We start from the raw sequence: 144,179 nt of genomic DNA on the forward strand, positions 1-144,179 counted from the left end.
TTTGTCCATCGTTTTGCTAAAGATCAGGTTGCATTCCCCCCTCCCCTGCTCAGTTTGAACTTTATATACAATTTTGCCAGTACAATTTTTTAAATAAGCTTTCCTGTACCCTAGATGGCAGGAAACAGTTGGGGAAGAATCAATAAGCTTTGAGAGAGAGGGAATGCTTTTTGCTTCTGCCAGCGCCTAGTGGCAATATAGAGCCTCTCTAGGAAGTAACATACTTTCCTGTCCTTTTAGCTTTAGAGCCGCTGCAGTGTGTGTGTTGTGACTCTCTCTCTCTATGCAGCATTGCACGATTTAACACTCCTACAAAAGGAAAAGGCATACGCACAAGAAAACCAGGGACACTATCTGGTAAGCAATCTTCCATTATTTTATAACATATTTAAGTTGTGGTATGGAAAGCTGAAGGAATACTCAGCCACGCTTGGTATCTATTCTGCTGCATGCTTTTTATGTAAGGGTTGCAGACTTGGATGATGATCTGATGGTCTGACTGCAAGAGACACCTCCCCTTTCCCTGCCCTCAGAGTGCTTTTGTACAGTAAATTAACATAAACTTTCATGCAAGAAGGGAAGTAATTAGGATTGCATTTTCTCTCTTTAATGACAGAAATATGCAACCTCTTCCTTCCATATTGAAGATCCAACTACAGCAAATATCAGATGACATATTGCTATAATGGAGCTGGCAAAATCCTCATATCCTCAAGCACTACAAGACTACTTTTGAATCTAAAAGCGTATCATGGTGATGAAATAATCCCGGAGAGTAAGGAGAGCCATGGATAGTTGAAATCTGCAGTCTTGGATCTTGCAAGCATTATTAAGGCTTTTTTTTTTTTAAGAGCCATATTGGTTGATAGAAGAACCTTCCAGTTAGGTAAAAATACTTATTATGTGAAGGAATGGGGGGGGGGGGGAGGAAGGGAATACTGAACATATGTAGTAGGAGGTGTGGGTGTGTCTGGCTGAGTGAGGTGAGTGGGAGCTTGAGAGAGAAATGGAAAGCATGTTAAGTGTGTGCACACTAGAAGGGCTGGAAATCAGAGCTAAAATATGTGTCTGTAAAAAGGGCTGTCATGGATTTAATTTTGAGGAGAGAAAATCTGTTATTCCAAGCATATTGAATTGCAATTATAACCCACTGAAATCACTGGATTTTTCTCTTGAGTAAACCTGAGAAGGATTGGGCTGTGAACAGCAAGGAGATCTCTTTTAAGGCAGCACTCTTTCCCATGCTTACTTTAAAGTAAGCCGTATTGAACACAGTGGGACTTTTGAGCAAACATGCATAGGGTCGGGTTGTCATGGAGGAAACAGGTGTCTGCAGCCATGGGAGAGAGTCTGAAATGAAGGAAGGTACGAGTTTGAAAGGAGTGGCCAATCTATTTCAGAAACACAGGAGACGATAATATATACAGAAGCGGATTGATTCTCAAACCCCATACCAAAGCAGTCCTATTGAAGTCAGTTTGTAGCAGCTAGTTAGGGATTGCAGCCTATCTGGTTCTGGAATGTGAATTTAAAGGAATGCGGGAAGCAAGGCTAAAGTTACACGTTGTCTTTGCAGCAACATAATCGGGGAGATAAACTGGAATTTGTAATGCAATGTAGAGAATGGAAGAGTTGTGTGGAGAACGTGAAGGGAATATGGAGCAGCAGAACTCAACTGAGATGAGAGGTGACTGCAAAACGAAAGGGGAAAAGGAATCGAGCAAGTCCCGAGGGGCTGCAGGGACCTGTAAAAAAAAGGGTTTAGAAATGATCTCGCTTATTCTCAAATTATTTCGTCCTGCCCTGTAACTTTGCACTGAACTGCGCAGTTGGGGGGCTTCTTTACCCCCAGGCGTGGTATTTGCAGACGTGCTAACAGACACACACGCGAAGGCGCGCGCCGCAGCCTGGATAGGATAGGGAGCACAACGCAGAGGGAAACATCCAAAGCTGCTTGCGAAAGCCCGCCGTTGTTGTTTTTTTAGGTTTGACAAAATATATAGTAAAAATACAAAAACAAATCAAGGGACTTGGGCTGCGTGCGCCACGTGTGGACGGTGTTCCTAATCCAGGCAATCGTCAATGTGAGCGTGCAGATCCTGGTCTTCGAAGGTAGACACGCGACAAGAAAAAAACCCTGTCACGTGTGGAAACCGACCAACAGCCCCCGCTCTTCTCCCTCTTGGGTGCATATGGGGGGCGGGAAGCAGATCCAATATTTCTGCGTGGAGAAAGAGGGCAGGGAGTGGGGCTTCACGGTCTGGAGACGAAGGCGACCTACCCGGGCGTGCGAGAGGAGAGGTGGTGGTGGCAGCGGCGGCGGCAACGATGACGGGCGGTTGGCCGGGCCCTCGCTCGCCAACAGGCCCGCCCCTCGGGCCCGGCCACTGTGGAGCCTCCGCCCCTCAGGCGTCGCCCGCAGCCGCTGCGAGGTAACAACAAACCGCCCCCTTTGGCCGGTTCCCCTCCGGCTGCGGAGCGACGAAGTTACCCCCCCCCCTCCCTCCTCGCGCCTGCCTGCCGCATAGCAACCCTGAAGCTCCGGCGGCAGCGGCGGCCCACCTGACCTCCTCCCCCTCCTCCCCGCTATTCCGAGGGGCGTCGAGGGGGGAGGTGGGGGCGGGGAGGATTCAAACTTGGACGAACGTTGGCGGCGCCCCTCGGCTTAGGGGAGGGCAGGCGCGGGAGAATCAATGAGGGCAGGAGAGGGGCGCTGCCAGATAGTGCGCCGTTCACTCCGGCCGCGGGGGGGAGGAGCCCGCGCGACCCTTCCTGCCAGATAGTGAGGCGACTACGCCCCGCCCCTCCTCTTTCGTCACTCCGGCCAGGGCCGCCCCGCCTTCCTCCGCGGTAGGAGGTGCTGCTGCTCCTGCGAGCCAGCCAGAGCAGCCGAGGCGGCAAGAGGGAAACACAAAGGCGCGGGCGCTGCTGAGGTAAGCTGGCTCCTCGCACCCTTCTCCTCCGTGGGGTGCACTGGGTGGTATCCTGAGCGCTGGGAGTCCGGGAAGGGCGGCTGGTTGTTCATTTACTTTAGCCCTCATACGTTTCTCGCTCAGGGGTGGGAGATTCAAAGTGTCCCTGTTGCTCTTGAGGGGATTTCTCTCTCCTTCCTCCCTCGCGCACACTTTCTTTTTGGAGGGAAGGTGTTCTGGGGGGGGGGATTTTTTACGTCTCCCGCCGCCAGTTCCGCCCACATCCTGAGCCATGTTTAATTCAAAGAGAGTCCAGCCTCACCCCCATCCCCCCACCCCGATTCATGATGCGAGATATCACTCCGTTTATTGTTTTGGGGCACCGTGTGGGGGGTGGGGCATCACCAATGAACCTTCCGTGGAAGGAGGGCCTTTTGCTCATCCTAACTTCGGAGTTACTTATACCTGCATCTGATCACTAACACCGCCTCACAATGTGAATTTGTGAATACTCGGGTTCACCTTGTTTTTGGCTGCGGGGAGGGGGGAGTTGATTGTCATCTAGATCTGAGAGCTCATTCAGACCGGGGGAGGGGTTGAAACTTCAAAAGTTCTTTTAAGCCATTTAGATTTGGGAGCCATGCTGACACTTTTTGTTTCATTAGGGTGAACAACACTGAATGGGCTAATGAGGCTTGGGCTCACCTTTATGCACCCTTTGTGAGTTGTAGCCAAATGGTTTGCAGCATCCAGAATGGCTGCCCTGCTTGCTTGCAGCTTGTGCAAACTAGTCAGTTTCCTAAGTGTTCTGTCCTCCAGCTAATTGCCATTGCATCGTTCACTTTGTGTGAGGTCCAGTTCCACTGGTACTCTGCCAGTTGATCATCTGTGTTTTCTGTGGCTCCCCACTGAGGTGTGTTTTCCATCATCTCCCAAAGACTGTCTTGGGTATCTTACATTGACACATACTAGGTGTTCATACTGCTGTTGCTTGTAAACATGGAGCAGATTGCTTGTGCTGTTTGTCTTTTAGAAGTGTACACTGCTATTAATGTTGTGTTCTGAGTTATATTTTTGGAGAGCACCCTTTCATGGATATTGGCAGTGCAGATAGGATATTCCTCAACTGTCTGTGCCTATATCTGCCACAAATTATTCTATTTACTTTGTACTGTATTTGGTGGCTTGTTTCTTTGGATGAAATTTCATAAGAGGACTTGTAGATAGAGGGAAAAATAGCTTTCTATGACCATTCAGAATTATCTGGCTTTCCTTTTATTGGTAGTGTAGCTCTGTTCCAAATACATCATAGTTAGCCGAATTGGTAACCTCCAGGTATGCCAACCTTGGTGACATGGGCTTCATTGTTATTATGATTTGATGAGTGAAGTGATATTAGATAAAAGTGAGTGAAACTTTTTGATTTCTTTCCTTTGTGGTCCTTTATTAATAAAAATCCAAAACTTAAGTCTATAGGCCTGCACAGTCTATAACTCACAAGTCAAACACAGTTTATTAGCCATGCATTGTGATCTGCCATATACTTGAAAACCCAACCATTTTAAAAAGAATCCTAGGCATACAGCAAAAAAAAAAAAAAAGGTTATAAAATTTCAGAGGGTTGTCATACATAGGAGATCAGCATTTGGCTTGGTAGGTCATTCATTGCAGGTGCTTGCTCTACACTACAGTAATTGAGCTGCTTTTGATAAGGCACATGGAAAGAACTGTTATAGGGTTGCCATACGTCCTGTTTTTTATCATAGCGATCCATAGTTAAAAATAGAAGTCGGCAAGTGTGTCCTCTTTTTTGCTCTTCAAAATACGGTAACCCTAATAGTGTATTTTCTTGTGTGTGTGTGTACTCCTGCAAATTTTCTGCTCGAGTGTGTGAATATGGGCATGCACTATGGCTATTGTGTTTTAGGAAGCTGCATGTTAATTTAGGACCTATCATTATAAGTCATTGTTGACTTATAAATATTACTACAGTGAAAGTAATTTGTATGCAGAAATATACGGATATTTTTTCCATTATGCTTAAAGCTGTGGGGGAGATCATTTTGCATAGAAGGGTAGAACATTAAAGTGCTTCAATGATAAATGTCTGCTTTTCGTTTTCCCTTTCTAGTTTCATGACAGGTTGAAGTGCAGTTATCTGTATCAGAGTTCCACAGAGCTAAAAGACACACACATTCCCTTCTCCTTGCAGTTATTCAGTGCTTCTTTGCTTGGTGGTCATCCTCTTGTTGGCATAGTTGGTGGATCTGTTTCTGCTCTCTTTGCTAGGCCTTAAAGTACAGTGGTACCTTGGTTTAAGATCAGTTCAGTCTATGAACAACTTGGATCAAGAATGCTGCAAACCCGGAAGTAGGTGTTTTGGTTTGTGAACTTTGCTTTGGAAGCAGAACATGTTTTGCTTCCTGTTGAGTTTGTTCCATTTGTAAATTGAGTCCCCCGCTGCTAACCAGAGGCTTCCTGTTGTGTCTGTTGGCTGTTGAGTCCCGAGCACCCACGCAACACAGAGGTGATATATGGAGCTTTTGTTTTTGCTATATATTTTTTGCGTTTGGGTTTTTTTTTTTTACTGTGATTTGCTCTTCGTTTTATGGGATTGACTTGTGACTGTGGCTTGTGATTTCGTGACTTGTTTTTGTGTCTGTGTAGAACCCAGTTCAGCTACTGGTTGATTGTGTGACTGCAGAAATGGATAAAAGCCCCCCATCCAAACAATGACTATCAGTGCATGTAAGGAAAAAATAATTTTAATTTTTATCATCTATAATACGGTCTTATTTATTTTATAGTACAGTACATTGATTATTGTCTTCATTTATTATTGTCTTTCCGCAGGGCCTGTAAGACAGAGTTGTTCCGCCTGGCCTTTGGCTTGGAGCCAATTTGATTCCCTCCCTCCCTCTCTTTCTTTTTTCCTTTCCTTCTCCTCATGCGATGAGGCTACATTTTAATATTTTAATGTTGTATTTTAATTTTGTTTTTAAGTTGTAATCATTCAACTTGTTTTTATTATTGCTTGTAAGCCGCTGTGAGCCCGCCCTTGGCTGGGGAGGGCGGGGTATAAATAAAAAGTATTATTATTATTATTATTTTATGGATCAATGATCTCGTTAGATAGTAAAATTCCTGTTAAATTGCTGTTTTAGGGGTTGTTTTTCATCGTCTGGAACGGATTAATCCATTTTCCATTACTTTCTATGGGAAAACACGCATTGGTTTAATAATGCTTTGGTTTAAGAACGGACTTCCAGAACGGATTAAGTTCGTAAACCAAGGTACCACTGTACTGGGAGTGGGAGAAAGTACAGGGCAACATAATTTTGTCGCTACCCAATTGATGCTGCTGCAAATCTGTTGCATCCAGGATTCAAAGGCAGAAATGTAAGTGATGCTTTTGTATTTGACTGGATTACAAAACAAGCAGTGCACTTAGGGCTTGATGTTAGAAAGGTACTTTCAAATGTTGCAGGGTTCAGAACACCTTCAGGTATTTGGCCAAGAAATACATTGTGGGATTTTCACAAGCGTATGCCTCATGCAACAGAGTGGCAAGGCCTTTGCACAACACAGCCTCCAGCTTTTGTTATTTGTTGCCTACTTCAGATTCCTTTGCCTTCTGCATCATGTTTAAGAAGTTGGTCTATATTTGGAAATTCTCACAACACCAGTGAGAGCAACTGACATGTGAAAGGGTAGAAGCTTGATTCAATCTGGACAAACTTCAATTTTTTGAAGTCTGTGATAAATATAGTGACAGATATGAAGAAACAAAATCTGAATTTTTCTTATCTCTTTTTATGGAAATGAGTGTTTTATGTCTGCTTGACACTGCAGAGAAAACACAATAATTTTCAGAATAAAGAACAATTTGTTTTACTATAATGTTTTTGCTTTTTGTTGTTATTATTTGTTGCCTGGTCCTTATAAACTGGCACAACTAGTTTCCTTACAATTCAGTAGTTTTTAGCTCCATGTTTAACAAAATCTTTAAAGAATATATTCAATTTGTAATTATTGTCTGAAGAAACTGTACTTTTTATGAACTAGACATGATGTTCCTTTAGTAGACAGAGTTATAAATAATGCATTAAGATTCCTAAAGTAATGACATGAATTTTGATACCAGTTCTTTCCTGAGAAAAAGGCAAGAGGGAAATGTTTACAGTGGACCCTCTGGATACAAATTAAATTCATTCCAGGGGTCCATCCGCAACCCGAAAATTCCGAAGGCAGAGGTACCGCTTCTGCACACACACGTGGCGTGATTGAGTGTTTCTGCGCATGCACGAGTGGCGAAACCCGGAAGTATACATTTCTGGGTTTGCCATGTTTGGAACCCGAAAGTTACGTATCCAGAGCAATACGTAACATCTCTAGCTTGAACTAAATGAGAATGTTTGTTTTTAAAATGGTGGGATCGTATCAATAATGTCTAGTAATGGAACTTGGGTAGGTAGAGATGAATCAGTCTATTTCTGGCCCATGTTGACATCACATATATTCATTTATAAGCTGTTCTGTTTCATCATTAATGGCTTCCCAACTATTTAAATAACTATTAATAGCTATAATTATTTAAATCACAAAAATTGAATTTAAATATTTTTCTTTATCTCTGTATACATATTTCTAAATGTATTTTACCCTCAATTGTGTTTTTAAAATGCTATTTGGTGTGTTTGAATCAAGAGCTGAATTGCAAAATTTGGAGAAGTACGAAATCCAAAGGACAACCAGGTTCCAATCTATGTATTAGTCTAGGCTGTACAAAAGACATCAAACTAAAAATGGAGACCAAGCTAAATTTTCCTCTGTCCCTAATCCAGAATTTGGAAGCATTTGCTTATATCTTAGAGACATTGGTTTTAATAAAGGGAATGATTCTGTTTAATTAACAATTTATGTAACCATACTCTTCTTGGTATAAGAGGGAAAGAGTACTAGTATTATAGTTCATAGTGGACCTATGGTGAGATAATTATTGGCAAATAATATTCCACCCCCCTGGATAATCTACTACTAATATGTTTTGTGATGTTGCTGGATATTTAAAAATCTAAGATAAATTTCAAAATTTAAATCAAATCAATTGCCAGAAATTCAGTAATTTGGTATTCTGTAAACAAATTTATGGTTTTTGAAATAATGTTATACTTTTTGTGTCCCGTTGTAAATATTGAGGAAAGTTGGGACAATTGAAAGAAATTGGTATTATAGAGCAACACAGTAAATTACAGGGAAACAACTCTGTCCCATTTCTTTCACTCATATCAGTGTTATATTCCTCTCTCTCTCTCCTTTGATTGCTGGAAATGCTAAATATTCCTTTCCTACATGGTTAGTACCTAAGTCCTTGAAAGAACAATATCCAGAAATGCTGTGTGTGTATTGGGGTACAGATGAGGTGGTGTAAGGGTTCTGAAGGAAGGATTAATTTGGATTTCCCCATATGCCCCTTTTGGATCCTGGCCAGTGTTAACACATCTTCAAGTTCTCTGCAACAATGAAAAGGAGAAACCTGCTCTTCAAAAGAATGTGTTATAGTTCTAAGCCTCCAGTATTCTGTACTTCTTTGTTATTTGCATTGCAATCACAGCCATGCAGATGTTCAGACACCATGCCAGTGGCTGTTGGCCAAGATATGGCATTCATCCTTACTCTGCAGGTGTCCATGAGCCTCTGATTGATGGAAGCTGGGATTGAATGGCAAAGGATGAATCACTCTGTTATTGTTCTGTTTTCCTGCCAGGTTTCTTGGTACTATTTGGTACTTTGCTGTAAGCTAAAAGAAAATAAATGGATAGTTAAGCAGCAGTGCAAGCTTCAAAGTGAGGTTGTGTAATGCCATTCGTTGGATTTATGAAGGTGAATTAAAATACATTATGTCGGGTGTTAGATCAGTGGAGGGCACACTTTAGACTTGTGAGATGTGTCTTGTGTTTTACCAGAACGATGAGATCTACCAAATGGAGCAAAGTACCTAAATATATTGTTTTTTTCTTAATATATATATATTAATAATATAATATATATAAATAAAAATGCTGGGGTTTTTTTCAGAATCAGAACCCAGCTGAGCTCACCACCCTTCTACACAATTATCAATTCCTGGTTACCTCAAGCTTTCTTCTTTTCAGCAGTCTTTCCTTTTTGGGGGGGGGGATGGGTGTCATTTTATTATTGGTTATGTTGACATTATTGAGAGGCAGAAATCCTTGCAAATCACTCAGATGAGGATCTGCTGGTAGATTTCTGTCTACTGCACACCACTGATTTAGATATTTTGGTCTTGTTTGAAAGTTTGCAGTACTGTATAATGTACTGAGGTATATTTCAGTTTGGGTTTTTTAGGACACATCTCAAAATAATAATATAATAATATAAAATATGTCACAAAATATTCAGCTTTTTAAAATATGCACTATTCCTGCATAAAAGGTCTCCAACTGCTATAATTCATTTCTAAGTGTTCAAGAATCTTTGAAATCAAAACATGACTTAGAAGTTGGTTACCGATAGCTTGCAATCTAAAGGAAGTTTAGAGCCTGAAATAATATCTGCCACCCGTTTGTTTTTATTTTTTAAGATACACGGAAAATGTTTGACTGCCTTGTGTTGCAGTTTCTTTTTAAAGCTGTAAATATTCCTCACAGCACCACTGGTGCTCTTTGACACAGTAAACCTAAAGCAAGGATCATAGTTGGAGACTCTTCCGAATGTTTCAGGATTAAAAGATGCACCCAGTGAGTGTCTTTTCTTTCTATTTACCTTTGGCTTCTGTATAAAGCTGTTACTAGCTATAGTTAGAGATGATCCTACTATTGTAGGTATACAAACTAGAAGCAGCACTTTGGGTTTTTGTTATAAGCTGATAATGTGGTAGTAATTATGAAAAGCTTGATTAAGTTGGTTAGGAATTTTTCCACATTTAAAATCCAAATAAACAAATACTAAGCAGCAACAATACATGGTAGTAGAGTCTCCAAAATTTCACCTGTAGTTTGGGTTTTTTTTTATTACGCATCAATGTAATCATTCAAATAATCTATTTTAATCTTCAAACAATATTCTGTGCTTTCTGCATTTAAACAATGGGCACACCTACTGTCCTAATGACTCAAACAGCAAGAACACAACCATTATTCATAAATAATAAGTGGGACCTATTTTGTATTGTTGTCTTGCACTGCTGTAGATCCCCAAGAGAGGCACTTTTGAATACATACCTGACTAGTAAAGTTTCACCACATCTATTTGCTTAACCGTTATGATGCTGCTTGGATTTAATATATTAAGTGATCTTTTAGTTCTATGCGAACAAACCCTGGCGTGGCTGCAAGGAAGAGATTGGAAGCATCCAATTTCACCTTGGATTCAAGTTGCCCTTCAAAACTTCCATGCACTATGTCTTTTATAAAGTCATTCAAAAATCTCTGGATCATCTGATAATAGCCAGTGTCGTGTCTACAAAGATTGCCATGCAGAACTTTGATCTCAATCTTTCAAAATTGTCTATAATTTTAAGATAGTGATCTATTAGTTACCTCACATGATGTAACATTTCTAGTACCTTGGGTTATTTTCAAGCATCACAAGATTACTTACTTTCAGACTATTTCTACCTCATGCTCTATGGCACTTTGTATACTGTGTTAATCTCAGAAATGTGTGAGCTTCTTGAAGTTGCCTAGAGCGACTTTATCACCCATTCTCACCCCAATCTAATAAGGGAGGATCAAGTAGCCACTCGGTGTTACTCCAGACAAGGTGAGGTTAGGAACCTGGGATCACTCTGCAATAGGGCTGAACGATATATATAGTCCAAAACTTGTTTGAAGTACATATCATGATATCGGATTTTGACTTGGCAGTACATTGCGAATCATGATGTATGTTAGAGCTGGGTGATAAATAACCCCAAACAGGTTTCAAGTCCATATGATACTGGTTTCCTAATTTTTTACCTGGCAAAAATCACAATGTGGAGAAAACCATGAAGATGGCCAATGCCTCTATGTAGCTCCATCCTTTTTCCAGACTTGGTGATATAGCTGGATATCTCCCAGCCCTACTCTGCAACAACTCAACCCAAACCAACAGCCTCTCTACCAATGTTTGCCACAGTTTATTAGTATAATGTATGTACATCATCACAGTGTGTTTGGGCAGTACCTGAAATACTGAGCCAGTAAGATAGTTGAACTATATCAAACTTTATTTTCCCTTCTCTCCACATCTAACTCTGTAGATCCCATGTTTATTAGTTTGTAAGTGAAATGGAAACACTTCAGAATAAGGTTTCTGCATGCACATTCTGCCTGCATTCACAGAGGTATTTGTAAATTTAAAAAGAAAATAAGATTTGTTAACAACACATAGCAAACAAGCAGCCCAACAAGGATCTTAGTAAATGCTTCTGCAGTTGAAACTTTAGCTTGGCTTAAAACTTGCATAGTATTATTTGCAATGTCTTATTTTAATAAAATACATTTTAATCCTGCAGAAAATATTTTTCTCTTCCCTCTATCTTCTTCTACTGTGGGGGAGGGACACATGAAATATTCTGTTTTCCATGTGATGGAAGTGACTTAAATTAGAATCCTTATGGATTTCTAATGGTGAAAGATTGATCTCACTCTTTTTCTTTGTGCAGCTTGGCATTCAAAATAGGTATGACTCATGTATGGCATATAACAGATTGAAAGGATGATCATAAAATTCTTTTAAGAACCATTTGCATAGGCTTTTAGAAAAAAATAAAATCATGTTGTTCCAGTTGAGTACAGGCACAGTGCCCATTTGTGAGCTCAGTGAAACCCTGTGTTTCCCCCCTGGCAATAGGACCTCAGAGGCAGAGAAGAGGAATGTTGCAGGTGATGGGAGGTCCATGTGCCCTCCCATAGTCCTTCATCCTGCCATTGTGCTAAGGCAGAGTCTAGATACGTGGTTCCCAATTAGCTAATTACTGAGGACCCCCTATTTTTCAAAAGCCAAGCCACGGACCCCATACTTTTGAAAATTTTGATGACTCCATGGTAATTACCTCTGCCAAGCAATTTTTTGATCAGAATGTGGGGTAGTCCTTAATAAGCAAAGGACTTTAGGTATATTAAAAACAACAACAACAGACTAGGGCAGAGCAATACCTGGTTTTCAACATTGTGATACGTCAGTGGCTATACAATGTGATATTCTGATATATCAGAATGTCTGAAATTGGAGATCAGATGTGGTGGTGAGGGAAGGAGCAGTCGCAGAGGTCGGGCGGGTGGAGGAGGAGAGGAAGCGGAATCACCTTCACTGCATGTTTTGAGTGGGAGGGGATGGGGTTGGGGGGTGGATCAAGCTGCTGTCAGCAGGGCAGACAGTGGTGGCAGCCATTGAAGATGGACATCTGCTGTGACTGTTGCTGCTTTCCTGCGGATTTACGTGAGGAGCGAAATATTGCTGGGTTATTATTGCAGAGTGATTTCAAAACCGATTTTGGCCAATATATTGAAAAATTGCACAGCACTAAAACAGACCATAAAATTTGACATCTTCCCACATGCTTTTGGTTTGAGCTCAAAACCTTCAGGGTTGTAGTTGAGCAAAAGTTAGATGCCTCTAATTCAGACATGACACACTTCCTTTTTAGTGTAATTTATGGCAACTGGTATGTTTTTTCTCCATACCTATTTGATTAAGTCAAAGCAGATTTGACAATTATCTTTATCCTCAAAACATGAATAGAAGGATAGTGAGGAGAGAATAACCAACCTGGTGTGCATACCATTTCTCCTTTTTCAGGGGTTTGCAACATATCTATTGAATTTCCCGAATCAAACTTCAGCAAAACATTTATCTTCAGTTTTGCCCTTGGTCTTAGCTTAAGGCTGTACATTAATATTAATATTTAAACCATTAATTAAAGCACTTAACATAGCATTCAGACAAAGGATAGCTGAATTGTGTAATGTCTGGTTTAATTCATAAAGGTGAAATAATAGCCTGAAGCTTTACTTTTGAGAGAGGCCTCCATCCAGTATTCAACCTTAAAACAACCTTACTTCATCAGGTAATCTCATCTTCCACCTTTGTAATATAAATTGTATGCTGCTTCCATTGCCTAGGGTTATTTAAAATACTCTTTTGAGTTCCTTATACTCGAACAAAGGTTTTGTTAGAGTGCTTAGAAAAACAATGAGGCTCTCTTTTATACAAGGTGACCTTTGATATATTTTGGCTTCAGGTTTCACAAGGACCTGTTGTAAAAGATTTTGGTTACAACCCTCACCTGACTATAATATGTTGGTGGTTAATTGTCAAAACATGTTTGAAGTTGAAAAGCAAAGCATGGTTGCCTCATCGAGTAAAGTGGAGATGATTGAATCTTTTACCTTGTGATACTTGCACAATTCTTTATAATCTATTGATTAGTAGAGCAAAAGCTGTCTGATATTTACATTTTACTAAATACAGAGTTGTCAAAGTTAGCTCCTTTTACTGCACAATAAAAATAAATCCAAGAGTGCTTTACTTATTGATTAACTTGGAGGAATGTGTACCTTGCATATGTTTCTAAATTGAGAAGGACTGTCAAGGACAGGGGTGAGCAATGTGGCCAAGGACCACATTAGAGCCAGAGGGTAGGCTGATTTGCATACACAATTGGCATACCATAGTGAGCATTCCTTTGCCTAGTACCTTGATGCTTTTGTACCTTGGAGACCTTTATAGATCAAGTATTGCTAACCCACATTTTTAGACTCCTAAGGTAGCCTGTTAGAAATCATGAGGTTTGATATATAGGAGTGGAATTCTCTGTTACTGGAGTGGGGAAACTTTGACCATCCAGATGTTGTTTGATTGAAGCTCCCCTGATCATGGAGTTCTGTTGCTGGGCTGATGGAATCTAACAACATCTGGAGGACCACAGGTTTCCCAACCATGCTATACATACATTCGAGTAAACTTAGGACTTTTACTTGTAATTAATTAACCCTTTTCAGATTATGTGCTCTCTTGGTTTCATATATCTTTCTATAAGCTCAGAAAGCAACACACCCCCGTGTGTTTTTAGCAGGAACCTTTAGGCCTTCCAAAACCTGGAGGGTGGATTATTGTATGTCAAAGGTGACTTTATTTTCTCCAACGTGCTTCTAAATGCCATTACTCTGCCCTCAACAGAGCTTAATGTAAGGCATATATTGTTCATTAACCTGCTACATTAAGGACAAAGATTAATGAACATATGATAAGCAGTGCTTTAATTTAGTTTGCATTTCAATAGCGTTGAATGACAAATGGAGATATGTGGGGGGACTTGGATTAGTAAAATTTCTTGGACTAATAGTGTTTACAGATATTTGCAAAGCTGACTAGTCTGATCAGTTTTAAATTAAACTTTAATATTACAGTATTGAATACTGTATTAAGAGAAACAATTGTATTTTTTCAGAGAGATGCCTGTTTTGTGCCCTGCGTGGTCTGTTGTCAGGAGCTGGAGTCATGCATAGGTCAGCAATAAAACAATAGAGCACCCAATGTCAGTGAAGTTAACTCTCTATGCAAAGAAACAAAACAGCTTAGTCCTACTGGTCATAGTAACCCTTCCCAGTAGGTCTTGCCCCAATTAAGTAGTTGCGAGGACTGAAGGTCTCTGCTTTCCCACCGTTCTCTAAGGTGCTTCCCTCGGTTCCTTCCCCAGCAGCCTAAGGCTCCATTGCCTTGCCTCTTGTTGCTCCACACTCTTCATTTCTCTGTGTATTCTGGAAGACCAGGGGGAAAGGGAGCTGGTCGCAACAGGAGGGAGAGACTCCCTGGACTCTTCAGCAGCCAGCCTCATCTCTGTCTCCTGGCCTTCCTCCTCTCCAGTCTATGAATCAGAACTGCCCCAGCTTCTTCCTGCTCACTAAACCCTGTTGTCTTTTCATCTTCCAACAGCTCCTTTTCCCAGTCTGCTCCGTCTTCTCCCTCACTACTCATCATCATCCCCAGCTGGGGAACCTCCAATCCCCTGACTCTGAGCCTTCTTCCCGGGGGGGGGGGTTCCCTTGGTGGTTTCCCAGCTAGTGCCTCCCACCACTCTTCTGAATCCAGCCAGTCCATAAATAACATCTGTATACTTCTCAGTCAGCTGATCTATCCTTCAGGATTTAGTTAAACCAAATATTTCTATAATATTGTAATTATATCTATAAACCGGTATTCAGTAAATTTATATTTGCTTTATCTGTCTTAATTTGATGGAGTATAATCTACAAAGGTCAGAATAAACTGGCAAAAAGGTTGTATGTGACTTACTCATACCTGAAAGTAGATCAATCAAGTTAATCATGACTAAATTAAATCCATTGATTTCAGTGGATCTGCTGTTCAATATGCCTTAGTCATATACTATATGAAATATGTATTATGTTACAGTTTTCAAGCATGTGAAAGTCTTGTACGAATAGAACAAAAAACTGTATTTTAATCTTGTATTTTGATTACAGTCTTCCTCAGTTTTCCTTCCAAATTTATGACATTTATTACTTCTAGAAGTATTTTCTGAACACTTGCATTTGGGTGAGGGGGTTATTGGGTTGTTTTTGTTTTGATTATGTATTTTGTGGTTTTGTATTCTGCTTTTATCCTTTGAACAACCCTGAGACCTGTGGGTATAGGGCAGAATACAAATTAATATAATATGATATGATATGATATGATATGATATGATATGTAGTGGGCTGAATAGATTAATGGCAAACTAGTTATTCCGTAAAAATGTCAACCTATATAGACCTATATTTATTTTCATATATTCTGCATCATTTTAAATATACTTTTGCAGCCTTTCATTATCTGGCAACAGTTTTCCAAACTGACATTTTGTGTGTGAGTAAAACAACCATACTTGTGACATGCAAGATGACCCAGATTTTTTCTATTTTTTTCTAAGCTTCAGTTAAATACACCTCCCAAAAAGATAATAGGCTAATGATATTTTATTTCAGGGGTCACCAGCCCTTGTAGACTAGTGGACAACTTTTCAAATTTCGAGGGTGTGTTGGGCATGCCTGTCACAAAATGGCTACCGGGGGGGCAATGCAAACACAAAATGGCTGTGGTAGGAAGTGTTAAAGCACGTTGTTAAGAAGGCAAGTTTAATGTAGCACTGCTAAGGAGGTATGCCCAATATCCAATTAGGTTTGTGTGCCCTACGCAACCTAGACGCCATAGGCAGAAGTAGTATTAATCAACCAAACTTCTGCTTATATTTTACATTACCATACAGTAATGTATATTGTGTGGTATGGGGAAGAGGACAAGATATGAGTATGTGTATATGCTAGTATTCATCTTTGGCTGTCAAGATTTCACATCCACTTCTATGCATGTTTTAAATGCAGAATTAAATCCCACAGTGTTCAATAGGACTTTGAACACTACTACATTCTTAGGGAGTTGAATATGAAAGGGTCCTCCGGGAACATTAAATATGACCTATTTTCATTTCTACTTCAGTTCTGCGTTGTCTGCATGATGATGTAATCATAGTTCCTCATCTTACATTCAAAACAAGAAATAAAGAGCAGGTACCGTTGATATTATACATTTTGGCCTCTTCTGAAAATAGGATTATGTTATATAAACATTACTCGCAAATCCCACTGCTGGTTACATAAACTTTAACAGCATCATGATAAATGCAAGAGGCTAACCTCGGCTCCTTCAAAGTCCCCAACATGTGCAAAGAGAATTGAAGATGGGGGTTGAGCAATCATCTTTGCTCAAGGGACCACAGTTGTGCTCACTCCTGGTGAATGCATCTGTCATCCTTGTGACTTTCCTCAGGATCGGTCAGATCTCATGCTGAGGCTCATCAGAAATCAAAGAGATATCCTTCACCACCACCTGCCTTTTTCGGGCTGTGGAAATTAGAGGAATGACTCCATCTTTTGCTAAGCTGCCAATAGGCTTCCAAGCACTAAGACATCTCCTTTCATGGCTCACAATGTTTGCAGTGAAGCTGGAGTGACCCCAGAACTCAGTGTGATGTTACAAGTAAGACTTGTTCCTTTCCCCCTTAGAGAAAGGGCAGAGTTGGTGGCTGCCACAAATTTTGGCAGTCTATGAAGTCTACCCTAGGTCTTCTTTCCAGAATTCTCTGTATATTCCAAAGGGCTCAGGTGTGGGGTTTGTGATCACTACACATTAAGTATTGTTTGGACACTCGGTAATATAGTAAAATTCAGTATGAAAACCTAATCACACAGATGCTATTGAATTATTATTTTTTCCACAGATGTCAGTGGCATGCAGGGTCATTTAAATTATGACACTTGGCTAAGAAAATATTAGCAATTTCTTCCCTTAGTTCTGTTACATCTGCGAAAGGTTATTTGCCTTTTTGGCTTAAAGTGTCAAAGTGTGAGCAAAGTTACCACTATACTAGATAGTATTCCCTTGGCTGGAAAACACAGTTCACCACTATAGTGGTAGAGGGCAGGCTGGAATGAGCAGCAGAGCTGAAAACTACTGAGGTGGGAGGAAGAGACTTTATGTGCTAGTCAAGGCTAAGAAAATGTAACTACTGTTGGAAACACAAAAAGCTGCTTTCTTTTGAAACATAATTGTATATATTGTTAGAGGTATCATTATCCTAACTGATGTATCCATGTTCTTCATCTTCTCAGCAGTTCATGTTTAAAGCCTAAATGTAAAGCTGTGAACTAGTTCACTCAAAGCTTGAGATAGTTATGAACTTAAAAGATTTGTGACACTCTGGATGTGTTTGAGTTGGGAGAATTTTATCTGAGAACTAGTATATTGAAGCATACAGACTGCAACTCTTTTATAAAATGAAAAGAGCAGGTGACAGGGAATCCCTATTCTCCAAAGCCCAGAAAACCTGCTGACTACCATTTAGTTCTCTAACAGCTATTAAATTGTCCTCATTGGATAAAAAAACAGTTTCTCCAATCACATGCTGCTTAATAGGTGACTGCAGTATATGTGCTGTGGCTTTCTTGACATAATAATCAAGTACAATGATGAGCAACACATGTGCCATTGGATCCATTTTCTTGCAGCCTGGAACCATTTTAACAAAACATGTCTCCTTTTTTGCCACCCCCTCAGTTATCTGGGATTCATACCTGCCACAAAATTAAGGTTACTCTTTCCCTTGAAACTTGTCCTGCATTTTTTTAGAAGTATGTTTTTGAGAGGTTTCTGGTGCCCACCACTAAATCTGGTGAGTAGGCAAGGAGGTGAATAGGTTAGTATTTTCTTCTCATTTTGTTCAAAGTCAGAATGCATGCTAAACTCTGTATGTAATGGCCATGGTATGATTTCAATATGTTGTACAATCCATTAAACTTCTATTACTCATCCCAGTCTGTCAGGAGTGGTCATACTAGAAATTCAAACTGAAACAGATAGCAATTGCTCAATTTCAAATGTGAATCTATGACAAGATTTTAAATGTGGGAATGAAAATTTGGGAAGTTACAAAAATTATTATGTAGCAAGGGAAAATAAATAATTGAGAAAAAAGTATAAAAGTAGTATAGCTTGCTACTTTTAATGTTTGATTATTTAAAATTTATTATCTAATTTTGCCATAAAACAAAACAATGACAGTGTCTTTCCAGACATGTAAACAAAATTCACCATGACTGAATAAGTGAGAGTCATAAGAGGATTATAGGGAGAGTCAAATGAGGGCAAAACCATGACATGATTACAATGTAGCTTGACTCTGGTTATTTCTGTGTGCTTAAGTTACTTTTCTGATCTGCATGCCCTTCTCAAGGCTAACTAGCAGGCATGCTTTTTTACTTCCATGTAGAAATAAGAACTGCAGTAAGAATGCTGCTCTGTGCAAATGAGCAAGGAAACTTAATTTCAGTTACTGAGAGATCTGTCACCTTCTCAAGGTCAGATGCCATTCCAGTAAATTCCAGTATTGTACTGTAACATCTGGTCTTGTACAGCAGTTTCTGACCTGGAGGTTGATTACTTGGAAAGATCCACAACATGTCTTGTGTTACTCAGGTTCTGGAGCTGGCTTCTTCCACTTAAGAAACAAAATACAGTCGTACCTTGGAAGTCGAACAGAATCCATTCCAGAAGTCTGTTCGACTTCAAAACGTTCAACTTCCAAAGTGTGGCTTCTGATTGGCTGCAGGAAGCCAAGGCAACTTGAGTTGGATGAAGAGATGAATAAATGCCAGACAAGTTTTGAGTCTAGACAAATTATGATTGTATGTGTGGGGTTGGAGATAGAATTTTTTGTGGGAGATTGTGCTTATTTCTGTTATTCCCTGCCCCATTTGAATTCCTACATCTATGTCTCACTTTCTATGCTCACTTTAAAAATCATCAGTTATGATTAATGTACACATACATTTTACTTCAAGGCCTGCAGTTTTGCTTTTGTTGAGTTTGCTGTTTAGTTTATCATTCAAGAAAACAAAATGTCACATAATCTTGGGGTCCATTCACTTGTTTGAAGAGTGTCTCATAGGTAACAGTTATTATAATGCACCCATATTATTTAAAATGCATAGATTTAGATTGCAGTACAAATTGTTTTAAGATCAGGTTTGATTTCTTGGCTTCATCAAACATCTGCAGTAGGGGAAAATATTTTGTATAGACTTGATGCTTGACAAAAAAAATGTGTTTACCTACAGTAGCATCTAAAGGAAAGGGGAAAAAAACACTTTCAGAAGTTGGTCATTTCCATAACTTGATTAATAATGAATTTCAAATGTGAATTTATCAAGTGATTACAAACCTATGTGGCATACTTCATCTTGTGGCATACTGTATGTTTCTATCTCTGGTAAGTGTTGTCAAAAGGAAGTAAAATAAAAACTATCAATGTCTTCTTAAAAATACCCTTTATAATGCAGTTTTCTCTGTTTTTCTTTATTATAGTATTTTTAGATCCTTCCTTGATTTCTATACATGTAAGATAATAGTTGCTGGAAAGTGTTTTAGAGGGATTACTTGGACTTTTATTTCTACTAGGTTGTTTTGTTTTGTACTGAAATTGAACTCTTAAAAGAAGTCTGGACACTTTACTAAGATATTAAGACTTTGCTATGGTTACTTGATTGAATGCAGCCATGGGAATGTTGACAAAGCCAAGTTCAGGGGCGGATGTTTCATTTGCAGTGGAAGGTCACAGAATTATACAGAAGAGCTTTCACCAATGGGGTGTGGAGCTGACATATCTTTGTATCACACCAAACTGTCCTGGCAAAATGTTTCTCAGCAGCCAAGGAACAGTTGATAATGGGAATATAGTGTTTCAAGTTATGATTATAAGCCTTACTCATTAACATTGCAATACAGGCAGTTGAATAAATCTTACAGAATGCCGGATATTTATTCCTTATAGTCTATTCATAAAAATAAGTCTGAAAGATTTGATAATAAATTGTTAAGCTGGGATAATTCTGGATATTAGGGTTCTACACTAAGATTCTTACTTGATGAATCATCTGGCTTTTAAGCTTCTGTGCAATTGCTTTAACTAATTGGGATATTATGAGTTTCTCAGTATATTTCCTTTTTTGAGAATACTTCAGGATATGTTGCAATTTGATACTCTTTCTAGAAGGGAAGGTTGTTTTTATTTATTTTTCTCCTTTAATCATAATAGGGAAACAAGCAAGTGTGCCCTTAAACAGTCCCACTGATTTAATCTTCCGGTTAAAGATTGAAGCACTGCTTTACACCGGCCTCCTGTTAAGCCTGGAGTTGGGGGAGGGGGTTGAAAATTCTCCTGGCAGATCTGCTACACTTCCAAGGCACTCACATAGCAATTGCTGGGAAAATCCTCTTCTTCCTTCCTCCAGGCTTAGATGGAGGGCTGGAACTTGTCTATTTCACTCTGTGCTTTGGAGGTATTCAGAATTCTTCTGAAGTAAAGCATGACGTGGACAGGCTGCAACTGTTCTCCTGCATTCAGAAAAGGAGATTGTTCTTAACCTTGCAGTGTATTTTAGAGGTACTCTGAGCACATCTAAAGCTCAGTTTGTTGTCAGATAAGACCACTACTTCTTCACCATTTAGGTAAGAACAGGAGCCTGACAATCACACATTTTGACTATAGCTGCTAAGGCCAGTAAAGCTTGTGAATTTCACTATGTATGTATAAAATGTATTATTGTTCTCAGTGCAGGGCAGTAATGGTGTACTTAAATGAGATTTTCATAACTAAATTATTCCAATAGTACATTTTTATACATGGATTATAACTGATACTTGTTTATATATGAAATGTTGAATTTAATACTACTTCTGCAGGAGCTGTAATGCATTAGGAAAATTAATTGGTCATATAAAACAATTTTTTTTTTAAAGTGAGCTTTAGTTTTGTTTGAATGCACTTGCAAATTAGAAAATGAGTGGGTTGTGTGTTTTTTTTTATAATGCCTGAATAGTCACTTCAGAAATAACCTCTTTCTCCTTTAAAACACCTTTATGCCTACTCTAAACTGCAGAGTACTTTTCCTAGTGGTCCTAAATTCCATTGCTGGGAAGCAGGTGGCAGGACATTTTTGGGAGTTAATACAGATCCTACAAAGTCTATGCATTAGATGTTCATGTGTTTTGTTTCTGTCTTAGAAATGTGACTGAACTGTAGAGGTTTTATTCCTTAATGCTTTATTTTCAAGTAGCATCTGTGGTCCCTTTCCATTTATAGAAGAATCCTTTTCCGCTTATGTGTGGTTTTATAGAGCCTGGAAACTTTCTCTTCTTCCCCACCCCCTTCTTGTTGCAAATTGAATGCTTGGCATTAATTTATTAAGATTCCTTCAGCCAAATCTGTACTTACTGGCTTCAACCACACACAATCCATTGTACCCTGTTAAGGTACTTCCCCTGAATTTATGGCTCTTTGGGGAGTTTCTAGTATCAAGGAATCTTCAGTCAGCTGGAAACAATTGTATAATTAAGAGGCATTGAATAGATAGAATGGTTCTACATAATTGAAGCAAGCAATGGCATGTTTGGCTATAGATGGTGTTTTCAGCAATTTATTTGTAGGGTTTACTTTTTCTTTTCCCTTAAGTGTCATTTCAAACTGAATCAGCATGGGTGCTTCCAGTAAGTTTATCCAATAGCAACCAGTTCCAGCCTTGCTCTCCAACTCCAACTGGAAGCATTGTATTCATCTCTTGGTAGGACTGAAGGTAGGCATAATAGTGGAAGCATTTTAAGAGAATCTGTTTCTGTTACATTGGTCATGAGAAAGACCACTTTTTGCAGTAATACTGTAAAATAGCAATCTTCTTTTAAAGCAAATATGGCAAAAAAAAATCTGGCTGTACATCTTTGTATCAGTTTGTTTGTTTTTTAACCTCAAAAACAGCAAACTCTAACACACATCTTTATTTATCTGGAATTGTTTATACTGCCAACTCTCTACACACAGGTAATATATACATATTACCCACCCTGTTTAAGTTATTCAGGGCTGTATCATCTTTGAACTTAGAACTATCTGTTCTTATTTTCACAAGGAAAACTTTAACCATACAATTAACACATGCCTATTTCATAATTAATTTTGACTCTTGAATATTAGCTTAAGAAATATAGCCAAAGTCTCCTCTCTTTCAAACAATTAAAATAGTAATTATTTTTCAAAAAATGTTTTGAGCATTGCAGAAGTTTTTAGTTTTAGAATTTAAAAAATTGAAAGCAAGAGAATTCTATGGATGCTTATTTTACAATTCAGTCAATTAAGTGCCAGATTAAATAGTTTACTGTTTTCCATCTGATAGATAAAATATGAACAGTATCATTATTCAAAATGACTCATAAGTTGCTTAGATAGCCAAATACTAGCTTTTATTGGGAGTGACTCTTTAAAAGCCATTTGCAATTTCACCCAACTGGCATGTCAGTATTACAAAACAGGCATGACCGGTGTCAGGACAATAGATTGTTACAGCTTGTATTAGTAATGCCTTAAATACATAATCTTTTAATCAAAACATGAGACATGCATGTAGAGTATGTTGCCTATGTTTGGAATGAGTCGTTATTTTGTAGGAGTGGCTACCTTTGACCTGGGCTTGGAATCTTTCTTAGCTTCATAATCAGTTAATGGCATTGGGGATGTCCAGACATTAATTTAATTCAGTATACAGTGGAACCTCTACTCAGGTATGGAATCCATTCTGGAGGTCTGTTCATGAGTTGATCCGGGTCACTGGTAGAAGCGCTGTTCTGCTCGTGTGCATTTGGCCACGGCGCCATTCTGCGCTTGTGCAGACGGCGGCAGCCACTTCTGCGTGTGCACGAACCGCGGCAAACCCGGTATTTACTTCCGGGTTTGCTGCGGTCGCGAGTTGAATTGTTCGCAAGTAGGGACGGTGGTAAGTTGAGGTTCTACTGTACTGACTTAACAAGGATGAGCTGTGCAGGGACTGCCAACAAACCTGAGTACAGCTTTGACCAACCTATTTAGGTGAGACTTTGTATTTTAATATTCATTTATAAGCAACTTGGTCCAACCCTTGGGCCACATGCCACCTAGCCCTAGAGAGGGATCTTATTTTTTTAACATACAGGCATAATTTGCCACTGAATCCAAATTCAGTTAAAAAGGCTGACCATACTGACTGACTGTCACAGGACCAAAAGACCTGGTGTAGCATTTCTGGTCATGTCCTCCAGCCCTGCAATTGACAGGTTTGTGTGCAGGCTACTAACTTTTTGGGCTTCTTTACAAGGCCATGTTAACTGATGTGCATGTGCACAAGAATTCAATTTGCAGAAGAATTAGTTGTTTAAAAATATTTTTCAAATGAAACTGAGTTAATTGGAAATATTTCATTAAACCCACAACAGAGGCTCATTTCTTTCCTACTAAAGACACGTGTACTTTTAGAAGTGTTGACAATGTGTCAAGCCATTTGTCTGTAACACTTCCTTGTATATAAACACCATTTGCTGGGGTGGATTTAATCTCCAATAGTATAGGGTGTGAGCACCTCTGTAATAAAATTCAGAGAAGACAATTATTGAAAGACAGATTGAAACCAGATGGGCAGGAATGGAAAGTGTGCATTCTGTATGCATTCTGTCTCCAAAAATGTCAGATTAGTGTGACTGTCTCAGAAGACAGGAAAAAGAGCTACAGTAGTAGTTGATATATTATGAGCACCTATCTTTGAATATCTGGTTTGAGACTACCCAGTTATTTTTTGCAATACTTATATCAAGAATTGGTTTTTCCAATGTAATGAATTCCTGTTTATTGGAAATGAGAAGCTTTTCTTGGAAAGAAGTGTCACTGCATGCACATTAATAATTATTATTTAACAACATTTTATGCAACAGTTTGAAATATTAACACTTGTAATTGTCAATTGCTGTTTTAGATTTATGAAGATTAAGTGTTTTGACTAGTGTGATATATGGCAGTGTTCATAACCGCACATACATAGATCAACACAGGAAGGCCAACCTGGAACCATTTTGATTCCTAAACTGACCAAATGTTTTCTCTTCAAGGTCAAACTGGAAAAGTCTCCCCATTGTCTCTTTCCTCACAAATCCTGTCTTAAGGACACATTTAAGATATGAATAAGGTGTGAGCCTGTTACCTGGCCCAGGAAATAAGTATTTTACCACTACAAAAGAATGGCCAGGCTCCCCAGGAAATCCAGTCAAGTAACCTGCCAAACAGGAGATAAACAAGGACAAGAGAAAAACAACATTTAAATTTCTGTGATGTAGGTGGGATGTATCTGAAGGGTGGTCTTAGGTTACACCTCTTCTGTGATGTATGCATAATGTTTCTGGGGGTGGTCTTGATGTAGAAGATGGGAATTTCAAAAGTCTTTATAAGCCCTTGCACAGCAATTTTGGGGGTCCTCCTCCTCTCCTGCGTGTGAGGGGAGTACCCTGTTGCAACAGATCAATAAAGATCAAGCTTACTAGCTGCTTTGCTTCTCAATATTCTCTGGTTGGCCTCTGTTATTTTCTCCTACCAATAGGGAAGCTACGTAAGGACTCTATATGGGCTCTTGGATACCCCTAAGGGAAACGGGCATATTTTTATTTACAACACTAGCATATGCTAGGAAGAGGCTCCACAGCTCTCTGCCCCTGGTGTCCCTTCTCTCTTAACTCTGTGTTGGAATTCTCACCATTTGATGTTTTAGAAAGAGCTGTGGAATTGCCTAAAGGAGTTTTGGATGAGCTGCTGGGCAGAAAGGGGGCGGGCAGGGAGAGAGAGACCAGACATTCTGTAACCCTGCATTAGAGTTTTCATCCTGGTCAAAAATTGTGCTTTAACTATAAATGAATATAGCGTTGTTATTTTTTTGTAGTATGTGAACGCTTGAATAGAAAAATACAGAATAATGTGTGGGAACGGTACAACACGCTTTGTAGTGGAAGAATTGTATGTTGAATGAGTGTTGTAATTTATATGTGAGTTGTGACCGAAGTAGAGTCTACCAGTGGATGGATGGCATGGTTGCTGAGGAGCAACCATATGTGAGAGCCCAGGAGTATTGAATGATTGTTTCCTGTGCTGGGAAAGCCTTCCCACAGTAGTTCATGCGCTGGTTACTTCAAGACTGGTTTACTGCAGTGCACTCTATATGAGGCTTCCTTTGCACTTGATGTGGAAACTGCAGTTAGTGTCAAATACTTCAGCACGATTGCTGACAGGAGTGAGGCTGTGGTAGCAAATAGCACCAGTGCTCAAGTATCCGCACTGGTTGCCGATTCACTACCATCCCAGATTCAATGTGTTACTATTAGCATATAAAGCCGGTAACAATTTGGGACCGGTTTAAGTACAAGATTGCCATACCCCACATCCATCTGTTTGACTGCTTTGGTCTGCAGAATTGACACTACAAAACCCGTTCCGCATTTGTAATACAGTGGTACCTCGGGTTACATACCCTTCAGGTTACAGACTCTGCTTACCCAGAAATATTACCTCGGGTTAAGAACTTTGCTTCAGGATGAGAACAGAAATCGTGCAGCAGCAGTGCAGTGGCAGCGGGAGGCCCCATTAGCTAATGTGGTGCTTCAGGTTAAGAACAGTTTCAGGTTAAGAATGGACCTCCGGAACAAATTAAGTACGTAACCAGAGGTACCACTGTAACTTGATCATTTAGTGTGGCAGCACCTGCCCTTTGGAACTCTGCATATTGAGATCAAGCAGGCACCTTCTCTAAAACTTTATTATTTAGACAAGCCTACCTAGATGTTTGGGACGCAGGTGGCGCTGTGGGTTAAAGCCTCAGCGCCTAGGGCTTGCCGATCGAAAGGTCGGCAGTTCGAATCCCTGCGGTGGGGTGCGCTCCCGCAGCTCGGTCCTAGCGCCTGCCAACCTAGCAGTTCGAAAGCACCTCCGGGTGCAAGTAGATAAATAGGGACCGCTTACTAGCGGGAAGGTAAACGGCGTTTCCGTGTGCGGCTCTGGCTCGCCAGAGCAGCGATGTCACGCTGGCCACGTGACCCGGAAGTGTCTCCGGACAGCGCTGGCCCCTGGCCTCTTAAGTGAGATGGGCGCACAACCCCAGAGTCTGTCAAGACTGGCCTGTACGGGCAGGGGTACCTTTACCCTTTACCTTTTTACCTAGATGTTTAGAAAGTAGAGACAATTTTAATCTGTTTTAGTATTTTAACTTTTGTATGTTTTAAGGTAAGGTTTTAATTTTTTCTTGATTTTCTTGTTTTATCTTTTTGTAAAGTGCTTTGAAGGTTTCTTTAACAGTGAAACAATAAATTTTATGAAAATAAATAAACTGTGTGTACACACACACACACACACACACAAATTACTTCTATAATACATGCATGTAATGAAGTTATACTAGTATTCATCCTCATTATTAATGAGAAGCTATAATAATAAAACCTGTCTTGCCTTTCTTCTGTATTGCACTGAGAGAGAGAGAAAATCTGTGTACATATTATAGCAATGTAAACAGGTGTTCAGACAACTGAAAGTAGTAAAATTTCTATAGTTAGTACTTTGTACACTAGCATGCTCCCTTTCACCATCAGCTAATTTAAGCGGAGCTCACCTTTCCCTGAAAGGAGAAGCTGTAATAATTTTTGCCAGCCCAGTTTTTCCTTTCTTACTCTGGGAACAGACAGCCCTTACCAGGGAGAGCAGCCACACCCATAATGAATGCCTCCTTCTCTTGTGGTGTACACACTTAGAACTGCTTTTAGTTGATCTCGGGCAAGGCAAAAGTAAATAAACCAGACTTGGAAGTCTCCTACCCTTTCCTCTTGTACTGGTTGCTAGTGGAAGGGTGAAAAAAGTTTCTCTACTTTTGGAATGAGTCCTCTAGTCAAGCTAGAAAGAAAGACATTTCAATCTCTATTTGAATTATCATGAACATGTATTGCTCATCTAACAAAAGAGTCCTCAACTTTGAAATTGCTCAAAAACTGTTGGATCCATAGGAATCAAGGAAAACTAAACTTGCTAATCAAAACTAAAAAATTAAGATTATCAGGATATACTGTTACCGTGAGAGCAGAGATGTCTGTCAAACCCTCAACCCCTGGAGTATTCATTCAGAGATAAAGTAGAAATAGGGATGGAGTGTTGCTTAGACATAATGTTTTACTTTCATATTATGTGCTTGCTGATGGAAAATATTCTCTTTTTAAAAAGCCTTTTTCATGTTCTTAGTGGTTTGGTTCAATCTTCTGCTTAACATCAAAGACTCATGTCAGACACATAGGCCATTTATTTCTAGCAATAACATCTAAAAGGCAAAGTGCAGTTCAAACATTAGACGTGGGTGCTGATGAATCAATCATCTTTTACTCCTGGCTCAGTCTGTCTCTCTCCTAACTAGATGGCTAAAATGGATTGATACTTTCAACTTTTGCCTTTGTTCATTTAAAAAGAGGTTTCCCTCCCCATTCTCATGAAAGTGCTGCATTGGCATATTTGAAGTTGTAGCTGTTTTCATAGTTAGACCTGTTGGGCTGCATACTTTGTCTTGCCCACTGGTGTGTATTATACTGGTCAAGAAGAATCCTTTTTCAGTTAACAAATCTGTTTTTAGTTTCTAGACTGTAAGACAGTGCACAAGTGATGGGGTGCAGGTGTCTGAGGTGTCATGGGCAAAGAAAATTGAAACATATTACAGTGGTACCTCAGGTTAAGTACTTAATTCGTTCTGGAGGTCCGTACTTAACCTGAAACTGTTCTTAACCTGAAGCACCACTTTAGCTAATGGGGCCTCCTGCTGCCTCTGCGCCGCCGCTGCACGATTTCTGTTCTCATCCTGAAGCAAAGTTCTTAACCCGAGGTACTATTTCTGGGTTAGTGGAGTCTGTAACCTGAAGCGTATGTAACCTGAAGCGTATGTAACCTGAAGCGTATGTAACCCGAGGTACCACTGTACTTTAAATCCTCCCAATTTGCTATGTGAATCACATCAAGTCCTGTTGTCTCTGAAATGATGCAAGGGGATATTGAGCCCATGCCTTCGGGTCATGCTTTCATTGTTGTTGTTGTTTAGAAGGTGGGAAAGAGTTGGAATCCAAGGACACCTGGAAAGACCACAGGTTCTCCACCTCTTTCTTGCAGGGTCATTGTAAACTCCGTAATAAGATAGTGAACATGAATCTTTTCATATATTTAAAATTGTAATATATATGTTGCACACTTGAGCATAAGCAGAGATAATAATATACAAATTGCTGTCCTGTTTGAACAGATTTTTATAATTTGCATTCAGATTAAGACCAGGATCTATATTATTTGGCATTTTGGGCAAATTGTACTGTATCAAGAGACAATTTGTGCTGTTATGCTAATCTGCTTAGTTGTTGGAAATCAAGTGGACATTTAATATCTAAAAATAGATTATTGGAGGTCATCAGCTTGAATGTGCATTCACATTCTCAAACTATCCCGCTATGTAAATGGAATAGTATCCTGAGAAAAGCCCTGGCAAATAGCTGCACACGTGGCTTAGTCTTGAACTGTTGATCTGTTCTCTCAGCCACTCTTCTGGAAATAGAATGTTATCACAAACATTGTCAGGTTCCTTAGGAATGTGTGAATGAATAGGATTCATCCCACCCACACAATGTTAGCACTGAGGTTAGTGTGCAAATACAAAAACTTGAAATTAGGTTTGGAACGCAATTCATCTGGAGTGGAAATAGCCATGCATTTTATTTTGTTTAGAAAGGCTTTATTTAAACCATTGTAAAACACTTCAGACCGCATTTCCATTACTACTTCCACTGAAACGAACTGAGATTATTATTTCACCATTCAGTTCTGCTAAGTTCCCTATCATGACTCCGGCACTTTCCCTTTTGCCCTCTTTGTGCTGGGTTCTGCTTTTGAGCACCGAGTATATGTCTGACCCATATATACAGAGTATATACATGTAGACGCTGCTATACTTCTGGCAGATCTGCTGGTTGTTGCGGGAGCCCCAGCATTCCTGCCTTCTTGAGAGGCCTATCCCAGAAACTGAAAAAGTAGAATTTAGTGGTCATGTAGCAGACCATCTTACCGTCTCTTAAAATAAAAGAACCTCAAATATTGAGAAGAAGTGATTTTCTATGATGTGTTGTGCTGTGTTACAGTATAGTAAAGATGCCTGTTTATTCCTCCTTTGGACAGTCTTATGGGTTGCTTTAAGACAGGGATGGTTAATTTTTTTCTATCTGAGAGCCACATTGCCCCATGTTGAACCCTCAGTGGTGGGTGGCATGAAATGTAAAAATGAGTATGGCAAAAATAAACACACAAATTTGGGGAGCTTGGAGAAACCATAAAAAACTTTGGACACCACAGCAGGGCATGCATAGGAACAATTTTTCTTGGTGTGTGTGGGGGGGAACCCTCAGATTCCAAAAACTTTTTTAAAAGAACAAAAATATGATAGGTACAAATCTATTGAGGAGCCTTTGTTAGCTACCCCAGTTTAATACCTTGAAAATTGAGAAATTACATATCATACTTAGGACAGAAGCATGTTTTGGTGGTGAATTAGCATAAGCAGTTGCACCAATCTTTGTAGGACAAAAATTCTGTTTTCTGATGTGATACACACACACACACAGTGCTTTTTTTTCTTTAAAAAATGTTTAGGAGTACTCTCATTTTGACTCAAGAAAATCACCATTTTATAGTTCAAATCAGGAAAAATAAATACAGTAAATGGACAAAAGTACAAAGATTCACAAAATGTTTAAGGGTATGCATCGCCCTGCATCCCCCCAGAAAAAAGCACTGTATATATGGGTCAGATATAAAAACATTTTTGATCTTCTACCTCTAAAAAACAACAGGAGGAATAGCAGTATCAGCCCCATCTTCTATAATGTTTTTATCCAATCCTTGTTTGAAATAGTAACACTGTAGAAACATTTTGGTTGTCCGTCCCCGTGTCCCCCCTCCCCGTCCCCCACCATATAGGAACTTTCACACTTTCCCCCTTTCTACCTCTTGCTAATGATGTTCAAAGGCTCTTGTAATGGGAATTATACTTTTTTCCCTTTGGTTTTCCTGAGAGTGATCTTGTATCAGTTACAGATGCTCATTTTTGTTTTGGATTGGGAAGCTGTGCATTAATTTAACTAAAGGAAAGGCTGTTTTCTCTACAAATTTATGTAGTTTAATACAATTTCTGGAAGAGTTAAATGAATCTCATCTAAGTCATATATTTAGTTGAGCTGACGAACTGTAAGAATTGTCATTGTTTGGCGAGAAGTCCAGTGACTTTAACAACTTACAGAATGTCTCAGGAGAATGCTTGTGGTTGCAAGAATGGAATATTCAGTTACATAATCAAGTTATTGTTCATGCCGGCTCAGCTAACTTAAAATGATGAAGAGGTCTGTTTTGCATTCAAGGAAAGGTGAACAGCTTGCAGTTATCTCACTGAACAAACTTGCGTGTAACTTCTATAACCATGCTATTTTGAAGTTAATGGAGTTCCTGGGAAGGATAATTTCTGAACTTTTGGCTCTACTTGTGAATAATGACCAATGATAGATTAAAGGAGCAAAAGTTGCTGCAAGCTGATAAGGATGTCTCTTCTGCTACAGAAAATTTATAGTGGGAAAAAGTCTCATTAACCAAGTGTAGCCTGAAGATGAGAGTCTGGATTGAAAAATGGATCCCACCCCCCCTCCACCCACCCCCACCCACCCCCGTCTGAAACACAATTGTTACACAGGTTAATTAGTATTTGAGCATCTCATGATTCTTTTCTTGCTTTTATTTTACATTCTCTCCTTATCTTGAATTTGTGTAGAATTTGTTCTTTTCTTCTTGCATTCTTTTGATGTATATATTGTGTTAAAATTGAAAAATTCTGTGTTTTTTTTAATTGTGAAAGATAATAAAACTGGATAGCTTTGTAAATTTGTGTTGCTTTTGACCAGGAGTTCCCTCCTCTCCTGCCATATCTATCACAACTTTTCCAATGTCCTGAAACCCTTACTATATGCATTCCTCCATTGTCCTTAATTGGCTACTGCAGGCAGGAACAGGTAAACACATTAGTTGAGTCTGCCATTTTTTTGAGGCAACTAGTGCTATGTGCTCTTAGCATTGATAAATTATTTAGCTGTGTAGCACAATTCAGCTTTCATCTTGCATAGGGCAGATCTGTACTAGAAATAGTTTGTATGTGCAAACCCAAGGGACCTTGCCAGAAATGCAAACAGTTTAGGACAAGAGGCTGAAACTGATGATAAATTAGCCACAGGCAACGTATCATTTAAAAAATTCATTTATAAGATGATAGATGATAGATGATAGATAGATGATAGATAGATAGATAGATAGATAGATAGATGATAGATAGATAGATTCTGTATAAGGCTACTACTTTCTTCCTTCAGCCCCATCTATTTTAAAATGGGTAGTTTTTCCAAAAAGGAAAGAATTCCCAGAAATAGATGAAATGTCAACAGAAAAGTTTGAACAATTATTTAGTTTAAAATATCAGTAAAAATACTGGTAGTAGTCACATCTAAGTTAATGTAAATGAGCAAATTATCTGGCAATGGATTGCTTGACAAAAATAATTTTCTAAATCAGTATTCCTTGTTGGTTCTGAATCTCTTTCATCTCTAGATGGTAGTACCCTTCAGCTAGTATGAGAGCAGAGAAACAATTGCAGTTTGAATCTGAGGAGAGAACAGAGTGCTAGCTGGAGTTGGCTAAAACAGAAACATCACCTGCATTTGCTCTGCCCTTGGTAATAGTGAGCGTTTGGATGCCTCTCCTTCCTTCACCTCCTCATGCAGTGAATCTCACATGGCAGCAATGCCCATCTGGTGCACACCTTTATTTGAGCTTCATATCTACTGGTCAATCTGCTGTCAATGCAGTCTACCGAGTTCACAGGATGTTGACAATCTAGTGCAGATATAGTATATAGAGAAAAAGAGATTCGACAATATAGTACTACCGCAAAAAAATGAAACATATATCAAAGCAATTAGTAGAACAGCATAATGCAATGTATAGCACCCACCTTTTAACACTATGTAGGTGGGCTGCTGATTACCAAACACTACTTGTGATTATTTGATACATTTATTGTCATGACTAATGAGCAGACTTATTTGCTTTTGTAGCCATAGCAATACCATAAAAACCTGTAGATTGTTAATTATTTTAAGGAATCTAATTTGAAAAATATATGTGCAATGGTAAATGAATCGTTGGCCTTGAAAATTTGGTATGGATGTATTTCTCTATCCCCTTCCCAGTCATTGAGTGGCAAAACTTGGGATTTTCCATCTTTAAAATGAGAGCAATTATACTCCCTTTTAAAAGGTGGTAGCAAATGAAGATAAAGTACCTTGCCATATAAGTCATTTATACAAATGAAATTATTATTCATACAAATGTAATTACCAGTAAGACTTTCACCTCATGTTCTGCACCAAGCAAGCCACTTTTGAAATTAAGAACACAGAGATCTGTCTCTCAAAGAAAAAGTAATAGGTCTTTTGGTTCCTGGTAGATATGTTTGACAAAGAACAAGTGTGCCTTTTGAAACCAAAGGATTTTTTTTACAGTTAGAAGCACTTTGAATCAGCTTCCCTTTTTGACTAAACACTTGGAAAGAACTTGACAGCTGTTAAGGCAAGTAGAGTTAACTCTGAGTATTAGGTCTGAAATGAAATAACTCTGCAGTTTGTTATAATAACGTATAGTTGATTCCAAAAGTTTAGAGTAAGCAGCTAAAGAATTATCTTAAACTAATCTTAAAATCTGTTATAAAATCCTCCCATAATCTCAAACATTTGTCTGTCCAGCTGCCAAAATCTTAGCCCTTAATTAGGCAAACTTCTAAGAAAGGAATGGAAACTTTGCCTGATGGTGAACTCTTGTTATTATTATTTATAAAATTTCTATATTGCCCTTCATCCAAAGATCACAGGGGAGTTTACAATATAAAAACACAAAAATACATAAAATAATAACAAACAAAACAATACCCATTCCTCAATTTAAAAGGACATAGATTATTTAATTAGCCAAAGGTGAGGGAGAAGAGTAATGTTTTTACCCAACGCCTAAAGATATGCAAGCCTCGCCAAATGGATACCATGGTTGATGGTATTGAAAGCTGCTGAGAGGTTGAGGAGAATTTACAGCAGCCACAGATCTGAGGTCCTGGCTGATGGGATAATAACCACAATTTCCCAGGAGGAGGAGGGACTGGCACATGGCAGTCACTCACTGTCTGTGCCTTGTGCTCTTTACCCTGCCTGCCCCACCATACTCCCACCATACTGCGTTCTGTAATCCCCCCCCCCCTCCAGCTCCTCTCCTCCCAGACACATCTCCCTCCCTCAATAAAAGCAAACAACAGTTAGAAAAGTTTGTAGCAGTGGCCCTGTCTCTGCTTTGTAGCTGGTGCTGCAGCCTGAAGATGTAAATTGGCTATAGGTGTGGAAGTCACAGGACTACTGCTGTCACCTTCTGGTACCAGATTGCTGGATGGTGAGAGGCTCAGCAGGTGCAAGCTGTAGGATTATGCTTTCTTTTCTGTTCACAATAGCAAGAAAAATGTAACTGGGTGTGTTGAGTCAGTCAGATTTATGATGGTGAGCTTACTTATCCTGAAAGTAAGCATCAGTGAACTTTGTTCTCAGTAGACATGCATAGGATTGCCCTACACAGTTTATGGCACATAGTAGAATGAATATTTAATACTGACATGGACTGTGGAAAACAAAACACAAAGCATTCATTTTATTACTATTAAATATAAATATAAAAAATGCAGATGTTGTGCCTTTTTTTGTTTTGTTTGTAGGTGTGATAAAGTAGAAATACGTTAAACCTGATTGTTGATTCCTACCACACACACTATGTTTTCACGTTTTAGTATACCTTTATTCTGACTGGAGGTGATTTTAAGTTTCCCACTTCTACCCTCTGCCAGAAAACAGATGCAGTTTAAAAAAAAAACACCACCTCGTAGAATTGTAGAGTTGGAAGGGACCCCAAGGATCATCTAGTCCAACCCCCTGTGGTGCAGGATTCTCAACTGAACCATCCAGGACAGATGGCCATCCAACCTCTGCTTTAAAACCCTTAAGGAATGAGAGCCCACCACCTTCCAAGGGAGCCCATTCCACTGTTGAACAGCTCTTACTGTCAGAAAGTTCTTCCTGCTCTTGCCTCTTAAAAAACTTTCTATATGTGAAATGGTTTTCAAAAATTAAAACTTGGACAGGTTTTTAAATGTTTGAAACAATTCAAATTAACTGGAATGTGGTAATGATTTGGTGGAGTCTTTTTAAATGTTATATCCTCATATTCTGATTCCAAATTAAAATTATGCATTTGGTTTAGTTCCTAAATATACATCAATAGTGTGCTTAAGTTTCATGTTGGGGCTTTTTGCCATTGGAATATTTTATCCAGCTGAAATTTAAGGTGTTTGCATGTTTGAATATGTAGACCCCCTTATGAGAAGGCAAACTGGGTGAATGATGACTGGATGGAATATATTACTTTGAAATAGTCTTTCTTTCGCCAGACCTTTATTAGGCATTACAGATATAATACAGAATAGTATTAAACTAGTAATTACTGGAGATTTGAAGATAGGACTGCCCCAAAACTATATGGTAATATATTCATTTCTAGCACCTTGGTGATCTGGAACAAAAGCAGCAATGCCTTTTAAAGCTGTATCATAGATCAGTTAATCAATAGAAAGGGTCTTAAGTAGTTCAGGACACATACTGCAGCTGTCCAACAATTTTCTTCTTTTTTCCTGACCTGATACTATAAAGGAGTAATTGCATGGTTACTTGATTTCTAGAACATTTACACTAACCAGGTGCTCTACACATGTCAAAGTGTCCTAGACTCTGCGTAGACTAACAGTCTAAAAAACAAGACACACAAGGGGAGGGGAGGGTCAATGGCAGAGCAAGGAAAGTATGGTGTTAACAAGCATTAATATCTAGTTGGTGCCAGGCTTGATCTGTCTTTGCTAGTGTTTTTGCTTGCATGGCTATAGAGCAAGCACTCAAAAGCTAGAGCAAGTCCTAGAGCAAGCCACTTGCTCTACTAAACAGGAATATTCTGTTGACTTCAGTTGAGTTGATTGCATATTCTCTTCAACTATTTATTTCGGAAAGTGGGCTGTCTGCCTGTTTGTTTTCTAAATATTTGAACGCCTATCAAGATATTGTTGTGAAACTTGGCATAATGGTTCCCAAGTAGGGTGGCAGACTTTGTTGCCATTTGGTGCCATTTTCAGGCACAGTGGTTTCTAAGGTTGGGATGGGGGTCAATGTTTGGACACCATATGCCATTTTGAATAAAGATGGCGAACTGAAACATGACTTTGGTATGACTTCATGCAATTTTTGGTGTGTTGGGTCCAAACTCACAAAACTATCCATTAAAAAGCCCCACAATTATTATTTTTTTACTAAAAAGTAAGCACTGGACGCTCCCCACTATTATCCTGTATGTGAGCTAAGATTGAATTGTTTGGACCGAAGCAAGGAAATGTAGCTGTGGCCCATGTAACTGATAAATTACTACAAGAAAAGCTTTGTTTTTAAAGTAAAAATGTATCATAAGAATTATCATGCAAGTCTTTCCTGTGTTAATTTTTCATTTCCATCAAGATGCTTGAGACTCATCTGGCTGTTGAATTTTTGTAAAATTATTTTATACTTCTTGCATTCTATGTGCTTAAGGCTTTGGCAATATTTAGGGATGGAAGAATTGTTGCGTTATTGTCAGTTGTTTCCAATGAGGAAATCACTGCTTGGTAAAGCTGTTTGCATTCCTGTGGCCTGTGGTATAAGGAAATATCATGCTATAAAAATTCCCAATTATTTCCCTAAGGATCTCTTCTAAATCCTTTGATGCCTTGGGGGGTGGGAGTTGGAAGTGAAGTAGAAAACACAGAAATCTAGTTTCTAAGCCATTAGTATGCAACCTCAAGCTTTGTTAACATATTCTAGTTTTATCTTTATTTTTATAACCCAAGGTCACGAATTGTACCAGAGTGGCTTCCCTTAATTTCACCAAACATTATAAGCTAATAACTGTGAGAGAATATTTTTTACTTCAGAAAAAAGCATGCCATGCAACTTTGAATGTACTGTACTGTGACTCCTTTGATACATGGTTACTTTTGTACGTTAGAAACAGTGAGAACACTCTGTCCAGTTCGGGGCACCACAATTTAAGAAGCATATTGAAAGCTTGTGGTGTGCAGAGGAGGGTGACCAAGATGATAAAGGGTCTGGAAACCAAGTCTTATGGGGAACTGTTGAGGGAATTGAGTATGCTTAGCTTGGTAAAGAGGAGACTGAGAGAAGATATGAAAGCAATCTTCAAATTCTAAATGGTTGTCGCTTATGGAGCAAGCTTGCTTTCTCCTGCTCCATGGCTAGGACCCAAACCATTTTTGCTGTTCTTTGCCTGATAATGGTGTTAAGAAAAAATGAATCAAAAATAGTGCCCAGATTTCGCGTACCATTCTCTGGCGGCAAATTTGGGTATTTCTGGATATTTGTAAGGCACCTAAGTCTTCAAAAATTGGTGCATGCATTCTGTTTTGTAGTGAAAGAAATTCAACATTACACTATGTCAAGTGTTCCATCAGAGCAAGCATTTCAGTTAGACTACTGACAGCTTGATCCACCCTCCTCTTGTATACTGTTCTGGGGAATCTCCTGAACCCACCCACCCCCGCCAATTTCAGGGGCATGCAGGGGAAAGTCCTTTTGCACAAGTCCTTGTGTGGGCATCCACTGACATGACTCATTAGTTGAATCCCACCCAATGTCATATTTATTTTTAAAGCTTAAATCAGTACGGGTGGCAGCAGAGATGTTACTTTGGGTTGCTTCATGGTAATTGCTATTTCCCTCTACGCTGTATCGTTCTGTGACGGGAGCGGGGAGGACTGTGAGTGGGGCTGGACACAATTTTCCACAGAATGTGTCAGAATGAATGCTATGGCCAGGATATTTTGTGGGGGTAAATGGCGGCCACCAGGACGAAGCCTGCAAAAGTACCGTTCTCTGCATGTGCTATAAAATGGATGGGAGGGGTTGGACTTTGCTTCTCTTTGGACAGGCCATTTGCAGAAACCGTACAAACCTGTTGTGCTGCTTCTGCCTTCTGCAAAGTCAGAATGGTGAGAGATTCGACTGTTTCCTCCTCGGGGTTCTTTGCAGTTTATGAAAAACTTCAGGAGGAGAGGAGATTACTGTCTTGGTGTCCTGCTAATTTGATTTGAGAAGTATTGGCAATTAGAACTCAGTAGCAAACTGATTTTACGGTGCTTTTTGAATGTCCATTTAGGCATAACCTAAATAACCTTACTTTCTAAGAGCAATTTTGATTTGTAATCAAAGAGGCGTAAAAAACAAGCTTCATATAAACATTGGCTAGAATCCATTATATTGTTAAACGTGCTGAAGTCCTTTTGATTTCAGTTGTCCATCCCTGCTGCAGCCAGTTTTGAGGAACCAGAGAAGTTGAGTTCACTTTTCTGAACACCTGGTTGATTGTTTTTTTTAAAAAAAAAAAAAATAAGTCAACGAATACAGTGTTTTTGAGTGGCTGTATTTGCTCATGTAAAGTTATACTGAAATTTACAATCTGTGCAAGTTCTGTCTGGAGCTGACATGCTTTGCTTTATTTTTGTTTGCAGGTCAGAAGGGAAAGAGAACTGTGAAAATAACATCCAGGTAACAAATGTGATTTTGTGGAAATTAATAGCAAGAAAATGAGTGTTTGTTTTTTTAATGGATGATTAAGAATAAGATTATAACATTAACAAAGATTGTTAGTACTTCTGAAACTTATTGGTGAATTTAACGCCAACTCTATATGGATATTGGTGGGGGGGGGTTCCTTAATTTATTAAGTTTTCAATTTTACATTTCAAATTTTTTGGGGGGGAAACTTTAAAAGGTCCAATTACTTCCATTCTTCTCCTTCCACGGTTCATTCTTCATATCATACATTCCTGCATATTTTACTATAACCATTCAAATCAGTTTTCCACTTTTACATCAATCAAATATTATTTACAGTGTTTAATTTATCTTAATGCTGCCAGCGTACAGTTATTTTCCATATATACAATAAACGTTTTCCACTCTTCTTTAAATATATGTTCTTCTTGCTCTCACACTATTGCTCTTCTCCAAAGCTTTTAATTTTTCTAATGCTTTGGGAACACTCTCCAAAGGTTGTTCTAATGTCAACAACACATCTTCAGCAAATGCCCTTAATTTATAGATTCTACGCCCCACCTCAATACCTTTAATTTCCCTATTTCACTTTATATTCTGAAGCAATATTTCAAACTCATAATAAACAGTGGAGAAGGGGACAGCCTTGTCTCATTCCTTTTTCTACTTGGCATTGGTCTGAAAGAATGTTGTTTACTAATATATTTGCAGATTAATCAGTATAGATTGCTTTAACTCCTGCTAGGAAAGACGTACCTGTTTCCATTTTCTCTAAAACCTTAATCATAAATCATAGAATCATAGAGTTGGAAGAGACCACAAGGGCCATCGAGTCCAACCCCCTGCCAAGCAGGAAACACCATCAGAGCACTCCTGACATATGGTTGTCAAGCCTCTGCTTAAAGACCTCCAAAGAAGGAGACTCCACCACACTCCTTGGCAGCAAATTCCACTGTCGAACAGCTCTTACTGTCAGGAAGTTCTTCCTAATATTTAGGTGGAATCTTCTTTCTTGTAGTTTGGATCCATTGCTCCGTGGAGCAGCAAAAAACAACCTTTCTCCCTCCTCTATGTGACATCCTTTTATATATTTGAACATGGCTATCATATCACCCCTTAACCTCCTCTTCTCCAGGCTAAACATGCCCAGCTCCCTTAGCCGTTCCTCATAAGGCATCGTTTCCAGGCCTTTGACCATTTTGGTTGCCCTCCTCTGGACACGTTCCAGTTTGTCAGTGTCCTTCTTGAACTGTGGTGCCCAGAACTGGACACAGTACTCCAGGTGAGGTCTGACCAGAGCAGAATACAGTGGCACTATTACTTCCCTTGATCTAGATGCTATACTCCTATTGATGCAGCCCAGAATTGCATTGGCTTTTTTAGCTGCCGCGTCACACTGTTGGCTCATGTCAAGTTTGTGGTCAGTCTTGGTTGATCTTGAATTATCATGAACTATTGTCAAAAGCTTTCTCTGCTTCTAGAAAGATTTAACACAGCCTGTTTCTTACTTCTAGGTACTTTATTAAATTGATTACATTTATTACATTGTCTTTCATTTGTCAGCCTGGTAAAAACCTGGCCTGGAATCTGTGGACTGACTTAGTCACATGTCGTTTTCAGTCTAATAGCCAGGATTGTAGCAAATAGTTTATAGTCACAGTTCAATAATGAAATAGGTCTGTAATTTTTAGTTTATGTTAAATCACTGTATTGTTTGGGGATCAGAGTAATGAATGCGTCTTTCCTTGAAGCTGGTACTCCCATCACCAGAATTCTGTTAATGGTGTCCTTAAGTGGTTCTATAAGTGCATCCTGAAACTTTTTATAATAAATTGCAGTAAGTCCATCTGGCTCCAGTGCTTTTCCCATCCCATATGGATATTGTTAACATAATTGACATTGCTGCTATTTTTTATTTTTGCTATACCTTATTTATCTCTGTCTATTTACCCAAGCACAGTAACTCAGTAGAACAGATAACTAACTGTTGATAGTGCTGCCTCTTCTCTTCTCTGCACCCCTTTCTACTAACCATCTGTCACTAGACGTTGTGTGTCTACAAATTTTAAAACTTCTGAGCAGTTATTAAAACAGTTCATAATGCATAAGCAGCTGAACCAATGGCTGGGGTAGTGGTGTATGAATTTCAGTCAACTGCATAGGTTGTTTTTTGTTGTCAAATTTTAGCTGATGATTTGCCAGAAAAGCAAATCAGGTATACCCTACCTGATTATTGGGGGTGGGTGGGAATTATTATTCTCTTTCTTACATAAATTATCTCATTTGGTTCTGTATGACCTTGGCTTTGCCCTAGTCAAAGGGTGAGCAACCTACTTTCTCTTTAGGATTACTTTCTCTCGGGGTAATCTGTCAGAGGCTGTGTAGACTGAATTCAGTCCAATTTACTATTTGTAGAACTCTCCAGTTCACCTGGGTAAAATCTGTTCATGCATATGACTTGTCCCAGCTATGCAGCAGTTTGTCAGTTGTCCATGACACTTTCTCTCCAGCTGTCATGGCTCATTCCCTAAAAAGATTTCAAAGGCGAATTTCCCATATCCCAAAGGAAGAGGAATTTGATGGGAATTGTCACCCTGGAACTGAAACTGATAAGTAACACACAACTGTCTCCAAACAGCAAATGGTTATTTGCTTCCGCCCGTCAGTTTATCTGAACCTAGCAAGCCAGTGTGGAAGGAGGCAATTTGAGAATTATCCCCCCACCTGTATGACTGCAGAAGTCTTCATATACATGGCAATTATCCAGGGAGATTTGTTTGAATTAATGTTCCTTGAATGTTGAGTCAGGGCTTGTCATTTGGTTTCCACAACCTTGGTTGAGCTTGTTAGCCAAAAAATCACAGCAGATATTAAGGGCAGTAAAACCCAAATATCTAGTAAGCTTTCACTTTAGATCAGAAGTTGGAACACTTAGCTTCTGAACAAAAATAAAATTCTGTAGCTGAGCACAACACATTTTCAACACAATTGTCTGTGTAGGAAACAGCATATATCCTGTGTGAACATCCTTATGTGTCACTGGTGCATTTGTGTATGTGTCTTTTACAGTATGAACACAGGCTCTGCATAGTTTGTGCACATGGAAAACTGCATGCCATTATGTGCTTGAACCTGAGGTCTGTTTTAGAAATGTGTAATATGTGAAGTGGCAACTAGGAAAATGATTTGGAGCCCCTGGTCTGTGTGCTGTCCATAGTTTAGATATTACTTGTCTCCATTTATGCCTATCCAATAAGACCACCATCTTAAATCCTTCTCTGATGCCACAACAGGTGAGATGTAGCAAAAGATTATCACAGAGGACCTTTTCAGTGGTGCCCCCTGCATCTTTAAAACCATGTCCCCAGAGTAGCTTGAACTTCATATCATTTTTGGCACAAGACAGAAATCATTTTATTTCTCTCATGCTTTTAAATCTGTTAAGGTCCAATCTAGTTTTTAAATCTCTGCCAAATGATTGTATGCTCCTAATTCATGTTAATATTGGTTCTGTTTGATGTATGTCTTTTAAATTGTCTGGTATTTTGATTTGCAAGCTGCCCTGTGAATTTTTGCTAGCGTGGGAATATAAACACTTAGAATGAATAAATAAACACAGGGCCAGCACTTCCACGAGCCAAGCTGAGACAATTGTCTCTGGAAGCGTGGACAGTGAATTGGTGTCCTCTGGGCTCTCTGCTTGCTGGCTTGCTTGCGGGCCACCCACCCAGTGAGGCTCCAGTGAGCTCTTCCACCTTCTCCTTTCTCTTGCCTAGCTCTGTTTTTAAACTTGTAACTAACTAGATTTACACAGAATGTCCAGCGCCTGCAGCAAAGTGGTGGCAGCACAGGGGTTCCTGGCCAACGTATTCAGAAGACTGGGCTCTGAGGGACAATCCACTTGGCATTTCCTCTGAGCAAGGTAGAGAGGGGAAAGAGAGAGACCACCAGTGCTGCCACCAATAATGCATTGTTAAAACAAAACAAAAAGGAAATGAGAAAAGTGGAAGGGGATTAGCATGGGCAAGAGGAGTGTGAGGAAGAGGAGGAGCAGGAACTAGGCCTAAATAAACCAGCAATTCAGATACACAGGGATGTTAATGATACTTTTTGGAACATCCAGGAAGGAATAGAATGGAATCAGGTTGAAGTACTGTATTAATGCTATCTTAAAGCTAGAATTACTGGTCCTCTTATGCAAAGGATGAGGATTTTGGCTCTCCAGATATTGTTGGACCAGCTGTCATTATCCCTGACCATTGACTATCTTGGCTAGGGCTAATAGAAGTCGCAATCTAACATTTTGTTCTTCATCCTGATCTTAGGCAAATTTTATCAGAACTGCAAAGGACATTGCTGAACATGTAGACAAAAAGTTGGAAAACAGTACTGTGTGTTAATGTGCTCAAAATTGTGATGTGCTATCTTAAAGAGGTCTGGGAATCAGAATCTGTTGTATGTTGAACTCAGTTTATGATTAAGAGGTAGAACTTAAGTACCTTCAAGTGAAGTGAAAGAATCTTCAAATAAGTTCTGTTTTCCATTGGATGCTTTTTTTCCTAATTGTGTGTCTGGGTTGCTTTCTTTTGAGTCTTCTAAATCTTTCACCAAATCCCAGTCAGAAATCTTATGGCCCTCTCTTGACAGATATACATTAGAGATTTTTAGAACTGATTCTGTGATGTGTGGGATCTTGAATTATTACTTGTGAATAGCGATGGTATTTTTTCTCTCCTATATTGTTGGTTTGCTTTGATATCCTACCCTGCCACCAGCAGTCTCAAAACAACACACATCGTTCTCTGTGCTCTGTCTGTTTGTTCTCATAACAATCCTATGATATAATGACAGGTCCAAGATCACCCAGGGAACATCATGACAGAATAGGGAACAGAACCCAAATCTCCCCAGTACTAGTCCAACACTCTTAAGTATCATACTGTCCCAAGGTGTGCTTGCTGTATATTTGCTACAGTTATGTATGATTCCTATGATTTGCTTTACTTTACTTCAGATATCACAGTAAAAACAGGATGTGCTAATGGTGTTATCTACTCTGGAAAGGAAAGAAGTACTGTTTTCACTGTAGCTTCTTTTTTCCTGTAACTTCTTTTTCCTGTTGATCACAGGAAACTCTTTAGTAAGATAGTCCCTCTTTTGCCTGAGTGTTCACAACTGTGCACTGTAACATGCAAGGAAATGGCTTTGTGTCTCTTCTCTCTCTTTCCCAGCCACTCTTCATATATCAAACTATAGTTTTTACTAAAATGATGACATTTTGGAATGCTGCCCAGATGCTAGTGCAAACAATATGTGAATATTATCTTCAAGCAACGTGGTAGTTCCCAGTTAAAAATTAACTTAAGAAGGAGTGTGAATTCATGACATTTGTAGATTAAAATAGTGTTTACTTGCATCCTGTACAGTAGTAACCTTAACACTCCATCTGAACAAATTAAATTAAAGTTTTGGAAATGATGAAAGCCAGCAGTGCTTTATCAGTGCTCACATACCATTGTTGTTCTTGCTGCTGCCGCAGACCAGAAGGTAGAGGGGGAATGTTAGTGCAGTGCAGCCCCTCTACCTCCTCTTAAGCAGTAACAGACGGGTGACTGGGAGTGGCCGCCGAGACCATATAACACCGGTCTTGAAAGACCTACATTGGCTCCCAGTACATTTCTGAGCACAATTCAAAGTATTGGTGCTGTCATTTAAAGCCCTAAACGGCCTCGGTCCAGTATACCTGAAGGAGCGTCTCCACCCCCATCGTTCTACCCGGACACTGAGGTCCAGCACCGAGGGCCTTCTGGCGGTTCCCTCACTGCGAGAAGCCAAGTTACAGGGAACCAGGCAGAGGGCCTTCTCGGTAGTGGCGCCCTCCCTGTGGAATGCCCTCCCACCAGATGTCAAAGAGAACAACAATTGCCAGACTTTTAGAAGACATCTGAAGGCAGCCCTGTTTAGGGAAGCTTTTAATGTTTGATGTACTTGTTTCCATTCTTCAAAATAATAGGTAGGCACTTATAACAGAAAATAGAGTGAGAAATATTCACAGCAGAATCCCTTAGTGTATCAAACTTCAGTTCTGTTGTCTGTTTTTAATCCATTTTGTTGGAGAAGGTATTTGTTTTCAAATCTGTCCTGAGCTTTTATAATGGGGCAGGCTAAAAATCCATATAAATCCTAATACCAGTAAAATGAGGATTTGCCATTTTCAGTTAGCATAGAAAAGCTAAGTCAGCTGAACAAGAACATTGGCAGAGTAACACTATTAGGACCCTTCTATAAAGATAGGTTTGTTTTTGTCTCAACGTATATACCAACTCTGTTGTGTTACGTTCATTATTCCAAAAATCTTTTGTATTCCATTTTTGACGAACATAGCTTAAACCTATGTTTTAAAGGAAGACATATAGGATTACATACTGCAAGGTGGGACTAAAATAAAGAAATACATAGCTACTGCCCTCAACTGTGTTTGCATAACTTTAGTGTCACATTTTGGTTTTCCTGCACCAGAATATGAACTTTTTGACACAGATTCAAATTGTCAACATCCTTGTCCATGAGGCTTACTACGAGCCAGCCTGCAAAATTTAATTAGGTTAATCTACATTTGTTTGATGACAAATATACCAAATTCACTCTTAACTCTTAACTGACTCTTAACTCCACACGACTTTGTACAATCTTATTACCTCACAAGTATCTAAATAGGGAGTTTCCTAAAGATACTTTCTGGGCAGATTAATGAATTTGCCTAGAAAGTATCTTAAGGAATACCTTTTGAAAACAAATCTTGTGTTTTAAAATATATCAAGTAGTTGTTATTCTACTTACAGCGTCTGCAGAGTGTTAAAATGCTCTTCCTTATCTGCCCAACCGTCCCTCCTCTTTCCAGTACCATACGCAAGCATGAAGGCCGTTTTCTGGCAGCAGATAAATTTCCATATCGCTTTCCCTGTCAGATTCCTGGGCTGTGAGATAAAGTGGTTTCATACAACACAAAAAGGAGAAGGTTAATGTAAAGTTCTTGATTGCACTTATGGGTAAGAAAAACTTGGCTATGGCTTTTAAAAGAAATTATGCAGAGTGAGTTCTGGTGGGAGTTGAAATGTTGCTGTTTTTCTCCTCTCTCCCCCAACATGGATGGTGTTTTCCAGTTCAGTTCTAGGGGCCTCATTTAAGGTAAGCATCACAATCTGTTCTTTCCCTTGCACGTTCAGTTGTAGGGTGGTTCAGGTTTAAGAGAATTGCATGTTTAGTTTCTGAGACATGTTTTTTCCCTGAACCTTTTCATGAAAACTTTCTTTAGTTTTGCAAGTGACCAGGGTGGGGTGGGGAGTTATATTTTGCTGTCATACAAGAATTCTCAAATTAGGTTCGAAATAAACCAGAATAAAGGGTTGTAAGAAAATATTCACCCTAATGTTGCAGCACTTAATTCTAAGCTCTTGCCTCCTGCTTTGCTATCTTAAAAGTAACCAACTCAGACAAACTTTAAACAATAGGTTCTCTCTTGTTTTTATAAACTTGTTGGAACGATGAAATGAAAAGTAACTTTTGGGAAACAAACTTTTATCCCACAAGCCTTCACTTTTTAACCAGCAGAGTTGTAAATCATCAATAGATGTCATTTTTGTCCTTCGCAATATTTTGATATACTTTTATTGCAAACATATCTATTGCAAACATATTCCAAAAAGAGACTGTATAAATACATTCTCAAGCAATTTTATCAACCTCATTGTGCAGTTTTAATAACATGAGGATTTGAAATATCCATGTGTCAAAAACTGGCTTTAAAAAAATGATATGTTATTAAGAACTTTATTATTTGTGCTAGTGAAGTATATTGGCATGCCAGCTGAAACTGATGTCATTTTTGTAAGCTTTATTCTTTGGATTTAGTCACCGCTGGATGCCTCACAGCCTCACAGTGGTTGAGGTTTTTCCTCTGAAAAGTTGCAATTTTGTTCATCCCATTTTCTTTCTGTTCTGGTTTTATGCTGTCTGTATCAGAGTTTGGAAATAAATTAAGCTGAATTGATAGTGAAACCTTGGGTGCACCACTAAGTGTTCTACCGTATTTTTCGCTCTATAAGATGCACCAGACCATAAGATGCACCTAGTTTTTGGAGTAGGAAAACAAGAAAAAAAAAATTCTGAATCCCAGAAGCCAGAACAGCAAGAGGGATCGCTACGCAGCGAAAGCAGCAATCCCTCTTGCTGTTCTGGCTTCTGGGATAGCTGCGTAGTCTGCATTCGCTCCATAAGACGCACACATATTTCCCCTTCCTTATAGGAGGGAAAAAGTGAGTCTTATAGAGCAAAAAATACGGTGTATATGGAATTATTTTTATTGCTTTTGCACATGTAATTGTTTTAATTGTTGACATTTTTATTGTGAAATCTCTGAGATATTTTATTGAAAGTGATTCATAAATTGAATCAAATAAATAAACAACCATTTTCGGGCACAGTGCTTCTGATGCAGTATAGGTCAGTTTATTGACTAACTGGTCAGGCAAGACCTGTCCACCTATTTTTTATTTCCTTTTTTCCAAAATTGTGTACCCTTGCCCATTACCATTTTTAAAAGGAGAGCAAACATTCCATCTGCATTTGCAGCTTATGTGTAGGTATGTGCACATTTCTTGTAATACCCTTGTGGTCACTGAAAAAAGGGTCAAAATGTTAGATGAACTAGTTTCATGTTGTAAAATAATGACTATGTATTTTGAGTGTTTTTATGGCAATAAACTTAGGCTTAACTAAAGATCTCAGTGATTCCAGGTTAGTGTAATGAGTGGGTAACTGTTTAGGAATAATAGCCCTGTACTACTTTTGACGCTGGTGGTGCTGTGGGTTAAACCACAGAGCCTAGGACTTGCCGATCAGAAGGTTGGCAGTTCAAATCCCTGCAACGGGGTGAGCTCCCGTTGCTCGGTTCCTGCTCCTGCCAACCTAGCAGTTCGAAAGCATGTCAAAGTGCAAGTAGATAAATAGGTACCGCTCCGGCGGGAAGGTAAATGGCATTTCTGTGAGCTGCTCTGGTTCGCCAGAAGCGGCTTAGTCTTGCTGGCCACATGACCCGGAAGCTGTACGCCAGCTCCCTCGGCCATGAGCGCCGCAGCCCCAGAGTCGGCCACGACTGGACCTAATGGTCAGTGGTCCCTTTACCTTTACCTTTACTTTTGAATAGCTCAGCTATGCTTATGTTTGTCTTCAATATGATCCCAATCCCTTACTCATGGCCTCCCATTCTAGAATAACTCATAATGACTCCAGAGCTAGTTTTATCCTGACACTCTTAACCATATCAACATATCTTATTTCTTTTCCTATCGCTCATCCTTCCCACCTCTCTCCTCTCTAAAGTTTGTGTAAAGTGTGTCTTGTCAAGTTTAGTAAACTCTTAGTAAGCCCATAGAAAATTTGTGTGTTAGGATTCTTGGTCAGTGGACTATTATTGCAGACTATTACTTGAACCTATGACGTTTATGCTATGTAGTCCTACAGAGCTCAGTGTTATACCCCATGTTGTTCAACATCTTTACTGTGTGATGATGCTGGGAGCTGTCACTTAGTGATTTAGTTTGCAGGGATATTAGAACCAACATCAACTGTGATTTCAGCACAGGGTCTCTCTCTTTACAGCAGTAATGGGAATGAGCAAAGTGGCTTTGAGCTTCATATAAGATTATGGATTTAAACCATTTTGCATATACATACAAAAACAAAACTATGTAGACAAAATATGAAACAACTTGTCTGTTCCATTAGCTCAGATACATCAAACACAAATTATATAATGTGCACTAAGTAAAGTGGAAGATATCCTGAGTAGGAACCAGCTGCATACCCTGCTATAATTCAACAAGAGACTCCACACCAATAGCTCCAATGGCCCATATCAAACTAATAGCATGGCTCTCCAGTGTGGAATAAATTGAAGCTAGAAGACTCAATTCACACCACTGAATTAATTTCACTGCCTTAATTTGCTAAAATGTCAAGACCCCATCTCTCTCTCCATCCTCTTGGGGAGTATGTTAATGGATAACTGCCAGACCTTCATTGTTTTGTCAACATGAATCCATACCTAAGGAAGTTCACTACTGCTTGCATGTACAGCCAAAACTTGTGTATATTTAGGTTCCCAGAGTCCAGTATGAATTAGCAGGCTGCAGATAGGAATTTCTTAAGGAAAACAAGATAACAGTCTAGGAAATTGATCTGAGTAAGCCTTCTGCTGCTGAGTCAGCAGTAGTTAGTGTTAAGAAATGGATCAGCTATAAAATGTGCATCTCTCATATCTTCCTTAAAAGTCAGAAAGCATTTGCAGTCGTTTCTGTTTTAAAGCCCACCTGTTCCCACATGAAAATGCCCAGAAGTTGAGGTCTTCATCTGAGACCTTTAGAATTAAGATGGGTAGTGACCAGAGCCTTTTCAATTGTGCCACCCTGTCTTTGCAATACATTTCCCACGGAGGTTCATCTGGCACCGATTTAAAGTCTTTTTTGGCAACAGGTGGATATCTTTTTCTTTTCACAGGCTTTTTGATCCTAGTGTTTCAGCTTGGTTTTTTAAACTGAGTTTGATACTGGTTTTGGCTTGGTTTATAAGTATGCAGTTACACTGTTTTAATAGTTAATTTATTGTGTTTCTATTTTGTATCTTTTCGATTGTTAGTTACCCTTGAGGCCTTTCAGGCTGAAGAGGATTCCGAGCAAATAAATATTAATAGCAGGGATTCGGAGGTGCAGGAGGGGAGGAATCTCAATCCTACAGAAAGTACTTAGAAGTTACAAGCTGTGCGCACATGCAGTGATGAGCCATGCTGCCTAATTGCTCCTGCTTTGCTCTCCCTCCAGCACTAAGCAGGAAGCCTTGGCGTTCCATTTCATCCAAACCCAGGGGTCGTGGTTTGTTGCTTCCCAACAAGCCAAAGATCAGCATGCCAACAAACCATTGATTAAGGCTGGCTAGTGATTGTGTCTTATTAGTTTAGTGGTAATGGGAAGCCACTCACACCAGGGGAGGAGTGAAGTGCAGGCAATTGGGTACGGGGATGTTGCTCATTCAAAATAAACTACAATAGAGCCCTAAAGTCCAGCTTATTGTTATGTGCAAATATGGCTAATGTTTCTTCTGAAATATTAGAAACTTTTAACACCTAAAGTAGGGTGATGAATGCAGCTTCCTGCTTTGATGCACACTTCAGAAAGGCAATTAGCAGCCGCAAGAGGAATACTGAAATCCATTATCTGTTCTAGAGAAGAGATACCATTAATCAGAACAATCAGTTTGCACAGCTATTTAAAGGTTTGTGTTCGTACTGACAAGGGACACATGTATTAAACAGCTAGCTGTTCTGTTACTAAGGTAAAACATATATGTATCTCTGCATATTCATCAACACAGGACTTTCCTTCAGATATCTGGGATTTTAAATCAGGTGCACCTGATCGTGTGAAGTGGCCACTATTATTATTTCTTATATATTGCACCTTTCTCAAAAGGATTAAACATATCAATACTAAAACAATTCACTGAAAGCTTTTAAAAACAGTTTAAAACTCCTTGAGTGCTAACCAAATACCTTCCTTAGAACACTAACCACAAACACCTCTTGATTGTGAGTTGATCCCATATTTCTTCCTCACTTAAGTACTACGTAACATTGGCATCGACAGACACCTGTACTATTTAAATATACAAAGCATGTGTATTGCTCTGTGATTCATTTTGGCATAGGTCTGGCATGTGCTGTAGTATTTGTTTGTGCTAATTTGAGCTGGCAAGATACCAGAAGCATTTTTTCACTTAAGAGAGTGTGCAGAAGGCAGCACCTCATCTTCAGAGTTTGTATAACCAAAATCAGATATGGTGTTGTTTAATCTGAGTATATTCAGGGCATGATTGATTGACTATGAATAACTGAAGTTCAGGAGCATATGAATTGGACAGTACACTGCCTTTGAACAACTGTATGCATGGGTTTATTTTAATCATTAACTGAAGGTTAGTACATGAGCTACGTGGGATAGCAATCTAAGCTTGGGCATGTTAAATGCATGTTCTTGTAAGATGCAATGCATGTGAGAAATTGTGGGCTGAATGGCTGCCTGCAGCTACTGGGGGGTGGTGTGCTATTTGGTAAAATGCACATGCTTTGCTTTACCTGTTTTTCTGGATAAGCTTCTGCTTTTATGTCACAATGTAGGGATACAGAATGTGGAAAGCTCCTGTAGTTAGTTATATGTTCAGCATACCACTGAGAACTAAAATTTACCTTGTGTTTTTCCTGACCAGATATGTTGCACTGTTCGAAGTAGTTTCATGAAACCAGCTAGCACAAGTAATAGTGTGTGCCATTGATTCTGTTTGTTTGGCAAGCACCTCCCAAAATACATAATGCCTTGGCTGACTTTAACATGCCACAAAAGATAGAGCCCTAAGAATGTTTCACCTTTCTTTTGCCAGTAAAGCACAACTGCGTCCACTCTGGGTACTTAATCTGACTGAGCTGGCAGTTGTCCATTGTTATCAAGAGAGTGGGGGAAGGGAGGGGATAGAATAACTTGATCCTCTTAGTCGAGATATGCAACACACGCTGCAGACAGCCCGATCTGGATTTTATTTCTTCATCTCTATGTGATCCAGTATGCATTCCTAACATGTTACAAACAGTTTGTGTCTCTGAAAGCACAAGATCAGTTTTCAGTGGCAACAGCCCCTAAAGGAAACAGACTGATTCCTCCTTGAGCAAACATCTGGCCAATTGTGGATGGAATTAATTGCTGATCTCTGCTGCCTGTGTTTTTCTTCTCTTGTCATTTCCTTTGCAGCTGTGAAAGGCAAGTTTTTAGACCTGAAAGCAGCATGGACATTTCCAGCAGTAGTAGTCTAAAGTTACAAATATTATAGATTTGGATTTAAATACCTCCTGCAAACATACTAATTTTGAAAGCTCAATATGAGATAGGCAATTATTTTGGGAAAAATTAAGACTCCGTCTATGTTTCCAACACTTTGGAAATTAAGAACCTCTAGTGCGTGAAGCTTATTCCCCTGCAATTAAGAAAAATAATCACCTACAAAGCTGACTGTTGTTTTTATTGCTTTTAACCATTGGTAATATTGAGATAAATCCCAAAAGGTTGATTTAGACAGAAAAGTACATATTTTTATAATGATCAGAATTGCTGTTTTGTCAAAATCATGTCAAATCTTGCTCTTTCGTCATATCACAAATCACCAACTGCATTCAAGAACAATTTCTAACATTTGAAAGGTGTGACAGTTAACCTACTGGTTTACTGTTAATGTCCAGAGGCAAACTGCAGTGTTAACAGTACTTTGTCTCCACCCACATATTTCTTAGTTTATTGGAAGAAATACCTTGGTTACAGTGGTGGAAATTAAAGAGGCCACTTTGTAGCAGACTCCACACACTAGAAGAGTGGCCTCAGTGCTACTCACCCAAGACTCAGCCTGCTGGTTTCCTATTTCATTGGTATTTCTTTATGGCAAGGTACCTGTAGCTTCCTGCCTGTGTCTAAATCATGTGGCTTTATATCACTGTTGAAGTCATCTAGTACCTGGAATGTAGCAAGAGTGCCTGCAAATATGGACTGATTGTCTGATTCTGCACTCTGGGTTGCCTGTTGTCCATCCCTGCCAAGCTCTGCAATCGCATGGCTATCAGCAGACAAATTTAGATGCTAAGTGTTTTGAACCACAGTTCAGTTTCATGACGATAGTTTCATTCAGTCCATTCTTAGCCACTGTATCGACCAAACTCCACTGTCCACCAAGGAGCTACAAGTGAAAAACACTAAAACTCTTAGTGTTTTTCACTCCTAGAGGAGCTTGCTGTGCCGTCACTCCCCATCCCTATTTATCCTCACCTTCTTTGTTCTCCCCAGCTTATATACTTCAGTGGAAAAGTACAGGAGAAAGGTAGAAAGCAAGAATTATCACAGTGGCATGACTGAAAAATAATAGAGGATGGATTTTTAAAAACACTGAAGTTAATGTTTCAGTGAGAAAGAAAACTGTAGGGAATTGTGGTGGTGATGGGGAAGTACCAGCAAGAATAGGGTGGTCTATATTGAGCTTTCTGTTGCAACTCAATGCATGCTTACTTGGGTGTAAGCCAATTGAGTTCAGTGTGACCTTCAAATACGCAACACATAGAACAGGACTGTCAAAATTCTAAGTACCATATTTTTCACCCTATAGGACGCACTTTTTCCCTTCTAAAAATGAAGGGGGAATGTGTGTGCATCCTATGGGGCGAATGCAGGCTTTCGCTGAAGCCTGGAGAGCGGGAAGCGTCGGTGTGCACCGACCCCTCTCGCTCTCCAGGCTTCAGGAAGCTATCTGCAAGCCTTGCGGGCCTGGCGGGAGTTGCCGCCGGGCTCGCAAGGCTTGCGGGCAGCAGCCTGTTCTGGGGGCTGGGGTCGGGGGAAGCTCAGGCGTCCCCCGCCCCAGCCCCGCAGCTGGGGGGGGGAATATTTTTTTTTTATTCATTTCCCCCCCAAAACCGAGGTGCGTCCTATGGGCCAGTGGGCCCTATAGGGCGAAAAATATGGTAAATATTGCCTTAGAAGAATCAGCTGTACTTGGGATGTGTATAAATAAACAGGAGTTTTACCTCTTTGAAATCTGGAAGCAATGTTGTCCTAGATTGGCTAAACTGATGATTTTGTATGTGTTTAGTCTTTTATTTTGAGCATAGTTTTACTTTCTTGAGCATTTTATTTTAATATTACACTTGCCATAACCTGACTACTTTCAGAGTCTATAATTTTGTAGGCTAGTTTAATAGGAATATTGACTCTAGAGGATGCTGTCTCAGTGTGACGAGTCTAAGATAATCCACAACTCCATTTCAGCCCCACACTACTTTACCGTCCTGCCAAAGCATCGTGACCACCAGCATTTGACATTCTGAATATGAGTCCAGGGATGAGCATCTTAAATGATGCTCCACATTTTTGTGTGTCTATTTTTCTTTTTCAAACTAAGATTAACTGAAGCAGAAGTTTGAAGCTGCTCGTGTTCTTTCATTCATTACACAATTACGTGCACGTATTTGTGTGTCCTCCCTCAGCTATCTCATATTAAGTGGTTTTTGGCAGACAATGAGAGTTATGGAAACAATTAAAATTCCTATGAAACATTGTCTCACTTGTTTATTTGGAAGAGTGGGTGGTGGTTGGGAAATAAAGGGCCGAGCCTTGCTTTAAAACAAAAGTAATTTGCTTTGGAGAGGACTTTTTCAAGGAAAAAATGTCAGTGTCTTGTATAAGTTTTCAGCATTCTGTCGAACTGAGCATTGACAATACTAGGTCAAACACATTCAAAATATTCTGACAGGCAGTGATACAGTACTGATATGTAATTGGATTATGGTTTAGTGTAGAAATGAAGTTTAAATGCTCATTAATTTCCTACGGATAAAAATACAGAATAAAGCAATGGTTTGATCTAATCATACTTGGAGTGTGCAGTGTTTATTCAGAAGAATCCCCACAAGCAGGAGACCTCTGGTCTCTCCCCCCCCCCCTTGGTATACATGGGTACCATAGAAATAGGAAACTGTGGAGCATGGAAATGGGAGGCAGGAGGGCAGGTGTCTTATTTTTGCCCTAAAGCAGGGGTGAGGAACCTGTGGCTCTCCATGTATTATTGAACTCCAACTCCCATCAGCACCAGCCAACATAGCCAGTGGTCAGTGATAATAGGAATTGTAGTCCATCAGCACTTGGAAGGCCAGAGACTTTCCATCCCTACCCTATAGGGATCTAATACAGGTGCTACACCCATCATAGGACTGGATTAAGCTTTAAATGTACATATCAAATATCCACTTTAGTTAATATAAGCACTCTTGTTTTTCTTTTGGTTTTACTGGTTTGATAAAAAGGGTTCTGCTACAGTTCATTCAGCTACAGTTGATGGACTACTGCCTGGATGACTTTTTGTTTCTTATTACTATTAGCTATATAATAGAACCTGCCCATAACTGATATCATGATGGAAGTATTTGCTCTGATTAAGGCAACATATTCTGGGACTGATATGAAAATTTGGACAAAAATACATATGACGTTACTCAATTTTGGCAAGTTTTGAGGATTGAGGAGTTACCTTTTTAAGTATTAACAAATTTGTTTTAAGTTTATAAAAATACTTTTACAAATAGTAATTAACAACAAACCATACTGGCTGATACTATCTCATGTATCTCAGGCCCCTTACACATCCTAATGAATGTTCTTGTCAAATCTAATCTGATTAAAATAAATAACATATACCATTGTATGAGATTTAAAATAATAAATAAATAATAGAAAAAAATTCATGGGTAAGAATGTGAAATCAGCAGGTATGTTACTGCTATCTTTGCTAATGATCAAGAAATGTACGCAATATTCTTTTTTAAAAAAAACCTTTATTTTATGCACTTTTCCCTAAACTATTTTCTCATGCTTTGGCAAGTCTTCAGCCAAAGTTGTAATGATGATGAAATAACACTGGGACATATATAAGCCAACACTATAACCCTGTTCTCATTTTCTGTGTAGGCCAGGGGGCCCCAAACTTTTTTAAAAGAGGGCCAAATTTGATGAAGTGAGCATGCATAAGGGCCAACCAAAGTTGTTGAGCTTTTCTTAGGCCCCTGCGAAACGGACAGTGCACTTACAAAAGCATTATTAATACACTCTACTAAATGTATGGAGGGTAGGTCCTGCAGGTGCATGCATTCATTGACCAAGTATGTTGAAGGTGTCAACAGCACTTTCTGTTGTTAGTACTTGACTTCATGCACTGAGGAGCATACTCAAGAGAAGTGAATTCTACAGTGACTGCAGTAACAATTCGAACCAAAACACATTGGCATCATGGGTCTGCTAATTGCCTTTCCTTTAAGCTGGGTTGTCAGGAAAATTTAGAGTTAAACTAGAAATTGGATTCTGGATAAAGCATTCATTCAGTCTGAGTTAGATGAGTCTCCAATGGTTTCGGCAGCTATAAATGAACAGGTGCAGCTGTGAGGAGACTGATGGCTAGAATGATTGGAGGGAGGCAAGATCACCTTCACTTAAGTGAAATATTTTGGGACAAATGAGAATGCAAGGAAAAGGTATCATTCCATTTGCCTCTACACACCATGAGGAATGTGGTCTTCACTTTTCATCTGGCTATACTATTCCTGTGGGTCACGGGTGGCGCTGTGGCCTAAACCACAGAGTCTAGGGCTTGCTGATCAGAAGGTCGGTGGTTCAAATCCCCACGATGGGGTGAGCTCCCATTGTTTGGTCCCTGCTCCTGCCCACCTAGCAGTTCGAAAGCACGTCAAAGTGCAAGTAGATAAATAGGTACCGCTCCAGCGAGAAGGTAAACAGCATTTCCGTGCACTGCTTTGGTTCGCCAGATGACCTGGCCACATGACCTGGCCACATGACTTGGAAGCTGTTTGTGGACAAACACCGGCTCCCTCGACCTATAGAGTGAAATGAGCGCCGCAACCCCAGAGTCGTCCGCGACTGGACCTAACAGTCAGTGGTACCTTTGCCTTTATACTATTTCTGTAGTGAAGTAATGAAACATTTTCTGCCTCATTTCGTAGCACACCTCATTGTGGGAGACAAGGTTGTGCATGTAAAGACAACTTTAGAAAGGGAAAATCCAGTGAAGTTGGAAGGGAAGGGAAAAGAACTAGGAACTTCATTCCTCCCCTTATGTAATCTAAGAATTCCATGAGGAAAGGGAAAATTATAAAGTCCTGTCCCATCTCTTTTGCTACATTCCTGTAGAAATTGAGCAGTCTGTTTCCACTTCATATAAGTGAGAGAGTAATGGTATTTACAAAGTAGGTTAGAGAGTGAAGCAGAACACATATGAGTGAATATGAATAATGAAGCTAAGTATTTTGTATGTGATAAAAATTACTTTGTAAGTTCCACCCAGCCCTGGATTTCCACCATATGGCTTTTTTCAAGTGTTGAAATTTTGAATACTGTACAGAGTATTCAAGGCAGGAGAGCACAAAATGAATAATCACTCTTGTCTAGACCACCCCATTTTTTGCTATTGGGAGGGGGGCTGTCATAAAGAATCAGCCAATACTAAACCCTTTTAAGGTTTTGAACTTCAGATATTTGAAAGAGAAAAAGCACACTGCATATAGGTGCTCAGCAAGAGCCAATTACTGCTTACCCGAGGTGAGTGAACAAGTGGCAAATTATAAGGATATCAAGGTTTGGCATCTCAGAACAACTTGTTGATACCATTAGACAGTTTCATCTCTTCTATGTGTCATTCTGTGAGTCCAGGGCAGCTACAAATGCCCAGATTTGTTTTCATTCACTATTTGAAGCAAGGCAATAGTGAGAATAGGTAAAGGTAAAGGGACCCCTGACCATTAGGTCCAGTCGTGACCGACTTTGGGGTTGCAGTGCTCATCTCGCTTTATTGGCCAAGGGAGCCGGCGTACAGCTTCTGGGTCATGTGGGCAGCATGACTAAGCCGCTTCTGGCGAACCAGAGCAGCAGACGGAAATGCCGTTTACCTACCCGCAGGAGTGGTACCTATTTATCTACTTGCACTTTGACGTGCTTTCGAACTGCTAGGTTGGCAGGAGCAGAGACCGAGCAACGGGAGCTCACCCCGTCACAAGGATTCGAACCTTCAATCTTCTGATTGGCAAGTCCTAGGCTCTGTGGTTTAACCCACAGCACCACCCGCGTCCCTATTATAGTGAGAATACACACCTCTTAAATGCCAGGAGTTCCTCTATTTGGTGGGAGAGCAAATAGGCTAATGTTCCGATGGGTCTCTTTAAAACATCAGTTGGCAGGATGCAATAGACTTGCATCCAAAACTCAAAATCTTCCTTTCTGTGTGTGTCCCTCTAGGCCCATATCATTGTAGCTTTTATGTAAACTGTATTCATATTTATCAGAATTTATGATAAGGAAAACATTTACAGTGCCTTCCAAACCCTCAGATAACAGAATTTGTAGACTTGGCCAGTGCAAAGTACATGCTTTCAACAGTTTTGTATAGTAATTTTGTCCGCAGAAAGAGCTCCACCCTTGATCTTTACCACATGTATTATGAAGAACATGATGAAAAAGAAGGGTCACCTCCAGGGCAAGATTTCTTCAGCATTGCCATATGTGATCAGCTTCAGTTTCCTGTTTTAGGGGTTTTTTATAAGGCAGTTGGGCAGCTGCTACAGTCTGTTGGAGGAAGAAAATATAGTGCTTTTCTGCTGTAGATTTCATACATTTAGCAAAAATATTTTGGTCATGCTGGCTGGGACTGATTGGGAATTGTAGTTCAACAATAGTCCACAAGGTTTTAACCTCTGCTCAAGGGATATCTTATTGTTTACACCTTGCCAAAATAAATGTCACTATGATCATTGGTTTTGTACAGGCAGAGCATGAAGTTCATAATTTAGACAATTACAGAGTGACTTAAGATAGGAAAGAAGGTAATGAAGGATGGCTCAAACATATTTGGAATTCCCAGAGTAAACAAATGTTGAATGAAGTTTTTTATTTGGAAAAAACCACCCTGAATTTAACCTTAGGGAGACTTCACTGTCATGGACATTGTAAATAAGGCTTTGAAATGTTAAAATGTTGCTAAGCATTGATTAAACATTTATTTACTAACTGTATAGCAAATAAATACTTGCATGTTTACGGTATGTAATTTACCAGAATTGGATGATAACTTGTGATCTGCTAATTCTGCTCTTCGAGACATCGTGGCATGAACTTTGTGTAAGAGTGGGTTCATTCAATAAAAAAAAATAAAGGCGCATTTAAAGAGCCTTTTATTCCACCCATAAAGATGCTTTGTGCTGTAGCTGCTGTGTATTTGACGGACCAATTGGGGAGAGACACAGCCAAAGACTGTTTGGAAGCATATTTCAATGCTCTTATGCTAAAAACTATGCCTTCATCTTTGGTTTAGCAATGTGAATGGTAAGTTTAAATTTGTGTGAATTATTCTATTTCCTCTACAGGCAGGGTTTCTATCCATGCAAATCTCTTCTCTTGCAAATTGTTTTTTTCCTTCTATATTATTGTTCATATTGGGTTCTTGAGGGGATATTAGATCTTACAATTTTGAAGTGTTTGCAGTTAGTCAAGAGTTTCATGTGGTTGGACTTGGAGCAAGTTTTAACTTTTAGTATGTAATCCATGCTAATGATTTTCTGCATTTGTGGTAGGTGGACACCTGTACAGATAATGACAGTTTTATGTACAGTAATGAAATATTTGGGTATTAGGATGGGCTGCCTGTGATAAAATGACTAATTATGGTGTTAATATTACGTACCTGGAAACAACTCCAGCTTTAGCCACTGGATGATATAGTAATAGCAATGTGGCTATAGCTGCCTCCAGTTAAAAATCTGTGTCTTCAGTTCTGTGTTTTCAACAGTAAATTGCGCTGTGGTTTCTTCTGAATACTAAGGGCATACAAATGATAAATCATTAAATCTAAAGGTATATAGTAAGAAGAAAATGAAGCATGTCTAAAACTAGAAATAGACACAAATTAATCCAGATCTGTAAAGTGAATACTTCTGACTTCTAAGCAGATTCAGGCATCGTGTTCAGATCTTGCCTGAAAATTCTGTTAGGCAGTTGTGCATGGGTTTTGTTGGAGTTATAAACTGCCTGGCTGTGACATGCTATCTTATCACTATACTTCCTGGACAATTGGAAGAACCCTGAGTTCAAAATTTCAGAGGTAATCCCGAAATCATTTCAGTTGTACCTCCTTGCTAATTATTTTAGGATAGATACACTGTGCTTCTATAGAGAATTGTGAGCTTCAAATATTGAAGATTATGACCCTGTAATTGTTAACATGGTCCTTTATCCAAAGATGAAAAAGTGGTGAGCTAAGTCTCTGATATTGCCAGAGCTGGATGGCTCTAACAGTACAATCATATGCATGCCTACCCAAAAATAAGTCCCACTGAGTTCAATAGAGCTTGCTTTCAGATCAGAAGGATTGGATTGCAGCCTAAGTATCTTTTCAACCTTATAAAAGCAACATATGCTCAAAATCTTTAGGAACTTTTCTGTTCATCTTCAATTACATTTTGGCAAATTTTATTAAATCTACCTTGTTTCTAACACACATTTTTAAATTTTGATATCTGAAAGTACCTGCATCTCAGTTTTGATATAAAACAAAGCATTGACAATTGATGCTGAAAATTTGCATGTTTTCTTGTGCTCTTTCTACATTTTAGTCCTATAATCTTACTCCTTGCTTCATTGAATACTGAAAATGACATATATTGACATGACATACAATTCTATGTGATGTCCAGGAAACAGAACGAGAAATGAACTTTAACCTGCCATCCTGCCAGCAAATGTTCATTGTTGTAGAAGCAGAAATTCACTTAATGTTAAGGATAGGATAGTATTTAAAAAACAAAAAAACAAAAACCAATTGGATTACATGTATTGAGGTATTTGATTATGTATGATTGCCAAAGAGAGGTGACCAGAATGAAGGGCATCTGCATAGTTTTTATCAGCTATGATCCTGGTATGTGGTGAAATACTCAGTTGACTAATTGTACCAGGTGACTGCAAATTATTTGCAAGCAGCCAAGCTATTTTGGAATCCTGGGATATATAGGCTATCAGAACTTTTTCATGTGTCCACAGTTTTTGACTATCTTTTGTAGCAGAAAAATCATGGTCACCTGCCCCACATTTATTGTAAGAGAGAACCTGTACATCCCTTTCTCTGAAGGCTCATATTCCTGTGAGAAAGGAAGACACAAGGAAGCTTGCCCTTTCAGCTGCAACATTCCAGGTGCTTTGGGTCCCCGGTAACAAAGGAAGCTGCCCATCTCCTTCTATCATAGGGAGTTTGCTCTTCTGACTTTTGCACAGCCAGGCACCTTAGAAATACAGTGGCCAAACACCTCCAGCCTTCTTTCAGACTGCTGATCTGGGCAATTTCTGGGCAATTGGTGGAGAGGGTAAAGTTGCATTCAGTGTCATTGTGTGCTTGTTAAGAGCATTATTGTGATGAGATGGGATCTCATTGCAAGATAGTGGCAAAAAATATAATAAAATAAATCACCTTTTTAAAAGGAAGGTGGAGGAGAGAGAAATTGTGTCAATTGTCAGTGGTTTGGACTTGGAGTTCCATTCCTTTTCTAGAACTGAGAGTTTGGCTGAAATCCTGTGATACACAGTGGGAATTCACTTCCTGTCAGGAAATGCTGTTTTCAGTGTTTTATCTTGTTGAGGCAACCATGAGTGAACAATAGGCTATTAAAGCTTTAAAATAACAAGTGTCATAACTAAGCCAATATTTATTTTGTTCACAGTACTGTCCTAAAAGAAAGTATTGGCTGGTTTTTAGAATGGGTTAAGTAATTGGCAGTTGTATTGAACTTAGGGCCTGGCTATTTTCTAATTTTTTTAGCCAAAAGCATAGTGCTATACTTAACCTGTAGAGCTTCCTGCCACTGTTTCCTGTAGTAAAAGAGACAAAAATAAATGTACTAGTTTTAAAGATACTTCGTATTCAGAATGCTAAAATCACTACACTTGAAAACTTGGCACTCTGAATGCTTATTGAAGAACCTAAAAATGTAATTATGAGGTGGTGTTTTGGGTAATATCTACTATTCCTTAAGGATATAATGTCTGCCAATTTCAAAGTACAGTATTAAAATCGTATTTTACTGCAATATACATTTGGCATAGTTAAACTCTAGCAATTAAACCATTCAGAATGAACGTTCAAAACATATAATGTGCCTCCTAACATTACATGATTGCCACCATTTTGTACATATTATAATTTTTAAAAAAGATAAACCCTGGTGTCAGGTTAGTCCTTTCTCCTTAACCTAGTCTTACCTTGGACCATGTCTGGGAAACCTTTCTTTAGGCAGAGGGCCATTTTTTGTGGCCAACCTTCCAGGGCCATGTGCCAATGGTGGGTGTGGTCAAAACAAAAGTGGGCATAGCCCGCACAGACAATAGGTGGGGCCGTACCACACTCTCTCTCAGCACACACTGTACATGCAAACAGTACATGTGCACAGCATGCACGCACACTCTACATTTACGCATACACTTTTCATGCACATACATGCAGCAAGAAAGGTGAGGGAAGCAAAACTCTGCCCACCTTCTTCAGCTACTGCTTGAAGTTGTGGTTGCAGAAGAGAGCACTTTTGCACTTCCGCTTGGGCAAAGGAGAGATGGGTGACCTCATCCAAAATGTTCGTAACTAGAGGTACCACTGTACATGCATATGTGAATCATACCTAGACATATGTCTGAGTAGTATGCATAATTGTCAGTAAGCCCTAGGTTACACCACATAAGTCTCATTCTGCAGGAATTTTGACTATGTGCACTTTGTAGGCATGGATATCATAGGTAATGATTCCAGTGACTTAAGGTGATACCTTCACCAGCTTAGAGTCACTGGGATATTTGTGTGTATGCCAGGTGGGCAGGGTATAAATAATAAATTATTATTATTATTATTATTATTATTATTATTATTATTATTATACACACCAGTTTGCTCAGGGCTGCTTGCATAGATGAAAAACATGTATTGTGCAAAGTGACCCTTTGAATACCCTTTTGTTATTGAACCTAATTCAAATCAATCTGTTGCGTTAATTTGCTTGCCATGACTAGCTAGTGACGTATAAGTGTTGAAGTTTAAAATCTTTCTCTTTAAAATCTTTTTTGTTGCTGAGGAAGATGAGTGACTGGCAGGCCTTCGCTGTGTTGGACATGGTGGAAGTAATTAGAATTTCATTACGTGGCTGGCACTGGCTGTTGATCCTCATGGGTTCTCACAAAAGAATTTCTGTTCAGAATCTAACATAGCTAGAAAACTCATATGTTTGCAACCAGTTTCCATAGCAGCTTTGTAAACTAATGTGAACAGGCAGAAGGCATGATTTCATAATGGCGAAAGTTCTCTGTTCTCTCAGTGCTGCAAAGTTTGTACTTCTGATTCTACATAACACTGGATTTTTCTCAACTCATAGCCAAGCTCACCACTGGTATGCCTGGGTGGATAAACTGTAATGCAAGAAAAACAAGAGTATTTTTCAGCTGAGTAGATAATCATTTTAGTAACTTCCCACACCTTCCTTTCATGAGCCTTAAGTCCATGCCACTATTATCACACCAAGATAAAAGTTCCTGTTGAGCAACTTCAGATGGTAAACAATATGTTTATGATGATCCTGAAAGTGACAAGCTAAGTGATACTTTGTGGATCTTACATTCAGCAACTTCTGTAATCTTTTGCATGCATTTCAAACTATCATCACAGGTTTAAAATCTTGTTTCTCTTCAGCTATCAGCAATGCAGTAAATTGATTTTCTGAAAAAAGTTAAACCCATGCATACCTGGAGATACTTTAGAAAGTTCAAAGCTGTTTCATGATTGGTCTAGACAGATATCTTTTGTTCACTCGCGGTACCTGAGCCTTTTAATTCATCCCCCTTTTTCAGTGATTGAGTGGTTATTATTATAACACAGAAGGCTTGAGAGGAAATGGGAATGCAGGCCTGGGAACTGGGGGAAAGGATTTGATAGGCGGCATGCAATTGGAACGGAATGTCATGGATGTGAAGATGAGAGCGAGAACAAGAGGTGAGGTGTGCACAAAGCAGCAAATAGAAAATAAGCACAGCCTAGGAAAGGAAGAGTGCAGAAATTTGGAGGCCAACGGAGGCATGTGTGAAAGCAACAGGATGCCAAGGAAAGCGGCAACCATGAAAAAAATACTGAAGAGTTGTTTTGTGAAGGCAGCTGTAAATCTATCGGACTACAGGTTTTCTGTGCTTCCACTGATACAGAGCTGCCAGGATGTTGAATGTTCTGCAGCAAAACTGAAACAGCTAAAATACAACAAAAAGTTATATGGTAGCTGCTAGGCTTGGTCACATGATAACTACAGCTCTATTATGTGGTGGCAATGGTAACTTAAAAAAAAAGCAAGGGAAGAAGATTGTTGAACATGGGTAGGCAAACTAAGGCCCGGAGACCGAATCCGACCCAATTACCTTCTAAATCCGGCCCACGTACAGTCCGGGAATCAGCGTGTTTTTACATGAGTAGAATATATCCTTTTATTTAAAATGCATCTCTGGGTTATTTGTGGGGCATAGGAATTCATTCATTCCCCCCAACAAATATAGCCAGGCCCCCCACAAGGTCTGAGGGACAGTTGGACCGGGCCCCTGCTGAAAAAAATTGCTGACCCCTGCTATAGAAGAAGCTCTAGCCTTGGAGACCACAGTATAGGTTGATACTGTCCCTTTAAGACTAGTTATGCCACTCCAACAGAGTGACTACAGCTTGTAGCTGATTGGGGAGTGATACAGCTTAGGGAGGAGTGCTTGCAACAGGAACCACTCTGTATGTGTGCTGAATGAAGCACGTCTATCATTTTACCTGATCCCAGGGCAAGGAGGAGCTACAGGCAAGAATTCATAGTCTGTGCATACAGTAATTTTCACATGTAACCCTCAGTTTTGTACACATGTGCATGGGTCCTTGTTGAGAGCAGCAGCAGGGCATCCAAAATCACACCTTCACCAGGAACCCATAAACCCTCCGGGTGGGTCTTCAATGTTGGTGGGGTGTGTACCTTTTGAACTTTACCACAGTTGCAGCCTAATCCAAGGCTGAAATGTTGCATGCTGCAGATAAAAAAGTAAACAGTTATCATCTGGACTGTTTTGCAGAATATGGTAACACTGCTATGGTTTCTGGACCCACTCTATTTGTTCTTGATCACTTTAATCAGTTGGTGAGGTGATAACACCCCTACCCCATGAAAATTGTCTCTGTGTAACGTTTAATCCTAATTGTCTCTAAGAGTCCTGGACAAGCACTTCCTTTTTTTTCCATTTCAACAAATATAAAGGGGTTTTGTCTATCTTCTCTCTCTTAAAAAAAACCTGATTGTACAATTGGAAACTGGCTTAAAACAAAAGGCTTCTAAAGGATTCTAGAGGCATTCACTACGAAATAGTCTTCACCCCTTCAGTCTAGGAGACAGGCTTTTTATGTATCGCATCCAATGAAATATTAGATGAATAAATTAAGATGTTGTGATTTCTCAGACAATTTATGTTTGCCAAGTGAGATATGAGCAGTTTCCTGGCTCCATGTATAATACAGATGTTAACCAGTTTAGTGACTTAACTCATATTTATGCTCATTAACATTTAAATCTCTATTTCCATCACTTCATGGACATTTATTTTCAGTGAAGCTAGTAGTCATCCTCCTACATTTATCTGGAAATCAACTTTGAATTGTAAACAAGATCAGTATGCCTTGAAATGCAGTTTAAATCTAATGAAGATCACTTATGCAATCTAATAGCTCTCCTCAAGTTTGATCATCAAAATTAGACCAGTAAACATCTTTCAGTAAAAAAGTCCTTCAACATTTATTCAATTTTGGGGTCAGTCCAAGCAAATTACAAAGAGCACAAGCCAGTTCTAGACTTTACATTACTTCATTGTCCCCAAAAGAAATTTTATTTTTCTTGGAAATTTTGTTGTTACTGCCTTGCAACAATTAAACCACAGTTTAAATAAACCTTATGCCTGAGCCAACACAGTACCCTATGGTTTGTTTGTGGAACTAGGTCTGTTGTTGGCTTCCTGATCTTATGTGTGGCTTGGTTTTATATGCATAGGCAGGCTTTTCTTTAACTATGGTTTAAGTGTGGTTTGTTTTATCACCCCACCCACAAAGTAGCGGAGTTGCTAGGCAAGAGCAGCTGGAAACAGAAACTGCACTTAGTTCTTCTTGCTGGCACTTTTCCTGAAGCTGATGTCTGAGATAAGTCAGACTTGCAGATATTGCAGCACACCTGCTTGGCAAGCACACATGCATACCTTCTCTTGCTACTACTTAACAGCATAGGTGGTGGTGCCTGCAATATACATTATGCTTCCTAGAATCAAAGGATAAATTCACAGTATTGACTGATAGTTTTGGAGGAGGGGAAAGTAAAAAAAAAAAAGAGAGAGAGAGTGGATGCGGAGTGGAGGAGTGGAAGAAAAGGGTTAAATAACTAAAAGCTGCAAAGGAGAATGGATGTTGCTTTCTTTGGGGAAGGGTAAAAAGTAGCTGTTTGACAGCTGCCCAAGACTCAAAGATGATGATCACATTTCTCTCTCTCAGCTGAGCAATGGAAAGGGAAATGACATAATGCCAGCAGTTGGGTGCCATAAAGGCTTAAGGCAGAGGTTCCTAACCTTTTTGCTATGGTGAGCCACAAGTTCAAATTTACTTAGTATGGTGACCCATCACTTTACTGTCACATGAATTTTGGACTTTGGGTCTTTGGAAACTGTCAGTTTGGTGCATTTTAATGACAATATTACCTATTTATTATCATTACTTGAGGCACCCAAGCAAAAATTTACATAATGACCCTATTAATGTGAAATTTACAGTGCTTGCATATTGTAGCAAGAAATCCTGATTTCACATATATGCTAATGAATTCTGAACTGCCAGTGACTGACCAGGAACAAGACCCTGCAGTATTAGCAAATAGTTTAATGAAACTGCCAACCCATTGTGAAGCAGCTGTGAAAAAGGTTGATTCTATGTTTTGAATCATTCGGAAAGAGTCAAAATAAAACTGCCAGTGTCCTAATACCACGATACACATCTATGATGCAACCACACTTTCAACATTGTGTAGTGTTCTGGTAAGCTCACCTCAAAAAGAATATTCCAAAGCTAGAAAAAAATTCAGAAAAGGGCAACAAAAATGATTAAGGGGTTGGAGCAATTCCCATATGAGGAAAAGTTAAAACATTGGGAGCTTTTTAGTTTGGAGAAAAGGGAGTAAGCAGTGGGAGGCTAGATAGAGGTTTATAGAATTATGCATGGTGTGGGGAAAGTAAATAGCAGTTTTTCTTCCTCTTCTGTAACGCAAGAGCCAACAAGTTGGGCTATCCAACAAAATTGCATTTGGGAAGATTCAGGATAGAGTACTTCACACAGTTGCGTAGTTAAACGAAGGAATTCACTCCCACAAGATGTCATGATGGCTTCCAAAATGGATGGTTTTTTTAAAAGCATTAGACAGATTCATGGAGGCTGTGTCTGTCAGTTGCTACTAGCCACCATGGCTATGTTCTCCCTTCACTGTCAGAAGCAGTATGGGAATCAGAAGTGAGGAGATTGCTGGTGCATTCAGGTCCTTTTTGCTGTCTTCCCATAGATATCTGGTTAGCCATTCTAAGAGCAGGATGCCTTTGATATGACCCAGCAGGGGTCGTCTTGTGATCTTCTACAGAGTTCTGGAGAATTTGAAATCTTGCACACTATTTTGTGACACTTTTGTTGACCTAATAAAGGTTTTGCCTAATGCTAATTTTAGAATAATATAAGGTAGTTCCTTCATGCTGGGCTTTAATGTTTTTGGCTAGTTCTTCTCAAGGTCCTGTCTAAAACTTTGTGAACTTCTGTCTCTGCTGCTGATTATCAGTTCCATTTTTCTCACTAGAGCATATGGCTGACCTTCAAGATGGAATAGACTGATAATGGGAAGTGCTCACCAGTTGGCACAATTTCAGACAACTTGATAACCTTTTGACTTCTTGATAATAGCATTGTTGACTTGTAAGAATTAAAGGTTAGCCTTGATAGAATGTGGACGAAGAGGAGGAGCTGCGATGGCTTGCACTAGGAAAAGGGTTGGGCACATACTACAGCAGTGTGGTGCAAGATCAGTTGTTCATGTAAACATTTGTAAAATCTACCAGTTGCTGCACGTCTGTCACTTGAGTTGCTCGCCTTCCCAACTTTTGAACCTACACTCAGAGCAAAGAGGCAGCTGTTTCTCCTCTTGACATTTTTAAGGATGGGCAAAACTGCCATAAATCAAGAATGACTTATGATATGATATGAATACAGTGTGTGATTCCATACTGCTAAAAGTAATCAGAGAAATCGTGATCTTCAGAGGTATTCCCAGTAGAAAGAGAGGTATATGTGCAAAAGAAAAAAGAAATTCCTGATTAACTCCCTTCACCTAGTATTTGCAGTAGTATATCATTTTTGTATCTCAACAACAAATGGAAACTTTTTCTCCTGCTGCATAAGGAAACTTTGGAGCAAACCAAAAGAACAAATCTTGGTTGTGCAAAAGAAGTTGGGAGCCTAGGAGGTGCTGCAAGAGAGGAAATATTTACAAACTTACAAACTCTTGGCACTTAAGAACACTCCGTATGATTAAAACCAAATGTATTGTACAATTGTTTCTTTTACGTGTCATGGTTATCTCAGTGGAACCATAGAAACAGTTTACAGCTCATAAAAAGTAAAGAAAATAGTTCCATGACTACAAGTTGATCCGCAGTGAATACAATAAATTACACACAACTGCCAGCTTATAGTAAATAAAGAATATCCCTGGCCAGTTATGTTGCTTTGTAATGATGAGAAATTTCACAATGCTGTCAGATTAGAAACTGGTATTTTTAAAAATATCTGTCAAGTACTACAACAATGTGAATATTTCAGTTTTAAGTTCTAAATGTTATCACATATGGTACGCAGCAAGTTGGTAACATTCAGAATCACTATGGGGTTTTACCCACTTGCTAAGGAGGGGGTGACCCAGTCCATTTTTTTCTTTTTCTTTTCAGCTGATATTTGCTTTTGTCCAAGCTGAATTAAGTATAGTGAAGATAAGCTAGGTCATGAAAACCAAAATTGAAATTGCCAGTTTCAGTGCAGCAGTACCTAGACTGCCAAGACTGCAGCAAAATCTTTCAGACCAAGCACAGAAAAATGCTGTCATCTGTGAAAAGCTTTTCAAACCAGTCCCCCCCCCCTTCAAAATAAGCATTATTGGACCTTCAGATGCCTCATATTCCTCTCACATCACAGAATTGATAGCCAAGTTGTTGTTTGTAAAATAAGTTTGAGCTCTTTGCTGATCTATAGCACTGACCTCATGATTTTCTCACCCAGGATGTCTGTGCTAGCCTTGTTGGGGGTGTTAAAAAGGGGTGAAATTATGTCTGATGTTTAAAGCCATTTTTTGTTCAGATCAGCAGAAAAAGAGGTAGTGTTTACTTCAGTCCCATATGGTTCCATCTATTTTTACAGATGGCTTTAATGTATTCATAGTGCTCAAATTTTGTATTGTAATGGTATTTATTTCTTTTTTTGTACACCACTACAATATTTTTGAATTGTGACTGGTTTACAAGTTCTTTAAATAAATGGTAAAATAAAATATAAATGGATTCCTGTTATTTTGCTCAATCTGTTTGTTTTTTTCTAGGAGAATGCAAATGAACAAATAACCAAAAACACCAGCTAGAGGATCAAGCACAATAATAGTGTCAACTCTGAAATAATTCAGTTGGGGGATTGAAAGGGTAGCTTTGTTACATGACCATACATACCTTTGTTATGAACTGCCTATTATTATTATTATTATTATTATTATTATTATTATTATTATTATTTATTTCAGTTTGTTACCTGCCCTTCACCTTAAGGTCCTAGGATAGGCTACAACTATTTAAAATGCAGCTTAATGCAGTTTAAAACTTTACAGTTAAAAATACTGATGTCTTTGCTGCCCATGACTCCTTTGGAAGGGAGGCAAGGATATGAATTTAATAAATAAATAATAAAATAATATTGTGTGCAAGATGGAACCCTTTGGGACCCCATAATATAAGTGCTGTAGGTTGACACACTAACTTCCCCTTTGGGACTAGCCATACAACGAGGAGCAGACTCATAATATCACCATGCTTCAATTAATCTAGCCAGTCCAGGAGGATAGTCAGATCTATGGTAGCAATGGCTGTTTGAGAGGGCCAGGAGAATCAATAAGGTCTCACTACCCAATCTCTCTTCTAGCACAGGTAATCTAATTGAGTGAAAAGTATGAAGTCAGTGTGTGCTATCATGCTTTTTCATGTGTAAAAAAGAATAAACTATTTTTGTTTGCTATTACATATGCATGTTTGATAAGTAGTAAGTTCCAGTGAAGGAGCTGCTTCCTAGTAACCGTGCTTAGGACAGCAGCATTTCTATAGCATCTTAAAGGACTTATTTATAAACCTCCATCTACTATGTAGAGTGTACTTGAAGGGAATTGAATAGCCACTTTATTTTTATCAGGCAACAAGTGCTTTCAGGATTTATGAAGTAGTTCTGTATGTGTTTGCAGAGCAGCTAGCATGGAACACCTTTGTAGTAGTAGAGCTAGGAAGGCGATTGATTCTTGTTGGGATTAGTTGGCTGAAGCCAAATATAAATAGTAAGACTCAAGTTCCATTATGCAGGAAATCAAGAATCTCTATTATTTGGGTGCCAGCTGGAGATGAGGGAAACAGGAGGTTACCAGAGAACAAAACATGCCTGCTGACACATCCCTTCTTTGCTTAACCTGTCTCTGTGAACAGTTTCATGAAGTAGTTGGGAAGAGAGCAAAGTACTTTGATGGTTGATGCTGGAACAGAGTTCCTGAAAGCTTGTCACCTGATTAATGGCTGTTTTGTAACAGTATGTGCTGCAGTCCCGATTGTTGGAAATGTTTGCCTGCTTTTGTTTGCTCAGCAGGCACCAAAGCTTAAAGGGAAATTTTTACCCTGGAGCGAAGTTGGTGAAGGAAAAAATGTAAGGGGGGGTGGGGAGGACCTATCACTGACAATGTTCAGTTTATGTGCTGCTGTAAAAGAATTAATATTGCATAAGCTCTGATTTTGTTAGATACTCTCTTTTTTGCACAATTTTATGTCCCCTGCTGCCACAAGCACCTTTGTTGTTCTTCTGCAATGAAGTTACAACTGTGAGTCTGGGGTTTAAGAAATGGCAACATTCCAATAGTCTTGGTTGACTATTGTGAATGTAAGTTTTAAAATACTATATTCTAAAAGGTTAAGGAATGTAATTCTTCAATTATGAAAAGCATGCTTTTAAAATTCCAGGTTATAGTTTCTAGAAGCCTTAGTTTCTCAAGCAGTATCAATTTGTAACAAATCCAAAATATAAATGTAGAATTAGTGGAACATCTCTTCCTGCTATGATTTGGCATCCACTCATGCTTTTGCAAATAGTATGCGTATTGTATTAACTGCCTCCAATTCCCCCTCCCCTTTTCAATGCTGTGCAATTTGTCCGGTCCCTGAACTTCACTGGAGCTTTTAGTAACCAGTGACTTTCATCATAACCAGGTTGCATTCCAAAGCACAAATGGCGGGTGGGAGTAAAAGAAATATACACTGTCAAAAGGAGAGCATCATTCTTGTTCACAAAATATTGTTCTTTACTGCTATGCTGTTAAGGATGAAAACTTACCTTGCCACTGTGTTCAAAACAGCAAGCATTTTAAAAATTATTTCACTTCAGTTCAGAGCTTGGGGTAGGGTAGATAGAGGTAAACCCATCCCCCTCCATGCAGAAACACAGGCTGGTTTTTCTGGATGCTTTGGACTTTAAGGGATATTTAATTTCTCCCATTCCACTAATATGCTGTGGCATATGGTACTCTAAAGAAACTTGCCCATATTGGGAATCAAATAACCAGAAGCAGGCAGGTTGTAAGGGTTATGGATCCAAATCTGTCTAGGTTGTTTTCTACTTCCTACCAGGTTGGGGAGCCCCTGAAGTTATTTGTTTATTCATTTATTGATGTTTGTAGGTCAGCCAGCTGCAGGAGGGCAAAGTATTAACCCTGAAGACAAGACCACCATGTAAAAACTGCCTATTTATGTAACAGAGAAAAAGCAGTTAAGTATTAGTATTCAATCCTTTGTGTCCACCCTCTTGTTTACAAGGGAGTTTATGCCACCGTAGATTGGCTGCAATCCAGTAAGACAGTCCCGCACATACAAACAGAGTTTTCCCGTTTTCAGCAATGGAATGGGAGATAGCTCTAGCTCTATGTATTATCCGGCTACGTTAGAAATAGTATTGGGTCACTGGAAAGTGGTCACTTTTTCAATTCCTCTATGCAGCGCATAGAGTGCAACGATACTTTACAGGCAGGTTCTTGTATAGAAAATCACTTTGATCTTGTTTGTGTACAAACTGCAAGGTGGCCATTATGAACTGTATCCAGTGTGGTATTCAGCCACAAACTGAAAATAAAAAATATGTGAACAAGACTTAAAAGAATTTTGAAACGCATTTTCCTGTTCAGAGCAATGTTCTTTAACAGTATTGATAATATCATGTCTCACTTTCTCAATAGGTTATTTAAAATTCAAGCTATATTTTAGTTTTATCATGGGGGGGCATATTTAATATCTGTGTCACAAACACATAGCTGGGGAGGAAACTGCCCTATGAAGGTGTTCTAAGAAACCTATTTACAGTCCAGGGAAACTAATCATGTGGCCCTCTGAACTGTTTTCAGTTTAAGACCTCTTCAGGACTTAGACACCACCTGGTGGTCTGTTGAGATCTACTGGAAGCAACTAAAGTGTTACCAACCCAAGCTAACATCTGACTCAGAAGTGATGATTCTTATACAAGTGTGTACCTTGCAACATGGCAATTAGAAATTACATATTACTGTGCTTTTCCGTGTATAAGACTATGGTTTTTTTACTCTAAAATTATGTTCAACATCTGGGCTCATCTTATACACGGATAGTATCTCCCCCCATTTTCTTAAATTGGAGTCCCAAAAAATAGGGGGCATCATATACATGGGGGCATCTTATAGACAGAAAAATATGGTACATTGATGCTCCCCCAATGTTGTCTTGATTTACTAGCCGACTGTTAATTGTGATTGCAACTGACCAGTCCCCTCCTTCCCACTCCTCAAAAACACAGTGATGTGGTGGAGTTGGTCTTTCACTTAGCACTAGGCTTTAGAGCAGTGTTTCTCAAACTTGGGTCTCTAGCTGTTGTTGGTCAACAGCTCCCATTATTTCTGACCTCTGGTCCTGCTATCTAGGGATGATGGGAATTGGTAGTCTCAACAACAGCTGGGGTCCCAAGTTTGAGAAACACTGCTTTATAGAGAGGCAAAAGTAGTATGATTCTTCCTCACTGCTTGCTCGCTAGGCAATCCCCTAGTCTTCCCCTAAATTCTGTGGTTAAATTCAGAGTGCTTGAAGAATTACAAGGGTCTTTTCTCAGTTTGTGCTGAGCTTACCTAGCACAAAGATGTTCCTTACAGAGTTTTTTTGCAATACATAAAGAACTTATGGGAATTTTGTGGGGAATTTTGTGCCAGGCCAGAGGGGAGAAAGCTAATTGTCAATGAAATGCAGATTTTAGATTGAGAACCAAACAGATGTGAAAGATACTTAGGACAAGATTGACTGAGGTGGCCCTTCTCAGTGATTGCTAATTTGCAGTAGGTATTTCAAACAGCCAAAAAAGTTCATGACCCGAATAATCAACATTTGGTATGCCTAAGTCTTTTATATTCTGACCATACTGCAAGTAGAAAGTGAATGGATTGTCCTAAATTGTTGTTTCATTTTTTGAGCATTTTTCATCTGGCATGCCCTCCAAGTGGTTTGATTAAAATGAATATAAGATTTACAGAAATCCCAAGATACAATTAAAACCAACAATAAAGCAATGACAATAACATATAAAAAAAGGCTAGAGGCTGGGAAAAAAGTTCATCTGAATCTTAAATCTTGATTAATCGTACGTGATTATATGGATGTTGACTTTTAAGTGATTGATGTCCTAAAGAAATCACATTAAATAAATAAAAACAAAAACTCAGAAGCTAATAATCCTTTTAAAAGGCATGAAAATGTTCATATTGTACAACTCTTCCCCACCCTTGATTGCTCTTTGTCATGTCACAGGATTCTAAATCCATGTCTTCTCTGTAATTGTCCATGCTTGTAAGGTCAATTTGATGGCTTGTTCTTAAATGCCATTAAATCTCTCCTGGCTTCTTATTGTTCCAGGTGAAGAGAATAATCCAGATTGAAGCATGAGTGCTGAGACCAGCCAGGGGGTAATCACAACCCCTCCACCCCCCAGCATGCCTCACAAAGAGAGATATTTTGACCGCATCAATGAAAATGACCCTGACTACATCCGCGAAAGAAACATGTCTCCTGACCTCAGGCAAGACTTCAACATGATGGAACAAAGGAAAAGAGTCACCCAGATACTGCAGAGTCCTGTGAGTATATTTCAGGAGGATGGTGTTGGGGGGGAGAGACAAAACAGTGTTTCCTCATTTGCAGAGACTTGTATTGTTATGTCTTCGTTTTAAAATAATGAACATGGGAGAGAAACTCTTGGACTACATAATAGCGAGAAAGAATAACTCAGGACTGTGTAACATTTCATGAAAATCATCGATGGGTGGTTTGTACAGTATTTGTTTGCACAGTTTTCATGTGTGAACAAACAGCCCTTTATGCGGAGTTTGGCTCTCAACCCCCCTCCTTTTTTTTTAATGCTATGCTTCATTAACACTGCACAAAAGTAGCTTCCCAGCTACATGGCATTTGATTGCTGCTTAGACACAGGGAAGAAAAGGGAAGTCACTGCCCAGATACAACCTATTGGGACATTTACATGCAGATCGGCATTCCGCTCTTATTTTGAATTCTGTACTTAAAAGCTGCCTCAAATACCTCCATGTGATTTGGTTTGTTGGAAAAGGTAAACTGTATTTTACATATCATTAAAATAATGTTTTAGAACACCAGCTTAGCGTACACTTGCTTGTGAGTTCAGTGCATCTCATAATTGTAGTTAAAACTGTCAAACTTCTTCACGAGTCCAAAGGAGATTGTAATTTGTCCAGAAACTATAACAACCCAGAATAGAGCTAGTTTTGCTTTTTATAATTCATGTCTGCTCATAAGTCTGTGTGCCAAGGAAACAGGGCCAGTCTACAAGAAAGCAACGCACAATCCGTTTAGGCAATAAACCCATATTCATCAGATTGCATCCTAAATGGACAGTGTGACTCCATGTGACTGACTTATGTGTAAATATGTTTAGAATTGCAATATTAAGGTAGCATCTCTATGTGGACAATTTGAAAATGAAACTTCTGTCATGAGCTAAAGGTTAGGTGTAGATGTGTCTGCACCACTTTTAACTTCAGTATGAAAACATCTAAAGCTTGTAATAGAAGTTAATCCTGTATGGAAGATTGGTGTAGGATTTATGCCTGAATGATAATTGAAAGGCATATGTTCTGCTTCCTCCAGTTTCTATATTATTCAAACCAACTATTAGTTGTAAGTTTCTGGCTTTCATGGCTCCAAATAAATTTCTAAAAGGGTGACTTTGCTATGTGCTCCTCATTGCAAGTTCCAAATAAAACAACTAGTGGCTTAAACCTACCATGGAATAATTCTGTAACAGACTCATCCTGCTCCAAACCTGTAATTCAGAGGACTCAGCATGCTAGAAGAAGCATTTTTAAAGGCTGTATACAGCTTAGAAGAGCTCCTAGTGAACATAAACTGAAGACAACACATACAAAGTTGCTTGTATATGGGCTAATTGGGAAACTCTGTTTGGTAGGCTGTGTCCTTCAAAGGCAGAATAGTGGTCCAGGGGAAGGTGATGATGTGTGAGTTAGTGCGAAGAGTGGGCACTTACAGTGGGATTTTATGGTTTGGACTATATCTGAAATGTATACACTACTTTTTTTTAGTCAAATACTTTTTATTAGATACTGCAAAGCTAAAGTAAATGTATTGTGCTATTCAGTGAGGACTCTTACATTTAATTGGTCGTAGCAAAGTTCTACATTTTTTTAAAAAAGTAGAATTTGTCTACATGAAAGAAAAAACATGGGCACCTATTTCAGATGTGATTCTACATTTTCCATTTTAAGTGTTGCCTTCCTGTGAAACTGTCACATTCTGTTTTTTTTCCTGTATTGCTTTTTTCTACCTTTATGTGAAATGTCTGTCAATGCTGTAAAAATATCATTCAAGAATAGTTTCATGCGACCAAAACTGACCCTAAGCTAATCCATATACAGTGTCAGCCTGGAGCCAATATTATACTTTGTGAATTCAGTAAACATATGACATGACCAGTTCTGTCACTGTGGAACAGAAATCCTGTGTAAGACATAGCATATACTTGTCATGTGCTTGCTAAATATACAAACAAACAAACAAACAAATAGGTAGCCCCTATGTTGAGTCAGCTTCAGTTCTGTAATGCTCCACTAGGAAATGCATGCTGTTTATACAGCTTGTGTGTTACATAGTTTATTTCATGGAGTATTTCAGGCATGCTCACTAAAACACAAACTATCACTACAGCAAGCAACTTGCTCTAATAGGATAGTTGTGCTGGTTTTTAAACAAGAGAAGGAACTGTGGTTTTTATATTATACAGTAAAGTAGACCCACAATTTATGCAGGGGATCACGACTAAAGCCAAAATTGTGTATCATCAAAACCCATTGGGTTTAAAGGTGGGTGGGATTGCCAAACTCAAGTTTCCCAGAACCCCACCTCTTATCTATCTATCTATCTATCTATCTATCTATTTATTTATAATTATCATGCACATATAGCACACGAGTTAAATGTCTGCAAATTGTGGGCTTACTGTACTGTCTACACTGTTGTGTATAAATAAGTACATGTTTAATTAGCAGTATCTGTGCTACTAATTTCAAAGGTGCTACTTTACCAGGTGTCCATAATAATGGTACTCGTTGGTTAGTGTCTGTCTTGGGAGGAATGTGCCTTTCAGGGTGAAGTCAAACTGTTGGAAGGTTGCAGGGTCTTCTGGCGTAGCTCCTGAGGGCAGAATCCACATAATTAGAGAACTCGGCAGTGAGTGCATGAGTGACCAGTGCAGTGGAATCACTGCTTTGTAACAGGCTTAGGACACTGGTCAGTTGACTACCTATTGTTTAACATTGATCAAATTTTGTTGAATATTCTGTTCCGTCACCTCTTAGATGGGCCATTGCCATTTTAAGAGAACAGGGCAAACATTTTCTTTAAAAAATAGCAATGGTTGATCCTAGTATTCTAGATAAAAGCCAGAGAAAAGAAACATTCACATTAATAGAAACAGCACCAAACGCTGTTAGCAGTTATTATTCATATTCTCTCTCTCTCTCTCTCACACACACACACACAATAAATTTAAGTGTTTCACAATAACGGTATTAAAATGCTATAAGATAAAATGTATTTTTATTGTTCTGACACTTGACCACTGTTTAACAATAATTGACAGGTCAAATGCTGTTCCTGGTTGTTTGGTGCTACATAGCAAATCCCTGATCAGGTGCTCCTGGGTGTTCCTGATCTTCTTGGTGAAATTTGTTCAGCAGTTTGTGTTGTTCATTTTGATATTGGAGTAATGTTGTTCATTTTGGTATTTGGTGTTGGAGTGTTTCCTCTTAGGTTTGTCATGGTGACCATAGCACCTCATTTTTGTCCCCTTTTGATCATATCAGAATCGTTTCTGCAGCTGTGAATAGCATTGCATTTTGTTTACCTGGTATTATGGGGAAACTGATGCTGCTTTAGGCAGTGCACAATGCCAGAAAGCTCTGGGTAAAAATACAGAACAGGCATTTGAACCATCGAGAGAAGTCTTTCTGAAGCACCGAGAGCATGATTGTTGTGTGTTGAGGTACTGTTGCATAGAACTATTGAGTCAGAGATAGCAGAAGTAAGCAACATCATTGCATAACTGTATCATACGCACCAATGTAGTAGAGCAGAAAGAGACTTCCCTGGGCGGGACTGATACTTCTGCCTGGGTCAATGTGTGAATAGACAGATTAAAAACATTTCGGGGTAAGGTAAGGAAATGGCAAATGGTTTACATCTGTAAGTAGTTAATGTTCCTGTTAACTTTTTTCATGTCAGTTAAGGTCTATTTGTGTGTGTGTGTTGCATGAAATAGTGAGTGAAGAACTTTCAGTTAGCTCTAATTTTATATTGGCTAGTGGGAGCTGCTTATCAGCAGTTTCCAGACATGCAGAGCTTGAGGATAGTATTGCTAATATAGTGGTACACTATTGGCAAGAATTCACTGGGCTTCCCCCCGCCCCATGTTCCTAACCTCACCTTCCCCACATTTATAATAGTCTAGCAGCTTTAATGATATTGCAGTGCAGATAAATTAAGACCCCAAACCATTAATTCCTTCAGCGTTTTCCACTTACCACCCCTTATTTGTGGTTTCCCCATAGTTTTATGTAATAATACAGTATAGCCAGTTATAGAGACATTGTGTAATTTTAAAAAACTAATTCCAGATGTATCACAATATCTAATATATAGCTTCATCCACTGTTGGGGTGCTTTTTTTTGGTTGTTGATGTATAAAATTCCTTATTGGGGAAAATCTGATCACCTGGTTGCTGTCAGTTCTGGTTTCCCCAAAGCATTTTGTAATTGAGTTAAGTCTAGAGTGAGAGACTAGGGTAATGTTCGCTGTTTCCAGAAACTCTTATGTACTATTATAAAGAATAAAAGTAACTTCCTGGCCTTAAATTGCAGCTCTTAGCATATGCATTATGACACAGTAGCGCTCAACTCAGAAAGCTTTGTAGAGTGTCCTGCCACAGTCAGCTTCAAAGACATTCAATCAGACATTCAGCCGTTCTATACTATATGCTATAATATGTAACCAAATAACATGTTAATTAGTAAAAACCATAGTGAGTTGGATCCCCCCCCCCCCACACACACAACAAGCACCATGGAATTTAGCTCAGTTGGGTCAAACATCCAATGAGTCTTCCTGTTTGAAAAAGTTGTCTTTCTAAGAATGGCTTCAGGTAGGAATGTCCCCAGTATTTCATCAGCTGCTGATAGGTTTGCACTAATGGTTACCAATACTTGGTTAAAAGAGTTTTGAAGTAAATGTGTTGCATTTTGGAGTGGGACCATCAAGACAAGAAGCAAACCTGTGGGGGAGTAGCATTAGTGGGAGAAGATGGCAGCAAAATGTTACTCAGAGTAATCTTTCTTCAACCCCCACTCTGTTTGAGTTCAAATTTTAAGGGGGAATGGGTGTGTGTGTGTGTGTGTGTGTGTGTGCGTGCGCGCACACACACGGATGCATGCTGCTTTCATTTCCTAGCTCTAAAAAAAATTCCACAAACAGGCACTAGAGAAAGTGCGACCCAGGGCTATTTCTAGGCATGACCCTCTAGCTAGGGTAGCTGATGTAGTTGTTCTGAAGTTCAGTACAGAGATTCCAGTTCCAAAATATTTCAAACTTAAGTTTTAAAAAATGAACTGCTCTTTAGTAAGTAACTATCTTGGGTGGTAAAAAGAACAAACTAGCTGCTGATTCTTCTTGACAGATATGTCTTATATTTTCACAGGCTTTTCGGGAAGACCTGGAATCACTAATTCAAGAGCAAATGAAGAAAGGCAATAACCCAACTGGATTGCTTGCCTTACAGCAGATTGCGGACTACATTATGGCAAGCTCTTTTGCAGGATTTTCTTCATCTCCTCTAAGTAAGTAAAAGGATGTGCAATTCATAATAATTCTTTCTAATAGCTAAAATGACCTTTATAGAGAATGCCTATCCTTGTTCCTGGATTGCCTTATGGAAAACCTGGTCTTGATAAACTGCTGATTGATTCACTTTTGCTTCTACTGATTTCTGTTTGTGATCACATATACATGTATATATGAGATATCAAAAAGATCCAGTGTTCTCCTGCATACAAGCAATACCACTCCCTATAACCCAGGTAGCCAATGTACCACGCTCCAGACGCTATCAAACTACTACTTCTATCAGCCCCAGCCACAATGGCAGTGGTCAAGCATGATGGGAGTTGTAGTCTAGCAGCATCTAGAGGGCCACATTGCCTATCCCTGCTTTAACCTGTAGTTTAGATTTGGCAAATATAATGCTTTCTTTTTAAAAAGAACTGCTATATTAATAGCTATTTATTTTATTTTATTGTTAATTGAGGTAGCAGGAAAATATAAAAAGTGACATTTTGTTGCGAAATTCAGCTTCAGGTGGTGTTTCAAGTACCTGCCTGTGTCATCAACTCTGCCTTCTCTTTTGAACGTCAGAAAATGAACATTTCTCAGGTGCAAAGTTCAGTAGTTTAAATACTAAAGGTTGTTGGGAAGGTAATGGAAATAATCACGTTAGCAGTTTCCAGTTCATTCTAAAATGTGACTAGATGGTTGCTTTGAAGAGAATGTTCTAATGGTTTTTTTTATAATATAATTTAGGCTCTGGATTGGTTACACCTATCAATGACCTTCCTGGGATAGATACCACTACATATGTAAAGGGCGAAAAACTTACTCGTTGTAAATTAGCCAGTTTGTATAGGCTGACAGATCTGTTTGGATGGGCACACCTGGCCAATTCATATATCACAGTAAGTACCCTGAAGTCAGCATTTCTATTACATCTGAGCTTTTCAGCCCTATAAATTGCATATTACCCCAGGATTAAACATACAGTTTTGTTAGCATCACAGTAACCTTTCCCTCTCAATTTCCAGGTAAGAGTAAGCAAAGAACATGATCATATTCTTATCATTCCAAGAGGCCTATCGTTTTCTGAAGCTTCTGCCTCCAATTTGGTATGTACTTAACATCGGGAATCATGTTATGCACTTAATTATGTTGAGAGTTTTGTTATGTTTCATCTACTGTTGACCCAAAAGGACATTTCAGAACCTTTAGGGCATACAGGCATCCCGGCATCCCCCCACTTAGGCATGTTCTACTCACACATATATGCATGGAGCCAGGAAATGATAGATAGAAAGAAAGAAAGAAAGAAAGAAAGAAAGAAAGAAAGAAAGAAAGAAAGAAAGAAAGAAAGAAAGAAAGAAAGAAAGAAAGAAAGAAAGAAACATAATACAAGGAAATGGCAGGAGAGAGCTGGAGAGTCCTCATGGCTTGCAACCAGACCCTCCCCAGAGCCCAAAGAGGACGTCAGTGAGGGCGGAGGAAGCCCCAAAGAGACCTGAGGTGCAGCAGGGCTTTATTTTGGCTGCTTAGCCTCCCCACCCAACAGCTGATGTGGGGGATAGTGCAGCAGTAGCAGCCCCTTTACCGCTCATCCTCCATCCAGCCCCCAAAATTCAACTGGATTGGAGAGAGAGCAGGGAGAATAGGCATTTAGTGTCTCTTTAAAGGGGGTTTCACACTTTACATCATTTCACTTAAGCGCTCAGGGGCCTGGAACATAGTCCCTGCATGTGGATCGATGCCTGTATGTGCCTAATGTTTTTCTTTGAGCAAACAACCGAAGCAAAGGTTACATTTTTTTTTCTCAGTTGCTAAAACGAGGCTACTTTATTGTAAGTGTCAATCTTCAGGTTTCTATTTAGGTTTCTAATCCCTTTCACCTGCAGCTATCTGCTGAAAAAGCACTTGCATTTTTAACCAGTCCTCTGCCAAAATTTATCTGCTGCTTCTTACCATATGATCCTCCTCATTGTTCTCTGTTGTCTCTCTCACTCATGTTTATGCCTGATCTTGTGCCTCTTAAGTACCTTAAATTAAACTTGGCTGTTTGTATCCAGGTGCATATAGTGGGAGAACATGGATGGAGTGGCCCAGAAAGCCTCCCTGTACCTAAAGAAATACTTCCTTAAGCAAAACAACTCCTATTTGAGACAGTCTCCTTTGGAAAAAGGGTAGCACACCCTTCCGTGCCCCACAATTTGAGCTTGGAGTTGGCACACTGAACAATTTCATCCGTTTTATTGGGGAAATGTATTTTTCATCGCTTAAGCCACTATTAGGAAATTCAACATGCATCACATTGAGAATGACATAATCAGAAATGTGATGGGAATCTTAATGGCTTCCCTCATTGCAGCTGTTTGCTTCCCTTCCTACTTATTTGGTGGCTGCAACAGCAGAGAAGTCTCATGGAGGCTACATTCCCTATCTGGTATTTTACATGCTGCGATGGCAGCAAACCAAGTGTGAAACTCTGCACCTAAGTCCATTGTTTTGATGTCAAGTGTCTTGAGGAGTGTCCTGGAAGGAAAGAGCCTGAGACTGTGTTTGCAGCATGCAAGGTGACAGGGAAGCACAGGTGCTTGACACTTAAGGCTTGGTAGTAATCTCAGCTATAAGAACTGCTTTTATAGGCACAGTATTTGCTTCATAATATAAAGGAGTATTATGGGACATGGGTGGCGCTGTGGGTTAAATCACAGAGCCTAGGACTTGCCGATCAGAAGGTCAGCGGTTTGAATCTCCGCAACAGGGTGAGCGCCCATTGCTCGGTCCCTGCTCCTGCCAACCTAGCAGTTCGAAAGCACGTCAAAGTGCAAGTAAATAAATAGGTACCACTCTGGCGGGAAGGTAAACGACATTTTCGTGCGCTGTTCTGGTTCGCCAGAAGCGGCTTAGTCATGCTGGCCACATGACCCAGGAGCTGTACGCCGGCTCCCTCGGCCAATAAAGCAAGATGAGCGCCGCAACCCCAGAGTCGGCCACAACTGGACCTAATGGTCTGGGGTCCCTTTTCCTCTACCTATAAATGAGTATTAGGTAAAGGTAAAGGTAAAGGTACCCCTGCCCGTACGGGCCAGTCTTGACAGACTCTGGGGTTGTGCGCCCATCTCACTTAAGAGGCCAGGGGCCAGCGCTGTCCGGAGACACTTCCGGGTCACGTGGCCAGCGTGACATCGCTGCTCTGGCGAGCCAGAGCTGCACACGGAAACGCCGTTTACCTTCCCGCTAGAAAGCGGTCCCTATTTATCTACTTGCACCCGAGGGTGCTTTCGAACTGCTAGGTTGGCAGGCGCTGGGACCGAGCAACAGGAGCGCACCCCACCGCGGGGATTCGAACCGCCGACCTTTTGATCGGCAAGCCCTAGGCGCTGAGGCTTTTACCCACAGCGCCACCCGCGTCCCCAAATGAGTATTAAGAGCTTGCCAAATCCATATTTGCAAGCAAAGTAATTTACTAACTACAGCAGCATCACTACTCTCCTTCTGAGGGTTTGTACTTTTTTCTTTAATGTTTATTAGACAACTGAGAGCTGAGGTACTACAGAGCCGACTGAAATGGCTTTTTAAACGTACCGTATCACACTCATTTAAATCTTGTAGCAATTCTAACACTACACTTCATGTTTCTCCTGAAAGCTGAGGAGCTATAAAAGCCAACCTATGTTCCTTGGTTACTCTCAGTCAGGACTGAAATATAATTAGTGGTGTTTCTCTGACTTGGCTTTTCAGGTAAAAGTAAACATACTGGGAGACGTGGTTGACCAGGGAAGCACCAATCTAAGCATTGACAGTTCAGGATTCAGCCCTCATGCAGCCATCTACTCCATGCGCCCTGATGTTCGATGTGTGATCCACATACACACTCCAGCAACAGCAGCTGTAAGTCTGTTCTCTTCTTAATGTGGCATAAAGATGTTCCAATAGTGCATCATTACAGGATTGACTGAAGCTCAGGATTGATTTGTGTTGAGAATCCTCGAAGCTCCAGCAAGTCTATTAATAAGTTGTTGCTCTTCAAGGTATGGATCAACCACTCTTCTGACATCTTCTCATATGCTTACAAATTTAAACAGGCACAAAAACAGCCTGTTGTTGCCATTTGATTAATTCATCTTGAGAATAACACAAGTTGTATAGAAGTGCTATACTTTGTGCTCTTTTATTTCTCAAATTCTTGAGTCTGCTTTTCCTATCAAAGTAGCTTTATTCCTATTAACTATAATTTATACAATACATCAAAATGTATACAATATGCATACAATACTAGCAAAATTAAGTCTTCAGATCTACTTCAGATACACACCAACACCAATATTGCACACTCTAGAGATTAAACATGAAAGCTGTTCCTGCATAGGATCAAAGCAGTAAATAATCTGTATTTTCAGGTTTTGCATTATTAACCTTTGTTAAGTTTGACACCAAGGAATGTCATTCAGCTATTATGCTATGCATGGCCATTCAAAAGCAAGGCAGTAAAGAAGATGTTAATGGTACAAAAATTAACTTAAAATGACCCATCAGATTGATATAAATTAATTAATTAATACAATACATGTATTAATAATCAGTTAGGCTCATCCAGACTCAGTATTTGGATGAAAAAAGCAAATTATTATAGAAGCATCAAATTAACAAAAAGCTGCATGTACAGCACAGCTGAAAAGTACAAAGTTTTCCAGATATTCAAACAACAAAACAATACTATTGATAATAAAATTAAAATGTTTGAAAACAGCCACAGGTAATAATTTCAAGGTTGCCAGGTACAATGTATTTCAGCCATCCAATGCCTAGGTAAACGGGAATGTTTTTAAATTCCTCCCTGAATGTTAACAATGATAGTGACAGATGTAGCTAACCAGGGAAAGTATTCAAAAACTGAGCAGCCTTGCATGATCAGCACCAATCAGTACTGAGCAGTGCGCAGAAGCAGCACCCACAAAGCCCCAATATCGTTGATAGTTTAGACAAGGCTTCCTCAACCTTGGCCCTCTAGCTGTTTTGAGACTACAATTCCCATCATCCCTGACCACTGGTCCTGCTAGCTAGGGATCATGGGAGCTGTAGGCTAAAAGCATCTGGAGGGCTGAGGTTGAGGAAGCATGGTTTAGACCCTTGTATGCTAGTACTAACACCTTGAATAGGGCCCAGGTCACTCACTGACAACCAGTGCAGCACTTTTGGGACTGGTAACACATTGTCCCATCAGGCTGCCCCACTTAACCAGTCTTGCAGCTGCGTACTACGTTAGCTGCGGTTTCCAGACAGCCTTCAAGCGCAGTACCAGTGGTCCAGATAGGAGGTGATTAGAGCATTGACAACTGAGAGCAAGTAATCTTAGTCTAGGAATGGTCATAACTAGTATCCAGTGTTTTCTTTTCACTGCCAAAGAGGTTCCTATCTGCAGAATAGAGATGGAGGCTATTTTTTGGATTCATTCTGTTCTATGTCACCTTCTGTTCTGTTCTGAAGTATCCTTTGACCCTCAAGAACAGGTTTTGGGATGAGAATGATTGGTCCTATGGGCTGAGTATGAATACGCAACATTCACACACACACACACACACACACACACATACCCTTCATTGGCAGAAACATCTGTTGGATGAAAGAGCTTTGCATGAGCAGAGGGACACCATTAAATACAACCCTTGGTCTTTTTTTAGAACTCCCCATTTACTTGAACTATTTAATTCTGAAACCATCTGCCTTGTCCACATTTGCTTCAAAATTCATATGCTGGCAATCCAACCATAAACCCCCCCCCAATCTATTGATAGTCTGTTATCAACTAGGTAGGAATTCTTGTTCTCCTAATTTTCAAATACTTGTGAACTAAAGTTATTAAACAGGTACTTTCAGTGTCACTTGAAAAATTAAAGAGTTTTCATGTTCATGCCATGTTACAAGCATTATTTCTTTGAAACAGGTTTCTTCCATGAAGTGTGGTATACTTCCTATCTCTCAGGAGGCTCTCATTCTAGGAGATATTGCATACTACAATTATCAAGGATCTCTGGATGAAGCAGAAGAAAGAATTCAACTCCAGAAAGTTCTTGGGCCAAGCTGTAAGGTATTCCACTCTAGTTAATGTTTTTGTTCAAGGTTTCTAGTCTGGCTCAGTTTCTGTCACTTACAAGTGTCTCCATTCCATAGGTGCTGGTCTTGAGGAACCATGGAGTAGTAGCGCTTGGAGAGACATTAGAGGAAGCTTTCCACTACATCTATAATGTGCAAATAGCTTGTGAAACACAGGTGAGAGAGACAGAGAGATGTGAAGCACTTTAAATGCTATATAAATGCTGGCTTCTTAAAAATATTGTCTGTATGTGTTTTAATAGGATGCTTGCTACTAACAGCTACTTACTGGAAATCCAGGAGATAAAATGAAATCTATGTTTAACATATACTAGGAACACCAACAGTGGGCTGTACACAGAAGTTACACAGCCCTTGTCCTAGTATCTAGTAGTGGGTAATCACTTTGCAAGATAGCTATCATGTTTGTACATGTTAACATATTGAATAGAAGAATATTAGCATGTATTTTCTTTCCAGAAAATTCAAGAAGGCTACATATTCACCCTTCAAATAGTGCTTGGATAAATTTGTAATTACTGAGTCCTTTATGTCACAGGTACATGCACTGGCTGCAGGCGGCGTAGACAATCTTCTTATCCTAGACTTGCAGAAGTATAAACCTTTCACACACAATCTGGTAGCATCTGGAGGAGGAGGAGTTAATATGGCCTCTCAGTTCAAGTGGAAAGTTGGCGAACAGGAGTTTGAAGCACTGATGAGAATGCTGGACAACCTGGTGCGTTCATCTGTCTAATCTACAAGTTCTCAGTACTTTGAACAAGTTGCTCCCCATGGGATTGTTCTATAAGAAATTCTGCTGTCACTTTTTTCCTGTAAATAAGACACTTGAAAAAGAAATATCAACATAAAGTAGGTTTATAAGCCAAGATTCAAGTTCAATTTATATCCAGGCTCATGACAAACTCCTCCCAGACAAACCACAAGAGGTAAGCAGAGTGCAAACCTTGGCTACAGCTTCTGGTTTCTCTGGAGTGACACGGACCAGGAGCTTGGGTTCAGATGTAACACTGAGCTAAACCATGGTTGAGCTCTGAGTAGCCAAGCAGCAGCAGGACTGAGGAGGAGTTAAGTGGCAATGAGTTTTCCAGAGAGTATCCACACACTTGTGTGTCCATGCTTAACCATACTTTTGTTTAGCATTATATGTGAACTAGAACACACTTGATTGGCTAAAGTAGTGAGGCAGTGGTTTGGTCCATAATAGAAAATCTCTGATCTCCTACCCACTTTTTATTTATTGGTCTCTGCTATCTCTGTATAAGGATTTACTCACTTTCTGTGGGGCCTATGATGTGGAGCTACTGTGCTGCCATACCATACTTGTTCTGCAGTCTTTTTAAATAATTGTTTGGCATTTAATGTTAGGATACAAAGGTGTTGAAACTGTTAACATATATTGTCACAGTTTGAGTTGGGATGGGGGGGGCGAGGTTGAAATTTCCACCTGAAAATTAATTATGCTTTAGGATTAATTTCATGCCAAAGATGTTATTGTCCAGGCACAATGTATAAAACTTTTCCCCCTCTTGCACAGGGTTACAGAACAGGCTATGCTTATCGGCAGCCTCTTGTGAGGGAGAAGCCCAGGCACAAGAGTGATGTTGAGATCCCAGCCACCGTGACTGCCTTTTCCTTTGATGACGATTCAGTTCCAATTTCCCCTCTCAAATTCCTAGCACAAAAGCAGCAGCGGGAGAAGACAAGATGGTTGAATTCTCCAAATACATATTTGAAAGTAGATGTTCCTGAAGAATCCCGGAATGGAGAAACAAGTCCCCGAACTAAAATCACAGTAAGCAGCTCCCTAGTGATGGGGACGGAATATACCAAAAGGGGTGGGATGGGAATAGGCCCATACAGTGACCTGTATGATAGAAGTTATGATTCTGTGGTGGATTCCATGAATGAGCTACAACTTTGAAAGAGCCAGCCTGCTTTGAGAAACAAGGAAGTGCAGATGGCATATTTTGACAGCAGTTCTGTCAATAATCAGACGGGCAAATGTTGTCTCCATCTTCAAAAAGAGGAACCCTTCCAGTTCTATGATTCTGTGTTGTGGTAAAACAAATAGTATTCTTGTGCATCGTCCCAAATATGGTATTTTATTATCTTCAATTCCCTGCCAAGTTCAAGGTGCTGGCTTTGATGCTTAAAGCCCTATATAGCTAGAGACCAGGATACATGAAAGATGGTCTTAACCCTGTGCTCTGCAGGTGAAGGCCTCCTGCAGAAACCATTATCACTGGAACTCCATCCTGCACAATGCAGGAATTAGGCCTTGAGTGTGACAGCACCTACAGCTTTTGGAATTCCCTCCCTGTGAATATTGGACAGAAGCCATCTCTGCTGTGTTTTTAGCCCCTGCTTGAAGACTTGCCTTCTTCAGTGAGCCTTCCCCAGTCTGCATCCGTATTGGATTTTTTAAAAAAGTTATTTTCGTTGTTCCCAACACTGGAGTCCTTGGGAGAAAAGACAGGATATAAATTTAATAAAATGAATAAATAAAATGAATAATTTCCAGAGCGCATGTATGAAAAACAAGTATTATGCAAGGCATCCGACCACAACATAAATTCAACTTTAAAAGATCAGCTCCACCCAGTGGTGGCTTAACAAATGCAACAATGCCTTGTAGTTTCTATTAGCAATTTTCATTATAGAAGTACTGCTTGAAAGGAACGATAAAAATACCTAGTTAGGAGGGATAGTTATACAGATAATTAAGAAGCACAGTGGATGTTCAGTCCTTCATCATAGTATTTTTGGCAGTGGAAGTACTGTAGCAAGTATCCTTGCTACGTCAGTATTCAAATGTCGGTCCTTTTCAGGTACTTAATTGAAAATACCTAAATGCTATTCAAGCTAAAGGACCATTACACATATTAATATCCTTATGAAATGATATACTGAAAAGCTAAGTGGCATGGCAATGTATTATTATTGGGTCACTTGGATAATTTAATATAAACCCCATTGTCCTGAAATGCCCCCTAGCCTTTACCAACTACTAAATTGCAATATCCTCGCTTCCAATAACATTCTTCTTTATTTCTCTTTTTCTTTCCAAGTGGATAAAAGCTGAAGATTCATCTAAGCTTAGTGGAGGAACTCCAATCAAAATTGAAGATCCAAACCAGTTTGTTCCAATGAATACAAATCCAAGTGATGTACTGGAAAAGAGGAATAAGGTAAGGCAAGGCAGGTTTCTTGAAGACATAAGCTTATTTGCTTCTTGAAAATAATCGGTACCTAACTTACTTTGCTTGTTTGAGAAGCATTAAAAACTGTTCAGTAACATCTAAAATATAATACAATATTAAAGCTAAAGGGGCCCCTGACTATTAGGTCCAGTCATGACCGACTCTGGGGTTGCGGTGCTCATCTCGCTTTATTGGCCAAGGGAGTCGGCGTACAGCTTCCAGGTCATGTGGCCAGCATGACTAAGCCGCTTCTGGCAAACCAGAGCAGCGTACGGAAACGCCATTTACCTTCCCGCCGGAGCGGTGCCTATTTAATCTACTTGCACTTTGATGTGCTTTCGAACTGCTAGGTTGGCAGGAGCAGGGACCGAGCAACAGGAGCTCACCCCATCGCGGGGATTCAAACCACCAACCTTCTGATCGGCAAGTCCTAGGCTCTGTGGTTTAACCAACAGCGCCATCCGCGTCCCACAATATTACTGGTAGCCTAAAGGTAGCTTTAAGTGCAACAGGAACTTGCTAAAATTGTCCTTAGTTTGGTTCTGAAAAAAATTGCTTTAAGGTGTTTAAGGTGGGATTTTCTTTTGTGCTATTTTTAACATTACACTGTTTTGGAGATTCCTTCTTTTTTAGTTTTTAGAAAGAGCTAGCTGTTTCCACAAGAAATAGCCTGCTGTGGTAGCCAGAAACCTCACGCTCTTCTGCCTGCTTGTTTCCCAGTGAGCCAATGTATTTAACAATGGCAATGAGGAATAATGACAAGAGGCTCTTTGTGAATGCAGACTGCTGGCTGCTTTCACTCCCCAATTCATTTTTCTATTTTCAAACTCATTTGAGCTCCACCCTGGGAAATTATTGTCCTGCCAGATACAAAATGTTTCATGCAGAAGTTCTGGGAATTTCTTACTTCACATCTGCTTGTAATCAAAAGAGTTTGCCACTATCCTGAGCAAGTCAACTTAGTTCAGAAGAGATCACTCTTTCTTGGAAAAGATCAGTATGGCAGTGTCACTCAGACATTGGCTTAGAAAAGAATTATCTGTTCTAGGCATGCAACTTTCTCTGGCAAACTTGAGGTGGAGGAGTGTCAAAGTGGGAAGCTATGTTTCAGTTAACTTTCATTGTGTCCCTAGCTGTGCACTGTGGAGCTGTATTGAGATAGAGAATAATTACAGAGGTTCTATCTCGATTTACACGTACGCTACTGACAACATAATCAGCAGCATTGCAGTTCACAAAGGAGGAGAAATAACGTTAGACTACAGCAGTGCTGGGGCTTGACGTTGAATCTGGGTCATAATAGATATTCTGGAACGAAAGAAGAGCAGGCTGATAATTTGCCAACTAAGAGAAAATTCAACGCTGTAAATGTATATGTCTTGCCTGTGAACTCCCTGCTTTTTAATCAAACTTGCTATTCTTGATTCCTAAATCTAACTATGTGGAACAGAAGACCAAAACACCAGGTTAATAATGGCATACAATTTGGATATAGATAATATTTCATGTGTGTTGAAGCAAAAATGTAAATACACTTGACATTGTCATTTTCTAAAATGGCTTTGTAACCATTTTAGAGCAGATTGACTAGAATGAAAACAAATAAAAGTAAAGTAATAAATTAACTATAGTATCTGTTTTCTGTGACCCAAACTTCTATGAAGTTTGAGATTCCTGATACTTCAGTGTGTTTGTGAAAAGGCTTTTCAAAACGCTTCTGCTTTCCCCCCTTCCAGATTCGGGAGCAAAATCGGTATGACTTAAAAACTGCAGGTCCACAGTCTCAGTTGCTTGCTGGAATTGTAGTGGATAAAAAGCCCAGTGCTGTAAGTGTTATCCATTGTCTGAGTTAAGCATATAACATCTAAAGCAGGCTTCCTCAACCTCGGCCCTCCAGATGTTTTGAGACTACAATTCCCATCATCCCTGACCACTGGTCCTGCTAGCTTGGGATCATGGGAGATGTAGGCCAAAAAACATCTGGAGGTCCGAGGTTGAGGAAGCCAGATCTATAAAGCATGTTCAGCTTTTATTCACACCACATTTTATATGACTCCTTGCTTTTGTAATACTCTTAATACAAAGTAGAAGCAGATTTTAAAACCATGAGTCCTATTTAAAATATTTGTAAAGAGTTTTTAGAGAAGCAGTAATTTATGTTATGTGATTTTTCACTGAAGATAGGATAGTGCCCCTGTTTTCATCTTAAACATAATACATACATGTATTATGAGATCAGGTGGACAACTGCTATAAAAGTTGTAGGATTCTTTAAAAAACAACACTGGCCAAGCTTTCTACAAGTCTTTAAAGCTTGTTTTGATGAAAACCTGGTATTGATTAAAGATCCTTTCTGTAAGTTCGCTAACCTAGTAATTGAAGCAATTACCGTATTTTTCCGTCTATAAGACGCCCCCATGTTTAAGACGTCCCTTAATTTTTGGAACTCCGATTTAAGAAAATGGGGGGAGATGTATAAGATGCCCCCAAATTTTTGACATTATTTTAAAGGGAAAAAGCCTAGTCTTATTCACGGAAAAATACGGTAGCTCAGTTGATAGAGTGTGAGACTCTTGATCTCAGGGCCATGGATTTGAGCCTCATGTTGGGCAAAATATTCCTGCATTGCAGGGAGTTGGACTAGACGACCCTCATGGTCCCTTCCAACTCTTCAATTCTATGTTCTGCTGATGGTTTTTGAAAATGCTGCTCTCCTTTCAGATTCTTACTTTGAAGGATCCTATCAACAGCAATAGGCTCATGTGTCATTGTTTAATGTGCTTGTTTTTTGTATTGCCTTTCTCCCCTTTAATTTATTTTATTTTTTCTTCCAGCCAATGCAGTTTGAAGAAGACGAGCATGCCCCACCAGCCCCTCCCAACCCATTCAGTCATCTCACTGAAAAGGAACTGGAAGAGTACAAGCGGACAATCGAACGCAAGCAACAAGGAGTAGATGGTGAGTGTTCTGATAAACTGGTGATGGAAAATATTCAGGTAAAGATTTAGTGAAGTTTAAATTCACCAAAAATGATTTTAAATTTTTAAACTAAGAGCGCTTACATTAAATAATATCAATGGCAGCTTCAATAACTCCACTTTTTAAAGGCCTGAATCTCTTCTGGCAAGAATTTATCTCTCACAACTTTCTTCTCTAGTGCTATGCTGTGTTGTGACCAGTAAAATATTGAATGTTATTCGGCTCCTTTGAACCTACTTAGATCAATGGATATTAAAACATGAAATGAATCAATGTGATTTGTAGTTCTAAGGGAATCTAATCTTGACTTGATCGGGGTCACTCCATTCCATGGAGCCAATCCACGCGTGCTCAGTAGTATTGAAAGCCATAGAGAGATCAAGAAGCAGGAGCAAGATTGCACTCCCCTTGTCTTACTGTCTGTAAAGGCATCTATCAGGGTGGCCAAAGACAACTCAGTCCCATGGCCAAGACTGAACCCAGATTGGAATGGATGTAAATAATCTGTCCTCCAAGAATGCTTGCAGTTTCCCAGCCACTGCACTCTCAACCACCTTCCCCAAGGAGGAGAGTATTTACAGCTGGCCAATAGTTGTTCCAATCCAAGGGAACCAGGGCAGTTTCTTTAGGACTGGCCGTCATCTTTTTTTACCCTTCACCACCAAACCCTTTGAACATGCTATTTTACTAGGGTTGCCATATTTCAAAAAGTAAAAACCAGGACACCCCAAAAGTTGTTGAGCTTTTCTCAGAATTGCCTAAGATCCTCCAGAAAGTGCCACCTTTCAGAAATTCCCCCTGGATGTCAATTCCACCTTTGAAATCCTGGTAATGTCCAGAAAAATCCAGACATATGGCAGCCCTAATTTTACTCTCACTACTTCTAATAGTCTTGGGTAAATTTTTAAACTGGACACTTGTTAAATTTTACAATCCCATAAAAGGGCTTCTATGGAAATGAAGGATGGCATCTGTTACATAGCTGTATTGCTTTCTCATGTTGCTGTTATAAGTGCATGTTGGCATCTGAAAACAAAGGATTGTGTCCTTGCCTTAGAAATTAGTATCAGGTCAATAGTAAAACCAGCAGGGGAGAAGGTAAGTATCTTTAAATCATAATTTCTCAAGAAAAAACAGTCTGACAGTAGTATTTTCTCTTGTCTTCAATCTTGATATTATTGCTAGCAAACTTCTAACTTGCCCATTTCTTATTTTTGAAAGCGTAAAGATTCAAAGGTAAAAATATTGCATTACAACAAACTTTTCCACCCATCTTCATTCAAAGCATCTGATAAGGAACTTTAATTGCTAATTTGCTGTTGTCTAACACTAGCATTTTCAGCACTAACGTTGCATAGTTTGTTCTGTCTATTTTGTATAGTAACCAACGTATGTTTGCATGGAATACTTCTAAATAATTGGAACCATCTAGAGTGTGTTATAATATACTAAGTTTGGGTTACTAAAGGATGAAATTAGTATAATTATATGTGTTAACATTAGTATAATCAGGTCAGTGCTAGTGAAGTTGCTTGTGTTTTGTATGCACTAACGTACACTGATCTCCTTGCATTTGTTTCATTTTGGCATGGCTTTTACTAACTCAAGCTCTTGTCCTACAGATGCTGATCAGGAATTATTCTCAGATGACGGGTCATCTGTTTCACAAATTAATTCTCAAACTCAGTCCCCACAAAATGTCCCTGAAAAAGTAGAAGGTATACAATGTAATGTCCTATGCAGTATCGTGAGCCTGTTAGACCCTTCCTTGCCAATTACTTTTAATTACTCAGGAAAGGAAAATATAGTCATCTTGCCAATATGTGAAGACTATGATTTATTTTCTTGAGCTACATCTTTTAAGAATCCTTCTGGATTTATCAGAAGTTTAAATCCAATATCTTCTCTCTAAATAGGGTAGGTTTACCTATAATCTCATTCATTCTTCAGAACAGGTCACTTAGAGACAGTTTCAACGTCATGTTGATCTCTTGTTCCTGAAACAATTTGTGTTCGTATCATTTGGAGAAAGCACTCGCATTTCTTTCCCAGGATTATATGTGTGCATTGGCTCATAATACAAGGCTACTGCATCACATTCTATTCAGATATACTGTCTGTAAGTGTCTAGTTGTGGCTAGGACGAAGCTGAAAACCTTGATTCCACACATCCTACAATTAATATAGCTAATGAGTTACATGCTGGCTTGTTTGTTCAAATAAAACGTGGGGCAAGAGGAAAACACCGCTTTGTAGATTATTTTGCCTGGGAAAGTGGGATATAAATACCTAAACAAAAACAAGATACTAGTAGAGGAAGGAGGGGAGCTTTACTAGTTATTCTCTCAGTGTCCTGATATGCTGCTTGCATTTTAGACCTGTGCAGAATTGCTGCATAACCATCAGTATAACAAAGAGTAAAATGCCTCCGTTTGCTTTCTCTATTTTTTTACAGAAAATGATGATTACCAACAGGATGCTAACTTTGTCTCTCTGGAGATGCCGGCTGTTGTAATGAATGGCAAAGAAGATTCACATGATGTGGACGAGGATCTTGCACACAGAGTCAGCCAGTTAACCACTAGTACTGTAGAGAATGTGGAGATCACCATTAAGGCCTCTGAAAAAATTGAGGAGACCCTTTCCCCCGAGGGCTCTCCTTCGAAATCACCATCAAAGAAGAAGAAGAAGTTCCGTACTCCATCTTTCCTAAAAAAGAACAAAAAGAAGGAGAAGGTGGAAGCCTGAGTGCAGTTCATTCCGAGGCTACATTGCACATTTCAAACCCATGTTTTAGTTCACGTTTTAGTCACGTTAGGTAGGGTTGTGCAGAAAAATGGGCCTTAACCTAAAAGCAGAACTGGAAAATAAAATTAAATAGAAACAATGTTATGTTAATGAAGCAAAGAATTCATCTCTTAATTAGTTGGTGTAAGAATTACTATGAGGGTTTGAAATACTTAATAGGTCCACCACAAACTAACACTGGCAGGTGTTCCAATATAGCACTATTGTAATTTCAAATACCCTTATGGTTACACATGGAGAGTTTTCTCAATTAGTAGACCTTCAGCACAGTGTCACTAAAGTAGCTGTTGAGTTATCAGATAATGTTGGTTTTTTTAATCTACTGCCTCTCTCTGTAATTGGATGATACTTCTTAGTATTGTGATTTTGACCATAGCAGTTGTTTTACCCCTGCCTCACAGGGTGCTGTTCACCTCACCTTTTCAACCATAGGTCATTTATGATACACTGGCACATAATATTAAGAGGGGGAAACTGTAAAAGGAATTGCATTTGGAATTTTACAGACTCTGTAAAAATTGCATTCATCGATAATAACTTTTGCCAAATACTTCATTTTAGTAAGATATAATTTTTGAAAACTTTTTTTATTCTATCAGTTGGGGGGGCAGGGAGAAAGCCCTTATTTTTCAATAAAGGGGATTTTATACGCTTAACATTGATAACTTAGTTTAACTATGGCAAAACAGAAAAAGAATTTTATACGTTGAAATTTTTGTATACCACTCAGTATAAAGTATTATAGGCATGTAAACCAAGCATTTAACAATAGAATGTATTTAAGGATGCTTGGTGTAGAGTATACTTAAATATAATTCAGGAATCCAGAACCTCTGATTATTGGGTGTTGAAAGCGTATAAACTTAACTGGATTCAGGTTTAAATCTTACTGTATTTTTTTCCTCATGGTATTGCTGTTGAATGAAGAAAAATAAACTTGTTAACATATGGCCTATCCAGGAGATCAGTTCCAAGTATGTCCCTTAGCCATTCTACGTTACTTCTGCAGCATGTCCAACTAAATTCTCAGGGCAAAGTCTTGAGGACTTACTTGTTGGTCAAGATAAAGCCACAAGGGGTTTCTTTCCCTCTTTGCCTTGAGACACTCAGTTGCAAGTCCTCTGTGAGCTCCCTCTTTGCAGATATAGAGTGCTGGTACCATGCTGACAGAATGTCAAGGCCATCGGGTGAAGAGTGTAAAACTCATGCAGCTACATTCCGGCAGCACTCCAGTGGCAAAGGTTGCTCGTTCGAGTGAACATTGCCACCCAGGTGCAGGAAAATGCAAAATGCCCATGGCAAAAGTGCTTCCACAAGGGATGGAGTCTAGATTTCATGCAACAGCTTAGAAGCAACTGCATCTACGTTGCACTATCAACTGATCCTCTGGAAAAGCCCACAACCAAATGAAGGAGACAAAACCGAAAAAGGGAAAGTGAAATGGGAAGAATAAGGGGTTGGAGGTAAAGAGAATAGTAGCTTATGGATTATTTTTCATAAAATATATGGTATGGATTTGGGGGTATTTTTTATTAAATTAATGGAACAGCCGTTTCATATAAAATGTATAGGCTTTCATATAGAGTGCCACACGTTCTCCCCTTGCTATCATTGATTTTAATGGGATAATTTTAATCTGAGTTTTGCCTTCTCAAGGAATCTTAGATCCAATTAGTCAAGCGCTATAGGCGCTGATCCTGCCACTTGCTCCTTTTTGCTGGTAGCTTTATTTTGCTTTGAAACTTAAGAAAGAAAAATTCAAACCTGTAAATACACGCTAAACATGGAAATTTGCCTAGGGCCTTTAAACTAGACTTTGTTCATCAGTAGCCACAAGAGCAAATACACCTCAAATATCAATGTGACTCCCAGATTGCCAGTTGAAATATATACCGTATATAGATTGTTAAAATATGGCTGGGTTGTGGTTTGGCATGAAAAAAAATTGACTATAGCATGTTGCAGGGCTGGTTAGCTTTGACTGTGTAAGTGTGAAAATGCAGCGCTGGAGTGACTCTGGAAACGATATTCTAGATATCTCAGAATACTGGAATCAGTGTGTTCTTTTAAACAAAATAGTGGAAATCTATAAGTTGCTTAACTTTGTTTATGTTCTACATTTTTGTGTTGTATTACAACATATGTAGAAACAGTAACCTGTGAACTATGCTTTTCATAACTTTTAAAAAATATATCTAAATGAATGCAATGTGCATAAATATTTTTTAAAAAATGCAACCGTGAACTATTTGCACCTTTTTTTTTGCTAATGCCTCTATTTACTTGCTTTGGCATAAAGAATGAGCCAGCCAACTCTGTGTCCTGTGGAAAAAAATATATAAATGTTGTTGGAAATTGCTCATAGATGTAATGCTAATTAATGTTAAATCACAAATAAACAGTATTTTAAATAGATGGATTTTGGAAACTAACTTATTCACAGCATTCCTCAACCTGCATAACCTGTAGGCTTAAAGCAATCATATGTAGCAGAAGACAGGAGCTGTATAGTGTAACAATAATAACTTCTATTTTAAAATAGAAAATGAATTCCAAAATTACCATATGGCAAACACAAATATGTGATTTTTTCTCTACTGGGTTTTATCCTCAGAAGGTCTAGAACTCTGTAATCACATAATATACATGGTTGTTAGAATAGAGTATTATAAATGCATATCCCTAGTCGGGTTTGTAGATTTCTACTTGCCATAGAGAAACTTTAAAAAATTAGGCGGTGTCTGAAACAAGAAGACTGTGTTGCAATATGACTTCTACATTCGTAGCAACTGATCCACAATTGCTTCTGCTTGTTTGTGTATACACTCCCAACAGACATTAACCATTCAGAGCAGAGTATACTGTCAATGTCATAATTATTACTGTGATATAGTCCTGTGTATGCAGTGCAAGGCTATATTTCTTGTTGTTGTTTGGTCGTGTCCGACTCTTCGTGACCCCATGGACCACAGCACGCCAGGCACTCCTGTCTTCCACTGCCTCCCGCAGTTTGGTCAAACTCATGCTGGTAGCTTCGAGAACACTGTCCAGCCATCTCGTCCTCTGTCGCCCCCTTCTCCTTGTGCCCTCCATCTTTCCCAACATCAGGGTCTTTTCCAGGGAGTCTTCTCTTCTCATGAGGTGGCCAAAGTATTGGAGCCTCAGCTTCAGGATCTGTCCTTCCAGTGAGCACTCAGGGCTGATTTCCTTCAGAATGGATAGGTTTGATCTTCTTGCAGTCCATGGGACTCTAGTATAGCAAGGCTATACTACCAATGTCCATTAGGTGGCATCTGCTCCCTTTCGCATTTTTTTGTGTATGTGGAATTAATCCCTTGAAAGACAATTAGCAAGCTGCTTTCAAAGAAAGTATTTTGGTGGAGGCTCTGTGGGCATTATTCCAGCTGCACTTCAAACAGATGAAAGGGAACAGCTGGCTTTTTTGGACATCTATGTTTATCAGCTCAGTTGGAAACCCAGAAATGGAATGTTTATCTCAGAGGATTTCCCCCACTTCCCACACACATGTACACATTTTCCTTAAAATCTTTTAAGCTTGCTTTTGCAAACTGTATTGGGTACGAGAATATATCTTTTTTTAGAATGTTATACTCTTGAGTAGATTATGGAGCTATCACATTTAACAAGGCAGATTTACTCTCCATTTTAGGACCGCTTCAATACAAAGTTCTTGGGTGGAGACACTAACTGAAGTTTTTAATGTAGAATCTGCATAAAATACATTTCCCTGAAAGTGCATGTAGTACATACACACTTGCTGGGCAGCCCTTTGCAGTGGACACTTGGAGCACATATACATTGAGTGAACATGCCTGTATATACATGCTCACAGCAAATGATGTGATGTTACGTGATTATAAACTGCTTTGAAATCAAATTCGCATGGGGCAGCATGTAAATCTTAGAGCTAACTATGCAAATCACACATTTTAGATTTACATGCAGGTTCCACATCAAACAGGCAAAGCATTTTAGGTCAGGGTGTTTAAAACAAACGGGAGCAGAATGGAGCTGAATATCAGAGTGCTACAGACCATCTTTTAAGAGGCAGCATCACCTAGATCCAAACATTCCTATACATTGCCATATCATGAAATAAAGAACTGCAGGATTATTTATATTATAATGTATGCCAAGTAGAAGGATCCGTCATACTGAAAACAAAAGACTGCCTGAAACCCTATGAATCCTTTTTTGTTTTATTTAGACACTCCATTTATTGTATACATCATCACATAATATTAAGGTCTCTTAAAAATCAACAGTCCTCTTTCTGAAGACACCTTTAGTTTGATGCAAGTTTGGATCCATTCATGGAAAGAAATGGATAGTGTTTGGTATGCTTAAGTCTCTTTCCATCCCACCCCCCAAAAGAGGCATAGGCAAACTTGGCCCACCATCCCTAGCTAACAGGACCAGTGGTCAGGGATGATGGGAACTGTAGTCTCAAAACATCTGGAGGGTCGAGTTTGCCTATGCCTGCCCCAAAACTTACTGTGGTCTGAAGTTTCATGGGCCAGCATTCACCTAAGTGGGACTGCACCATTCCATGCTCAACTTTCAGTTCTTCCCACATATGCGTTTGAGATGGGTGTTGTGCGTCTTGGAGGGATCAGCTGCATTGAATGACCAGATCTGGTTGCTCAACGCTGCCTCCTTGCAACTTTCTCAGAAAAACTCAAGATGGCTCTTCTGCGATGACACCATTTGCCTTAGCTTCGAACAAGTTTTCTTATTTTTCTGCTTTGATGACCTATAAAGAAGAGTTGTGTGCAACTCAAAGGCTTACATTAACACTTCATATGCTCTGTAGAGTCGACATAACTACCAATGGCTCTGCTCACAAGGTTCACACCTGGTTCACACATAATGCTAGTCTATGGCTTATTAAACCATGGCTTAGTGTTAAGTGTGAACCCTGCCCGGTGACTTAACTAGGATTTCTGTACTGAAAACATGATCTCTGAAGCCTTTGTTTTTGCTTTTTTAATGGCTCGGTGTTATGTGTGAACCCATCGCCCACCCTTAAGCACAAGATAATTTGTGCCTGGTTAAATAAATCATGGCTTAGAGTTGTATGTCAACCACGCCAACGTGTGTGTAAACATCAGATGAATGTAAAAATCTAGCGATTGAAAACATTGCACAGCCTCTGTCTGTGAGCCTCTCACTCCACCTCCACTCCCAACTTGTTCTCTGGAGGCACAGAATTTGATGGATCTGAATGTTCTGAAATTACAACCATGAAAGAATTGACTAGTCAGTGTTGAATTGGTTCCCCCTGCCTTTTTTGGACTAGACTAAGTCATACTGTTGCCCTGCAGATGTTGTTGGTCTCCCAACTACCCCCAGTGGCCAGGGCTGGTTGGAGTTTGCAGTCCAAGAACCTGAAAAATCATCTCACCTCTTACATACCCAGTTGATCACTTTGTGAGGGCCTCCTACAAATAACAACTTATCAGGAGGTCCATTCTGCACAGTATAGGAATCAGGCCTTTGTTATGGCACCTCTCCTTAAATGTTAGACAGGCACCATCTCCGTTGTATTTTCATCACCTGCATTAGTATTGGAATTGTTTTAAAGTGGATTTTAAAGATGTGTTTATTGTTGTATTGCTTGTTGTTTGCCGCCCTGCGCTCCTTTTGAGAGGAGGGGTGGAATATACAGTTTATTATTAATAATAATAATAAATAGCTAGGGGGACACAGGCTAGTCACCCCTGCTTTAGTCCCATTCAAATCAAGTGGATAAGGTACTGATGATAAACAGTGGCTAACTCAGGCTGTGTACACATCACCAACTTCAAATTCAACTACACTGTTCTTTTCTTGACACTAATCCAAGCTGATGGGGGGCGGGGATGCATCAAAATGCAGTATTTCGTAAGAAATGACACAATAGATACGGATTGTGGCTAACGTGTGAACACTCTTCCTACCCAGCTGTGGGCGTGCACCAGATGCAGAATAAACAGAAGTAGACACAGTCATAGTTTTTGGATCCAACCTCTTATCATTCTTGCCATCACGCCCTACTCATCATTATTTGCATCTCTCTGTGTGTCCTGGTTTCTTGGCAAAGTTACCAAGAGTTTGGCAACTCCCAAGTTTATCTGCTCCTACACTCTTTATTGGGACACGGGGCGGGGTGCTGTGGGTTAAACCACAGGGCCTAGGGCTTGCCGATCAGAAGGCCGGCTGTTCAAATCCCTGCGACGGGGTGAGCTCCCATTGCTCGGTCCCTGGCTCCTGCCAACCTAGCAGTTCGAAAGCACGTCAAAGTGCAAGTAGATAAATAGGTACCACTCCAGCAGGAAGATAAACGGTGTTTCCGTGCGCTGCTCTGGTTCGCCAGAAGCGGCTTAGTCTTGCTGGCCACATGACCCGGAAGCTGTACGCCAGCTCCCTCAGCCAATAAAGTGAGATGAGCGTTGCAACCCCAGAGTCGTCCACGACTGGACCTTATGGTCAGGGGTCCCTTTACATTTAGCTTTACACTCTTTATCCCCCCCCCCCCAGCTTCTGTCTGGTGAAAAATAAGTTGATATGTTAACCAAGCAGGACACGGTAGTACCCAAGCATGCTGCCTCTGTGTGGGAGAGAGAAGATTGGATGCAGCCGGGTGCCACTTGTTGAAGGAGGAAATGTTAAAGAAAATAGGCGACCTGTTGAAATGTATAGAACACCTATCTTACAGATGTTGATGTATCTATTGGTCTAGTTTTTAAAATTAAAAATCTTCTTCAGAATTGTGGAATCCACAGCAAGGAGTGAAGAGGAAAAATTGTGTATGTAGCCTTAATGGTTTTTCCCTCCCCCCACCCTGAAAACATGGGTGAATTGTGCAGTGAAGATTTTTGTCTCTGCTCCTGCCCTGTGAACTGTCCCAGGAAGGCTTTTTGCCAAGTTTCAGTGGGCCTCAGGCAGCAGCTTCTTGAAGTTGGAATGTCCCCCCCCCTTTTTTGTGCACAAAAAACACCTAGAAGCTTTGTGGGTGATACCTGAAGCCAAATAGCACTCATTACCCTGATGGTTATTTATTAGCATTTATATTAAGGCTGGTGGCTGTGAACCACACATTAATAAACACCCTTTGCTATTAGTGAGACTTTCGGTCCTTTGGCTCTACTGAAAAGCAGCTCAATGTGGAGAGAGCAAGTGCCAATCACATGAATCTGGTTTTGAAATAAAGTTTAAAATACAAAAAAGGAAGCCCGTCCTGCAGCAATAATGGCTAATTAAATAATACAACCATAATGCTAATTAAAAGAAAAGGGGAGATGCTTTTGAATATTTGCTGTCCTCAGGGGCAGCAAATAAACATTGGTGTGGTTATAGGGTGGTTGAAGGAGCAGACTGACCTTCATGGAGAACCTGAGCAGATTCCACATTCAGTCAGCTTGTACCAGAGACTGAGACTATACATTTCCCTTTACTTTGCATCCTATACAATCCCACCGCTGCTTTCCAAATTGATGTATGCCATTGGCCATGATCCATATCTCTTCTGTATCTATCCAGCCATTTCTTATGAAAGAAGAAGAGCCTGCTGGATCAGACCAGTGGCCCATCTAGTCCTTTTTCTAATGGTGGCCAACCAGATGCCTGTGGCTTAGACTCCTTAAGGCCTTGGATCTACCGGCAGCCCCATCCTGAATGACCCCATTGAGAGCTTCCCTCTTGTTTCCTCTGCTGGCATTCTCCGCCTGCTGGCCATCAGAGATAATTATTATTATTATTATTATTATTATTATTATTATTATTATTATTATCAGAGAGGCAATATTGCACCTTTCTACTACCTGCCCCTCTGCACAACAGCCATCAACAGGGTAAGTGGGTAGGATCGTACTCAAAAATAGCCTGAAGAGAAGCTTGAGGGAGTGAAAGTCATTTTGTTACTGTTAGATGTGTGTCAAATACACCGTGAGGACAGCAGTTGATGTGCAGTAGGGAAGCCACCTGCTTTGCAGAAAGGCAGAAGGATCACCCACTCTTTTCTTCCCACCCTTGTTCACAGCATTGCAGCAGTGAGTATAAAATCAGCTTCCCAAACAGCCTTCTGTTGGGCCAAACTAATCATGATTTCAGCTGTGTGAAAATTAAGTTTGTGAGTGAGAGTTGATGAACAAGACAAAAGCTCCTTAGATATTTCTTTAGATCAGGGATGGGGTACCTGTGGCCATCATCCCTGACCACTGGCCATGCTGACTGGGGCTGGTGGGAGTTAGAGACTGGAGGGCCGCAGCTTCAGATGCCAGGTGCCTAACTGTGAAGGAAGACAATAGGATGATCATCTTGTCAGTATTCCATTCAAGCAGGAGAATTTACATTGATCTGAGCTGTTTTCAGTTGCACCCTGGCCAGTGAACATGGGGGGGGGGATGAATGTTGGAGTCAGACAAAAGGAAGCTCTGTCTACTCAATGGTAAAAAGGGTTTTTTTGTACATATTTAGAACTTCTGGATCAAAGGTTCTCTTCATTTTCTTCTATCACTGAGACCTGGTGTCGTGTTTTGGTCTTTGTTTTTCAGAGATTCACAGTTAAGGGAAAGGAACCCTTGACTTGCGTTGAGTCGAATAAGACATATTTCAGAAGAAGCAGTTCAGAAGAACCACCATGCACCTAAGTCAGGGTTGAGTGAATGCTGGATTGTAGTCCAAAGTCAAAGTTCAGAGAGTCCTAGTCAAGAAGGACAAGGACTTGAAATCAAAAAGCATGCAGTCAGATTTGAGCAGGTGATCAACTCCCATGAGCATTGCAAGGGGGGAAAGTCAGGGCTTTAGTTAGAGCAAGGGTCAGCAAACTTACCGTGCCTCGGGCCAGTGTCTCCAGCGCCGATCGCGCGGCCAGCCGGAGGGGGGGGAGCATGTGCCCATACGCATGCGCATACACTATTTCCAGTGTACTTCTGGGTGGGAGGAGCAGCAGAAACAGCTTGTGCGCATGTGCATGGGGCCTCCTCCGACCTGGATGTGCACCGGAAATAACGTTTGCACATGTGCACAAGCTATTTCTGGTGCTCCCCCGATCCAGAAATGGTCAGTTGCGCAGCGCAGCACTGGTAAGAGCGGGGGGTGGCAGGGGTCGCTGCGGGCCAGATAAACGAGTCCCTCGGGCCTTATCCAGCCTGTGGGCCTTAGTTTGGGGACCCCTGAGTTAGAGCAAGGCAGCCCACTGAGCAGTCTGTGCAAGTCAGGAAACATGAACCCAAACATGAGCCAGCACAAGAAGAAGGTCCCAAAGTTGAAAAGAAATGAATGCCTAGCTACCTCAGCTCCAGGAAAGATGGCTGTTGTGCTCAGGTGGCTGCTTGTTTGATACAGATGCCTCTTAACAGTCTTTGAGCACATCATGCACTTGGTAAAGCTAGGTAGGTTGGTCAGTGAATGCCATATTAGGTTCCGTTATGGAAGAAAGCGGAGAAATAAATGAAATTAGCACCCAGGGCCAGTAACTAATACAGCAGGAGATGGGAGACAGAACTCCGAGTGTGATCCTTTCTGCTTGTGTTGAGTGACTGAAGGCTTTGATGCCATGCAGTTCCTCATTCAGGATAACTTATTTATTGGCTGTCCCTTGATGTAACACTAACAAAGGGAACTTTGAAAGCATTGCACCAAAAAGGCAGAAATGGCAGGCACAATTCCTCCTAACTTTTAGAGTCATTTTTAACACCAAAAGTTGAGGGAAGGTTTAAAGATTCACAACTCTTTGTGGATTTCTGCTACATGGTGTCCTGAACCCCTGGCCTACCTGGTAGCAAGTCAGTATGCCAAGTTCAAAGTCCAGGGGTCAATCCACACAAAGGTCAGGAAATGCAGTCCAAGATCAATCAAAGTAGCTAATTACAGGTAGGTAGTCGTGTTGGTCTGCTGTAGTCGAAACAAAACAAAACAAAATAAAATAAAATAAAAAAATTCCTTCTAGTAGCACCTTAGAGACCAACTAAGTTAGTTATTGGTATGAGCTTTTGTGTGCATGCACACTTCTGTTTCAGTGCTATTGGAAGGAATTTTTATTTGTTTGTTTGTTTTATTTTGTTCCGACAAAGTAGCTAAATCTGAATTCTAGCAGTCAAGATACTCAAAGTACCGTCCCATAGAGGTCCAGGAGGAACCAAGCCAAGGTCCATCAACACGGGCAGTTGACCAGACGCAGCACCTCAGCTCTGCTTCCCTTGTGTACTTGCAGCTGATTGCAGCATCTGGGCTTGACGAGGCAGGTGACCCTCACCTGTTCCAAGCCTCCTCCAGCTGAGGAATCACAGCCCTCTTTCCAGAGTTAGCCAGGGAGCTGGGCTGTGGGCTTTTGCCTGCCTAAGCCTCCAAGAGCACCCCTCCAGATGCTCCCTACACCTCAGAGCCCACTGTGTTTGTGGCTCTGGTGATGAGTCCTGCTGCTCTGGTTCCCGTGCATTGACATCCATCCTCTAGGCATCCTCCATCACTCTGTGAGTGCTTCCTTCCCCATCTCCAGCTTGCCCTGATGTGTCCCAGTCCCGGCTACACCCCTTGCCAGGATCTTCTTCCTCCTCTCCATAGTACTGCCAGTTCAGGACCCATAGATAATAGCTACCACTACAAAGAAATGCAGAGTCTTCTACCAATGGAAGCTTGCAATTTGCTCAGTGGGGAGGAGGATTATCTTCTTAGAATAATTCCAGGTGTGTGGAGAGGCGATGCGCTAGATAGAGCAGAAGTGCTGGTCCAGGGTAGACTATACAATCAGAGCAGCCAGCTTCTTAGACCTTGGCTTGCATGCTAAATGCAGTGCCAGATTTAGAGGCTGTTGCACAAGATGCCATCAGAAGGCTCCGCTCCTCCTTGCCCCTGACCTCACAACGCGAAGCCAGCTGGGAAGCACAAGGGAATGGCTGCTTTTTTGTTTGAGTTTATAACTTTAGTCTAACAAGTTGCCTGCCCCGGGCCTCAGGCAAGCTCTGCATGGGCCTGCCTCTAGGTAGTACAGTGGTACCTCAGGTTAAGTACTTAATTCATTCCGGAGCTCTGTTCTTAATCTGAAACTGTTCTTAACCTGAAGCACCACTTTAGCTAATGGGGCCTCCCGCTGCTGCTGCGCCGCCGGAGCATGATTTCTGTTCTCATCCTGAAGCAAAGTTCTTAACCAGAGGTACTATTTCTGGGTGAGCGGGGTCTGTAACCTGAAGCATATGTAACCCAAGGTACCACTGTAGTAGCAAGCCAAGCCTCTCTGTCATCTGTAGCTTTTAGAGGCTGACATAGATATCTGCATGTGGAAATTCTTCCTTATCCCACTCAGTTTTTACCATGGATCGCCTTAAGTTCTATAAAAGATGAACCATGATGCAACATAGGGAGATAATTGTGTGGGGAGGGGGATTCCCCCCTCTACATGACACAGAAGCCCTTCAAGCTAGACCTCTTGAGTCCCAACCCAGCTTTGACTTTATAGTCTTCCTTTTCTGTGCATTATGCTGGCAGAAAGCCAAGTTTCATTTAACACAGAACTTTGATGACATAACACAGTTAAGTAAAAAGAGGTCGTGATTAGGGCTTGCACAAATGTGTCTCCCTCAGAGGCGAGCACGCAGTTGCTGAAATCAGCAGGCAGAGGCACCGTCTTAAGGTGACACTTTACCTAGGGTACTTGACTGTCCGCCTTAAGCACAAGAAGTCTGCCCTGGCTAGATAATGCCATAGGAAAATGTATCCACTTTTATTTACTGTTCAGAACTTTTGTTTTTTATTCAAAATGCTCATACCCTGGGTTTTCTTCATGATACAAGCCACCTTACAAAAATAACAAAATCCTTTGAAAACAGTGATGGACAGAAACAGCAATTAAATAACCATTAAAGCCCACTATGATAATTTAAGAAGCCAGAGTGGAAAACCAGAGTAAAATACAAGATTGATTGTAATTAATGTATGTTGTGAAGCTATAGGATCCTGCCTCTATAAAGGCCAAAAGCCTTCCAGAATACAGTGGTACCGGAAGTTCACAGGCTGGAAAAGTGAAGTGTGTAATTTGAGACCTTCCTCTTGCGTATGTACAGGAAGTTTGTCTCACTTGCTAGATGAAGTTTGAAGTGGTCGGACATGATTTCTGTAGTGCTGTAAAGTCAGAAATAAAAGGATGTAAATAGACATTTCTGACTATCTCCTTTCCCTGCTAGGGAAGCAGAAGGGGGGGGTGCATTTACCCACGCTGGGAAATGTCGCCTATCAAAATCTCCCTGGTCTGTCCGGGATGTCAGCCAGAGGAGGTTACCGGAAAACAAGCTCCGAGAGCAGTGAGAGGGGCCAGCCTCTACGGAGGGGGCTTCTTTATCAACAAAATACAGTAATTGAGAAAATTGAGCAACACTCAACAGAACTGTTCGACTTCCAAGGTCCTTTCAAAAATGGAAGCATTTACTTCTGGGTTTTCGGCGTTCGAGTTCTGAAACGTTAGTCAACGGAGACGTTTGAAAACCAAGGTACCACTGTAGCAAAATCTTAATACTTAATAACAAGGAGAAGGACAAGAGGAAACCATTCTAGGTAGGGAGTTCTAAAGTCTCCCACTTGAGCCAACCAAACATGGCTTTGGAACTGATAGAACTGATACTCCATAGATGGTCTCATGGTCCCTGTTCCAGATTACCATTAGGGCTTGCCCAAGATGAGTCCTGTAGCACAGGGCAGCTAATGTGGTGGCTTCCAGAACTTGTGGGCTACATCTGCCATCCTCCCTGGTCACTGGTCATGCTTGCTGGGGCTGAGTGGAGTTGGGGTCCACAGTATCTGGAGGGCACCAGTTTGGCTCCACCCACTACACATGGCATGTGAAAGCTCTACGGGGGGCTTGGGAACTAGGGCACAGAAGCTTTTCAGATTTTTTTTGTCCTGCTGCCCCATCTGTCGCCGTGCCCAATAACAACTCTCTGAAAGTACCTCACAAATGGCACTCTTGAAGCATCCACCTGTATACCATTTTGCTCAGAAGAACCTTAGCTCGAGAACACAAAACATACTTTATGTGGCTCTGAAGTGCTTTGTGGGGCAATGAATTGTGCATGCCCACACTAGGCACCCTTTGAAAGCAGCCTTAACTGCCTTGGATAGGGCATTGCAGGTCAACCAGGGCAACGTCCCATACGAGGGAACCCTCTGTTTATATGCCTCTCTGCTTCCCAAGAAGCATGTGCCAGCTCTGAGGACATGGCTGTAATTTAGAGCAGGGGAAACGTGAGCCAAATCTATGCATGCCTATGCAGAGTTTCTTGCACAAAAAGCCTTGTGTCCAAGAATACATCTTTAGCACTATTATTACTAATTACTGGTTTCCTTCTCCCCCTTTAGACTTTAAAAGGGGGGGAAGGCTATGGGGATGGGGAAGACCATCCTTCCTTATAAATGTGTGAAAATGGCTACCAACTATGGAAAAAATAAAATAAAAGCAATTAGTAGCTGAACTGGCTGCTGGCGTAGCCACAAAAGCTTTTCAGTCAAATTGCTTCTTGGCCTAACAATTTCTGTGGCTAACATTCAAGTCCGTTTCTTGAGGCTGGCTCATCTTTATGACACCATCCTCCTTTGGAAGAGGTTTGTTAAAATCGTCTGGAGTTTAAAGAGGATGGATTTGGCTGTCTCAGACAGTGCCTGAGCATGTCAGGTGGAACCCAGCCCTCCATTTTATTCACTGATCATAAATTAGTTGCAATGAAATTGGGAAAGTTACTACCACATTCACCCTGGTGTTACTGCGTTCTTCAGACATCAGCCGATGGGCTCTTACTCTGGAAACATGTTTTGAAGCTTGAATCTCTGACCTAGATCTCAAAATTCCTGTGGTAACGTATGTTTTGGCACATAAACACATTTGGACTCTGCTGAGCAAGGACTTTGCTCAACTCCAGCTGGGTTTTTAAATGTTTCTTTAGCCGATAGACATCTTTTCCTGAAAAGAAATCCAGTTCCAAAATGAAGGAAAACCAATTGTACAAGCAGAAACCTTAATCTGGTCTTTATTTAATTTTTTTCTAATTAAGAGAATTATGCATATTTAATTAGTGTAATTCTGGCAGCAGAATTGGCCTCCTGTCAAAATCTATTTATTTAGATCATTTTCTTGCCCTAAAACAAGGAATCAGGACAACCATTAGGAAACAAGGTAGCAAATCCTGGCAGTAAAAAAAATAATAACATAACATAAAGGTTATCTCTTTATTTTTGTTACCTTGAACTAGAAAAAGAAAATAACTGGCCAGATGTGAAGATCTTATTAAGTGCCCATTTTGTAGATTTCATATTGGACAAACATACTTCTATTGTTCCTGGAAAAAAGGGGATAATGGTCAAGGGATGGGCGGCAGATTTGTCTGCCAAAAAGCACTCTCCATCAACTTCTGCTACTGGTGGAACAAAGAAGCAGGTCACTTTCAGGACTCTAAGACGCAATCCAAGCAAGTTAAACATACTTAAGTCAACTGAAATCAGCTCCATTCTACATTGTGTTGGCTGGCAAAGTAAAAAGTAGCTATAAAAAGGATAATTCCTTGGATGACAAGATCCAAGTTTGAGGCAAATACTCTTTGGTGAGAGAACAACAGCAGAGATTTTAAATCACAAAATATACAGCAAAGTAAAGCATGGAAATAAGCGTGGACCTTTACAATATGTATTTCCAAGTGAGTTCCAAAGATAATACCCTCTTCCCCCAACATAAGAAAAGACCACACATTTAGTAAGTTAAAAACTGTTTACTTACCAAATCTCCAAAGGTCAGGCTCATTTCCCATACATCAGTCAGAAAGGTTGCACAGACAGTGAAACTTCGTTTAATTTCAAAGTGGTGAAGCTTCCTAAATTATTGGTATGGGAATTCAAGAGTGACTTGTGAGAGCCATGCAGTCTGAGATTGGAGAACTGGCTAGCACCTCCTCAAACATTGAGCTTCTCTGGTAGTCTGGGGGGGGTGTGTGTAAACAAAGGCTTGATTACCTAGTCTCTCTCAAAGTAATCTAAGCCTGGCAGGACAGCTTACTCTATGATCTTAACTCCTTAATGCATTCGTTAGATTTAAGCATGTTGGTTATATGAGGCTGGTCATCCCACAAATTGGACTGTAGAGTTGGTGCTAGTGCATGATACCTTCCTTGACCCTCATACCATAATGCCTTCGGGTGTCTGTTCTCAAATCAATCCTTCACAATGCAAAATGTCCATATGTTTAAATTTTCTCTTATTTTCTCTTATTTGTTTCGGCTAAGAACCCCAGGGACCCTCAGTTGTCATTTGTTAGTTTCTCCCATACTTGTTGCTGTGCTGCTCTTTTATATCAGCAGAGAAACAATGAAGGACAAAGAGCAGAGAGGAAACTTAGGCAGCAGAATACCTTGGGCCATCTCTGGCCAGAGGCTGGCCTACTTCTCACCTGTACACCTGAACCTTTTCCCAAGTGCAACAGCACCCTGCTTTTCCCGTGCCCAAAGAAACTAGGGAAAAGCCAGGCAATGCCACACACAACATCCCCCATTACGGTCACCAATAATAATTATTTTTAAAAGTTCTGCAGATGGTCTCCCTTTGCCTAGTCCCAGCACACCAATGAGATCACTCCACTGAGCAACGACGGTCCCTTTTCACCCAGACCTATGAGATCATCACCATCTCTTTGCTGCGTAAAATGATCACAATGGAGCTTTTCATGAAGCACGAAGCAGAGAGGGAGAGGAGGTCATCGAAAGCACCAAGAGGCTGGGATTCTTTTTTAAGGTCAGGGACCTTCTAAGGCTCGAGTTTCATGGCAAATGTGTTGGTGACAGAGTCCACACACACACACACACACACACACACACACACACACACCACATGCCATCATTGTCACGAGGCAGCTTGCTTTTCTTTTCCAGTGTATTGAGGCCTGCTAATTGACAGTTGGTAAGCATGTCTCCAAAAGCCAGGGCCATGCGTGTGTGAGAGTTGGAAAGGAGTGCAAGGACGGCGAGGGAGGGGGGGGAATACTCTGAAGCGGCAGATGGCATTCTGCCACGTTCTCAAAGAACGGCTCGCCTGCGTGTCTAGCTGTCTGCTTGAACCTTGCCACAAAGTGCAGACTGGCTGCCCAGACACTCACAGACAAAACCAGTGTGGCAGGGAGGAAGAAAGTGGGGAGGGGGAGGTTGAAGCCTCTCACAACATGGGGCTTCGCTGAGCCAGGCAGAGGGGCATTGCTCCCTTACTAACCATGTGGTACGTCAGGTAGAAGTGTATTTAAGAGGATCGAGGGTAAAAAACAGCAACATACTAGTCACGGGAAACTGAGTTTGTTCTGGATGAGTTAGGAATCTGTTTTATCTTCCCTTGAGCATTATTCCCCATTGGCTTTTTAAAAAAGGTTTCCCCTTCTCTTCCCCCCCACCCACCTTGCCCCTGCTGCTTACATTTACATCCCCCTTTTCATTTTCCTCACAATAAATAAATGATGCCAAGGAGTTGCCCAGACTAGTTTTCGGCACGGCATGCATGCTAATGCCCTACACAATGGAGCCAAAGGGAGAAGATCTAGAATTTTCTGTGCCAACTGCCACAACAGGGGACAAGGTAGCTGAGGAGAATTCAGCTCAGCTTTATGCTGCTTTCACTTATTGGACTGAATCATAGAGTCCTAGGGAGGAGGGGTAAGGGCTCATCCACTCCTTCGCTTGATCTGTATTTTGATCATATTGTATACCAATTACTTTTTCTCAGGCCCAAGAGCTTTTCTCATTACAGTATTCCATGGCTGGGCCTTGCAAAACTCTGATCTTACCTGCTGAATCAAATCTTATCAGAAACGCAGAGAATCTGGAGAGAGATTTTGCTTAGCCAAGCTTCAATTCAGCAGGTAAGATCGAATTTCCGCATGGCACAGCCACGGAACAATAAAATTATGTAATTATGTGGTTACAGTTATCACATAATACTCTACATTTGCAAGAAATGGATATTTTAGTGCGGTGGCAGCTGCACTTTGGAACTCCCTGCCTATTTTGACATTGGGCAGGTGCCTTCACTGTATTCTTTGCAACATCTGCTAAAAACATGTTTTGCTTAGGCAAGCCTTTCCAGACCTGTAGAACATTGACATGTCTTTTAATCTGGTTTTCAGCTTATCATTGATTTTAATTATTTTGGGAAGGTACTAAATTGTTCTCTCTTTTTTGCTGATTATTTTGTTGCTTTATTCTTTTTGTATTTCACTTTGAGGTTTCTTTTACAATCAAGTGATATATACATTTTATGAAATAAATGAAATGGATGGATGGAGGAAAACTGACACACACTAAAAACACACCAGGCAATATAAAAGATATTTATTCTCCATTCCACATTTAGCTCACAGTTGCATGTTCCACAGGAGATAAGTTGCCCGTGTTAAACTGCCTTCATGAATTAACCACCTCAGGTTATTCACATCAGCTAATAGCTAATAGTGGAATCAGTTCAGATATTTAGCCTTGAGTTCTCAGGTATGATTTCTTGGTAGCAACATACATACATGTGTGAATGGGGAACTCTAACAAAGCAGATGGTGCCTAAATATCTGAATTGCTACAATGAACATTCCTGCAGCCCAGACATTTTTTGACCCTTTCTCCTTGCCTTTAAGTGCCTCACTTCTACCGCGGCTCCGATGTATCGTAAGAAAATAATTGCCAGGTTGAAATGTTACCTTCTCTTCCATTATTTGGTAACATAATATTACTTACACATTGTACACAAGTGTATAATCAGATCTTTGAACCTCTAATTATATTCACTTGCCATTCCGCTTCATCCTGGACTAAACCTTAGGTACCACTTTTAAAATGAAAGGAAAAGCGATGGACTAAAAAAAGCAATGCCTTTTAAAAACTAGAGTACAAAAAAAAAGATGGCAGGTTGTTAGTTTGGGTGTGTTCATAAGGAACTACAGGCACTCAACATTAGGCGCCATGTGCAGGAACAGAAGATTTTAGGCACCACAGCCCAGGTCTGAAACCTCAGAAGAACCTGAGTCTACATGGGAAGGGGTGGCATGAAAGTTGCCAAGATTATCAATAGACTCGTGCCTCAGCGTCATGAAAATAATATAATGCCCATCATGTGACAGGAGTGCAAGTCATTAGACACACACACCCCTCTTGTGTTCTGGTGCTACCTCTGAATGGGCAACTTCAATGTTCGCTCCTTGCTTCTGATTCTTTAAGCCAGACAACCCTTCCAGTGCAGGGCAATCCTCTGACAGCCCTTTAAATAGAGGAGAGAATGTATTTATTTATTTCAGGTATTTCCCACCATCCCTCCAAGGAATTCAAAGAGGCATGCAAGCTTCTCCTGTTCCTCATTTTATCCTGTGAGGGTAGAAGTTTTAAAAGTGACAGGCCTAAATCCTGGGTCTCCAAGCCCTGATCCAGCACTCTGAGTTGAATGTACTGAGTTGAATAGGATCCAAAATGCAGCAGTCTGATTGGTCCTAGAACAATAGGATCCAAAATGCAGCAGTCTGATTGGTCCTAGAACAATAGGATCCAAAATGCGGCAGTCTGATTGGTCCTAGAACAATAGGATCCAAAATGCAGCAGTCTGATTGGTCCTAGAACAATAGGATTTAGAACGCAGCAGTATGATTGGTCTGCAGGAGCCACCCAATCCAGATGGAAGTGAATCCACAACCTGATTGGCCTACAGGAGAATCCCGGAATTAGGCAATCACATGCAGCCCATTGTGTAAATAATGTATATAAAGCAGATACTTTGGGGAAACTTTCATTCCTCCTCACCACTATGAGCTGAATAAAGAGCATGAAATCCACTCTCGACTCTGAGTGTATTTCACTAACCATTATACCACAGTATAATGATTCCAGGGGTACCAGGCACACTTACTAGGGTCTGTATTCCTTTTGGACAAAGCGGCACAGCAGAGACTGTGGTGTCTTTATGATACATGGTGTGTATATATACACACACACACACACCTCTTTTCGTGTTCTTTGATCAAATGAACTGCCGGGGGCAGGGGTTCAACACACCTAAACAGGCTTTCCCAACTCTTTGCCATGTCCACCCCCATTGCCCACCCCCTCCACACACACCAGAAGTTGTGCTTGAGGTTGGGCTCTAATGGCGTGGAATCAGACACAGTCGTGCAGCGGAGGGAAAATTTGAAATATCTGTGAATATCTGTGTACTTTCCAGCATTGCATTTCAGAGCACATACCTCAACAGGCTTTAAGAGTCTAGCAGAATTTGAGATGCATATTGCTTGTTATATATAAAAATATATTACACACACATGATGACTTTATTAATATTTAATACATTTTAAACATAAGCATATGCCTTATAAAAGTATATGCAGTGCAGGAAATAATTCCATTTCCTCTTTTTGAGTAATTATGCCAAACTTTAACCTGTTTTATAAAGCTAGGCAATGTATATAGTGAGTTGAGAATTTGTATATATATATAAAACTATATCAATCTATATCTAGTTACATATGTACTTTTATATCTATATCACACGCACACACACACACACGCATATATATATATGTATGAGACACATTCTTAGTGAGTATCGTTGAAAACCATAACTAAAAAGTTATACTTGATATACCAGTACTGAAATGTGTTAATGCATAATCTGCTCTAGTGTATGTGTGTGAAAATATGAATATGTATGTGACACAAAGTTATAATTATGTGTTTTCTGATGGTGTAGAATTATGGCCCCTTGTTAGCGTCTTGCCCATGCTCAAAAGCAAGATCGGACATTCACAGGAGCCAGCATGCATAACAAGTTAACAAAAGATATAAAATTTGCCCAGAAAAAAACCAACCTGCTCTACAAAAGAGATCAGAACCTATAATCAGGGTGTCTAATATAATCTCATCTGAGCTGCCTGTTGATCTTACTAAAAATTAGTGGGAAAGCTCAGCAACAAGAGCACACACTTTGCTTGTAGATAGTCTCAAACTCAATCCTTTGGCTAATGTGCTGCACTTGGTTTGATGCAGGCCCTCCAGCTGTTTGGGGACTACAGTTCCCATCATCCCTGACCACTGGTCCTGTTAGCTAGGAATGATGGGAGTTGTAGTCCCAAAAACAGTTGGAGGGCCACGTTTGGCCATGCCTGGTTTGATGGATGGGATCTCAACTTGTTCAGGCATGGGCAGCATCACTGAGCACCTAGCAAGTGTCAGGTGGTAGGTCAAAGGTGCTGAGCCCCACTTCCCATACTGGCATTGCTACAGCTTACCTGGACAATGCTGGGGTGGGACGGTAGTGAGGTTGGGGCTGTGAGGATGCCCTAGCTAGAGTGCTGGATTTGCTCCACCAGCATTTCACACAGCCATGACCTTGCCACAGCCTGGTCCAGGTAAGCTGCAGCAACCATAGTGTCCAGAGGGCAGCCTTGCCCAACTTGCCACTAATGCAAGCACCAGCTGAAGCTCTCATCCCCAGTTGCAATCCCTGGCCCATATGCGAGAGAAACGTCTGGTTTTGCTGCTATTGGTGCACCATGGTGTTGCTTCTCTCTGTACTCCTCCCAGCAGTCATTCCTTCTCTGGTCAACAACTGGATGATGACAACAACAACAAGTCAAAAGGGGCCTATTGAGAATCTCTTTCCCAAGGCTTCCAAAAACCTGTACATGTGAACTACTGAGCAGCAACCTCACTTGATTAGCACATTTGTATTTATTGAGAATAAATACCATTTGGGTTTTCTTACAGCAGATCCCATAGCTACTTGCTCAGACGTAAGTCCCTCTGAGTTCAAAGGGGCTTACTCCCAAGTAAATGGGCCTAGGACTGCAGAGTTAACACCGAATGGGAGCATGTAAACAAAATCAGTGACTCTCCCTCCCTTCTTTCTCCAGGCCTCCTCCCGATCTAATGGCTCATGAAAGAGGCTGAATTTAAAATGGTTTTGCTGGGCTAAGAAATCATTTCACAAAGTAGCACTTGGCTGAAAATGTGGCCATGTTTCTCTAGCCTGTAATTGAGCAAAGGTTTCATTTCCTCCCTGCTGACTGAAGCCTGTGGCTCCATGACCGGTAGAGCTGCTCAGATGACAAGTGCCACACTGACAGAATCTTTTACACTTTGCCCTTTAGACTTGCTGTGAGCATAGGTAGATGATAAGGTGGTTAAAAACGCACCTGAGCCTCATCTAGATCTGCAGTTGCCAGTAGCAGAGCAGCTGTTATGGAAGATTGCCCTAAAATTGCCCGCCTAGAGGCAGCCAAGGAACAGAGACCTCTATTCTGCAAAGAACTGGAAACCCACAAACGTTTACACTTGCTATTATTAAAAGAAACCAAAAAACCAACCCATTGCCACCAAAATAGGGTTCAACTTGCTTGACCTGATTGCCAGTAGCCTGGCTAATTGCTATTCCTACATGGCCAGTTTTAAAAGAATAAGTTTGAGTGTTGTTGCATATGTTTATATGCATTAACATTTGCTCACATCTGCAAATTAGCAAGGCCCCAGCATTTTTCTCTGGCGCAGGTGGAAACCCTCGAGCCTTGCTGAAATCAAGCAACACTCAAGTATCATCTTAGTTGCTTTTATGAAACTGGGGCTTGGGCTAAGGAAGTTGTGCTCCGTTTGTATGCAGTGTGTCTTTGTGTCTTCTAGACTGCAATACCATGCACATTCGCCTGGGAGTAAGCCCCATTACTGGAACTAACTTCTGAGTAAACATGCCACAACTATGCTGTCAGAAATGGTTTTTACACTGGCTTTTAGCTTTGTGTGAAACTTTGCCTGTTTACTAGGCCTGTTTACTCTTTTTTTTTAAAACCCACTTATAATCATCATCATCTGATTGGATCCAGTGGCCTGCCAAATGCCTCTGATAGTGAAGTCCTACACATGTCTGCTCAAAAGTCCCATTGGGTTCAGTGGGGCTTAGTCTTCACTGAGCCATCATGGCCTGCAGCTATTGATAGACCTATATTCCATGAATTTATCTAATTGTTGCTGGTTTTTAATCTTGATAAACCATCTATTCTAAACAAATCAACACTAGAGCAGGGCGCCGGTTCCTGGGGGCAGAGTGCTTTTGAGCCATTCTTGCCTCCCCTCCCCCATGTCCCCAAAGTGCAAAGGCAAAGTGCCGAGCAGGGCATGGCTCCAGAGGCTGACTCCTCCTCCTCCTCTTCCTCCTGCTGCTGCTGCAGAGCGGAATGAGCGTCTACGTAGCCTCCTGCTGCTGGTAGTCCCAAGAGGAGGAGGAGGAGGAGGAGCCACTGCTGTGTTTGGCTCCACCCCTGGAATTTCTCAATAGAATGTTCCACACATGCTAGACTGCAGAGTTGTCTTAGAAGGATAGTTCACAAAGTTCTGTAAGATTTGGTGTTTTCTGGAAATTAAACCTGAAGCTCCTTACTATTTAATATTTCTAAAGCTGGGCTTAATGGGAGGGATCACTGCCAGTTTGCTTTATAGAAAAGGTAAAGCGACCCCTGACCATTAGGTCCAGTTGTGGCTGACCCTGGGGTTGAGGCACTCATCTCGCTTTATTGGCCGAGGGAGCCGGTGTACAGCTTCCGGGACATGTGGCCAGCATGACTAAGCCACTTCTGGCAAACCAGCGCAGCACACGGAAATGCTGTTTACCTTACTGCCGGAGCGGTACCTATTTATCTACTTGCACTTTGACGTGCTTTTGAACTGCTAGGTTGGCAGGAGCAGGGACTGAGCAATGGGAGCTCACCCAGTCACGGGGATTCGAACTGCCAACCTTCTGATTGGCAAGTCCTAGGCTCTGTGGTTTAACCCACAGCACCACCCGCATCCCATAGTTTGCTTTATAAATCCATCCAAATAGAAGGATAGCATTGTGATGGTAGCTTAGCATAATTCTTGGGATGGGGCAGGGGGCTTATATAAAAAAGTATCTGTCAGAAAGGAAACCCTCTCCCCCACCTTGATCCATCACCAAGGCCATCTAGGTTAATGGCTATAATCGCATCTCATAGCAATGAATTCCAAGAATTAATTATGCACTGCACAACCAAATTCTGTTGCATAAGCAAGTATGTGTCATATAATCAGCACCCATTGACAGAATGGTAAGACCACCTGGTTTGATTTTATTTTAGCTTGTCTTCTGTGATTAACAATAGCAACTAAACACAATACAGGTGTTTAAATGAATTGGAAAACTATGTGAATTAGCAATTGACCAAGAATCTGATAAAAAATAAAACCAGTAAATACTGTTCCCTACAACATGGGAATAATAACATGCTAAATACTTGCTTCCTTTGGCAGAATGTTTTGCCTACCAAACCAATTGTGATGCCCTAGAAGGGATCTGCTCCAATTTTCACCTGAAAAGGCTCTGAAACACTGCTATAAAATAAAGCTGTGTTGAGGAAATGGATCCCTTGACTGAGTCCCCCAGAAACATGGCAGCCTAACAGACCTAAGATATTGGGGGACGGTAAGAGATTCACTCCTAAATAAATGAATGTGCTCTTCTAATTATACTGTACAGTTCCAATTTGTATTTGAGGAGGACATTTCCATAATAACAAAGCTGGAGCGGTTGGGGGCTAATGACACAGATTGGTCCTGAGGTTTCATTTCTTTGTTACAAAAGTCCTTCCAGTGGCAGCACTTTGATGTTGGACAGCATGGCAACGCATTCTGTTTGTAATACGCATTTTCTCCAGCTCTCCACAGTGAGTATGAAATCAGCTCACTAGCTCCAGTTTAGACTGCTGCACTGTTTCTAAGGCCTAGATTCCTCCCTCTTTTTCCTCTTCTTTCTTTTTATCCTTTTCTTCAGGACCACACATATCAACCAGTAAGTGTTTCTCTGCTGTAGAATAGGAGAGTCTGCAAACAACTGATAAGTTTGATGGCCTCAGCAGCTGCTTTTGAAAAAAAAGAAAGAAACCATTTCAAAATAATCTGGCTTCAAATTCAGATCATGCTATAGGAAGAGCTAAACCATTGCCTAGAGTGGTACTGGATGAGGGTAAATAAACTGGCAAGACAGAGTTGGTGCCTGGTTTATTGGGAGTGGGGTAGCATTTCACCTTAAGGTCTATAGGTTCAATCAGATCTGTCCCTGTCTTTAGGAGCTCAAGTGGCCTTAGTGGCATTAAACCCCTTTCATCAGCTAAGAACTGGTGCACTAGCTGTGACCTCGTCCAGGCAGAGATAACCTAGCCACAATTTTTCATGCTCCAGTGACACACCTTTTAGAATATTACAAAATGCAGTCTATGGGGCTGCCCTTGAAGATAGTCCAGACAGTACAATTAGTACAAAATATAGCATCTAGGTTACGTACCTGGCATATGGCATTCATCTTCCCAGCCTTGAGTGAGTGCCCTGGGTCCCAGTCCATTTCCAGGTTCAATGACAACCCCTTCACCTCCCTGCCTGGTTATTGGTTTGTTTTGCTCTTGCTTTTATTGTGTATTTTGTGATTCTATCTTATATTGTTATGCTGTGAACCACCCTAAGATCAATAAATAATAATGTCAAATGCTGGCTTTAATTTTAAAAGCCCTAAATGACTTTGGAGCAGGGTCCCTCAATAATTACTTTCTCCCTTATGTGCAGGTCTCTTCATCAGAGGCCCTTCTACTGCTCCCACAGATGTGAGGTGGATTGTGACGCAGGACAGAAACCCAGACACATCCCATAATAAGCCATTGCAATGTATTAAAAGGCACAACCTGGAACCCTGGCAAACTTGAAATTGCCAATTCATATTACACTGATGTTTGGTGAAATGTACAAAATTTCACGAGAGCCTGGAGAGGGCAGTGCAGAAAACAGATATATTATCTTCTATTGCCAAGCAAGAAAGACGCAGATACAATCAGATACAAATGCATTGCAATATAGTCCATTTATAAATTGTTTCCCATAGAATATCTCAATGCAATTTCACAGTAAAAATAATTCCATATTTTAAAAACTATTTCAAATCCAATACAGTTATCCTGTTCATGCAAGGACTTCCACTCCCTCTTCTCTCCCCATGTACCCTTCTGCCCCCCAAATCCACTCTGAAGGGTTGAAGGAGCCCCAGGGCAGATTTGAGAATGTGAAGGGCAGGAGGGGAAGTTGCATTGTGCAAGCAGAAGTCATTGCCCTACAGGGATAGATTTGTTGAATCTAACACGCAGACAGCGATGAAAATATATATGCATCTGTGAACACATGCATTGTGTGTGTGTGTGTGTGTGTGTGTGTGTGTGTGTGTAGATAACTAGATTGTGAAACAAGACTCTTGGCTAATAATCATAGCTAAACTAAAATTGTTCAAATAATCCACTTCCCTTCCCTTGAACAATTGAAGTGAGCAAAGGGACAGGAAATAAGGAAAGGTCAGATTTGCATGCTTTGTTTGTTTCCTTAGATTTTCCATAGTTGTGGAACTGAATGTCCAGCATTTGAAGATCAAGTTCACCCTTTAGGCTTGCAGTCGCAACACTCTTCAGAATAAGAACTCAAATGGGGCCTTTGTAAAGAAATAGATATACACAAAACCCTGCTCTTGAGTGATGTCAAATGACCTCTCTACCCTCCAGCCTAAGCTGCTTTTCCAGACAGTGGATCAATCACTGTATTCCTAGGAGTGGTGTAAAATTCACCTTTTAGCAGACAGAGTTTGGCCCATCTCACTAGGGACCCGAGCCGTGGACACTCAGAGCATCATTACATCAACCTAAGAGGAGAGCCGATTCCCTCTGCAGTGTAAAGAGACACCAAACTATTCATTTCTCCTCTCTTTCTCTCTGTGTGTCAGTTTAAAATCCTTTAATTCATTATATAGTACTTTGCAAACCATAAACAACTTAAGAAGGAATACTCTTCCTAAAAACAACTTGGCCTCATCCAAACAAGTGTCATGGAAGACTGACTTAAGAGTAAGTAGGCTAGTCAAAGTGATTTGTCAATCTCGGCTTTAATGTGCAAAACATTTTCTAATCCTCCTGTCATTCAGCCTCCCAATAGTCTGTCATTCCCATTTTCTCTCATGGGATGCTGAACTCTGAGGGCCAAATGAGATGTGGCAACAGAATGTATGAATCTCTCTCAGCTCTCTAAACTTTTGGAAGTAGCAGCCACTGTGTGTGTGTGTATGTGGAGAGGGGGATTGAAGTCAGGACTGCAGCATAGGGGAAGGGTATTGAGAGTTTTTTGCCAGACAGCATCCTGGAACCCACATAGGTAGGGCATATTCACTGCTCTTAATTGAAGTGCTAGGAACGTGATGAAATCTGTCTCACATTGAATACAATGGGGCTTTGAGGAGGGGGCTTCACCTTTCACTGGGTTGGACGCATTATTTCTTTTAAAGGTGTGCATCCTGCCTTTCCTTCACTTGATCTCTTAGTTGGCTTGCATAATTATAAGCCTGTATAAGCAAAACAAGCTGAAAAAACAAGAACAGACACACAATTATTGTGAGAATCACTGTACAAAATGGCAGATCAATCAAATGCATTCTGTAATTATCAATCCATGGGAGGGGTAATTTAAAAAAATAATAATCACCAGGCACTTAAGGGATAGAGAGGTGGGGGTGGGAAGGGGACTGAGACAGGTATGTTTGCTTAGGGAGTTTTCATTTATTTGTGCATTTATTAATGCATTTATTTATCAATTATATATTCCGCCCTTCCTCCCAATGGAGCCCAGAGCAGCAAACAAGTGATAACAACATCTTTAAAGTCACCCAGCACCCACCTTGTCTTTCCTGTCCTGAATAAAAGCTGTGTCTTTTGTTTTGTTTAATTGCCCCCAGCTTTTTAATGCTTTTACATTTAAACCCTTCCTTACTTGGGTGTTTGTACCACCAGTGCTTTTTTTCTGGGAGGACACAGGGGTACGCATACCCCTAAACATTTTGTGAATCTAAGTTTGGCCCCATTGAGGGACAGTATTTCAATATGAGTAGGAAAATGAAAGTACCCCTAAACATTTTTTTAGGAAAAAAAGCACTGTGTACCACTGAGCTCACTGGCACTTGCTACTTAGTATGCCTAGGGCCTCGATGCACAGCTGTGATCAAAATCTATAATCCTTTCCAGGTATTGTATTCTGCATTATGCTTTCGTATCATTAGAGTGTTTTCTTTTTGTTTACTACACAAACATATTTTGTTTGAAGCTGTTTCCTTGATGGAGATAACAAGGTGCCCTGGGAATACCTATCAATCCAGCAGGGAAGGTGTGGTATAACAGTCACAGAAACACATAAAACAAACGAAGGCTCAAAGGGGCCACAACCGAAAAGTCCCTGTCACTGGTGGCCAGCCACCCAGCCTCTGAAGAAGGGTGGGAACTGGAGAAGGGCCTCAGCGGATGATCACAGTAAATGCACACGCTTGTGCCTCCACATTTGCTCAAGTAAGAGATCATCATGGCCAGTGTACTGTGCTCTGAATCATTTGCAAGCGGATTCTTTAATGGATGTATTTACCTATGCGACGGAAGACAGGCAACTGGACACTTGGGAAATCAAAGCTATTTAGATTATGTTGCTACATTTTTGTCCTATTCCTCTTGGTCAGGGTGACATGCATGGCTTTCCCCTCCCTCTTCCATCCTCTCAACTAGGGATTGGGCAGAAATTTGATTCAGTTCGCATCTGAAGGGGATCTTACCAAATTCGCACTTTCTGAAAAAATGTATGAACTGAAACACAGCCATCCTTCAAAAGCCACCCTCTCCCAGATTTTATAGTGCGTTTTCCCCAGTCAAGCAGTGTGTACAGAAAGGGTAAAGTAAATACACATGCTAGTGAAAGCAGTGAAATGACTTTAGATGGGGGAAATATTTATGGGGGAATTCCTTTTGGGGGGATTATCTGCCCCCCAGCCCTAACTTGAGCTTCCAGGAATTGAATCTGAGATTTTCTGCATGCAGGGCAGATAGGCCATCACTCTGCTATGGCCGTTCCCATAGAATATCTTTATATGGTGAACTTCGTTTAGAGTTTTTAATCTTCCGAACCTCTTTCCTTTTCATATTGTTTTTCTCAATATTGTTGTTCTGTTAGGATGCTACTCTGAGTAACTGAGTTTATTAAATAAATTGGACAGGATTGAAAACTTTGAATACATAAATTAAAAAAATAAAGAATTACTTCTAAAGAACACCTGTACCTTATTTAGACCTGTTTTCATTCAGACATATAACAACACCATTATACAGCAATATATGGCAAAATCTGCAAAGGCTGAGTTTATAAGGTTTTATTCATTTCACATTTTGATAGGAATTTAACTGCCTCCCTGAATGGACAGCATTTGCTTCTACATTCTTAAGGGTGGGGTGTGCTTCGTGTTCTTCACAGTATTTGAGGATGAGTCACAGAGAATGAACTACCTATCACTCTCTGAAAAGGAATTTCCTTCATACAAAGAACTGAGGTCAATTTGTGATGGAGGGAGAAGCCAATAGATTGTAGATGGGGCATAAAAGTAAACTTTAGTTTCCACAGCTGCCTTCTGGCAGCCTGGTTGTGTAAATGCATTTTATGGAGCAAATAGCAGCTGTTGACCCCACTGCAATTAAAGCTGTATCTTAAGCTAGGGCAGAGGTAGAGGCATTCAGCACTGTCTTTTAGGCTCTTGCAAACCCTGTCAGATAGCCTTCTCCAACCTGGTGCCCAGCAGAGGTTTTGGGCTGGGCAGGGTGGGAAATGCTAAATAGTGCTGCCTACTGTGTGCCAAGGTATTACAGCTACCTCCACTTTTTGTACTCTAACTTTCTTCAGAAATGTCCAGTTGACTTAGCTTTCATTGTTTAGTTTTTTTAAAAGAGTATGGGGCCCCTGCTAGCATGGGGCCTGGTACATGTGTATCTCTTGCACCTCGCCGTTAGCAGCCCTGAACATGAGTAATTCAAAATTTCTCTCAGTGATATAAGACAAGAACAGTGAGGTCACATCTGTGCCATACGTTTAAAGCATTCTTACACCACTTTAACAGTCCATGGAGAAGCTTGGGAATGTAAAGTGCTGGGAATTGTAGCTCTGTGAGATCAGTGCCAATGGCAAGCAACAATTCTTGGAATTCTTTGGGAGAAGTCATGACTATTGAAAAGATATAAGAAATTTCTGTTTCAAATTTGTGAGGTTGATGTGACCTGAATGTCAGGCACTGCACTACAGGGCATGGGGGGGGGGCACCACAGGGATCTGTAGGAAGCACCGAAGTCTTTAGTGCAGTGGCTGCTGTGCATCTGGAGTTGGGATTCTGGGTGGCAGGGGAGCTTGTGGGCTTGTTGATTCCTTGGTTTTTCGGGTATTGCAGTGGGGCGGAGCCACTTCCAGTCCCTGAAATCAGCAGCTGCCCTAAAAAACTGAGGCGGACCTACCTCAGTTTGCCCTCAACCAGCCCCCACCTACCCCGCTACTTACAATCAGTCCAGGGGGTTTCACTGTCTGTCAGCTTCTTCCTACTTTGGTCTCAGTGTTACCTCCAGGGAAGGGGAGGGGGTAGAAGTAGAATTAATTGACTCTGTCTCCCATTGGCTCTGGTTCCACCTTCTGTTGGGGCTTGAAGCCAGACACCCAACTATTCCCCAGTGCACACCAGCCACCACTGAAGCAGGTGGAGGGATGTGTAGAAAGGCAAAACGGACAAAACGGAGGGATGTGTAGAAAGGCAAAATGGACAAACAGATGAAGGGGAGGAAAGCACACAATGAGAGAGAGAGAGCGAGAGAGAGAGAGCTCTAGACAAACTCCACCTACTGCTGACTATAGCTCCACACACTCTCAGCACCCAGCCCTTGGCAGATCCCTGCTGAGAGAATGTGGGCCTTCATAAAAAATATATATATTTTTTCATGTCCAAGGCAAAATCTAGTATGCTACTTCATGGCTTCTTTACTGGCAGCTCAATATGCAACATTTATTGACTTGACTGGCCAACAGTAACTATGGCCAGGACAGTCTAGTGTGGCTGCAATTTCCTCTTGTCAGTAGGATGTTAATTAACCAGCCATTGGCTCTGTCAGACACTGCACCTCAGGCTGTTATGGTATTCCTGCTCCTGTACCTAACTTGCATTTCCTCTATTTTCAGAACCTCACCACGTCCTCTTCACCTTCTGGGCCTTGGCACCTGCCCTTCGGCTTTGCTTGGAACTTAACCTAGTTCAGATCTACTGCCATCCCCTGAAAAAGGGATATATTTGCTGTAATTACTTGCACAACCTTTTTTGATTCTATATATCTGAGGTTCCACTGAAGCTGCTTGGTTCCCGGTTCCTACTCTGCTGGCGATTATTGACCATATTGATGGATTAAGGCCAGGGATGACAGATTGCTTCCCTCACCCTGAAAACTCCAGGCTCAGTGACAAAAAGACAAACGGTGAAGACACTTTTTAATGTAATTCCTTCATATTTTGCCAGTGTTTTGTTCCTGTCCACATTTGGTCACAGCTGACTTTTCTCCTTTGCTTTTACTCTTCTCTGTTTGTAGAATGTAGCTTGTAAAACTTTTAGCTGGGCTCTCTAAAGCACCGTGTATATTGATAGTACTCCAAGTACTAGAGAGAAGAAACAACCAGGCTAACTGCCTCCCAAAACTATGACAAAAATTAAATAGCCCGATGATGACATCACTGCAAAACAAACAAGGCCACCATTTTAATACCACTCATGTTGAATGCAATGAAGATTAACAGTATGTTTATTGCTTTTTGAAACAAACAAACAAACAAACAAACAACCCAGGTTGGTCTTTTCTAATGGAAAGTTGCAAACTTTACAAAACAGATTAAATTTGTGGGGGGAAATGTACAAAGATTTTCGAACAGAAGCAGATCCAGTACAGTGGTACCTCGGGATGCGAACGGGATCTGTTCCGGAGCCCCGTTTGCATCCAGAAGCAAACGTAACTAGCGACGGCACGTCTGCGCACGCGTGCATCGCTTTTCGCCGCTTCTGCGCATGACGTCATTTTGAGCGTCTGCGCATGCGCGAGTGGCGAAACCCAGAAGTAACGCACTCCATTACTTCCGGGTTGCCGCAGAGCACAACTCGAACGCACTCAACATGAAGCATATTCAACCCGAGGTATGACTGCACTCTATCTTCTCAACAGCTGGGTCACTGTTGCCTACCAGGAACGGTGGGGCAGTAGGGAGGTCAGAATGGTGCAAATGCACCACCAGAATCAATCTAGCACTCTTCTATGGCACCAACCTCCCTGCTGCCTCACCTCCCTCGCAGTAAGCAACAGCAACCCACCTGCAAGGAAGCTAGCTTAGTGGCTCTACCCCAGCTGATAAGTCGAGTCTGGATTTCAATGGCTGTAGCCCTCCAAGGAAAATAGATGCTTTAAAGATGGGCTGGTAAGAAAGCACTGTCGTTTTTATGAAAAGCTTGGAAATATTCTTTGTACCCAATATTCACTCGCTTCCCGGAATGGCCTCCTAGAGGAGGTTCATCAGGCCCCAACATTTCATTCTTTTAGGCTTGGGATGGGGTGCCCTTCAGAGGTTTTTGGTCTACATAACTCGCATCAATACTGACTGTTGGCCATGATATCTGGGGCTGGTGGGAGTTGAGTCCAACAACATCTGGAGATAGCAGGTTCCCCAACCTTGTTTTAGGTGTTTGACTAAACCATGGCTCTTCCAGAAGACTTTCAGTTGATTGTTCCTCTTGGCTTTGTTATACTAGTTATACTACAGCTCATATCATTTTATTGGTATGAGCTTTCGTGTGCATGCACACTTCTTCAGATACACTTCTTCAGATATCTTCTTCAGATACACTTCTTCAGATACCTTCTTCAGGTATCTGAAGAAGTGTGCATGCACACGAAAGCTCATACCAAGAACTAACTTAGTTGGTCTTTAAGGTGCTACTGGAAGGAATTTTTTTTGTTTTGACTATGGCAGACCAACACGGCAACCTATCTGTAACTGGAATCATTTTATTGGTGATACTTCATCATATATACATATATGTGTATATATGATGTGTTTTGAGGTATTGTGTGGTTGTTTCTATATCTTTTCCAGTGCTATGATATCATTCTTGAAGATGGAACAAGTAGAACTGTACACGATCTTCCAAATGTGGCGACACTGGACAGTTATGTAGAAGCCCAAGGGGACTGGCAACTTTATTTTCAGTGCCTTCACTCACAATATGCTAGCTACACATAACAATGATAGCAAGATAAAGTATGTCTGAACTGTTACCCTCTCACTTTCCTGTGTTCAAATGGCATTGTTTCCATCCTGCTCACTTTTCAAATTCCGTCTCACAGGATTGTCATGATTGCTGCAGTCAGATAATATTACAATTGCACATAGTGAATAAATTTTTTTTAACAAATAAGCCATTGAGTCTTTAATGATTTTAGTCAATTGTATGAATGAGAATTCAATCCATGAGCTCTTTGTTGATTTACACAGGTTGGCCTTGTAACACCAAGTTTCAAGATATTAAGGTTATGCAACAGTACCAGAGTCTGCACCTTTCCCTCACAATACACGTGCATGCATGAACACACATCCACACTTGCTACAACTTGCAGTTGAAGCTGAACTTAACAACAGAAGCACATGGTAGCATTTGAGAGTGTGGCACTTACAGTACCGGCTAGTTTCTGCATTTTAGAACACATCGTTCTGTACTATTAATCCATCAAAACTGTCTGGAGTTGTAACAAAGACACCACTTTATTTATTATAGCACTCCCCTAGCAACATGTTCTCTGTGGAACCCAGGCCAAATCTACCAGGCCTGATCTATCCCCTACCTTAGTGTGTGAAAACTAAGTGCAACGATATTTACATCTGCAAAAAGCTAGGTCAAGTCTGTAGCAGCATGGAGACTTTGCAGTTCAGTTTACAATGTTTTACATTAATAGATTTACTGCTCCAGGCCACATTTGCATGGTTTTTGACCAAGGCCCAGTTCAGATGAAATGCTGTATGCACGATAGTTTATATTATAATATACTAGCAGAAAGTGCCTCCTCGTACAGCCCAGCACTGCTAAGGAGGGGGGCGGGGGCGGGACCAGTGCAGTTTTGAAATCAGTGGTTAAAATCAAGGCAGTTTTGAAAGATTTAGTCCACCATCTTGATTAAATACAGAATGCAATTGCACCCGACAATAGACAAAAATCTCCTCTTTGATCTCAGGAACCGTCATCAAAAATGTGGTTACCGTCCTTTTTCAAATGAAACCAAGTCCAGCAGTTCCCAGACCACTCACGGGGCAATCTGAAAAGAGAGATCTGGTCACAGTCCAAAGTCAAAACACAAGAGACAAGGTCAAGGAGCAGTCCAAGGTCAAAACAAAGGCCAGCCAAAGAGCTGGTACAAAGACATTCTGGCATTCTTTGCCAGGAACGGGGAACTTTTAACCAAGAAACTTTAGAGTCCCACCCACAGCAAAGTTGCAGACCATCTGGGTTGCATGAAGAGTTTGGTCTACTTGTGACAAGCAGCTTCCCCACAAATAGTCTTTTACTCCTGAGGAGTCCTTGTTCTCCAAATGGGCACTCTAGTATCTGGCATCTGAATGGGCCTGCATATTTAGGTACTGGTGGTCCCCAAATTGGGTGGTGGCTTAGCCTCTGATTCTGTTCAGGGACCCTCTGTGTCTTGTAGAGGAGGTTGGGGTACTGTGACTCCTGAGAGACCTGAATCCCCTACTGTTCATTTTCAGAGTCTACTCCTCTGTAATGTTTGCTCTGGGGAATGCCAAGTGTTCCCCTGAATAGGGTTCTTCCAGCAGCAGCCTAGCATTTAAATTATCTTCAGAAGTCTACAAATCAGTGTAGTTTTGAAAGGATCAGTAGCCCATCTTGATTCAAAATGGTGTCCAATGCTATCCAAAAGCTGTTCCTCAGCATCAGGAACCTTTGTGATAAATTGGGTGGCAATATTTTCAGAGATGTACAAATCAATGCAATTTTGAACATTTCTGTCTGCCATCTTGATTCAAAATGGCATGTGATGATATCCTAACTGATTCCTCTATCTTGTGAACTGATGCGCCAAGTTTGGCGACAAATTTCTAGAGGGGTCCAAATAAGCGCAGTATGGAACGTTTCAGTTTGCCGACTTGATTCAAAATGGCATCCAATATTCAGACAAGCAGTTCCTCCACCAAGGGAACCCTTGTGCCAAATTGGATGGCAAGAGGTGTCTGAAACACAGAGAACAGATGGACAGAGAGACATGTCAATTTCCAAAATATGTAATAGATTTGGGGGTACACAATATTTTGTTATAGGAAGCAGAAAAATCAATGTCTGTTTATTCATGTTAACCCTTTTCCTACACAGATAAAATCATAAATGGTTACATAAAAAATAGTACCAAACCTCTGGCTCATGTTATGCATCTGAATGGCAGCCATCTATTCTCTAGCAATTAAAAGCCGGTCATCTCTATAATATGCATTTTAATATAACCATTGTATTGGGCACACTTGTTTAAAAAGAGATAACGAAAACAGTGAGTGTTTGATATATACTTCTGGAAATATATATCTAACATCAAGACTGTAATACTTATTGTAGAAGATATAGTTCACTCACTGCTGAGTGAGGAAATAGTCCACATTAAAAGGTACATGAGGTGAAGACTAAGGTAATAGTGGTCATAGGTAATTGTAACCATGGTCCAATTTTAATCTGGCATCAGAATCCCTCAGTAGGTAATTCTAGTATTTGTTTTAGCACCTCTGATAGAAACGGAACATTGGTGTCAGAAGTATCCCTTAAACCAGGGATCAGGAACCCATTTTAGCCGAGAGCCACATTTCTACATGGGGAACTTTCCAGGGGCCACATGTCAGTGTTGGGTGAAGTCAGTGGCAAAAATGGTCAGTAGAATGGATGTGACTCTTACCTTTGTACAATACGCTACATGCCAGCGACACAAAACCCAGAAGTTTCTACATATACTAACATTTGGAACATGTGCAGAGTGGGGCAAACAAGACCATACTGGGTCTAAAAATCTAGCCTTATGAGAAGCAGTTGAGGGAGTAGGGGATGTTTAGCCCGGGGAAGAGAAGACTGATATGATAGCCATTTTCAAATATCTGAAGGGCTGTCACATGGAACATGGAGTAAGCTTTCTGCTGCTCCAGAAGGTAGGACCCAAAACAATGGATATAAATTAGAAGTAAGGAGATTCCGACTACACATTAGGAAGAACTTTACAACAGAGCTGTTTGACAGTGGAAGAGATTACTTCAGAAGGTGGTGGACTCTCCTTCATTGAAGGTTTTGAAACACAGTTTGTTCATCTGTCAGATGTGATTCCTGCATTGCAGGGGGTTGGACTAAATGACCCCTAGGGTATCTTCTAAATCTACAATTCTGTGATCCTATTATCACAGTTGAATGTCACCTTTTAAAAATTGCTTTGCTTGTTTAAAAGCATTTATACTGTGTACCACTTAGCATTTCGAAAATCTCTAAGCAGTGTACAGCTTGAAAAACAAATATAGAATGAAAACATTAAAGCAAAAACACAGCCTAAAAACCAGTTAAGACAGCAACATAAATACACATAAAAAGCACACAAAAATGAATTGAAACTCCTAAGATTCCATGATGTGAAATGGGGCATTTTGATCATTTGTTTTAGTAATATTTTGCCAATAAAGCAAATCAAAACCAGAGGACAAACTAGGAACCAGACCCAGGAAACAAGAACACGCCACTCCTCAGGAAAACCTTGTTTTTCAGGTGAGGCATCGCTGGAACAGGAAGCTTGTTATAGTAGTCCTTTCTGCCCAGGAAGATCCCATGGCCAGCTTGGATGGGCAGTCAGTCCAGGGTCTGAAGGTACTCTACTTAAAGAAAATGCTGCCTGCAGTTTAGTGATTAACCACATGGGGCAGCTGCGTCCAGCAGCTCCTGACAGTGCAGCATGAGAAATGATGCTCACATCATATGTGTGTTAAATTACTGAATTTCTGTCTTTCATGTGGTAGTTCTGTGGTAGTCCTTCCTGATTATTGTTTATTTCACAATCAAGACTAAGTTGTTGCACAGTTGTTCAGAGGAACTGTGAGTCTTTTCCACAGCAAGTTCATTTTTTGTGGGGGAAATAAATTTCCTTGGTCTTCAAACTACAAGATCTTATCAGTTGGGAAATGTAAGAGACAGAATTCAGATGTGGGGATTATTGTGTTAGTTTTCCTGCTTATGATGCCAGTGTTTCTGTCCCAGATTTTAATATTCCTTTTTAAACCGCATAACTGTGGACTTTTAAAAAATTGATATACCATTGTCATGTTGTGCTACATTTCATTCACACCAATAGGAAAATTCAGTGTACAACACCCTCCTATGCCCATCCCAGTTTTTTAAAAGCATTTTATATTTATGTTTCAATTTTTTAGAGCTCAAGTGTTCCAGGTACAACTCAAATAAGCCTTTCAACATTTAGGAATAAGAGATGTTTGTCCTTATTTTATAGCCATCTGCTGCCATTTTGTAAGCCTTTTCCATTTTTTTTTCTCTTCTGTTTAAGTTGTGGGCTATGTCAACCACTGTTTACACTGTTTCGGTTTTTTTCAGAATTTTGAAAAAGAAAAAGCAATACACCATAATACCGGCTTATCCAGGTATAAGTTTCTTAACGATTATGTGACTTACACTTGAGATGACAAAAGGAAAGGTATGTGTTGTTCATTAGAAAATGAAAAATAATACGTTATAATTATTTCCACTTTTTCTAGACACCCTTTGGCTTAACCTTTATTCCCAGTCGTAACACAGCTTTATGTACATCATGTAACTTCATTTCCTCAAGTTTCCCCCTCCCAACCTTTGTACTGCACTTCCTTCTCCCAGTGTTTGACAGAGAATCAGACTGTAAGCTCCTTGGGGTCAGAGAACCCTTTTTGCCTATATAACACTGTGCAGGGATAATATGTGTTTTATTCCAATAGGGGTTTTATGTTTTCTAAAAAAATAAAATAAAAATGTGGTTGAACCTCTGCTCAATCCTTTGAGTAAAACAGGGAAAAGAAAGAAAGAAAGAAAGAAATGAACTCCCATTTTTAATAGACAAGGAAAAAGACGAGCACTAGGACCTGCCCGGAGTCTTTGAATCAAGAGGTCCCTTGATTCATTCAATCTCTCCTAGACATACACACACACTCTCTCTCATACACTCACACAAACTGCAACAAGAGGAGGAAAGTCGGCCAAAAGGGCTTTAAAAATTTCAAAGTTTCCATTTGCAGAAGCAATGGGGAAACGTGGCAGGCCGAGGAAGGAATTCAAATGTGAAGAGGATGCTGTGGAGCCTGGTGTAGGGCAGCCGCGGCAGCAGCAACTGCCAGTGGCAGATAATATGTCCAGGTGCCCGTTCAGTGACATTTTCAACACCAGCAGCGAGGACTCCATGGAGAAGATCAACACTTTCCTACAGAACGTGCAGATTTTGCTGGAAGCAGCCAGTTACCTGGAGCAAATCGAGAAGGAAAACAAAAGTAAGTGGAGTTTTGGTTATGTTTGGTTCCTTCTTCTGCTGCTCCTTAAAAATAAAAAAATAAAAAATAAAGAGAGCCAGGCATGTGCGATGACAACAGAAAATGAAGAAAATCTTCATGAAGATGCAACAAGACAGAGAGAGCCGGGGCTACCAGATCAGGCTAAACTCTCGGTTAGTTTCACCCTTACAACCACATCCCAGCAAATATATACGGTATTTCTTTTTTAATGCACCAAGAGATTTCGATTTTTTTAATTAAAAACACCCGATCGAATTAGAAAAACATTGTTTTTGTATAGTTCTCTCTTTTTTTAGAAACAGAAACAAAGCAAAGCCACAAGCCGTGCTATCCGTAAAGTGACCCAGAACAATGTCATCATGTTATATTTGCATCTTTGTGGCATGTTTTTCTGAGATCTCCCGTTCCCATAAAAGACTGGTAATGTGTCAAAAGGGGGGGGGGGAGAACAAAACTGGCCCAACTAGGGGCTGGTGTGGAAGGAGGAGGGGAAGACAATGCAAAACAAACTTTATGCTCGGCTAGTAGACAAACGGAATACTTCGAAGATTTAAGCAGAAAGGAAAAGGGAGGAGGGAGCTTGTTTATATTTTTAAACTCTTGCACTCCTCCCCCTCCCTCCTCCGTCCAGAAAACCGAGCCGGATAATAAGTGAAAGGGAACAAAAGCGGGGTAGCCAAATAGAGAGAGATGTGTATTTTTCTCCCCCTTCCCCCTCTGGTAGAAAAGGATTTGCCCCAGCACCCCTCCCCCCTCGCTAGCGTCGCCGTCAGCGAAAATAACAATCCGTCGGGAAACGCTCGTTTGCAACGTCTTCGCGCGGGGCTGCTAGAACAATAACAAGCCGGGGATCGTTTTAACCAAACCTCGCTGGCGTGTGATCTACTGTACCAGGAAGGTCAGGGGGGAAATAAATAAAGCAATGCATCGCGTCAGCCCCTGCAGTGGGGAAGAAGAGGGGGGGGGGTTGAAATAACTCGCTCCCCTTGGGTTTAAGTTTATTATTTGCATCTTGCAAGCAGTCTCTGGGTTGTGCGTTTGTTGTTTCGGCCCCACGGACAAAGTGGGCCTGACGGATCTAGCGCTCCCCCCCTCCTGTCGCCCCCGCGCAATCCCCCCGTGTAAATTTCCATTGCAGCTCAACTCGCTTAGCCTTTGTTGATCGCTCTCTCTCTCTCTCTCTCTCTCTCTCTCTCTCTTTAATGAATAAGTGGATATGGGTATTGTTTCCGGGAGGAGGATGGAGGGCGAAGACTCGACAAAGCCTCCCCTCCTCCTGGTCGTCGAGCTTTGCAATGGCAAAGGCCTTGCTGTCATCAATGGAAATATTTTTAGAAGGCAGTTCGTTTCCTTGTAAATCCTGTTCCTCCTGAGTCGCCCAACCAGACTTTTGAGGACTCAGGTGGAGGGACCTTCGCTTGACGCGGACGGATCACACAAGGCAGATGAGCTAAATTAATGGAGCAGGATCCCACCCCCTACCCCCGCTCATTCCCTCCCTTTCCAATGGAAAGTCACGTAGGCAAAGAGCAAAGTAGCCAGGTAGCCCACGAGGGTGGGGTGGCGCCCGCGGTTCTCTTTCTCGGCAACTTGGCCCGTGTGGGACCAGTCCATGTCTCTTGGTCACCTCCTTTCATTAGTGCAGGTGAAGGTGGTGTACATAACTGGGTCAGGCTCGCCTCTCTCTTTCTTAGCTTACAAAAACAAACCTGCACCAAAGTACAGTATCAGTTTCCCTCCAGAGAATTTTAAAAACCTCTTCCAAGCTTTCTAAAAAGACCTCATCCAATGCCAAAGAAAGGGAGAAAACAACAAGGGATTACATCAACGCAGCAACCTACGCATTGTCTTGCTAGTTCTGTAGAAGTAGCCCCGCCAGTTATCTTACATGGGTTGTCGGTGCTGACAGTAGTTGAACTCAAAACAGTAATTTTGCTTACAGCGGAAGATCTGCGTGTTGTTAAATGGTGCTGTCAGTTTAATGGTTTATTTTTATATTCTCTTTGAATCAGCAAGGCATATGCGGTAGGAACACTCCTCGCCTCCATTATGTCCTCCTCCTACAGCCTTATTTATTTTGAATTCGCCAGGTGTCTCCTGCAGGAAGGCCTAGATAAATATGAAACTTGATGTAAACAGCAGCACTCTCATTAATGCGAACTTTTCGATTATCCCGTATTTTTTGGGACGCTCTCCAAGCTATTTGGATAAATAGAGGGGCGGCGGCAGCAGCAGCAATGCACTGGCTTCAGAAAGCAATACGAGTATTCATAACGCCTCCGGGGAATAACACTGCAGTCCCCCTGGACCCGATTTGAAAGTCTGTGGGGCTGTCGGTTTGGTGAGTTGTAATCTTCTCCAGGGAAATCACGTGCGCGTCCCCCCCCCCGCCCTTCGGGGAACAAGCATCTTTCTCGGTTTACTCTGGATTTCTCACACCTTGGTGCACGGTTAGAAAATGCTTCTCTCCACCGCCTGCATTTGCAAACAACAGTGCTGCAGCCCCCCCCCCCGCCGCATGTAGCTCTGCTTCACTAAAACTTTTTAAAATGCGCTTATCCAATGCCATTTTGTACAACTTCTTAAAAAACACACACAAACAAGGCGTGAGGACTTGGGCAGCGTCCACGCGCAGCCCCCGCCTCTCTCCACCCCCCTCCCCCGCCCTGAAGTTTCATCAGCGAGGCTGCAACGCAAACGCCGGGGCTGCCTCGGCTGCACTCTGATCCGCCTGGCTGGGTTACAGTATAATCAGCCCCGGCTCCTCCTCCTGCTCAGAACCACATGGTTTCCACATGGAGACAAACTCCTCACCTCTGATTGGCCCCGCTCTAACTCGGAAGGCGCGGCTATCCCGGGCCTCTCCGCCAATGGGGGCGCCCCTTCATCCCTATGACGTCACGCGTTGCTGAGCCTGGAGATCAAGGGGAGGCGCCTGCAGCCGAGAGGGTGTCCTTGTTGGGAGTTGTGGTCGGGTGATGTCATAGTCTCCGCTTAAAGGGGCAGGGGCCCTCCTGGCCAGTGTGAAGAAGCGCAGCAGCGGCAAGGGCACGAAGGGGTGCTGCGAGATGCAGCCTTTTTCCCCTGCGAGGCAGAGAATGGCAGAGCCCCTCGTAAATTCCTGCAGGATTGCAAAGCAAGTGATGAAATCCTGTATCTGCGGGGCGCCCTGCTTCTGCCGAAGGAGAGCACGCTCAGGCTGCCCGGAAAATGTTCCGTGTCCTCCTTCCTTGGGGCACGGATGGGGCGGGTGCTTTGCCAGGCAGTAAAAGTTATTTATGTTTGAAAGGCTTTCCTCTCTGTTTATTTTTCCACCAGCTGGATTTATGCCCGTCAAGGTACCAGAAACTCATAGGCCTCGATAAAAGATTGGAAGTTTTTTTCCAGGATGTTTCCCGTCTTCTGTCGCACTTCGCTTTGCTTTTGAATTTTTGGCACATCAAAGGCTTTGTGAAGCCCGTGCTCTACCGTAAACCTTCGTGCGGAGGGCAGGCGCAGATTCGCGCTCACCTCTTGTTTACTAGCTGCAGATTGGTGGTGCCATCCCCGCTCCCCGCCCCCATACGGACCAGTAAATAGGACTTTCGGGAAAGCCGCAGTTTCTTTCAGGATATATATATACAGTACAATGTAAATTAAATCACCTTGCAAAGCATGGCTTCTTTGTGATATGTAGAGAGACGACTGTTCCAGTCCACTAAAACAACGTGTGCAATTACTTTGCAAAATAAATAAATGCATAATTAAAGGCAGCGAAGAAAGAAAAAGTAACTCTGACTTAACATCAATATTATTTCAATTTTTTATGGCAGGTTGCACTTGGCTTGTGCACAGTCTTCCCCCTCCCTTATATAAAATATTTATCATTTTCACTTTTCTAGTGCCTGTTTATAACTCACATTGGAACAGGAGAGCTCAGTTCCATTTCATCTTCTGATTCTCATACACCATATGTCATTGTCTCCGCACGCAGGCTACTGCTTGAGGGCAATATTTGCATTAATTTTATAAAGCCCAACACTAGCATAATTCACAATAATGGTAATCATCATACTAGTTTAATTCATTTTGCAAGAAGCATAATACTTGGGCATGTGTTTTAAACAAACATCTCAGGCCTGAACATTTTTAAAGAAAGGAATCCCCAGTTGCCCCACAAGATCATTGTAACTTCAACATGTGTGTTTGCATTGTAGATCAAAATGGAAACAATACAAAGCACCCATAATGGAGAGAGAATAATATCTGTATTTTAAAAATGCATGATTGAGAGAGGCATTGGCATTACTGGCTGCAAACATCTAAGGATATATCTGTATGTTCATTATGAGATGATTGCTCAAACCTGAAATTGTTTTTTTTTTTTAGGTTAGCAATACAATAATAATTATACTCTACATGCTTTGCTAGCCAGCCCATCAGCATATCAGTAACGTCTTTTCACCCTCTTGGGAGATTGTCTCAAGATGATTTTTACATGACCTTAATGATTTCCAGAAGGGAAGCCACGTTAGCCTGTTATAAAACAACAAAGAGTCTTGTGGCATCTTAAAAGACTAATAAATGTTTTTATTCTGTGGCCCACATAGTCTGTAGCCCATTACAGCTATTCCTGTAATAAATCTGTCAGCCTTCAAGGTGTCACAAGACTCAGTGAACTTTCTAAAAATGTGGCATCGTCAGAGGCGCTACTGTGGTGCCAGTGGTACACCAGTGCTAGTCTCTGAGCTTTGTGGCTTCCAGGGTTGATAAAAAGTTGGACCACATCAGATCACCATGGCTCATGCTTCTCTTTTTAATCCCCCAATGTCTAGAAATGTGCTTTACATAATGATTTCTGCGGCAGGAGTATTTTGCTTAAAATAAATGGTATTGACACCCCTCCGACATAATGAAAAATGTTTGGAGGGCCCCCCCATGCTGGAATCCTTGATGTGGAGCATTTTCTGCAACTGCTAAATGCCAGTCGTATAGCCTTTTGGCCGACAAGTGACACCAAAGTTTCTTTCTCGTGCATCCTTAAGACCAGTGCTATAATTGTGTAGGACAAATGAGCCATGGAACCTTCTGAGCATGTGTACATAAAGCATAGAAGTAAGACAATTCACACAAAAGACTACAGATAAAGCAAAATAATAACACCACAGTGATTCTTAGCAATTCTACCATTCAACAACAACTCACCATTTCCCAAAGATTAATCCCAATATTAAAATCCACTTCACACATTGTAATCTAGTGGCAGTCTATGTGGGAGCTATACTGTCTGAAAGCTGCTATCCACATGGTTTGGCTTCAGCATGGTGATTCTTGTAGACTGTATGATGGTCCTGGCATAGATACAATTAGGTTCAATCATGGGTGAAGTTAAGTATTTTTCAGATGTTACCAGCACCATGGTCCAGTACAAATGCAACTAGCATCTAACTGCAAGGTTTTTTAGGGGAAGGATCTGGGTTTTTAAAAAACAAATGTGTGATTCCCCACCCCGACCATCTTTACAGATTTGTAGCAGAGGTTGTGGACCTTATTCTTGTGCAAGACATTTCCTTAAATTTACCACTTGGCAGATTTTTCATCAGTAGTCATATCCATAGCTGACGACAGTGAGCAGAAAAGGTATTTGCTTTGAGCTACAAGCTCTGGTAGCTAGAGTGGTTCCTCAAGAAGTACCTTGCCTTTCCAGCTTTTTCAACATTATGTTATGCTCTGTTTTGATTTCTGTTCTAAGTGCTTTTATGTATTTTGAAAGATTTAAATCTCTGCAGTTTTCTGAAGTATTTGCTTAAAAAGATATTTCTAACAGGACTTTTGGTGTGTTTGATGAGGTTTTTAATAACAAGGGCTGGGTGAAGTGTGTGTGCCCATGATCAATCTTAATTGCAAAGTAATAATACTACAAAGCCAACCAGCCATGGTCCTCTGTATTGGTGTACCTAAGCATACATTTAAGAAATTAGCAAATTTACACTGTGGTCAGTTGGATGTCTGTATGCACCCCATGTGGAGATCTGCCTTATCAATAAGATTTTAGCACCAACACCCCTTTGAGGCCATAACAGATGAAGTGGCCCTGAGGAAGGAGCTCCTAAGACCCCTATGAAGAGCACTCAACCACTGGCATTGCCCCATGGTTATTTTTCATGTTTGTGAAAATACATTGTGTGTTCCCCAAATTAGCTATTTAAAGACTCATTTTGCTATGACAGAGGTAGAATGATAAAATAAGGGCACACATAGGAAATAAGGTTGAGTGTCTGTGGCATTCAGCATGCATTTAACAAAACGCTTTTGATCTGTAAGCCGTTTTCTTGCTGTTCACAGAATATATAAAGAAAAGCATTGTTTATGTTCTTTTATCAGAAGCATCTCACTTATTCTGTATGCATCAGTCGAAGTATTAATTTCTAGTTGGTGGTAAGTTGCAAGTGCTGCTATTAGAATGAGGTAGCATAGTTCAAGTTCACTGTAGCCTGAGTTCATTCTCTTTATTGCTTTTCCCTGTATGTATGAAAGTGCTTCAACTTCATCTCATCCATTATTCCCTTTTCCTTTTTTCTTCTTCACCATGTATCTGCAGTATAAAAAAAAAATGTCTGACCTCAGTATAGCCTAAAGGCTCAGAAACCAGATGGCAAATAAAAAGCAATCTAAAATGTATTATTTTAGATCACATAATATATAAGCCTCTCTTGCAATTTGGATGAGGATGAGAGTTGACTTGCTTTTCTGAGCATCAGGAGTTGGCAAACCTGATTAAGAAGGCAGATAAATGAAGGGTTTAAAGGAAAGACAACAGGAATGTGTCTGCAGCAGCAGAAGGGCAGGCAGGACAGCGATGGGGCAAAATTGTTTTGTTACCAGAATCCAGATGTCATGCTTAGCTTTCACAGTTGACCAACATAGACTGAACTTGATACCTGCAGAGGTGCTACGCACTCTTCTCCAAATCACTTTGCTTTCCAACGGGCCGCCAGGAAATCATGTGAATCTCATCCATGCTACTTTCTGCCCTTGGGAATCACTAGTCGCAAGTACACTGGAAGGTTTTGAAATTATGCTTTCATTGTTTTCCTGCTTGTCTAAGAATAAGGCAGGTTAGCAATTGTAGTGGCCTTCTCGTCCTTTTTCCTCTGGTCCCCCTGATAACACTGAGCAATATCTGTGTGGCTGAAGCATCCCTATGGAACGCCGCTGCAATATTATTCTCAGGTTAAATGGGTATCTGAACAGTATTATGCATTTATGTGGACTTTGAGGCCTCCTGCTGCTATAGCCATAGAGGCTTATCTTGGATGTAGAAGCATATGTATCATAGACCCAAAGCAGCAAAGGCAGGCAGTAAAATAGTGGTGGAGTGTTTACACATATATTCATGGTAGTGGAATTTTGTTATATCCTCTGGTATCAAGGGTAAAAGATTACACACAGGGTGCCCTAATTACACAAAGTATTAAATATTTAGACATACTTATCAATGCACATGTTAGTGACAAGCATTGCTTCAAAAAGAGTGACTGACATCCAACTAAGTAATACTTAAGAGAGTTGTTTATTTCAGTGGGTCTGCTCTAAGTATGATAAACACAGGATACTGCCCAGTGTCTCTGAAACCAAGTGCGGTTATTTCCGTATATAAAGTCTGGGAAAGTGTTTTCATAAGAAAACACTTTTCTTTCATAATCTTAAGATAAACCAGAGCCTGCTTCTTCAGTTTGGTGTGTTGGCAATTTGAGTTTGTGCTTATGAACAGGAATTTGCTATGGAGGTACTTCCTTGGATTCAGGATCTTGTTAAGAGATGGGTGCTGAAGTGGCCATTAATAAGATGTAAACAGCCCCTTTCTTAAAAGGTCAAGTGGGAGGTGTCAAAGCTGCCAATTGGCATGCAGTGAGATCCAAAGAATGAACTGACAAGGACATCATTACCCATAAAAGGTGCTCTCTTCTTCTCCCTGACTGTGACCTGATCTGTACTTCTTGAGGGTACTCTGACTTTCTATTCGATGGTTACTTTGCTGTGGTGTGTGTCTTGTGATACGAGAGGTTTTTAACAAGCTAACCGTCACAAGACTCTCCAAGGAAATGATGAGAAGTTCATTTAAAAGGGGGGGGCTGCATTATTTGCCTTGGTTGATGTTTACAGAAGAAAGCTCAACCGAAAAGTTGATGTGAGAAGTAAAATTCCAAAATACCTCCAAACAATATCCCTCCTCCACAGCCTGTGTTTTCTGGGTGTGGGGAGAAATGTAGCACTTTTGCTAAGCAAATTTTACAGTCCTTATTTCCTTCAATCTCAGAAAACTCCTAAAATGGCCCCACTTTCCAGATGAGGAGCTGAGCTTGAAAGGCAATTGATTACATACAGTTCCTGGGGGCTTTTATGGGTTAGTCAGCATCATGGGACACCCTGATGTAGCTTTGAACCTTTCACTGGTGGCATTAACATTTTGCCAGATAATTCCAACTCACTGGATTGTTGTTGTGAATCTTGCAACCACACCACAGTGTAATTTGCCTATAGAAGAGGGATGGGCCCTCCAGGTGTTGTTGGACTCCAGCCCCATCAGTCCCAGACATGGTTACCCTTGGTTTGGAAGGACGCTTTCACCCAGTCCGCACCTTGCATCTCTCAGGTCTGCGTCATGAGATGTTGAACCGTGTGCCCTCTTACAGAAAGCCAGGATGTTGGCGATCCAATCCCTATGATATGAGAACTGAAGGGAAAGGCAATAGTGGACACTTTGACAGAAGACTGTTTTGCTCATTTAGTAGGAGAGTGACTTTCTGCAGTTAAGACCAGTCCTAGAAGACAGTCATGAAACTGGATGGCAATCACCTACAGTCTGTTTTACAGGGTACTAAATGCCATCTAATATGTAACCCGCTCTTCTGCCAAAGTGATCAGACAACCACCCCACCCTTGATAACATTTTTTCTATGAATTGTGATAGGTATTGTGATAGTTTGCTGTGCCTCATTGGTGAGATCAACTTCTATGTGTTGGGGTGCATAGAACCCAATGCACTTTGGCTCCTGCAACATGATCTGTGCACGGGAAATAGGGCACAGGTTCGTGCCAGTCTATGTGCTCATTAGTGCATGCCAAGGGGCAGGGCCAGATGGCACAATTACATCTGGCCCCTGCACACAAATAAAATGCTATCTGCACAAGGCGACAGCGGTGGGGATTCCCACATGGTCTCCCTTCTAAGCACTGCTCAGGACCAAACCCTCTTAGCTTCATCACTAGAACTCTTCACGGGCCGGGCCTTCATATTTTCTGGGCTAAGGAATGCAGCCCAACATTTGAAAATCCTAATCAAAGATATAGGCTGTGTACACACCAAACATTTAAAGCACCCCCTGACAAGAATATTGGGAACTGTAGTTCCCTCCCTGAAGTGCTACAATTCCCAGTACCTTTAAACTACAGTTCCCAGGATTATTGGGGGGGGGTGCTTTACATTTTTAGCCATAGTTGCCTCCTCCCTTGATGCCCCCAACACTTGCTGAAATTATAGACTTTTAGAAGGGGAAAGAACCTTGTTTGTCTGGAGCGGGCAGTAAGGCATGCACCAACAGTGATGTGCTTTCGGCTCTTGTTGAAAACTCGCTTGTTCTCCTAGGCCTTTGAGGCTCGTTAGTATGAGCTTGCTGTATTTTAGTTTGGTTCTTTGGGTGGTGTCATATTTATTTTTGAATTGTAGTGATCTGAATGGCTTTGCATTTTATATTGTTGTGGGTTGCCTCAAATGTTTTGAATAGAAGGTGGCATATAAATGCATTGAATAAATAAATATTTCTCAGCTCAAGGGCTACATGCCTTCATGGACAACGCTCCAGGAGTTGCATGCCAGTGCTGGGCAGGGCCAGCAAAAGCAACAGAGCAATGGACTCTTACCTTTGTTCAGCTGGGTACTTTCCTGCAATGAAGATTTATGACATTTATACCCCGCCTTTCTTCTGTCATGAACCCCAAGGCAGTTTACGTGTGGTTTCCAGGGAGTCACCCATCCACGTGTCTACACACAATACACTGTGTACACATTAAAGCACATTCAAAGCACATTCCTATCTTCAAAAAATTCTGGGCACTGTTTACCCCTTGCAGAGTTAGAATTCCCAGCAACCCTCAAACTCCAGTGCCCAGAATTCTTTGAGGGAAAGAATGTGCTCTGAATGTGCTTCAAAGGTATTAGTCTTTTATCCAGGCACACGAGATGGACACATTCCGGCCAGGCAAAAGCGCAGGACTGGAGTGTAGGCTTGGAGAGCCTTATATAGCTCCTGGGCCCAAGGCTTCCCACCCTTGTAGGGGATCTTGTCCAAGCTCCTGCTCCATGCAGGGCACAGTCCTGGGTTGTTTTGAGTTTGCCCAAGCCACATTCCTGCAGGTATGTTAGGAGCTTTTTATGAAATACTAAATAAATAACTAATTCACTTGCCCAGGATCCTAGAATTGCACAATCCACTTGTGATTCTTCCTTTACTGTGTACCCACTATACTTTTAAAGAACATTCAAAACACATTTCCCTACTTAAAAAATAAAATAAAATCTCCAGCTTTGCTAACGCAAGGATTACTGCATACTATATTCCTTTGCTTCTTCCTTCTGTCTTGCAATTAGAGCTAGAGGCATGCCTGAAGAACTGCTAGCGTTTATATTTTTGCAGAGACAACAGCTGTGCTTCTCTGTCCCTACAGTTTTTGGGACAACCTGAGATCCTTTGCATGAAGCCTGGCCTAACTTAATTAAGGCTGCAATCCTATGCATACTCACCTGGGAGTAAGACGCATTAAACATAGGAAGTCTTACTTCTGAATAAGGAAACATGCATAGGATTGTCCTGTACTTCTGCACAGCATGTCCTCCCCATCATTCTGTCTTCAACTATTACCAGTGCTTTTTTCTGGGGGGACGCAGGGGTACACATACCCCTAAACATTTTGTGAATCTAAGTTTGGCTTCACTGAGGGGCAGTATTTCAATATGAGTAGGAAAATGAGAGTACCCCTAAACATTTTTTTTAGAAAAAAAGCACTGACTATTACAAATTGCAGACATTGTCTTTCCATCATGTGCTCAGCAGTTCTGTGTGCCCCCTTCTCTCTCTCTCTCTCTCTCTCTCTCTCTCTCTCTCTCTCTCTCTCTCTGTGTGTGTGTGTGTGTGTGTGTGTTTACTATCCAGTTTGCTGAAGAGTTTAGATCACCTGAAAAGCTGGCTAATTTCTTTATGGCTTTTAATTTGTTCCTAATAAAAGTATGATGTTACTCTTGCTTTTGTGTGACAGTTTATGTTGCATTTTTTGTTAGCCTAGGTGGCTCAGTTTATAACTTCTAATGTTTTTCTTTTCTTTGTTTTTATTTGCTGATGTTTGATTAGCTGAATTTTAATCAACCTGCAGAACAGGTTAGTTCAATCTGGCCTATTATTGCATTTCTAGAGTGGCAACAATGGCAGCACCAATAAAAAGGTGTGTGTGTGGGGGAATAAAAGCAGAACGGACCTCCGGAACGAATTAAGTACTTAACCCGAGGACCACTGTATATTGAAGAGAAATGACAGTATTTTTCACATTAACACTCTCGTCCTAAACCTATTTTCTCTTAAGTAAGGCTGCAATTCTAATCCTGTTTACCTGGAAGTAAATTCCATTGAATTCAATAGGGCTTATGTATAAGTAGCCATTGGTTAGGCTTGTGCTGTTAGTCCAATTGATTTTGATGGAATTAGCTTTCAAGTAGTAAGCCTGCTTAGGTATTCAGCCTTCTTTGAATTTTCAGTTGATTATTTGGGAATAATCTGAATATGAAAAGTGCATCTCCTTGAAATAATTACAGGGGTCTGGCAAAGTGGTAGGGGGTGGGTGAAGGAAAGGACCACTTGTGAGAAGGGTGCATGCTTGCTTTCCATCAACCGTTCCTCTGCTCCCACCGATGAAATAACCAGGGATCTTTGATCACCAGTCAAAAATTAAAATACTTGATAACGCTTCAGATGACGCTGGCCAGCAGCAACAAACCACCTATCAGACTAGCATGGAGACAAATCAGCCCTCCTAAGTGGGAGCCTTTCATGCAAACAGAGTGGGCAGTTCTAGGCTGAGATATTCCTGTCCTGATAAGACTCCAGAAGCTGAGATTTGGCAGTGCTGATTCTGAATACGTTTGACCTTGTGCTTTTTACACCACCTCGGGTGGATTAACAGCAGGGTCCCCATCCAGACTAACACTCCTACTACCGTGTTTTTACCGGACAGCTCTGCCACATAGGGAACATGAGGTGAAGGATTTCCGTCCAATCAAAAATGTGTTTACTTCGAAATAAGTCCCACTGATCTCAGCGAAACTGACTTCCGGCGTCTGCTCGAAGAGTTGCAAGAGCAGAATTTTGTAGTTTTGACGGCAGGCATTAAAATGCTTTTTAAAAAATAAAAATACAGTAAAAGCAATACAGATCATATGCAGTCTTGTAATGTCACCCCTCCCCATACACACACGTTTGTGCCACAATTCCGTGCACACTGACTTGGGAGCAAGTCCCACTGAAATCAGTGGCGCTTAATCCGAGTAGACCCAGATAGGCTCTGGCTCCTAAACTGTTCTGTGCAAGTTAGGGGCTTAATTTGCACACAGTGCGAGTGACACTTGAAAATGCAAGCTATTTCCTTCAACGAGCGTCTTGGCGGAAAGAAACTCGCCTGCATCACTTAAAAGGTCTCACTGAGCCTAGATCTCGGATTGTGTTAAGTAAACGAGGAAGGGGCTTCCCCCATTCCTGCCCCCCCCCCCAAAAAATCGCAGGGGTGCAACGGGAAGGAGGGTGGACGAATGAAGCCAGCCTGCCTCGGCGATGATCGCCTCGCTGCTG

The 144,179-nt window shown here is 40.7% G+C and overlaps 2 protein-coding genes and 2 long non-coding RNA genes across 14 annotated transcripts in view; 3 read left to right on the forward strand and 1 right to left on the reverse strand.

Annotated features, from left to right (window-relative positions):
• The first annotated feature begins 222 nt into the window (after window positions 1-222).
• ADD3 (adducin 3) lies at window positions 223-96,196 on the forward strand. Of its 9 annotated transcripts, XM_081912058.1 has the most exons (18): window positions 2,515-2,933; window positions 5,580-5,660; window positions 38,111-38,147; window positions 45,320-45,344; window positions 73,172-73,392; window positions 78,556-78,694; window positions 79,434-79,585; window positions 79,712-79,792; window positions 82,419-82,568; window positions 84,622-84,765; window positions 84,849-84,947; window positions 85,330-85,509; window positions 86,329-86,586; window positions 87,863-87,982; window positions 89,731-89,820; window positions 90,829-90,952; window positions 92,596-92,691; window positions 93,429-96,196. In XM_081912058.1, the coding sequence occupies exons 5-18, from the start codon at window positions 73,198-73,200 to the stop codon at window positions 93,719-93,721; spliced, it is 2,121 nt and encodes a 706-aa protein (XP_081768184.1). In that variant the 5' UTR covers window positions 2,515-2,933; window positions 5,580-5,660; window positions 38,111-38,147; window positions 45,320-45,344; window positions 73,172-73,197; the 3' UTR covers window positions 93,722-96,196. The 9 variants fall into 9 exon arrangements, with proteins under 9 accessions (XP_081768183.1, XP_081768180.1, XP_081768182.1 ...); XM_081912057.1 differs by lacking the exons at window positions 2,515-2,933; window positions 5,580-5,660 and adding an exon at window positions 223-357; XM_081912056.1 differs by lacking the exons at window positions 2,515-2,933; window positions 45,320-45,344 and adding an exon at window positions 227-357.
• An 11,584-nt stretch (window positions 96,197-107,780) lies between these two features.
• Window positions 107,781-110,328, reverse strand: LOC309370363. 2 transcript variants are annotated; one of them, XR_014168530.1, is made up of 4 exons: window positions 110,215-110,328; window positions 108,540-108,737; window positions 108,009-108,105; window positions 107,781-107,905 (listed from the first exon to the last, which is right to left on the reverse strand). It is a non-coding gene; the product is annotated as an uncharacterized lncRNA (long non-coding RNA). The 2 variants fall into 2 exon arrangements; XR_014168531.1 differs by lacking the exon at window positions 110,215-110,328 and adding an exon at window positions 110,018-110,204.
• A 20,539-nt stretch (window positions 110,329-130,867) lies between these two features.
• Window positions 130,868-144,179, forward strand: part of MXI1 (MAX interactor 1, dimerization protein) — a 73,996-nt gene continuing 60,684 nt past the window's right edge. The window contains exon 1 of one of the 2 annotated variants that reach the window (XM_081912128.1): window positions 130,868-131,283. In XM_081912128.1, coding sequence (XP_081768254.1) covers window positions 131,040-131,283 — 244 coding nt within the window. In that variant the 5' untranslated portion in view covers window positions 130,868-131,039. The remainder of the gene's footprint in view (window positions 131,284-144,179) is intronic. The other variant, XM_081912127.1, reaches the window with a different exon arrangement.
• On the forward strand, window positions 133,523-136,890 carry LOC309370411. The gene is made up of 2 exons (XR_014168547.1): window positions 133,523-133,645; window positions 134,623-136,890. It is a non-coding gene; the product is annotated as an uncharacterized lncRNA (long non-coding RNA).

This window comes from Podarcis melisellensis, assembly GCF_964234715.1.
Source record: "Podarcis melisellensis genome assembly, chromosome: 5".
Lineage (NCBI taxonomy): Eukaryota > Metazoa > Chordata > Lepidosauria > Squamata > Lacertidae > Podarcis > Podarcis melisellensis.

Bases quoted from the DNA above. Each gene is read 5' to 3' on its own strand.
- ADD3 (XM_081912057.1), top strand. From the start codon at position 73,198: ATGAGTGCTGAGACCAGCCAGGGGGTAATCACAACCCCTCCACCCCCC. The intron at 79,793-82,418 runs GTATGTACTTAA...TTGGCTTTTCAG, and splicing joins AAGCTTCTGCCTCCAATTTG to GTAAAAGTAAACATACTGGG. The intron at 84,948-85,329 runs GTGAGAGAGACA...TTTATGTCACAG, and splicing joins AAATAGCTTGTGAAACACAG to GTACATGCACTGGCTGCAGG.